This window comes from Somniosus microcephalus, chromosome 20, assembly GCF_052327205.1.
Source record: "Somniosus microcephalus isolate GS21.2 chromosome 20, FLI_Smic_1.0, whole genome shotgun sequence".
Lineage (NCBI taxonomy): Eukaryota > Metazoa > Chordata > Chondrichthyes > Squaliformes > Somniosidae > Somniosus > Somniosus microcephalus.
The window spans coordinates 44089755-44202727 of NC_141006.1; the positions used below are offsets into that span (position 1 = coordinate 44089755).

Here is a 112973-nt window from a genome sequence, read left to right on the forward strand (position 1 = left end):
TGGAACGCTGGATTCAAAGCGAAAGAACAAGTGGAGTCGGCACATTGGACATCTTGTTCATTCTTATAATTGTACCCGAAATGACGCTACTGGTTTTTCACCGTACTACCTCATGTTTGGACGTGAAGCGAGGATGCCGGTGGATTTGTGTTTCGGAGTATCCAGTGATGGCACATCACAGAGAACTTACCTCAAGTATGTATCTGACATGAGAAAGGAATTGCAAGCTGCTTATGAACTTGCTGAGTCTGTTTCTGCCAAACAGAATAAAGGAAATAAGCAGAGGTATGACCAGAAGATCCGTTTTTCCCAACTCATGCCTGGTGACCGAGTTCTCATACGGAACCTAGGACTTCAAGGGAAACATAAGTTAGCAGACTGCTGGGCTTCTACACCTTACATTGTTGAAAGTCAAATGTCACAACTACCTGTGTTTCAGCTAAAACCTGCAGGTGGGAATGGACCCATAAAAATACTGCACCGGAATCATATCCTGCCATTGGGACAGCAAGTGCGTCTGGATCCGCCAGCGGATAATGAGCCGACACCTAGTAGGAGAACCCTGCAGAGAAGGAGAAGGAAAAAAACGAGAAACCAGGAAAACTTTGTTCCAGAAGACACAAAACCCATGACACAGTGTGTGGATCATGAGGAACCTGATGAGTCGGAAGATGAAGAATGGGATCTATGGTACGACCTCCCAGAAAGACGCATAAGACAGAATTTGGATGAATTGTCTGAACCATTTAGCTCAGACTTGGACATGGTCTGGGAAGAACCAGATGCTTCCGAGAAGGAGATAAAAGAGACTGAAAGGCATGATAACAAAGGAACCAACGCCTCCAACGTAGTTGAAGGAACTGAAGACCGGGTATCCGAAATAAGGAGCTCACAGCGAGTTAAGAAGGTTCCTGAAAGATTGACATACAGTACACTAGGAGTGCCAAGTGTAATGATAGCCCCTACGGTTCGATATGTTACCTTCTTTTATACATGGTTGGGAAGCATGCAACCACTTATGTGTAAAGTTCATTAGTCATGGGGACATGCCTATATTTGGTGGGGGGGGGGGAGTGTAATACCCACTGGAAATGTTATGTACGCTAAGTATGGTTATCAATCTTTAACTTAGACACTGTATTATCATTGTTATAAATCCCTGGGTTAAAGTTGCCCATGTGAAGGTACGGCAAGAACTTTTAAGGACACAATGTGACTAAGAGCAGACTTTCCATAATTCTGCACCAGTATCAACTGTTGCAGACAGTGAGGCTGCGCAGTCTCCAGGCAGAAACCCCAGGAGGAAGGGGTGGAGTCGGGTTTTTCGAGCGGGAAAGGGAGCGACTGGAAGAGAAGAGGGCAGGAGTTCTTAAAAGAGGGCTCAGGAGGCAAATGGCTGCCGCATCCCGTCCCGGGCTTCCAAACTCGGCCGCCGCCCTTCGTATTAGTAGCTCTGCATCCAGAACTCAAAGTGGGATTCAGTGATCGTGAAGAGAATTCAACGAAGGTGTTCGGAGTCGTAAGTCTTGCAGACATTATACATACCATGAGCTCCAACTTAAGCGCGCCAACGAAAGAGTGCACTCGAATTTGGACACAGGGACAGATTCTCCTTTGAATCCATATAAATGGAGAATGTATGTTTATTATGTCTAGATTCACTCTAATGTATGCAAATGTCTAATTTAGGTCATTGACCCGTAATCTTCTTATACTGTCTGACGTTAAAACTATAAAGTAAGATAATTAGAATTAAGCCATTGTAGTAGTGATCTCCTTACTGGACTATAGAATACTGTCTACAATATCTCACATATATCTAGAGAACCGTGAAGGGGTTACACTCAGGTAAGGCGACCGAAACTGCACACAATACTCAAGGTGCGGTCTCACCAAGACCCTGTACAACTGTAGCAAGACATCCTTGTTCCTGTACTCGAACCCTCTTCCTACGAAGGCCAACATACCATTTGCCTTCTTAACCGCCTGCTGCACCTGCATGCTTACCTTCAGCGACTGGTGCACAAGAACACCCAGGTCTCTTTGCACTTCCCCTTCTCCCAATCTATTGCCATTCAAATGATAATCTGCCTTCCTGTTTTTGCCACCAAAGTGGATAACCTCACATTTATCCACATTATTATAGTGCATTTGCCATGTTTCTGCCCAACCTGTCCAAATCATCCTGGAGTATGGGACAGGACCATCTTGTTTTTCCTGCCCATCATTTTTGTACAATTGCTCTGCTTATGCTTCTCAAAACTTGATCACTTACATGAAAAACAAAGATATACATGTACAACTGGGCTCAATGTTAAGAGGAACCCGAGCTGCTGATGATCCAATTCAAAACCAAGAACTTCCACAACATTCGCTTCTTTCAGAAAGTATTTTTTTTATTCGTTCATGGGATCTGGACGTCACTGGCGCTGGCGTTCACTCAAAACTGATCTGCAAGAAAAAAGTAGTCCACATTTCAACTGCAAAAGGTGTGAAATCTACAAAGACCCATTGCACTTGAAGTGTCTAAATATGATGTATATGTGAAATTGCCTAACAGATAATTGTACAGTATACTGTACTGCCAGACTTGGGCCATGACAATAAATCCCCAAAAAACCAAAGTCCTTGTGTTCCAGCAAAGATCCAGACATCAGGGACCCAAAATAAATTTCACACTAGGAACAACCAAAATTGAACAAACCACTAACTACACATACTTGGGCTTAAAAATCAGTTCTACGGGAAATTTCAAACTGGCTGTGAATGAACTGAAAGAGAAAGCAAGAAGGGCTTTCTATGCCATTAAAAAATCAATCCAAATAGAAATCCCAATTAGCATTTGGCTCAAAATTTTCAAATCAGTAATTGAACCAATTGCACTCTATGGCAGTGAGGTGTGGGGACCGCTAACACAACAAGAATTTGCAAAATGGGACAAACACCCAATTGAGATCCTACATGCAGAATTCTGTAAAAGTATACTCCGGACTCAAAGGAAAACCGTAAACAATGCATGCAGGGCAGAACTAGGCCAATATCCATTAATAATCACTATCCAAAAAAGAGCCACCAAATTTTGGAAACACCTAGAAATGAGCAACCCCCAATGCTATCACTACGAAGCCCTGAAATGCCAAGAGAGGACCATAAAGAAGAATATCCTCAGTCAACTAGTCCTGGGACTCAGTGAAGTAACTACTAACACTACTAACAATAACCAGCCCCAGGACAGTGACAGCGTAACACAAAGAATTCGACCCAACACAATCGTCGCTAAGCAAAAGGAAAAATATCTGTCATATTGGGCAGAAACAACAAAAACCCAAAGCAAACTCAATTGCTACTTGGCCCTAAACAGACAATACAACATGGCTGATTACCTGACCATGGTAAAGGATAGCAAACTGAGAAAAACTTTGACAATGTACAGACTTAGTGAACATAACCTGGCGATCGAAAAAGGTAGACACAGACAGACCCAGCTACCAAGAGAGGACAGGATATGCTCTCACTGCAGTCAGGGAGTGGTGGAGACAGAGATGCACTTCCTCACAGCTTGTAGAAAATATCAGGGCATAAGGGAGAATTTCTACCCAAAATTCACAAAAATATGCCCGGAATTCAGAAATTTGAATGACGACCAAAAACTCCATACCTACTAGGGGAAGAGAGAAATTGCATAACACTAGCGGCACACTATGTTACAGCTTGCCATAAACAGAGGGACAACCAGTAAATATAAGAAAAGAGTATATATAAATTATATGAATGTATATATTTATACACTCAGGGATATATCTGTTTATACACTGTTTGGATAGATCTGTATTTTTGTGAACAAACATGAATGTTTTCCGATGCTTTGGCAACATAAGATGTAACTTGTCATGCCAATAAAGCGATTTGAATTGAAATTGAATTGAATCTGTAAACTAAAGTTAAGATTAAATGAAGTTCTTCAGCACCACAACTCCTCTCCTCGTTGAATAGAAGTGAATATTTCACCGCACAACCCAAGCAATGTACCAGCTCCACGTGCAGAGTGAGGCCCATTCTCAACCAATCACAAGCCGCGAGATCACATGACAGCGGTAAGATGGCGGCGCCGGGAGGATGCTGGTTTGTGCTGCTCTTCTGCTTCTCCTCCGTCTCGGAAACCGTGTCATGGAAGACAGCCCGGAACAGCACCGAGCCACCGCCGGTGGTCATTTGGCACGGCATGGGTGAGAAGGCGGCCATAAAAAGAAATCTAATATATTAGTTGTATAATCGAATAGAGACTTAGAAACGGAGTGAAGTGGGAGCTGCTGATCGCGGAAGCACCGCGACTGTTTCTGTCGCCCTTCGGTTGAATTGACAGCGACCGGAAATGTTTGTGCATTTGACGATGTATTTGTTGCACGTTTACAGATCTTGTATAAATCGTTGATTCAAATTACACAAACCACTAAATTGCAATAATTTTCCATGTTTGCTTCAGAAACATGCAATGTTATAACACGATAAACTTACAATTGTTGCTTTACAGTTTAAAATACAAAAGTATGTTTTTAAAACCTTTTATAAAGGACATTCTGTTAATTTAAGCTGCCTCGTGGGATCAAGTCAGGCAAATCCTATTACAGTATAATAATCAAGCGGTGAGGCGCCGAAATATAGAAGTGAAAGCGGACTTTGTTTAAGCAGCGGCAGTGCAATAAAAAGCTAATCTAATTTTGCGTAATAACTTGGAAGTATATGCAGCATTTACAACATGAAAGGGATCACTGTATAGCGTTTTACTTTTTTGACTTTACCAATATGTTGCACTGGCATAACTGGTCAAAATGCAGCTTTATTATTTGCATATGATTCTACCTGGACCAACTGATACACTTCCTCAAACAACGAAACCCAGTTAAAGCATTAAAACTTCTTTACCCAGAAAGTGATTAGAATGTGGAACTTGCTACCAGATGGAGTAGTTGAGGCATTGAAGGGGAAGCTAGATAAGCACCTGAAGGATAAAGGAATAGAAGGTTATGCTGATGGGGTGAGATGAAGTAGGATGGGAGGAGGCGCATGTGCAGCTTGAACACTGGCATAGACCAGTTGGGCCGAATGTCCAGTTTCTGTGCTGTAAAACCCTATGTAATGTTTTCAAATAGCCATGATAACACTTCAGTCTTCTGCTTTCTGTACAAATTATTGTTAAATTTTAGGTGACAGCTGCTGTAACCCTCTTAGCATGGGATTTATCAAGAAACTGGTGGAAGAAAAACTCCCAGGAATTTATGTTTTATCCTTGGAAATTGGAAACACCATTGCTGAGGTATGGGATAATGAGCTGGAATGGATTAGAATTGTGATAAATTTTAAATGTTATTTCAAAATAGTTTTATTGCTTCTGGCACCAGTACAGCAACTTTGAATTACTCAAAAACAAATGATTTGATGTTGTACAGATCATTACAGTAGCTCTGTTCTACAATTAGTTTTGGATGGCATACAAAAATATTAAAGGCTTTTCTAATTAATTAGGAAGCTTACAAAATTGCATGTTGTACTCAAAGTCATGGTTATTGGTTGCAATGAGGAACATTTGTATTTGTAGCACTTTCTTCACTAGGGTTCCTGCTCCTGATTCCTATCCAGTGATCCCCAGTGGAAGTGTGCGAATGGGATGTATGAATAAGATCAGGTGCAGCTGTGTTTTTTCCCTCTCTTTCTCTCTCCACCCCCCCCCCCACAATAGTGATAAATTTCAGTTTTTTTTTAATGAATGTCCATATGAGCCAGGTATAGGAGAGTGCACACTCAAGGGAACCACACTCAAGATGCCTTCAGAAAAAAAGTTGGAGGAAAAGTAATTTTAATAAACCCTCTTTTAAATCCTATGTACCTTGCCTAAAGTGGCTATAGTGGCTGTGTGTTGGCAGGGTTTTAACTGTAGAGGGCATGATAGCAAAGTCGGACGCTGTCCTCATCTTTCATCCACATTTGCACATTGTTTGACGCAGGTTACGGGATGGTGATTCGGAGCAAGATCCTTAGATGATAGATTTCAACTGTCTGGTCTAAGAACACTGAGGCCATTGCACCCTGACTGAGAATAGCTAACACTACAGATAGGGAAGTGAAGCTGTGACTTCCTGGGTCTATGTGGTTCAGTGCCATACTTAACCGTGCTTTGACAAGCCAGGAACGAAGTGGTTGTTGCAAGACCCAGAAAATTAGACAAAGAGCAATAATTTGTGTTAATTATTCAACGACTAAATATCAAGTAAAATGCTGATTTTCAAAAATAAGGAACTTGTGGTCTAGACTTATCTACTGTTAACAATACAATCCCTCACAAAGATCTCTATACATTGGAAACTTTCTTTTTTAAAGGACATGGAGAACAGTTTCTTCATGAATGTAAATGACCAAGTTGAGCTGGTGTGTAATATATTGTCCAAGGACAAGAATCTACAGAATGGCTACAATGCGATGGGCTTCTCTCAAGGAGGTCAGTTTCTGTAAGTGTGACCAAATGGAGCCTACAGGCAAATAAGTACTTATTTTTTTTGAAATGCAGTCAAAAGGGGATATTTGTGGTTTGGCCGCTTATTTTTTTTTTTATACAGAGCTTTCTCACTCATGGTTTTCTATCCGTTCTAGGAGAGCTGTGGCACAGAGGTGTCCTTCTCCTACCATGGTAAATCTCATCACGTTTGGAGGCCAACATCAAGGTAATATTTCCTGGTCCAGTTAACTCCATTTAAGTGCATATTTGTTCAAATATATAATTTCCAAAGGCTGAAACCCTTGCATTATTGTAGTTGTGACACAAAACTATTATAAAAGTGAGTGTCCGCAACATTTCATAGGTATGTTGAAATGTGGTATTGTTGAGGTCACGTGACTTATGTCCAATACGTTACACAATAGCATCCTTGTAATTGCACTGAAGTGCCTCCTGATAGTCAGAGCATGTCCTTTTTAAAACTTCAACTGAAACTGTCTTCTCTGTTGCTACCCTGACTCTTTTGCAATGGATTTGAAAGTTAGCACAGGGAATAAAGAAATATTCATGTAGAAAACTTCATTCCTCAGTTCAGAGTTAAGTTGTTGAAGATTGCATTCAAAAGATCAGCCTGATAAGACCACCCAGCGATTGAACTGCCCGAATCAGCCTTCATGGAAAATTGGTGCCACTCTGTATCAGTGTTCCTCAAGATCAGGCATCACTCTGAAGCAGCATGCATTGTAACTGAGCATGTCGCCTGCCTCCACTGAGCTTTAAAAATCAGCTCTGGCCTACTACACCCACCCTACTGACCAGGATAATAAGCCATTGGCGTCCTTGTCCCCTCTCCCAGAGATCATAAAGAAAGAACTTCCAGCAATATAGCACGTTTCACGACGTCAGGTCATCCCAAAGTGCTTTACAGCTAGAGAAGTCTAATTAATGTTGTAATTTAGGAATGAAGTAGATCCATGCGATCTTTTACGTCCACCCGAGGGGCTTAACATCCTATCCAAAAGACAGCACCTCTGACAGTGCAGCACACCCCTCAGTACTGCACTGAAGTGTCAGCCCAGATTATGGGCTCAAGTCTCTGGAGTGGGACTTGGACCCAGGTGAGAATGCTACTATTAAGCCATAGCCAGCACCCCTCCCACTTCACCGAACATTGAAATCGGCCTTTTGTGCCCCCTCCCAAGAAAAATACCAATCTTGGCTGCTTCCTATCCTCCCTACCCCTCTTCCCACATCTGCCACTTCTCTTGTATGTGGACTGCAAAGTTCAAAATCAAACTATTAAATATTTATTCATATGTGGTGTACAAGGTGACTTGGGGACAGACCTCTGAATAAACCGCGGCAAATCCCACTGAATACACCACCAGGTTGTGCCCTGCAGACTTCCCCTAGAATCAAGGTTTTTTTTAATATGGAAAGAAAAATAAAGTAATAATTTCAGGTCTTCCCTTCAGACTAAGTTCTGATTCTGTTTCTCCCCCCCTCCCCCCCACTAGGAGTGTACGGTTTACCCCGCTGTCCTGGAGAGAGTTCCCACATCTGCAACTGGATAAGAAAAATGCTGAACTTGGGTGCTTACAGTAGTCCAATTCAAGAGCAGTAAGTCTATCAGTAATGAGAGATTTTAAGATAGTCCTGTCTTGTGTCGTTCATTATGTGAATCATGTGTCTGATTATTCCACAGTGAACTAAGAAAGTCAGTAAATATCTCTAATACTGTGAGAGAGCAAATAGGTGCTAACTGCCATGTGTCCATTTCCAGTTATGAGGATAAAACAATAAAAGCCATATTCTGAACAACTAGCAAGAGGTACAATTAAAGTGAACTGTCGCTCTTTCCCCATGGTACTAAAAGTCACTCTGGTTAATGATACAAAACAGATTTCAGGAAGGAAACTCGTGCCCGACAACCAGAGAAGAGTTCTTTGAGGAGGTGACAGATATGGTGAATGGAGAAAGGATGGGGAAATGTAGTTGATGTGGTGTAAATGGACTCAGCGCCTTTAACAAAGTACCACACAGGAGCCAATTGGAGAAGGTTAAAGGGTATGAAATTGGGGAGGAGGGAGCTGAGGGCAGTAAATTTGATTAAAAACGGATTACAAGGGACGAAACCAAATAGGAGTCGAGGGCAATTTCTCAGGGTGGTTGGAAGTTAGTAGAGGTGTCCCACGGTGTTCTATTCTGGAACTGCTTCTGTTCAGTATGCATCACTGATGGGGCTAGAGGGAGTGGTGTCTAAACTTGAAGATACTAAAATAGGAGGCATAGTAAATAAGAAACTAGGGGGATGGTGAAATGGATTTTAAAAAAGTGGCAGATGGAATTCAATGTTAGTAAATGTGAGGTGGTGCTTGATTTAAAAAATAATTATAGCTTGAATGGGAGAAAGCTGGTGAGGTGGGAGAATAGAGGAATTTGGGGGTTCAGGTTCACAAGACAAAGCCAGAATACTGGGGTTTATGGCAGGAGGAATATATATAAAATTCAAGACGTAATGATGAATCTAAGAAGATCTTAGTAAGACCACAGTTGGAGCACTGAGATCAGTTTTGGGCTCCACCCTACAGGAAGGAGGTTGAGGCAGAGGGGGGGTACAGTGCAGAGTCATGAGGAGGTTGCCTGGTATGAGGAAATACAAATATGAAAAAGTGTTTTTAAAAATTAGAACAGAGGTGATTATGGGGTGGTTTGATAGAGGTGTTTGAAATTATGAACGGAACAAAGAGTAGATAGAAACGTTCCAATGATGGAGGAGTCCAGAATGAGGGGAACGTAGATACAAGATAAAATGTAAGAAATTTAGGACAGAGGCTGTGGAATGCATTACCTGAGTTAGTGATCGAAGCAACGACCATGTCAACACATAATAGGCTAGCTAGGCGGTTGAAGGAAAAGTGAATAAAGCGATATGGGAACGGCGGGGGGAACATGGGATTAGGAATTCTGCTTACGTGGAGAATAAACACCAGTACAGACTGGCTGGGCCAAACAGCCTGTTTGCATGTAAAAACTTTTTTAAAAAGTTATGTTTGAGAAGTAATGAAAAAGAGTCCCTATAGAATAAAACTTTTTGGAGATGTTTGAGCAAGGCTTGCTCTCGGATTTAATTTTCTTTAAGAAAGAAACAAATGGTCTACTTTCATTTTCAGTTTCATTTTGGCCAGGACTTTCCTTGAGTAAATCCCCAATAGTCCACAGACAACCATTTGCAGTGCGTGAGCCTATTTTATTAAATGTGATGGTGTAGGAGTCTCTGCACTCCTAACAAAGAATCTATAACTTACTGGAAGTTAACAAACTGAATTTATTGTCCAAGAACTTTACAAAACAAGAAACTACAGGAGAAGCTCTAAACAGGTCTTTTCTCTTTCAATCCACACGAGGACTGGCTGGTCCCACCCTCTACCTCTGACATCATGACGTCATCACGTTTCCCGCCGAAGGGGACGTCACGTGACCCACGTGATGACGTCATCGCGTCAGATCGCGATGTTGTCGATCTAGCTCTGTTTAACCAGAGCCAACTTGAAAGGTAATAACATTGGTTACAGACAATTAATGCTAGAGGTAATAACATTGGTTACAGACAATTATGTAAATCACTTAGTGGTTTTGCCACATACGCCCCCCCAGAATTGTCTTTAACGAAAAGAGTCAATCGCTGAGGAGGTCGGACAAGTCTGTTGGACCGACTCCGAAATTCCCGGAGGGGAAAACGCTGAGCAGGTGGCGAACTGGTAGGCGGTACAGCGGCGTCAGGTGTGGTAGCGGCCGGCCGCGGTTCAGAGGCTGCGCCAGCTCGATCGATCGTTCGAGGTCCAGGTGCACAGGCTTGAGGCGATCGACAGAGATGTGATCCGGTTTTCCCCCGATGTCAATCACGAAACTCTTGTCCCCTGCCTGCAAAACCTTGAAGGGTCTGGCATACGGCGGTGTGAGCGGGGTAAGATGGCCATCCTGGCGCACAAACACGAACTTGGCTTTCGACAACTCCCCGGGGACGTTGGACGAAAGCAAACCGTGCCGTGAGGTCGGAACTGGATGGAAACAGCGGGCTGCATCCCAGGGGGTCTCTTTTTGTGTGGCCGTGGACCATGGTCGCATAGGTAACGGCAGGAATTCACCTGGGACTCGAAGCGGTTGCCCGTAAACCATCTCCGCCGCCGCTGCCTGGAGATCTTCCTTCGGCGCCGTGCGGAGTCCTAACATCACCCACGGTAGTTTGTCGACCCAGGATGCATCCAGCAGGCTGGCCCTGAGCGACGCCTTCAAGGAGCGGTGGAACCGCTTGCACAAGCCGTTCGCCTGTGGGTGATGGGCGTTAAACTCCACCGCACTACGGCCTAACACGGAAATCACCTCGTTCCACAGTTCGGACGAAAATTGCGGCCCCCGATCCGACGAAATGTCCGCAGGGACACCAAAACGGGCCACCCAGGACGAAACGAAAGCTCGAGCAACGTCCGCAGATGTGGTGGACGTCAGGGGAACTGCCTCCGGCCACTTCGTGGTGCGATCCACCATCGTCAAAAGGTACGTAAAGCCCCAGGAAGGTGGGAGTGGTCCCACTAAGTCGATGTGAATATGGTCAAATCGCCGTTCCGGGACCTCGAAGGTGGCGAGCGGGGCTCTGACATGGCGCTGCACCTTGGACCGTTGGCAAACACCACAAGTGTTCGCCCAGTCCCTGACGTCCTTGCGTATTCCCCTCCATACGAATTTGGAGACCAGCAGTTTTTGCGATACCCGCACCCCAGGGTGCGATAGGCCGTGTAAGGCATCGAAAATCGTACGACGCCATTTAGACGGGACGATCGGACGGGGTGCACCCAGCGAAACGTCGCAGAGCAGAGTGGTACCCGCGGAATGGAAAGGCATATCCCTCGGCTGGAGGCTGTTTGGAACCGAACGAAAACCCTGGGTCTCCGGGTCGTCCGCTTGGTCAACCGCCATCTGTGCGTAGTCAATGCCCAATTGGACGGCGGCGCGGGATAGGCAATCGGCGACGACGTTGTCCTTACCGGCCACATGTCGGATGTCGGTGGTGAACTCCGATATGTACGTGAGCTGCCGTTACTGCCGAGCCGGCCATGGTTCCGCAGCCTTGGCCATTGCGAACAGCAGTGGCTTGTGGTCGACAAACGCGATGAAGCGTCGTCCTTCGAGGAGGAAACGGAAATGGCGGATGGCCAAAAACAAAGCCAACAGCTCTCGGTCGAAAGTACTGTACCGGCGTTCATGCCATTGTAGCTGGCGGCTAAAAAAGGCCAGGGGTTGCCACGCGCCGTCGACCCACTGCTCCTGGACGGCCCCCACCGTGTAGTCTGACGCGTCCGTCGTGAGAGCGATGGTGGCTCCCGGCAGGGGGTGTGCTAACATGGTTGCATTGGCGAGTGCGGCTTTCGTCTCCTCGAAAGCACGATCCATGTCCTGTGACCATACCACAGGGTCCTTTCCCGTCGAGCCTCTGAGGGCCTCATATAGAGGATGCATGAGCTGTGCAGCCCTGGGGATGAAACGATGATAGAAGTTAACCATCCCCAGGAACTCCTGTAAAGCTTTCACAGATTGCGGTTTCGGGAACGCCGCAATTGCCTCCACCTTGACCCGAAGTGGCGTTGCCCCCGTGGGGGTTATGCGGTGGCCCAGGAAATCCAGTTGCGATAGGCCGAAGCGGCATTTGTCCGAGTTAACGATGAGGCCGTGCTGCTGAAGCTGTCTGAAAAGGACCCGAAGGTGCTCGAGGTGTTCCTCCTTGGAGGTGCTGGCAACCAGAATATCGTCCAAATAAACAAAGAGAAAATCAAGGTCCCGCAGGACTGAATCCATGAGGCGCTGAAACGCCTGTGCCGCGTTCTTAAGCCCAAAGGGCATTCGCAGGAATTCAAAGAGTCCAAAGGGGGTAATTACCGCTGTCTTTTCGACATCCTGAGGGTACACCGGCACCTGATGGTAACCACGGACGAGGTCGATTTTGGAGAAGATGGACGTCCCCGCCAAATGTGCTGAGAAGTCCTGTATATGGGGAATGGGGTAGCGGTCGGGCGTCGTTATGTCGTTGAAGCGGCGATAATCCCCACAGGGCCGCCATCCCCCGCCGGGCTTGGGGACGATGTGGAGCGGGGAGGACCAGGGGCTACTGGACCGACGGATGATCCCCATTTTTTCCATCACGGCGAACTCCACCTTTGCTGCCGCTAGCTTACTGGGCTCTAAATGTCGCGCCCTGGCGTAAACGGGTGAGCCGGTAGTCGAAATATGGTGCTCCACCCTATGCTTGACGGTCGGAGCCGAAAAGTTGGGCTGCGGGGAAATCCTCGAGGAGCCGGGCGAAATAGTCGGGCTGCGGCCACGCACATGAAATCGTGTGTGACGCAGCCGTGCTGCGCGTCCCCGAAATATCGTCGAGTGTGGCGGCGCGAACGAGGCGTCGATTTTTCACGTCCACCAACAGGCCGTTGGCGCCTAAAAAGTCAGCACCCAACAGGGCCTGAGAGATTTGAGCGGTGATGAAATTCCAGCTGAAAAACTGTCCACCGAAACATACTCGGACGAGGCGCTTCCCGCAAGTGTGGATTGAACCCCCGTTGGCCGCTTGCATAGGGGGACCATGGCTGCCGGAGCGAAGGTCTATGACCGAGGCGGGCAGTACGCTGCATTGCGCCCCCGTGTCGCATAGAAAACGACGGCCAGAGATGGAGTCGGTTACGTAGGTGAGATTCCCGGAAGCACTGATCGCCATCGCGGCAGCGGGGGAAGTACCGGGACCGGCGTGCATGACTCTCGGCGGTCTATTCGACGGTCTGGTAACGAAAGTGCACGGCGAGCGGCAGCAGCGGGCCTTCGGGCCGAAACGAGCGTGGTAGTAGCAGAAACCGGTCATCGGAGGCGCCTTTGTCGGAGCCGGGCTCTTCGTGGCGGGGCATTGCGCGAGGGCACAGTATTGTTGCCGGACCGCGTAAATCTTATCCGCCTCTTTGGCGAGCGCGACGCAGTCTGCAGTTTCTGCTCGGGCGAGGGACGCCTGTACTTGCTCAGGAAGTTGAGTAAGGAACAGTTCGCGAAACAGAAAGCACTGGGGCTCGGACCCCAGGCGAGTCAGCATATGACTCATCATTTCCGAGGGTTTGGAGTCTCCTAACCCTGGTAGAGTCAGTAAACGGCGAGCGCGCTCCGCTTTGGTGAGACCAAATACCTGCAGCAATCGTGTCTTGATGGCGACATACTTGTCAGCAGTCGGAGGACTCTCCAGCAGGCTGATGATTCTCGACGCCGTCGCGCTCGCGAGGGCGGAGACCACGTGGAGATATCTGGTCTGATCCTGAACGATGTTGCGGAGCTCAAATTGTGCCTCGGCTTGCACAAACCAAGAGGCTGCCTGTTGTTCCCAGAATTGGGGGAGCTTCAAGGCCACTGCATTGGCCTCCATCACTGGCCTGTGTTCGGCGTTCACCGCGAAAAACGATCGCGAGGAATCGGGGTCACCAATGTAGGAGTCTCTGCACTCCTAACAAAGAATCTATAACTTAACTGGAAGTTAACAAACTGAATTTATTGTCTAAGAACTTTACAAAACAAGAAACTACAGGAGAAGCTCAAAACAGGTCTTTTCTCTTTCAATCCACACGAGGACTGGCTGGTCCCGCCCTCTGATGTCATGACGTTTCCCGCTGAAGGGGACGTCACGTGACCCACGTGATGACATCATCGCGTCAGATCGCGATGTTGTCGATCTAGCTCTGTTTAACCAGAGCCAACTTGAAAGGTAATAACATTGGTTACAGACAATTAATGCTAGAGGTAGTAACATTGGTTACAGACAATTATGTAAGTCACTTAGTGGTTTTGCCACAATGGGGCAATTATCCAGAGCAACAAATGGAAAGCTGCAGTGACTCAATAATGTGTCTCTTGCTTAAATTCTTACTGGAATATTATTAGTATAACTCCTTGCATCACATCATTCACAGACCACAACAGCAGAATTTTACAGAGAATCATTTAATTCTAAGGTGTCTTCCCTGCTAAACAGCACAGGAATTTGCATTGAACTTTGTAAATTCAATCATCAAATTTGGATATTTAGAAAATATATATAAATAAAACATGCCAAACAAAGCTTATTAATTTCTGTCTAGTTATTGACATGTATATTGATTGCTCTTAAGGTTAATTAGTTTATGATTTTAGTGTAATAGTGTATCCATGTGTAATTGAAGACTTACATTTTTTCACTGGAGTGCTCTCAAAGGTCCTTCAACATAGTGTAAGCACTCGGCTCGATGCTCACTTCAGCCATCAATCCCATTTTGAATCTCTTCAGTTTGCTTTCCACCCTGTTCATAGCACTGAGTCACCAGGTCAGTCACCCACAACTTCAGTAACTAAAAATGTGGCACACTATCCCTCCTTGCTGCGTTCAATGTAATCGATTGCTAGCTCCTTTCTCCACTATTACTCCAATGAGGTCCACTTCCATGGTTCTCTTTCACACCTGCCCACCCCACTTCCTCTACTTGTCCCAACGTAACCATAAAGGCTATGGTGAATTTGTCAATAGTCACTTTTATAATTGTTCAAGGCCACCAATTAATTCAGTTTACTTACTCTTGCTTTCCTGCTAGCTTGGTGCAGGCAGAGTACTGGCACGATCCCTTGAATGAAGACCTGTACAGGAACAAAAGCATTTTCTTGGCAGACATCAATCAAGAAAGGGTACGTACTCAGTGACTTTAACTTCTTGTATGAGAAATTGTAGGTTGTGAACTGCATCCATCAAATGTCAGCACGGCATTCGGAACCGGCTGTGCCACCATTACCCCAAACATCACATCCTTCCAGAAATGTCATTTTGTCTTTTGCTACATTCCTATATCGGTGACCTATGTTGCCACTTTTGCTGTTTGTCATTTAATGGAATAGATTTGCTCAGAGTCTTAATGTAGCAGCCAAGTTTCAACATGTACAGAGGGAAGTAGCAATCAAATGATATTTAAGCCTGTGATTTGAATGCTATTTAAGTGAGAATCATACAACTACTGTCTCTAATTTTATTACAGGGCATCAATGAAAGCTATAAGGAGAATCTGATGAAATTAAAAAAGTTTGTAATGGTGAAATTTTTGAAGGATTCCATGGTTGACCCAGTTGATTCGGAGGTGAGGATGGATGCTCTTGACTCTTCACCTAACTTATTGTAATTGCTGCCACAATGATGGTTGAAGCTGTGTCTAGAATTTTAGTTCTGTAAATGTCAGTCATCAGGACACTTTTTAATTTAAATTCTTTTTCTATCAATTTGTTTCCACATTTTTATAACTGCTTGCAGGAACTTACTAAATCTAGGAATCCAAATTGACTCAAGTAGACAGTCATTAGTTAGAGTATCCCTCCCCTCCCAATCTCGTGTCCTGGACATAGAAATTACAAATTGGAAACAAGCGGTTTGGCCCGGCCCAACCAATCCATCCACACAAGCAGAAGTCTGGCTTCATTTCTCCACAACCAACTATCTCTTTAAAATCCTTTCCCTGCCCCTCCACCCTCACCTCCAACAAGTGCAAGGAGTTCATGGATGTTTTTTGTCACCAAGATTGAGACCATCTGTTCAGCTGCCTCTGCTGCTTCCTCCCCTTCCCCCTTGCTCACTGAGCCCTGTATGCAGTCTTTCTCTAGTTTCCCACCTCCCTTGATGCCCTCTTCGATAAATCTCGTCCATGAGATCCACCTCCTGCTCCCTTGACTCCATTCTCACTAAACTGATGCCCACACAACTTTGCTTCCTGGCTTCCATGCTAGCTGATATTGTAGATGGTTCCCTCTCAAGTACTGTCCCCCTCTTTTAAAACTGCCATCACCCCCTCTCCAAAAAAACCACCCTCGATACCTCCGCCCTCGCAAACTACCACCCCATCTTGAATCTTCCCTTTCTCACCTCCCAAATCTGTACCAATCTTTCTAATGACACCCTGTTTGAATCTCTCCAATCAAGTATCCTCCCTTGCCACATCACCAAAAGGTCCCGACAAAAATGGCCCTACCAAAGTCGCAAATGTCCAGCTAAGTGAGGCTGCCCTCGCTTGGTTCTACGCTTACCTTGTGCATCCTCACATTCACGCCAGCATTGGTACCTATGCCTTCAGCTGCTTATCCACCAGGCTCTGGATATCCCTCGCTAAACAGCTCCACTTCTCCCTCTTCTGTTAAGTTTTAAAACCTACTTCCTCAGCCAAGCTTTTGGTCACCTCTCCTAATGCCTTCTCCTTTGGCTTCATATTCATTTATTCCCTTACCCTTTGAAGTGCCGTGGGACTTTTTTTCCCCATGTTAAAGGCTCTACAGAAATGCAATTCCGTGTGCCCACCCTGATCCCATATCCCTTTATCCCCATTGACTTCTAGAAAACATAGACATAGAAAAATAGCAGGAGTAGGCCCTTCAAGCCTGCTCCTGCCATTCAATATGATCATAGCTGATCCTCTATCTCAATACCATATTCCTGCTCTCTCCCCATACCCCTTGATGCCTTTTGTGTCCAGAAATCTATCTCCTTAAATATATTCAGTGACTTGGCCTCCACAGCCTTCTGTGATAGAGAATTCCACAGGTTCATCACCCTCAGAGTGAAGAAATTTCTCCTCATCTCAGTCCTAAATGTCCTACCCCGTATCCTAAATATGCTAAAAATGTTGCTAAAATGATGTTTTACAGAAATACTTCTTTTTCACAAGTTTAGTGTTACAGGTAGACTACCCTTTATCCGGACTTCCGAAAACCGAAACCCTCTAAAAACCGAAGGTTTTTTCGTTCAGCGTAAGTCGTGCGTACGACTTATGCTGAACGAAAAAACCTTCAGTTTTTAGAGGGTTCCGGTCGCGGAAGTTCGGATAAAGGTTAAGTCGTGCGCACGACCCCCCGACAACCGCCGACCCCGACAACCGCCGACCCCCCCGACCACCGCCGGCCCCGACAACCACCGACCCCCCCCCCCCCCCCCCCGCGGACCCCACCAGCCCCGACAACCGCCGGCCCCGACCCCGACTGACTTACGCTGAGCGTCAGCGTAAGTCGTGCGCACGACCCCCCGCCGACCCACCTTCCGAAATCCGAAATTCTCCTTTATCCGAAACTCGGCTGGTCCCGAGGTTTTCGGATAAAGGATAGTCTACCTGTATCTTATTTTATAAATAAATTCACTGCATTTTACCCTCTCTCTCTCTCTCACACAAAGGTGAGGATGCTTGCTGTGGTGAAGTACAGTATCATGAATCCCAACTGCCATCCACTACCTCATGCCAATTTGTGACCCTAGACAGTAAATGGCTGCAGGGCTTTTCAACTGGATAATATTTCACCCAGTCCTGTCTTAACCAAACATGAACATATAGACAGGAGGTCACTGAACAGCATTCAGAAGCAGCATTCTGTTGAGTAAAGCACTCTGCTTAAGTGGGGGAAAGATACACAAGTGTGGTCATTTTAGGGTTGAAGTGACAGATGGCACAGCTGGGAATGGAAATTTTAAAGCAGGTCAATCCTCCATGGTAGGCTTGGTAATCCAATACACAAGTTAGGCAGGTCTGCAATGCTTCTTAACACTATTGATGATTGACTGTCCAGTCAGCTTAGATTACTGTAGCAACAGTCAATGCAGCACTGGGGGCTGGAATGCTTCCCACTCAACTAACCCAGGAGGCCAAAGTCCTAATGAGTTGGGTAGTCCTAGTTGGACAAGCAGGGGAAGCTTACTCGTGATCAATTAGCTGTTATTCTGGCACACAAATGGGTGCTCCTTAGCCTTGCTAACCTGCACATAAACTCTATGGTCATAAGTAAGTGGGACATATCCCTACAAGGAGTGTTTGCATTTCGTACTGAAACAGAAAACCTAAAGAGTAGTGTTGTGATTTATCAGTAACTCGTATTGGAAGCTAAAATATGGTGGTGGAATTCCATGTGAACCAGCCAAAAAAAATTGCCGAACATGTAATTTTCATCCATTGCAGCTTCTTTTAGAAAAATCTATCGATCTGCTTTTCTCAAAATAAAGCTGAACATTTTTTAAATCACACCGTTTCCAAACCCGAGCCACGATACAAGCAGTGCCTCCTTTATAAACAATCCCATTTTGACAAACCCAACTTAAATTATCACTCCTCATCTCTGTTGCAGTGGTTTGGTTTCTACAAAATTGGCCAGGCCAAGGACACGTACAGCTTGCAGGAGAGTGCTCTTTATCAAGAGGTAAGATTTGTTGCAATGTTTTGTGGAATTTGCCTCTTCTATGCTATAGAAGGCACCTCCCTTTGGGGGACTGGGTGATATAGCGGGCTAACACCCTGTTCCTTTTCTGCAACCCGTGTCTGAATCTCTGTTGACTGTAAAAAGCCTGAGAAATGAGAGTCTGGGCAGTCTCAAACCAGTTCCAGAGAGACCCACCACAGAGCAAGTTACAGCAAGATAAAAGAAATGAGGGCTACCCAGATAAAATAGAACTGTAGATCAGCAATGGGAAATAAACCGGTGTTAGAAACATTACAAATCAGGTTTATACCTGTAAGAGGGGAAAAAAGGGAATGTATTACAGGCAGGTGTTCCATGGATAAATGTGGAGATTAGATCTAATTTGAAACTTAAACAGCATTTAGCATCGACAAAACAGATAACTTAAAAAAAATAAAAAAAAATCACAAAACAAAAAGATAGAAAAAGACCAGAAAAGCCAAGAGAAAGTTAGTAATAATAAAACCCCTAAGGACAATAAAGCTTTCTTGTAGTAAGAATCGAGGTTGGGGTGGAGCTTTTGAGATTAAGGAGGCACACTTTCAACAAAGTGTCTATTGACACCACTGTGTCAACCAATGAGTTGCACCGTCAGTCCACGAATTGGAGGCAGTTCGGGACTTACAGCAAACCATGTATTTTACGGCTGCAGAAAATAGTGACACGTCTTTTCCCTGCCAGAATGGAGATGGTTGGGTATTTCCCTCCTCAATTATGCTATTAGGATCCTAAAGGAAGCTGGGGAAGAAATCATGCAGGCCTAGACTATAATTTTCTACAATTCTATGGAAAGGTAGGTGACAAGTATGACATCTCTTTAGAAGACAGGCAAAAATAATGGTACATGCTTAGAGAGGTGGTTACAAAACAGGGTAAAGAGGAATTTTCTCTAAATGGAAAGGTGCGGCATTCCACAGTGGTCAGTGTTGGGCTGCTTCTATTTTTTTATTCGTTTATGGGAACAGGGCGTCGCTGGCAAGGCCAGCATTTATTGCCCATCCCTAGTTGCCCTTGAGAAGGTGGTGGTGAGCCGCCTTCTTGAACCGCTGCAGTCCGTGTGGTGAAGGTACTCCCACAGTGCTGTTTGGCAGGGAGTTCCAGGATTTTGACCCAGCGACGATGAAGGATCGGTGATATACTTCTAAGTCAGGATGGTGTGTGACTTGCAGGGGAACTTGAAGGTGGTAGTGTTCCCATGCGCCTGCTGCCCTTGTCCTTCTTGGTGGAAGAGGTTGCGGGTTTGGGAGGTGCTGCAGTGCATCTTGTAAATGGTGTACACTGCAGCCACGGTATGCTGGTGGTGGAGGGAGTGAATGTTTAAGGTGGTAGAGGGGGTGCCAATCAAGCTGGCTGCTTTGTCCTGGATGGTGTCGAGCTTCGAGTTGTTGAAGCTGCACTCATCCAGGCAAGTGGAGAGTATGCCATCACACTCCTTACTTGTGCCTTGAAGATGGTGGAAAGGCTTTGGGGAGTCCGGTGACGAGACACTCGCTGCAGAATACCCAGCCTCTGACCTGCTCTTGTTGCCACAGTATACATAAGTGATCTGGTCGTGTCAATTGAGGGAACTATTAAAATTCGCTGATGACATAAATTGGGGAGCAGTGATTAAGATTGTGAAAGAACTCCAGGAGAACACTGGTGAGTCAGCAGGATGAGCAGATCTAGTTTAATCTAGACAATTAAAGGAATACATTTTGGAACAAGGAAAGGAAATCCACCCTAAATAGTAAATGTTTTAAATGGAGTACAGGAATTTAGGGAGCTTTGGTCTGTATGTACACCGGTTATTAAAATGAGGCAGTACAAGGAAATAAGTCTATAAAAGGCAAACTGAACTAGAAGCATAGAATACAAAAAGCAAGGTCATCATAAACTTGTACAAAACCTTTAGCCACAGATTATGTAGTTTTGAGAACATAAGGATATAAAAGCAATGGAGAAGTTCACTAGGATGAGGAGTTAGTTACTTAGAAATAATTAAATCAGGGCTTTTTTCAATAGAGCCGAGAGCTTGAATGGGTGACCCAATGTCGTCATCAAAATTAAACAATATTAAGTAGCAGTAATTGTTTCCATTGACCAGACAGTCATGAGGGTGCAAAATCTGACAAGGAGACCAGTGTACAAGGCAGCCTTGTGAATTGGAGCAAAATGTAAATAGTTTTAAATTAACAGCTTCAGCACACGGTATTGGAAATAGTAGGCCAAGTCTGCAACTCTCGCTCCATAGTCTTATAAAAGTGATACCAGTTTTAAGTATTGTATTTAATTCTTACCTTTTGGAAAAATATTTTGATTGCACAAACTCCATTGAGTGCAACGTGAAAGCTTCTCGTGACAAATGTTTTCCACCAATAGCCAAGCAGTGCAGGATCCCAAGTTCAGTCCTTTAATCTGTACTGAATTTCTTGATCTCAGATGAAGTAATACTGCGATGGCAAGGGTGCCCACTTTTGATCACCATTTAGTAACCCCTGCTCAAAATGCAGATCGTGCAAGGACAAGATCTGGCTTGCCTGGAATAGGACCTGCCAGTCCCTGTTGAGGCTCGGACATTAATGACTAGATGAGCAAAGTACCAGGGGATTACCTATGCCCACATACCTGCACCTGGCAGGAGTCAAAAACAAAATTTCCAAGAAGGGAGGTTTGACAGAAAACTCAAGAATAAATTAACATTTATTTTGCTCACAGGATCGATTGGGGTTGAAGGTGATGGACGAAGCGAAGAAACTGGCATTTCTAACTGTGGATGGAGACCACCTTCAGTTCTCGGAGGATTGGTTCATCACCAACATAATTCCTTACCTGAAGTGACCCTTTTACTGAGCCAGTAGCTGCTGACTAATTGATTCACCCCTATGTTTAACACATCTGACATCATGTAATGTTGTGAAACACTGGCCCATTACCTACATTTGAAGTAGTTACAAGCTTTTTGCTAATTCAAGATATTGCAGAGGTTAAGGGTGGAGGAAAATGCCTCCAGAACCCTTGAGCAAGGAGAAAGATTACTTTTACTCTCCACATTTTGCAAAAGCTAATTAATTTTGGTAATGCCATAATTGATTTGAATGTCACAAACTGATAGTTTCATAGTGACTGTTCCATTGCACTGAATCCCAAGCTTTTAATTTCCTACAGCAGTTCTAATGAGGCTTTGCTTAACTTTAACAGATTACTACTCATAGTATGGCACAAAAATCATTAAAATGCTGTCTCCATTGAAACTAGGAATATAACTTAAGAGGTTTACATTTTTCCTTCCCAATTATGTGTTTGTAGATTTCTCCCCAGTTACCACTTAGAGAAACAGCTGCAGCTCTGGCTTTTTGCTTTGAGGGAAAGTGAAAAATGACTGACAGTATGCATTCTCCCATAGCATTATCAAAATTTGGTCCAATATTGAGGATGCTCACGTAAGTAGCATTGCTTCCACATATACCTATCTTTAATTTAAATGGGCCAGTAAGGGTTCATCCTGACACACTGCTTTTGGGTAAAGTATGTTGCATTGGTAGGTGGAGTATATCCTGTGGCAGTCTCACTTCCACCTCAAACATGGTTAGGACAATGTGAAGTTCTTAGAGCTGCCATGCCACACACCTTCCAGACAGCTCATGCTGTCCTACAGGAACAAGGTGAAAAATGACAATTCAATATTAGACTATTGATGTTCATAGTTCAACACGCATGTGAAGGGTCTGCACTAACTAGATAAAGGTTCAGGATGCTATTTTGCCAAACCAACTTGCCAAAAGGATGTTACCGACTAATGCAATAATGGTTAGTTTGGAGCTGCAGGAATTTCACCTTAAGTTCTGCTTCATTTTTACAAATCATGAACCTATTTAGTGTCCAATTTTAATTGTATTTAATCATGTGCTTGTTTTTCTAATAAAATTTTCTAATGTCATCGGTTTTGTACAAGTACCACTTATTTATAAAATAGTTTGTGCTCCAGTTCTGGTACACATCGGAATTGTATTCAAATCCCAAAGGTTTAATTCCACCCCATGATTAGGGGAGATTCTAATTGTTGTGCACAGACCACTGTTTCTTTCATCATTGCACCAAAAAACCCATGACTTTTAAGGCTGCTGTACTTTCTCCACCCCCCACCCCCAATCTCACCATGTTTCATATTCCAGCTCACTGCATAATCAGCTGCTGGAGATGTGCAAGAGCTTCCCCCTACGCAGCACTTCCCTACAGCTGAAAATAGGACCATAACAGGTCAGAAATCACAACAAAAACATTCCATGCGAGCACATTGGGTCACTAATGAACTGCACTATCTTGCCACAAGTCTTAAGATAATTACTTGGGCTGGCAGTATGTTAGTGATCCAGAAGCAAGAAATATTCTGAATCTTGGGTTTCCAAAAGGATTTTGGTTAGTACATTGCCCCGTGTTTCAAGCTTTTTGCTAACCCACGATATCGCAGAGGTTAAGGAAGAAGGAAAGTGCCTTCAGAACCCTTGAGAATGACAGCTTGTGATTTTCCATCTATTCATTTTAACTGTCTGAAAATCGCAGGCTGACAGTGCAGGCGTAGAAAAGCACAGCCAGTATGTTTTTCTGATGCAGGAACTAAATGTGTCCTTTCACTCATGATCTAGAGACAAACGCAGCCCAGTCTAATGGGATGGAAGTCTTGAGGAAAACAGAAACTAGTTCCTAAAAATCCATGAAGTCCTCAGAATTCTGTTCAGACATCAAGTGCTACCAAAACCAACAACTGCTTTACTTAATTCAGTTAGAAGTTGACCAGTTCTAATCAGATAAAGCAGCACCCAATTTTAGCTCAGGGATTTTGATGCATTTTAGCTTTACCCATGGCCACTGATCTGTAGCCTTGCAGAACAACTGAAGAAAATGGCAATCATGGAAAAATTGAGACACTTTATAAGCAAGTTGGCAAATTTTATTTTGCAGTTTAATTCCTGATGTACATAAGATAGCATAGTAACCACAAGTAGCAAGAACTGAGTTTGATCCCTCTTGTACATTATTGAAATTATGCAGATTGATATTGAAACATTGATATCAGGTTTAGAACATACAATACAGTAAGTTATCACACTACAGCTAGTTGCACGATAGATATCTTGTCTGATAGATGGGTAATAACTTGTTAAGAGCACAGGAACTGCTCACTGAGCAAGTTCATTTTAAATGTAAAAACTCCCTGTATTGTACATTTCATATAAAATAAATGACAACTCATGAGTTCAAGGCAATTACATTAATCTCAAGTTAGCTGTTTCAATCTTCCCAGTTTATAATTTGAAATAATTTGCTGTAGCAACCTTGTAACCCAAGTGTAGCCATTTATAATCACGGTATATATTTATTGCGTCTGGTAAATTCTCGCCACAAATTCGCAAACTTACAAGGACTGCAAGTATCTCCCAACATATCCCCACAGAACTCGGACATGTAAATACACCGGAATCACAGCAGAGTTCAGTGGCCCATTCAGAAATCATAATATACACCATATTAGGCCCCAACTACTGCCCCACCCGTTAGTACAGTACAGTACAATATTGATATTTTCAAAATAAAAATTGAAATGAAGCAAAATGCACCTAAAGCTAATGCACAGAATATCATGAAAACAGAAGCACTAAAAAATTGAATGTGTGAAGTAACTACTCGGCAATGATTTCTACTGAGTGGAATTTATTTTAAATTGAAAAGATTCTGAAAGAAAAAAAAATGACTCGTACATAGTGCAACCAGCGCTGAAATGTTAATATCCAGAAACAAAATAGCCATATTTAATTCATCGACTGAAACACTGGAGTAAATTAACACGTTAGAGAGGAATCAAAGTAATTTAACCCTTTGGGGCTATGGAATGATTTCTAAACTGAACTTTATAGGTGAAGGACCCTCTCTGAAAGCAGGCCCCAAAACTCAGGGAATGCATTGCATCAGCTATATTCTGAACAGGTGCTGTACACAATTCAGCAGGAACTGGACCCTGAGAAAAAGTACATCAAAGTTCCAATATTTTAATTATTTTAGCCACAACTGAGGACAAACCACATCAGGGTCCCAACTTCAGCTCACAACTATTATGCTAGAAATAAAATTCAGGCCAAGCAAACTGTAGAAGTACAACTCGTGAAGCCACATTGGTAAAGTACGAGATGGATTAAGATTGTGAGAAATGATAAAGTTAGAGGATGCATTTTCATTCGAAATGCTCATTTGAGTTTGGAAGGCATGGAATGCTTCAGAGAAAGTCCACAAAATAATCTATCACTGCCCACATCCAAGTTCTGCAGGAAATTAGACTGATACACTTTAAATCAGTTTTCATACTTTCAAAACCAGGTCCACAAGATTGGAGAGCTAATTGCATAAAAATAAGAAATTCAGGATCTCATCCTTTCACCCACAATTTTTTGTCTGGTTCGTAGAAGAAGTTCTCACCATGGATGTATTACAATTGTGCACATTGATCAGTGTAAAAAAGGCTACATGGTTTCAAGGGTAAAAACAATGCCAGCAGTGCAGTGAATAACTGTTTCACCCAGAACTTAAAACTAAAAGCGGCTGTTCCACAGAGCAGTCCCCAAAGCCAAATTAATCAAAGCAAGAGGCACAGAGTTAGAAGAAATTAAAAAGTCAAAATTGTAATTGCATATCAGAACTCCCCTATGCCTCGCTGGCAGATCTTCAAGATTAGAATGGTATCTATGCATTGCAAATTGTAGAAATAATTTCTTTAAGCAAGGGTGAGAAAAAGGAGGAAGAAAAACCCCTCACCTCACCCACCCTCAATAAGAGCTCAGCAATGTTAGTCTTTAGTAAAATTGCATTCTGGTGCAATATACTCATAAGAGCTCTCTCCAAATGTTTCCATCTCTTAACACTGTTCTACTCCCACAGATTCATGAATATGTATTCATACTGCTAGAATCTCAGAGACCAGCCATCATGCTCTAATCCAGCTACTTTAGGCCATTTTATACTGGTAATCCCAGTACTTTTGAGGTATATGCTGTAGCAGATTAAGTACCTCTCGTGAGGAGTGATAGGACAAGTTTAAGAGTAGAATGTGCAGAAAGTTAGCTTGTTGCTTCTACAGATTAATCAGGCTGATCATTACTAGCAACGACATTAAGACCATGCCTGTAGGTAAACGCCCCCAGGATCCATACACTTAACCGGATATTTCTGTTACTGTAGTCACCAGTTTCTGCCCATTCCAGACAGTCTTGAATTGTTCTGGGATAGGGTACTCAACCTATTAAAGAAAACCAAAAAGTGAACAGTTGTTATAAAATAATAGAATTTTCTTTTTATTACATGCATTTTGATAAAGATCAGCAATAATCATGCCTAGGATCTGAATATTTTCTACTTTATAGCCAGTGATAGCATCATCACGGCATCTCATTTGGCTCAGAACACAGATAATGTAGGGGTGATGAGAAGCCAGTCATGCTCACGGTCATTTAGATTCATTTTCAGGATGTTTTGACCTGCTGTTAATGCAACCAAACACTCCAAGGTGTTTCACAGTTGGGGACCAGGTTATTATGGGTGGAGTTTAACCACACTATTATGCCAAGTCCCGTTGTAGAAACAAAGGAAAAGTAAAGGACAGGACTTTCATCCATCTGGCCAGCCCAAAATCCCAATACCCATTAATTGCCCACTCAAATATGTATTTGATGCTCCCTACATTTTTCCACACCATCTGCTTCCCTAGGAAGTCTGTTCCACATATTCATCTACCCTCTTATGTTTGAGCCCATGTTCCCAGTTATGGAGATCTTCCCTCCATGGCCGTCAATCTCAGTTCCCCAACCCTGCACAGCCCGCCTCTACCTCCTTCCCAAGATCCACAAACGGCTGCCCCATCGTTTCAACCTGTTCTTGCCCCACGGAACGGATTTCTTCCTATCTCGACACTAGTTTTTCTCCCCTTGTCCAATCTCTTCCCACCTACATTTGTGACTCTTTCGACGCCCTCCGCCACTTTAACAGATTCCTGGCCCCAACCATCTCCTTTTCACTATGGATGTCCAATCCCTCTACACCTCCATCCCCCACCAGGACGGCCTGAAGGCGCTCCGCTTCTTCCTTGAACAGAGGCCCAACTAGTCCCCATCCACCAACACCCTCCTCTGCCTGGCTGAACTTGTTCTCACATTGAACAACTTCTCCTTTGACTCCACTCACTTCCTCCAAATTAAAGGTGTTGCTACGGGAACCCACATGGGCCCGAGCTATGCCTGCCTTTTCTTGGGATTTGTGGAACATTCTTTGTTCCAGTCCTACTCGGGTCCCCTCCCTCACCTCTTTTTCTGGTACATTGATGACTGTATTGGTGCCGTTTCCTGCTCTCGCCCTGAACCAGAAAATTTAATTCACTTTGCTTCCAATTTCCACCCTTTCTTCACCTTCACATGGTCCATCTCCGCCTCTTCCCTTCCTCGACTTCTCAGCCTATCCCCAGAAATGGAGACAATCGACAAAATCCAATATAAGCTCATTGACTCCCACAGCTACCTGGACTACACTTCCTCTCACCCCGCTTCCTTTAAGGACTCCATTCAATTCTCCCAGTTTCTGCCGCATCTGTTCCGACAATGCTACCTTCCATACTAGTGTTTCTGATAGGTCTTCATTTTTCTTCAACCGAGGATTCCCCTCTACCATGGTTGACACGGCCCTCGACCGTGTCCATTCAATTTCCCGCACTTCTGCACTCGCCCCTTCCCCTCCCTCCCAGAACCACAATAGGGTTCCCCCTTGTCCTTGCCTTTCACCCCACCAGCCTCCACATTCAACGGATCATCCTCCGCCATCTCCAGCGTGATCCCACTACCAAACACATCTTCCCCCTCCCCTTTCAGCATTCCAAAGGGACCGCTCCCTCCACAGCACCCTAGTCCACTCCTCAATCACCCCCAACAGCAGCATCCCTCCCCATGCAAGCACAGAAGATGCAACACCTGCTCTTTCACCTCCTCCCTTCCCACTGTCTAGCACCCCAAACACTCCTAGGTGAAACAGCGATTTACTTGTACTACTTGCAATTTAGTATACTGTATGCGCTGCTCACGTTGGGAGACCGCTTTGCAGAACACCTCCTTTCAGCCCATAAGGGTGACCCCGAGCTTCCAGTCACTTATCACTTTAATTCTCCACTCCTCGCCCACATTGACCTCGGCCTCTTATACTATTTCAACGAAGCGCAATGTAAGCTCGAGGAACAGCACCTCATCTTTCTATTATGCACTTTACAGCCTTCTGAACTCAACACTGAGTTCAACAATTTCAGACTATAACCTCGGCCCATTTTTTCAGGCGGCAGCTATTGATGATTCTGCCATCCCATTTGCAACATTTAACTACTCCTGCCTTCCACCCTATTATAGACTGCCCCTTTTGTTCTTTCCTCCCCCTTTCCCTGCCTCTGCACCTGCTTAAAATCTGTTACATCTCCGACGAAGGGTCACAGACCTGAAACGTTAACTCTTTCTCTCTCCACAGACGCTGCCTGACCTACTGAGTGTTTCCAGCATTTTCTGTTGTTATTCCCAGTTCTGGAGCTTGCAGAAACCTCAAACACATTACCAGGGTTCAATTCATCTGTTCCCTTAAGGTACTTCAATACTTGAATATCTCCCCTGAACCTTCTCTCCTCCACAGTAAACAATTCCAGGCTTTTCAACCTCATAGTTCATATTCCATAAGCTAAGAATCAGTTTGGTTGCCTTTTCACCTACTGCCTCCAGGGCAGCTGTACCGGTGCCTTATACTGGTCATCACTTTCTGGGATTTGTATTCTATTCCTTATGATACCATAGATATAGCTGGGTGTTCATTATCCCATCTTTTCAGGATGCCTTCCAATACTTTACTCAACAGATGTTAGACTCAACAGCCTGTAGTTAATGGGTCAGACCTGTGCCCCTTTTTAAAGGTCGATTCTGTTAGCCTGCTTTCCAATCCTCAGGCAATGTATGTTCCAGGAACCTGCCCTCCCTTTGAGTAGTTTGTTGTTCTTCACTGTGGGTCAACTGCAGAAGCAGTCCTACTTTGAATTTCTGACTAATGATGAAACACTGTGGATGTTTAATAAAGACATGCGATCATTCAACACTTCTACCTAACTGCATAATATTGTCTGAATATCAGTTACAGTAGGAGGCAAGCAGTAATATCCTCTTACCATGCCTCACTTGCAGACAGCCAATTCTGCTGCATGTTTGTGTGCTAATGTTCTACATCAAACTGCAGCATGTGGGCCATATGTGGCCTTCTGAGGCAATCTGGCTGTTGAAATCCAGACAACCCTGGTTGGTTTGTCCTGTTGTAATTTTGAGGACCTGGAATTTTGGAAAAGGCTCTGGCCTGATTAGTGGACAAGTCCTAAATCAGAATGCCAAGATCTCTTAGAATCAGCAACCGGAGATGTATGTAAATTAACGAGAACATGGATTACATTTTGATGCGTAGCCCCCAATGCTCCACAGTAGGAATCTGCACGATCTCCAAAGATAAAAAGCTTGAACACCTGTTCTACACTGGCTATTTCTAAATCACGCCTGGGGTACACATCACAGGGACGGAAAGAAAAACGCAAGGGCAAGTAAACTGATTACTGTTGCACACTTAATGGCTCACTGTCGGCCATTGGTTCATCCTCTTCCTCCCTACAGAATTGTGTGTATGTAAAAAAAGTGAAGAACTGTACTTACAAAATCATCCTTGATGGGAACCAAGACGTTCATCTCAGAGGACTTGGCACTGACAATCTCACAACTGAGGGAATCCTTACTTAGGTAGATATGGCAGCCATCAGTCTTATTGATGGATATAGTTGGCACTTTACCCAACACCTGCAGAAAAAAAATTAGAGAACCACTTTGGATATGGACTTTGCACATACAGCAAGCATCTGAATGAGAAACAATTCAGAAGAGTGGCTGCCTATTGGAAAATGTTAAACTAAGAAACACAAACCAGATTCATCAATTTCTGCATTGTGTGTCTAAAAGTTAGTGATATAGCTTGGAAAACTAAATTAAGGAAACATAGCACAGTTTAATTATGCATCAACCTAATTTAATTGAAAAGGGACCTTTTTTCGCACTTTGACGATTGGAAGATTATAAGACTTCCAACAAACCTGAAAAAATCTGTAGAGGTCATTGAAATCAGTTTGTACCAATTTCCATTAATAAATTGCTCGACACAGGCAGTGAATTAGTAAAAACAATTTCCTCCCCAATTTGAGGGGGCAAACCCCACCTGAATTTTCACCTTGGTTCCTTACCAAATATCAGATCCAGAGATGCTTGTGCATCAGGTCAGTGATGTCAGCACGCATTATGTGCTGTACACACATTAGTGTCACGGATGTGATGTGCACACATCTCGATGTGATTTTCAATACAAAAAACATTTGTATCATCTTTAGGTATTACTGGACATTCTTTATACTGCAGAAAATGTCAGTATTCCATCCTTAGTTAGGCATGGAGCAAAGACAGCAGTGCACTGACAGTTACCACCAATAGTCCCCTAAAACCTAAGGTTGAAGAATGATGCAGGTCAGAAAAGGCATTGTTGCTTCAAGCAAAATCGCAACTGTTGCCCACAAATGTGGCCGTTCCCCTTTGCGTAATCTCTCGCAATTTTTATATATATATAATACACACATATATACAGCAATAAACGCATGTTCTTCAATTTAACTTTAAAATCAATGGGTTAAGTGTGAACCTGATGGTCAGCCCCATAAAAATGATGTCTGTGAACTATGTGATGAACAGTCTTACCATTTATACCCCCGCCCCCCCCCCCCCAAATAAAAAAGTGCCTTGTTTCCTTTCTTGAGTTTTAATGATGTTCAAAATAAAACCAACTTACTCTGAATTTAGCTGAGTTTTTGGGGTTTGATTTTTCCCATTTTTTTTTTAAAAAACACAAAAAAGCTGGAAAAAAACCAAATTTTTAAATTGGCAATTACAACTAACTTGTAATGATCTTTAGAGATCAGGCTATTCATAATACAAGAGTAAAGTTACATTTGAAATCTGTAATTGATATATATTATATTAATATTACAGCTTGCTTATAATTAATGGAACCTAAATTACATTTTCTTACCCAACTCTTTGGCCTATGTTCAAGATGGCTCCTGGGCTGGCAGCTCCTTACTGAGCTGCTCTGCTCCTGTACCCCTGGTTATCCATTGCCATCCTGTGCCCTTTCTTCCCCCAATTTCCTTCCTTTCCATTGCTTAAGATACCCTAGAGCTCTGATAGTGAATGCATTTTAGCCCAAACTACAAGTTTAAAGCTACCCCTGCAGAGCCCACTGCCCGTCCCCTGACCCGGCTTGTCTTTGTTCTCACTGAGCTCTTTTCAACTGCTGGAACTCTGCTGAAATTTCCCGGTCACCTGGATTCCTCTGCCGTCAGGACTACGCTGCTCTTCTGACTACATTGTTTGACTCAGCTGCTGTGATTACACTCTGCTACTCAGTCGCTTCAAGTTTTAAGCTGCTGAATTCTTTTCTCAAATTGGTTTTGAAACTCCTGGACATCTCGACGACGTTTCTGCTTTGGACTACACTGGATTACACCACTATACTTCTGCACGGGTCTACACTGGATTACACCCTTTGTTGGCTTCTGGCTAGCAGATGCTGTTTCACTGCTGTCTGGTGACTCGTTTGACTCGTTTTCCAGCTTTGCTGGTCACTGGCTTGTCGTTTTACATTTCCTCTGCGGCTTTAGCTCTACAGTGACCTCCAACTTGCGTCAATTTTGCCATAATTTTTCTGCACCGCTACCGATTCTCATTCCTACGGCAATAACCTCCATCCTCTACCCTCAAATAGCTTCTGGACTTCACTCGCCTGCTACACCTGTCTCCGAATTTAGACACTGGTTCGTCGATGCTCCATCTTGTCTGCGTTGGGTTTGTCCCTTCATGGGACCTCTGACTTTGACTCTGATCTGTCTCCAACCTATTCCCTATTACTACCAAGAAATCTGTATCCCATTAATTACTACATAACCAGGCCTATGTAACCTGAGCTTTTCCATGTTTATTTGCATGCACACTTTGGCTGCCACTCCGGACCCGAGCCATTCACTTCTATTTCCACTTTTTTCTCCCCTCTTTTTCTCTCTATCCTTCCCTGACCGCACTCTCCTGTCATCTCTCCTCTCTTGGATACTCTGACCTCCCAAATCCCTGCCCCAATCCTTCATTACTCTTCAACCTTCCGACTCTCCTGCCACCGTCCCAGGCTTGACTCCCTCTTAGATAAGCCTACAGCTTCCCTCTGTGCCTCTCTTGGCATCCTCTGAAAGGCCCACCATGGCACTCATTGCTGCCTCCTCAGGAGCAGCAACCCCAACTGTCCCATCCTACTCTCTCGCTGACCTTCCCGCCCAGCACGCCCGCTGGGGGTTAATCTTGCCAATCTTCTCCCCATCCCTCCCAGCGCTGACCCTGTGGTTGCTAGCAGTGGGTCAGCCATCACTGACCCTCTCCGCATCTCCCTCCAAAATGTTCGTTCATTTGTGAACAAGGCCCTTGCCATCCACGAGCTTATCGTGGATGATTGCATCGACATAATGGCCCAGACGGAAACTTGGCTGAGGATGACACATTACCCTTAAATGAAGCCTCCCTGCCTGTCTATACCTTCCACCACTTGCCCCGCCCAGACCACCGTGGTGGTGGTGTGGCTCCCATCACCAAATCACACCATGGTCGGACCCACTACTCCTCCAGCATTTCCCCTCCTTTGAGCATCTCACCTTATTTCACCCCTCTCATTTAAAATTCTCGTTCTCTACCGCCCACACAAGTACCATAAAAATTTTTATTGCCGAGATATGTTCACTGCTTTCCTCCCTTAGCCTCTGCACCAAGCGACTTTTCATCCTCGGTGATTTCAACCTCCATTTTAATTCATCATGCTCTCTCTCCTCCGAGTTCACTAGCCTCCTATACTCCCTTAATCTCTCCCTCCATGTGAACTCTCCAACCCATGTTCACAGCCACCCCCTTGACCATGCCATCTCTCGTGGCCTTGCTACTCCCATTGTGTCAATCGTAGATAAGGCCATCTCTGACCACTTCCTCATATCGCTCTCCACCCACATCCCCCTTCGCTCCCCCCCACCACCAATCCTACTTCCTTCTATGTCCACCCCTGGAAAAAAAGCTCTTCCAACTCACTTACAACTGCACGTACAAAATCCCAACTGTCCAGCCTTTGGCCCTCCATTCACCATGACATTTCTGCAGCTACCGATCTGCTCAACTACACCCTCACCACCACTTTTGATGCACTAGTCCCTATTAAAACAATTCCCTCAAGTCCAAGGGACGCAGACTTGAACGGATATGGCGGACAACTGGTTTAGCCATTCACCGCCATATCTGGCTGGACCACAAAGCATTATCGGGTCCTGCTCGTCTACCAAAATTGCTCACTATTCCAGAATCATACTGGAATGCAAAGATAAACCCTGGCTTCTATTCACTACAGTTAACCGTCTTCTTAAACCCATCTCCCCTATCTCCTCCACCCTCACCTCCGCCAACAAGTGTGAGGAGCTCAAGGACTTCTTTGTCTCCAAGATTGAGACCATCCATTCAGCTGCCTGTCACTTCCCTTCCTTTACCTAGCCCACTGGGTCAAACTTCCTCTAAGGTTCCCCCCTGCCCTAGCCTCACATCTTCAGTATCTCTCCGATCTCCCCTCATGACCTCTCCACGCTCATCTTGTCCATGAGATCCACTTCCTGCTCCCACAACTCGATTCCCACCAAACTGCTCACCACCCAACTTCTTTCTTTGGCTCCCATGTTAGCTGACATTGTTACAGTTCTCTCTCCTCAGGTACTGTCCCCCTCTCCATCAAATCTGCCGTCATCACCCCTCTCCTCAAAAAACCAACCCTTGACCCACTCCGTCCTTGCAAACTACCGCCCCATCTCCAACCTCCCTTTCCTCTCCAAAGTCCTTGAACGTGTTGTCGCCTCCAAAATCCATGCCCATCTTTCCCACAACTCCATGTCTGAATCCCTTTAATCAGGATTCCGCCCCTGCCACAGTACTGAAACGGCTCTCATCAGTCACAAATGACATCCTTTGTGACTGTGACAAAGGTAAACTATCCCTCCTCGTCCTTCTTGACTTGTTTGCAGCCTTTGACATGCTTGACCACTCCATCCTCCTCCAACGCCTCTCCACCGTTGTCCAGTTGGGTGGGACTGCACTCGCCTAGTTCCATTCTTATCTATCTAATCATAGCCAGAGAATGGCTTCTCTTCCCACTCCTGCATCGTTACCTCTGGTGTCCCCCAAGGATGTATCCTTGGCCCCCTCCTATTTCTCATCTACATGCTGCCTCTTGGCAACATCATCCGAAAACACAGCGTCAGTTTCCACATGTACTCTGACGACACCCAGTTCTACCTCACCACCACTTCTCTCGACCCCGCCACGGTCTCTAAATTGTCAGACTGCTTGTCAGACATCCAGTTCTGGATGAGCAGAAATTTTCTCCAATTAAATATTGGGAAGACTGAAGCCATTGTTTTCGGTCCTCGCCACAATCTCTGTTCCTTCGTCACTGACTTCATCCCTCTCCCTAACATCTGTCTAAAGCTGAACCACACCGGTTCACAACCTTGGTGTCATATGTGGCCCTGAAATGAGCTTCCGACCACATATCCGCAGCATAACTAGGACCGCCTATTTCCACCTCCGTAACATCGCCCATCTCCGCCCTTGCCTCAGCTTATCCGCTGCTGAAACCCTCATCCATGCCTTTGTTACCTCTAGACTTGACTACTCCATCGCACTCCTGGCTGGCCTCCCACGTTCTACCCAACGTATATTTGAGGTCCTCCAAAACTCGGCTGTCCGTGTCCTAACTTGCACCAAGTCCCGTACACCCATCACCCCTGTGCTCGCTGACCGACATTGGCTCCCGGATAAGCAACACCTCAATTTCAAAATTCTCATCCTTGTTTTCAGATCCCTCCATGGCCTCGCCCCTCCCTATCGCTGTAATCTCCTTCAGCCCCACAATCACCCCCACCCCCAAGATATCTGCGCTCCTCTAATTCTGCCCTCTTGAGCATCCCTGATTATAAATCGCTCAACCATTGGTGGCCGTGCCTTCTGTTGCCTAGGCCTCAAGCTCTGGAATTCCCTCCCTAAACCTCTCCGCCTCTCTTTCCTCCTTTAAGACACTCCTTAAAACCTACCTCTTTGACCAAACATTTGGTCATCTGCCCTAATTTTTCCTAATGTGGCTCGGGGTCAAATTTTTTTGTCTTATAATACTCCTGTGAAGCACCTTGGGACATTTTACGATGTTAAAGGCGCTATATAAATACAAGTTGCTGCTGTTGGACAAATTAGGTCACCCATCCTTGAAAATTGTAAACTTGCTGTTCTTACAATGGTTCTTTTCCTGTGTTGAAAGCTTGCGAGACATTTTCTTGTCTGTTTCACTGCCTAAGGAAGGGATTCTTCTCATGAGAGTTATAGACTGCACGTCACTGAAGATTTCTTTTCAGGACTGAAAAATCCATGAAGTGATCACGCTAGGCCATATAACGGAAGTATTACCTGGATAATGATTCGTTTCATCTGCTTTCTTTTCTTTCCCTCATCCATTAAGATAATGACTCAAACTGATCTGCATTTCCAGAAACACCCTTTGGCACGAGTCGTGGTCATTCTTCATGCTAGTGGTAGCAGGTCATTTGGCGACATGGGGATCACAGTGTAGTCTGATCTCATCATCACCCAATATCTGTACATGCACTTTCTAGCAGGGATCACGAATAAGAACCTGGATGATTTCCCCCCCCCCCCCCCCCCTTCTTTAGGTATAGGCTAGGATAATTTAACCCACCACAGACCAGGATTAAACCAGAGCTGTACATTTAATACCATATTTTCTCAGAGCCACTATGAGGATCATACAGCTAATTCTGCAAAATTCTATTCACTTAGCGGTCAAAACAGTGAAAGGAAACTAGTATTTATTGGCATTTCTAATTTTCCCAAGTGGCAAGCAATAATCACAGTTAATGTACTGGAGATTGTTGCTTAATGTAAGTGGAAAGTACACACTCTTCAATTTCTAAAGCTAAGTCGGCAAATCAATCTTCAAGATGGCTTAGTAGCTACATGACACGAAGACCAGAACAACCTCAGGTTCAACCACGGAGTCATAAAAACTAGCTGACCTTTGCTGGGCACTTAGGACAAAATTGGCCTGATAGCTCCTGGATGAGGAGGTCAAAAATCTGCCTGGGTTCCTGCTCCTCTCTATTATTTGGTGACCCTGTGCTGTAAAGTACATGCGAAAATATCAGGCAAGAACAGGGACCGAATTGGTTTCCCCTGCGATAGCCCAGTTCCCTATCTAGGTTCATGTGAATAGCCACTTGTGCAATCATCACAGCCCCAGGGCATCGCTGCAGGAGTTCCTCAGGGCAGTATCCTAGGCCCAACCATCTTCAGCTGCTTCATCAGCAACCTGCCCTCCAACATAAGGTCAGAAATGGGGATGTTCGCTGATGACTTGCAGTGTTCAGCGCCATTCACAACTCCTCAGATAATGAAGCAGTTCATGCCAGCATGCCCGATAAGTGGCAGGCAACATTCGTGCCACACAAGTGCCAGGCAATGACTATCTCCAACAAGTGAGAGTCTAACCACCTCCCCTTGACATTCAACAGCATTACCATCGCCGAATCCCCCACCATCAACATCCTGGGGGGGGGGGGTCACCATTGACCAGAAACTTAACTGGACCAGCTACATAAATACTGTGGTAACAAGAGAAGGTCAGAGGCTGGGTATTCTGCAGTGAGTGGCTCACCTTCTGACTCCCAAAGCCTTCCTACCATCTACAAGGTACAAGTAAGGAGTGTGATGGAATACTCTTCACTTGCCTGGATGAGTGCAGCTCCAACAACACAAGAAGCTTGACACCATCCAGGACAAAGCAGCCCGCTTGATTGGCACCCCATTCACCACCTTAAACATTCACTCCTTCCATCACCATGTACTGTGGCTGCAGTGTGTACCATCTACAAGATGCACTGCGGCAACTGGCCAAGGCTTCTTCAGCAGCACCTCCCAAACCTGCGACCTCTTCCACCTAGAAGGACAAGGGCAGCAGGTGCATGGGAACACCACCACCTCCAAGTTCCCGTCCAAGTCACACACCATCCTGACTTGGAAATATATCGCCGATCCTTCATCGTCGCTGGGTCAAAATCCTGGAACTCCCTCCCTAACAGCACTGTGGGAGTACCTTCACCACCCGGACTGCAGCGGTTCAAGGCGGCGGCTCACCACCACCTTCTCAAGGGCAATTAGGGATGGGCAATAAATGCTGGCCTTGCCAGCGACGCCCACATCCCATAAACGAATAAAAAAAAGTAGCAGAAGGGCGCTGGTGCCTAGGGAACCAGTCAAGTGTCCAAGATGTAGTACCCTTGGTTTAATTTGTCACCATAACTCTGGCTACCACATATTAGCACAATGGCCTCCCTTCATTAGCTTCATACTCTCTGCATGTGTTAGCTGAACACTTGCTTGCTGTTATTTCTTTCAGATCAGGTTGCTCAGTGGGTTATTTTTCTCCTCCCCGGTTTCAATTACCTGAATTTTCACATCCTTCGAATTAATGACCTCCACAATTCCAACAACATCATCAAAAATTAGGCCCAATTTCTTACAGTTATCTGTAAAACAAAAAGCAACAGGATCAGTGTCGGGGTGTAGAAAGCTGCATCATTACAAATACTATGAAATCCCACTAGCATTTGCATTTACTGAGTCTTCTCCAAGACGCTTACACAATGTGGTCAGGAATAGATACTGTTACAAAGGACTTTATTCTTCTTTAAACATTGATTATATTATTGATCCCATTAATAAAGCTCTGGTCAATTGTAGCACCCCTACAGGTGCATTGGCCAAGGTCAGCTAATTCACCAGGTGGCTAGGAATGAACCTAGAACCTTCCACATCAGTGCGGCTCAGTTACCCATTGGACGAACTTGCTGAGGTATCGGGCCTTCTGTCACCAAGGTGGCCACTATGTATGTTGGCATTATACTCCAATTTATAGGCTTTGGATTAGATGCAAAAATAAACTTCAGTATGTATTGAGTGGCATGCAGACTGAAGTAAACGTGACAATTAGTGTTTTATATAAATATATAAGAAATTATACGCAAGCTTACTATCTCATCAGATTAAATTTGAAAATTAAAAAAGAGTGGACAAAATGACACAAATTGAGACATAAATTTACTCCAAAATTACCAGTTTTTTTTTTTTTTTTTTTTTTGCACACAATGAGTTTCTCATAACCCACAGCCGAGACCAGGTGCTTCCCTACAATGAGGGGGAAATGAGGGAGAAGTCACCACAGTCTGCAGCGGTGCAACCCCTAGTGGTGCATTACAGCATGCCCAGGGGGAAGGCCTTTCCTTCCGAGGGCAGTGAGAGAAAGCCCAGAGAAGATAAATAATAATTTTGAAGTTTTTAAAAAAAAAAGCTACCAAAGGTCTATCCGGATTTAACCAGAGATACGGCAATAGCCAATGAACAAACTGAATTTGAGAGACAAGTCACCATTAAACAGACTTAGTCTATTAATTTGCTCGCCTGATGAAAGGAAAGTAGACCAAGCCATCAGAATTTTTATGACTGTTGAGCTAAAGCAGTTCCAATGTTGGGAAAAACACAAATTTAAGGCTTTTAAAAAACAGCTTGAATCTTTGCTCATTTCTGCTTACCAACAATGATGGAGTTGATCTTGCCTTTGATGGTAAGGGTGCTGTGTGCACACTTGTACACATATGCAACTTGCTTCAACTGTGTGTTCGGAATCTCCAGGTTATTAGCATTCTCATGGTTTTCCTACAAGCAGAGAACAATCTTAGACATTTTATTTTTCATTAGCTGTCTTGATGATTACTACAGGAAACTTTGGTTTATCCGGAGGTTGTACGTCCGGAAACCTCGATCCACCGGCAGAAATCAGGAGCCATTTTGTTCGTTTTTTTTCTTCTCGTGGCTTTTTTTCCCCCAACAGTCAGGCTCTGGAAAGTCTTTCTGAAACTGTTGCTAAGCTACAGAGATGCTTCCAAGGTACGGTCGACTGTTTAGAAGCTGTTGCTAAGCAACAGTGTTTGTTGCCAGATACGGAGCTGCAAATCTCCGTATGCTTCAACATTAATGCTGGTTTGTCCGGCAGTTTTGATAGATCGGCAACAGCTCGGTCCCGTCGGTGCCGGATATCACAAAGTTTCCTGTAATGTAAAGCTTTCATATAACTAAAAGGTGGTGTGGGAGCACATTTGAAAATGATCCCATGTACTGGAGGATGGTTTGGTTAGTCATTAATTAAGTAGCCCATTCATGAATGCTCGTTAAATTGCTGGTCAACCTTCCAGTGTTCAACTAAGGTACTTCTGAAATGAAAAATGTGACTAGTTGCGGAGAAAAACTGCCAAAAGAACACATCTGTAAGATGCAGAGCTGAGGATTACCAGAAGATCCCAACTCCTCCTTCCCCCTGCACCCCCCAACCAACAAATCCACAAATGCTGTCCAACTGTTTGCAACATTGCCCTCCTTTGTTTTTCTACCCTCCATTCCCAATAGCTCCTTACTGTATCTCCTGAGATACAGTTCCACACTGCCAGTCACTCTCCAGTATCTCATCCAAGTGGCCATTATTCAAGTACAAGTCTGGACAGTGATCGTCAATGAGGACATCACAGCTGAGGCGGATCCTATAGTCACCAGTCTTCCATAGATGCAAACTTCCAGCTGGAGGGTCTCTGGATGATCAGGCACAGGGGCCCTGGCCAATTTTTCCACTTGAACCTAGTGGCCTTCTCTGTCACCCCAGCTCAGATAAGCAAACCATCAGGAATTAAACCTTAACTGGCTTTCAGGCTTGTTTTTAACTTTACATATGGCCCCTACTTCAGCCCATCTGCTGCCTCATTCATGCCACTGTCACCTCAGACTCAATTACTGGTCATCTTCCAAAATTCGATAGACTCGAACAGTTCCCATGGATTGGAGGGTAGCTAATGTTACCCCACTATTCAAAAAAGGTGGTAGAGAGAAAACGGGGAATTATAGACCGGTAAGCCGGACATCGGTAGTGGGGAAAATGCTAGAGTCCATTATAAAAGATGTAATAGCAGAGCACTTGGAAAGCAGTGACAGGATCGGACAAAGTCAACATGGATTTACAAAAGGTAAATCGTGCTTGACTAATCTACTGGAATTTTTTGAGGATGTAACTGGTAGAATAGATAAGGGAGAACCAGTGGATGTGGTGTATTTGGATTTTCAGAAGGCTTTCGATAAGGTCCCGCATAAGAGATTAGCATGCAAAGTTAAGGCACATGGGATTGGGGGCAAGGTACTGACTTGGATAGAGAACTGGTTGGCAGACAGGAAGCAAAGAGTTGGAATAAATGGGTCTTTTTCAGAGTGGCAGGCAGTCACTATGATCTAGATGAGGGAACTAGATGTAATATCTCCAAGTTTGCAGACGACACAAAGCTGGAGTGTGTGCTGTGAGGAGGATGCCGAGAAACTCCAGTATGATTTGGACAGGTTGGGTGATTGGGCAGAAGCATGGCAGATGCAGTATAATGTGGATAAATGCGAGGTTATCCACTTTGGTGGCAAAAACAGGAAGGCAATTATCTGAACGGCAATGGATTGGGAGAAGGGGAAGTGCAACGAGACCTGGGTGTCCTTGTGCACCAGTCGCTGAAGGTAAGCATGCAGGTGCAGCAGGCGGTTAAGAAGGCAAATGGTATGCTGGCCTTCGTAGCGAGAGGGTTCGAGTACAGGAACAAGGATGTCTTGCTGCAGTTGTACAGGGCCTTGGTGAGACCACACCTTGAGTATTGTGTGCAGTTTTGGTCACCTTATCTGAGGAAGGATGTCCTTGCCATGGAGGGAGTGCAGCGAAGATTCACCAGACTGATACCTGGGATGGCAGGAATGACAGGAATGACATATGAGGAGAGATTGGGCTTATACTCACTGGAGTTTAGAAGAATGAGATGGGATCTCATTGAAACTTATAACATTCTAACAGGACTAGACAGACTAGATGCAGGAAGGATGTTCCCGATGGCCGGGGAGTCCAGAACCAGGGGTCACAGTCTAAGGATAAGGGGTAAGCCATTTAGGACAGAGATAAGGAGGAATTTCTTCACCCAGAGAGAGTGGTGAACCTATGGAATTCCCTACCACAGAAGGCAGTGGAGGCCAATTCATTAAATATATTCAAGAAGGAGTTAGATATATTTCTTAAGGCTAAAGGGATCAAGGGATATGGGGAGAAGGCAGGGACAGGGTACTGAATTTGGATGATCAGCCATGATCTCATTGAATGGCGGAGCAGGCTCGAGGGGCCGAATGGCCTACTCCTGCTCCTATCTTCTATGTTTCTATGTACTCGAACAACCTTCTGGCTAGCCTCCTGTCCTCAATAAACATCAGTTCCTCCAAAACCCTGCTGCTCAATAGTCTATCCTGCTCCAAGTCCCGTTTGCCCATTACCCTTCTCTGTGTTGACATCGCATTCCAGGTCCCCCAATACCTCAAATTTAATATTCTCATCCTTGTTTTTGAAATCCCGCCAAGACCTTGCCCCTCCCCATCTTTGTACGCCACCCCAGCCCTGTAATACGCTCCACCGACATCCAGATATGCACTTTGCACCAGGGATCACAGGAACAGCTATTGGGGCACAATACTGACTAATTGCTCCCTCACTAAGTTCAAGGGTGCCGAGGCTAACTGGAGGTCTAACTGCTGTTCCAGCTGCAATCAGCTATCTCAGCGAATACCAGGCAGTGAACCAAGAACTCTCTGGTATACATGGCTTTATGGCACATTTGGCCTTTACCCACTAGATCATCAGGGGTGATTGTGCAATTGTTCTGAAATCATACAACCTATTATCCCAGAAAAGATTATAATTCAGTTTAACTTTAAGACTCACCACTCTCCATTTCTTTCCTTCCAATTCTAGCATGGGCGGCTCTTTCTTGGCTGATGGCTTCAGTGACGGAGCAGCTGCTTTGAATGGCTTTGGACCAGTATGGGTAGGGGCACTTGGGTTTCTCAACACCGGGTTCTTGTGAGTTTTATTGCTTTCCGACACGTGCTTCAGTCCTGAATTAATGAACAGAGGTTTACAGCATAATCCAAGATATATTTTTCTTGACATCTTAGTTCATCTCCAGCCCTATGCATCTTAACCCCATTTGCGGACGAGCACCCTGTACTACAGGGGTATTCGGATTTGTTGTCTTGAGGCCATGTATGTGTACAACCATGGAGCCTCATGGACCACGCACAAAGTTTAAATCCATGTTTTCTATTTGCATAGATCTCAAGTTGCAGATACGAAGAGATCTTGGTATCTCAATTTAGGATTTATCTACCGATGAGGCACTAACACTAAAAATACCCTTTTCCAAATCTCCTGGCTACAAGAAATTCAACAAACCAATGAATATAAAAACACAAATAGGATGAGTTAGGTTGCCTCCATGAGCCAGATTTCCAGGGCTCAGGGGAGGCACTCATGGTCAACGGGCTGCAATTTGGACACCCTGCTCTGCTGCACGTGTGCTATTCTCATTTCCTGTATTAGTTATATATGTGCAGCATCTTCGTACCAACTTTGTGGATCCCTACTGGAGTGTTTCTCCCCCCCCCATTGGTCTGCACTCGGTTCAAACAGAGGTCCAAGTGAAAGTGTGTCAATCCATTTCTGTTTTCAAGTGACTGACAATTTCTAATAAAGAGTAACTCATGCAAAATAAATTCTGCAAATATTTTCAAATTTGCTTTGTCCTTATTGGACCAAATAGAATCTTCTACCTTACTGCTTCTCTCCTGAATGTAGCAGTTTATGTCAGGGTCTTGTTCAATGGGTGCTAGCAGAACTATCCACTTTTCATTTTCTCATCTTCACTCCCTTAGGGATGCAGACTTGAACGGATATGGCAGACAACTGGATTAACCATTCACCGCCAGATCTGGCTGGATCAGAAAGCATCATCGGGCCCTGCTCTCGTCTGCCAAAGTTGCTCACTATTCCAGAATCATTCTGGAATGCAAAGATAAACCCCGGCTCCTATTCTCTACTGCTAACCGTCTTCTTAAATCCCTCTCCCCTGTCTCCTCCATCCTCACCTCCGATAACAAGTGTGAGGAGCTCATGGACTTCTTTGTCTCCAAGACTGAGACCATCCGTTCAGCTGCCTCTGCCACTTCCCTTCCTTCCCCTAGCCCACTGGGCCTCCAAGGTTCCCCTCTGCCCTAGCCCTGAACTCACATCTTTCTCCAGTTTCTCTCCGATCTCCCCTCATGACCACTCTGCGCTCATCTTGTCCACGAGACCCACCTCCTGCTCCCTCGACCCTATTCCCACCAAACTGCTGACCACCCAACTTCCTTTTCTGGCTCCCATGTTAGCGGATATTGTTAATGGTTCTCTCTCCTCAGGTACTGTCCCTCTCTCCCTCAAATCTGCTGTCATCACCCCTCTCAAAAAACCAACCCTTGATCCCTCCGTCCTTACAAACTACTGCCCCATCTCCAACCTCCCTTTCCTCTTCAAAGTCCTTGAACGTGTTGTCGCGTCCAAAATCTGTGCCCTTCTTTCCTGCAATTCCATGTTTGAATCCCTCCAATCAGGTTTCTGCCCCTGCCACAGTACCGAAATGGCTCTCATCAAAGCCACAAATGACATCCTTTGTGACTGTGACAAAGGTAAACTATCCCCCCTCGTCCTTCTTGACTTGTCTGCAGCCTTTGGCAAGGTTGACCACTCCATCCTTCTCCAACGCCTCTCCGCCGTCGTCCAGCTGGGTGGGACTGCACTCGCCTGGTTCCATTCTTATCTATCTAATCGGAACCAGAGAATCACCTGCAACGGCTTCTCTTCTCATTACCTCTGGTGTCCCCCAAGGATCTATCCTTGGCCCCCTCCTATTTCTCATCTACATGTTGCCCCTTGGCGACATCATCTGAAAACATTGGACGACACCCAGCTCTACCTCACCGCCACTTCTCTTGGCCCCTCCACGGTCTCTAAATTGTCAGACTGCTTGTCCGACATCCAATTCTAGATGAGCAGAAATTTTCTCCAAATAAATATTGGGAAGATTGAAGCCATTGTTTTCGGTCCTCGCCACAATCTCTGTTCCCTCGTCACTGACTTCATCCCTCTCCCTAACATCTGTCTAAGGCTAAACCACACCCGTTCACAACCTTGGTGTCATATTAGACCCTGAAATGAGCTTCTGACCACACATCCGCAGCATAACAAACACCACCTACTTCCACCTCCGTAACATCGCCCGTCTCCGTCCTTGCCTCAGCTCATCCGCTGCTGAAACCCTCATCCATGCCTTTGCTACCTCTAGACTTGACTACTCCAACGCACTCCAGGCTGGCCTCCCACATTCTACCCTACGTAAACTTGAGGTCATCCAAAACTCGGCTGCCCGTGTCCTAACTTGCACAAAGTTCCGTTCGCCCATCACCCCTGTGCTCGCTGAGCTACATTGGCTCCCAGTTAAGCAGCGCCTCAATTTCAAAATTCTCATCCTTGTTTTCAGATCCCTCCATGGCCTCGCCCCTTCCCATCTCAGTAATCTCCTTCAGCCCCACAAACCCCCACCCTAAGATATCTGCGCTCCTCTAATTCTGCCCTCTTGAGCATCCGATTATAAATCGCTCAACCTTTGGTGGCCGTGCCTTCAGCTGCCTCGGCCCCAAGCTCTGGAATTCCCCGCCTAAACCTCTCCGCCTCACTACCTCTTTCCTCCTTTAAGGCACTCTTTAAAACCTACCTCTTTGACCAAGCTTTTGGTCACCTGCCCTAATTTCTCCTTGTGTGGCTCAGGGTCAAATTTTTTTGTCTTAAAATACTCCTGTGCAGCACCTTGGGACGTTTTGCCACATTAAAGGCACTATATAAATACAAGTTGTTGTTGAAGTACAAGCCTTGAATGTATGTCAGAAAGCTGCCGAACTCTGATCACAATCTTGTTCACATATACACTTTCATGCAGGGATTATTAGTTAGTGATTAGAAGCATGAACATACGTAGGTTTCCTCCCCATCTCTGGTTTGGAGGATGTGGCCAACTATAGAGCCTTCATCCTCACCCTGGCTGCAAGCAGCTGATCCAACAGGCCATCAAACCTGGAAGCTGTTGTATACAGTTCTGTACAACACCAAGCAGTGTACTACCAAGCCTTCAGGGCACTTATCCACCTAGCTTTTTAAAAACTTGCATGGTATAAAGAAACAATGGCCCAGAAATTCCAGAACGGGGCTTGCAGCGCGTGCAAGCCCCGTATTTACACTTACCCCACGCTACTGACGATCAGCTCCAGGGACGCCTGGACTTGGTGAATGAAAAAGAAGAATCCCGGGTAGCGTATGACGTCACGCCGCCCAGGAGTGCAGCCAGCACGAAGCCAGGAGCGTGCAGTGTAAGTGAGACACGCCCCTTGAGGTCTCAGTTTCACTGGACACGCCCCCAATGTTTCTGTCAAGCTGCTAGGCATTTTTACATGCAAAGCAGCAGTTTAAATAGGTTTTTGGAAGTTTTTTGAAGATTTTGGTAACTTTTATAAACTTTTTAAAATGTTTACATTAAAACTACTTCAGATTACTCAAAATAAAGAGAATTAAAGCAATTTAAAGACTTTTAAAAGCCCTAAAAGAATTTTTTAAATTCCATTTATTTATTTAGCAATGTCGTCGTCATACGTGTCTTCACACTGTTCCCTTTGGGGAACTGTATGAAGTGGTGGAAGGATTTATGGTCATGATTAACGCTCATTCCGTGACCGTAACCATCTTTGAACCAGCCATTAGGGCGGTTAGTCCTATGGCGGGAGGGTTTTACGGGCTCCCACAAGCTATACAAGGAGGGGGGGCCACCCAAACCCACGGACGCAAATATCCCACTGGATGTCAACCCAGAATTTAGAGCCGGAGCTCCGACTCCACTTGCCGGGACTGTCTGGAGCGGGGTTCGAAACCCTACCCTGATCTGGCCCAGCGGCGGGGATCCTACCGCTATGACAAAGGCCCAATCCGATTAGCAACGTGAAATGGCAGCATAGGGCTCCAGTCACGGGGAGGGAAAAGGCGCAGGAAACGTATGGGTGTCACCTTTTGTGCGGAGTGGGCCTTTTGCGTAGCAGTAAGCATCCCCGCCGCTGGGCCAGAAGGAGTAGGGTTTTGAACCCCACTCCAGACAGTCCCGGCAAGTGGAGTCGGAGCTCCAACTTTAAATTCTGGGTGGACATCCAGCGGGATACTTGCGTCCGTGGGTGTTGGTGGGCCCCCCCCCCTCAGATGGGTTGTGGGAGCCCGTAAAACCCTCCCGCCATAGGACTAACCACCCTAATGGCTGGTTCAAAGATGGTTACGGTCACGAAATGAGCGTTAATCACGGCCATAAATCCTTCCACCACTTCATACAGTTCCCCAAAGGGAACAGTGTGAGGATACGTACGATGATGACCTCTTGCGCAATGCATCTCCTCGGACCCTCAGTCGCAGATGCGAGGGGGCAAGTCGTGCAATTGTTAAATTTTTCATTTTATTGACATGTAAAATGTTGGCCCAGTAATTCCCTTCCAACTGCGCGAGTACGGTCGGGGTACTTACGCATCTGGCCGGATGAAATGCCGGTTTTCAGCATGCACAGTGCTTTTGGGGAAAACCGGCATTTCCTGTCCTCTGAACGAAGGGGTTCAGAGGCAGAACGCGTGCGACTGCACAGGCAGCGCGTGCGCAGTATAATTCGCCGCTTTCATTACTGCTTTCAGTGAGGTCAAGTCCTTACAACTTACACATGAAAAAAGCATGGGTACAGTTGCTCCAGAGGCTGCGGAGGAAGATATTTCTTATTGTGGAGCTTCTGAAAGTATGTATGTCTGTATATATTCCTTTGCGTGTTATGTATATATTCCTTTACTTATGTGTATGAATGTATTATTTAATTATGACTTTCAGAGAAAGTAACTTATTTGAAAATCATAATTAAAAACATACATTCATACACATTAGTAAAGGAATATAAAACATACATACATATACGTAAAGGAATATATGTGGACATACATACATAACTCATTCTCACATTCCATTCACACAGCCACAATTGCTCCTTCTACCTACCGTTCTGAAAACCCTTTTTAAAAAAAAAAAAAAAAATTTTAACTTTAAAACTTACTTAAAATTTCTTAAAATAACTTCCCTCCCTTTCCCAAACAAAAATAGTGCATTTCAGAAGCTCCACAATAAAATGTTTCTTCCTCCGCAGCCAATGAACCACTTTACACTTGCTTTTTTTAAGTGTAACTTCTGAGGACTTACCCTCACGGATTTCATGAATGAAATCTACGAAGTTCACTGCGCAAGCGCTGCCTGTGCAGTCGCACGCGCTCGAGGTCTGGAAATGCCGGCGTTCCCCGCATGCGCTGTTCATGCTGAACGCCGGCATTTCCAACGGCCAGATGCGTGAGTACCCCGAGCGCACTCACGCCTTTGGCCGCGAATTTCTGGCCCAATGTGTTTTGGTGATTAAACAAAGTGTTGAGTTATCAGTTTTAATAAACTAAAAAATATTGGGATTTTGCAACCTACTCCCACAATCTCTCCTTTAGTTTTCGTTCTAACCCGGGGGGGGGGGGGGAAAAGAGAGAGAAGAAGGATGAGGAAAAGGATAACAAGGGTATTCCAACTTCGTATATTGTTCAAATGGATGCTTACTTGATGCAGGGCTACATGTCCATTTCACATCCCTTAAAGCTAATGGATACCACATTTTTTTAATATAAAGAAAAGTACATGAACTCACCAATAAGCTTTGTTCCAAATAAATCCTAATTACTATTCCTCTCCTCTCTCAAAGAAAGGAAAACCCTAAAGCTAAGATTACATTTGAGCAGTCTATCCTGTTTATGGTCCAACTGTAGAGCTCAGAAATAAATACAGAATTTATAGCTACTGTGGTCCATTTACATTAGGGTGGTGATTTCAGATTAAGTACCAACAATAAACGCCAACGCACAGTGTATTACTTACTACTTGTAACTCCTGATCCCGTGTTAAGATCAGCAAATAGAGCTGATCGTGAACTAGTCGTGTCCACCATGGAAGCAGCCACTGGAGGCAGAAGTGATCCAGGAGGAGGAGGGGGAGCGCCTCCTGATGAAGGTGGTACAGGACCAGAAGATGCTGTTGCTTTAGGACCCTTGAAAAACGAAAATGGAAAAAAAAAGTTAAGCACTGTTCAAAACCATAGGTTATGATAAAAGTGCATGTCTATGAACAATGCCGCTATGACGATGTGGAATATTTAAAAAATAACTCCAGGTACAAGGAGATACCAATTTCAGCAATTCACTGCACTCAGTGCGCAAAAGACGTTTCCAAAAGGGTCCAAGAGAAAACACAACGTAATTAAAAATCTACTGTTCATTATTTTCTTTGACCTCTCAAATTCACACAAGATGGAGACATTTGCAGGATATTTGTGCTAAGATGCAGTAATTACATACTGGCTCACCAGTCAAGTACAGGAAACTCTCGATTTACCGGCACCCAAACAACCGGAAATCTCGGTTAACCGGCAAAATTCAGGAGTAGGTTGAGTTAAGTTTTCCTTCATTAGTGGCCGTTTCTTGATTCTTCGCTGTGTAATCGGGGGTTCCTGCACTTGTTGCTAAGCAACAGGCCAGGCTGCTTGCACCTGTTGCTGTGTACGGGGCTCTCGTACCTTTTAACTATAACTCTGTAATCAGGACTTTTTGATAAACTGATCCCGTCGGTGCCGGATAAAAAAAAAGTTTCCTGTATGTGGCTTTGCCCTCACTGCTTAAATTTCACAATTTGGTCACATGGGTTGGGGGTGGGGAGAGGGAGAAGTTGACTGCTGCCAAAATAAAGCAGGCTAAATAATACTGACATTTTCTTCCAAGTTTTGAGCAGCTAACCTATGATTTTCTTTCAATAAAGTTATAAATCTTACAAGAAACCAGAAAAGAGATGATTGCAAGTATCGGTTACAGGTCTCCCTTTATAATGAAAGACTTGCTGGAACTGTCGAAGATGCAGTACAAAGAGGCTCAAGATGAATCCTTGCTAAGAGCTACCCTATAGTTACAAAGTTGTTTGGAAACAATGAGCAATTAGAATCATTGAAATTTATGGCACAGACAGAGGCAATGGGGTCATTCGCACCAAGTCCCTTCTGAAAGGCCTATCCACTTAATGCCCTACCTTGAAATTTTTGTTTTCCCTTTTAAAACCTATTACATACTCTGCTTCCACCATTTTTGATGGGACATTCCATGTTCTAAAACCTCTGCATCAAAACAAATCCTCTCGCTGCACTCAGTCAATTTATGCCCTCTAAGTTACCAATTCACCGACCAGCGGAAACAGTTTTTCCTTATTTATCAAAGCTCTTCATAACTAAATACTTATCAGATCTCCTCCTGTTCTCATGCAAAGAGCCTCAGCTCATCTCATTTCCCCTCATAACGGAAGCCCCTTATCTAATGCGTATTTGAATTTCTGTAAAATTTCTAAGGAAGTGAGTGCAGTGAACGGGGCTTTTGCAATATATCAGGGTTGGGGTTAGTTGAAGTTTTTAAACACTGTACAGTAGAAACAGCAGATGGTGCAATTGCAGTGCAAGTTCCTGTTACAGCACATCCAAAAATAGCCAATTGTATAACATCACATATTAACAATAGCGATGAGACCCATTACTGATTATGAGTCATTTCCAGTGACAACCATGGGGTACACTGAGCAAAATTGAACAGCCTTGGGCCCTACGATTAATAAACCACTCTCCACAGAACCATACCACAGACGTTTACAGCACAGAAGTAGGCCATTTGGCCCATTATGGCAGTGCCAGGTTTTTTGCTGGAACAATCCAAATGTAACCCGACTGCCCTGTTCTCTTCCCATAGCTTTGTATCCTCTTCTGCTTTAAATATTTATCCTATTTTGTTGTTTATGGGGCCTTGCTGTATACAAATGAGCTGCTGCGCTTGACTACACAAGCAATTATAAAGTGCTTTGTGCCATCCTGAGGCAATAAGGTGCTATATATATACAAATTTGTTCTTTTTTCTGCACAGATCTACCAGAATAAAGGCATTAGGTGTGTGTGTGTGTGTGTGTGTGTGTGTGTGTGTGTGTCAGCAATAAATCAAAATCCCCTATTTAAGGGAGGGTGGTAGGGGACACAAAGAGAAGGGAAGGTCAAGGAGGAGAAGGGGGAAAAAATCTTAGGCTCCATTGATGCACACTAACCATAAAATGAGACTGTTACATCTGATTCATGCTATTCCTGAATTAGGAATTGTCTTGCAATATTGAGGAAGAGAAGATGGGCAACAAGACCAAGAGCATTTTGTTTCACGGCACCTTACTCCAAGAGAATTGTTCAAATCCCAGGGGCCACACCATGGAAATATATTGAAAAATGGTCAGTATTGTTTCAACAGGATCATGTCCACAACCTCACGATTTCAAGAAATTGTTTTGTGATTAGCCCAGTATTAATTAACCCAATTATTTGGTACAGTGTGTGCAACTGACCATCACAGTTCCATTCATATCTGACAAAGCCAGTTGCTACTAAGTGTGCATTCTCCAGCATTGACCATTTCTCTTAGATGGGCATGTTTTTTATTTTCTAAAATTGAAACCACCTGTTAAGTGATAAAGTTCATTGCATGCTTAATAAAGCCATGCAAACTGCCACAAACCAGACACGCTCCCATTCAGATTATGGTCTTTTTCTCTTCCACCATTTGGGGTAGTTTGTTTCAGTTACTACATTCCTGCTCTCAAATTCACTACCCACTTCCCTCCTCCTTGCCATCTCCACCCTCGCTTTCAAAAACCTGATCTGTGATCATGCTTTAGGCTCCCATCTCTCTCTCACTCCATGCTCTGTCCTACCTCATCACTTTCCTTCTCACTGTAAAGTGGTTTGGAGACCTATTGCATAAGGAACACTATATAAATGCAAATTGTTATTCAAAACTGCCTAGAACTATAATTAATCTTTTAATTCCGGAGCCAATGCAGCTTTAAACTCAACCAGTTTCAACCTTACAGGTAGATTATTTCATGCGTTCTTGGTTAGAGATACAGAAAACTGGGACACTTACAGTCTTGCTCCATGAAAGCCCAGTGGTGTGGTTTGCTTTGATGTATGCTTGAAGTGCCGTCCAAAAGCCTATATAGGCCTTAACCCATTCCACATGCCTTTTATCACTGAAATTAAAAAAGTTAGTCATTTGTTAAAATATCACCTTCTACAAGCTTCTCCTTCCTTCTATTTCCCCTCTCTCTGTGCATCGCTCACTCTGTATACCTCAAGGTCAGACTCTCAGTCCATCTCACCTATTATGTCAGGGAGGCAAGAGGCAGGCAGGGGGTTTGAGCTGGGAAGGAATTTATGGCAGAGGAGAGGGGCACCAAAGCATGGACTGGGAGCCAGCTGGTTTTTCCATCACTGTCACGCTGCATCTAGTGTCGTGTCCGGACCAATACTGGTGAGCCCTGGAGTTGCTGCTGCAGTGGGTGTGGTTGAGAATAAATGCCAGTCTGAGCCGAGGAATTAAAATTCTCAAGTGGGAAAAAATTAAGTAAAGACTGATGATTCTGGATAACTTCTTGTTTACTGTGGTTGCAGATGGACCCTGCCTTTCCTTTGTTGCTTAGCAACATATTTGTGATTTTGCATCATTACTCGAGGCAGTTGGGGATGGTTCACCAAAACGCCCTCTTTCCACCCTTGTTGCCCCCACATCTAGTCCAATTTCAACAGTGTCATTTTCAGAACCAACTGCAGAGGCTGGTTGCAGAACAGGAGCAGGCTGGAAGCATGGGGAATGGTTCTGGTAACTACATGTGGGAGATTGAATATGGTTTGCATAGATGAATCAGATATGAGCAACGTGGAGTACCATGGGGGACACAATCCATTTGCACAGAAATTTCTTGAAACAATATACTTTTGTCTACAATCAAGAACTTAATTAAATAGTTACCTACAAAAAAAAACCTTGGAAACCCAGGCCAAAGTTTTGCTGCCATTTTGATTTCAAGATCATCTTTAAGGTTACAACTAAAAGATCAGACGATACATGCCAATTTATTTTGCTATCCTAGTATTACACCCTGTAGCATTAGATACTGAAAAGTTTTAAAATTGGAAAATTCATCTCCAGATCACCATGTGCTTGCTGTGGCCCTGCTCAGAGCTGCACTAGGTGTGGCCTCAAAGTAGGCTGGTCACCAACAACTCGGAGGTAATTGGTGGACAGAAAGAGAAAGAAGAAAAATTAGGCTTTTATGAACTGTGAGTTACAATCATTACAGGGTTATCCAAATTGATGACTGTGGATACAGAAAACATCAACTTTGAAAATCTCATTATATTCAAAATACTTCAATTAAATATGAACTGAAAATTTTGGCTGGCCTTTTTACACGGTTGGTCATGTTGAAATGTGGAAGCTATGTACAGCTTAGAAGATCTGTGGTTCTTGTTTAAATTATCAGAGACAGGGCATGTTTGAAAATTACGCAGGAGTTGTCATTATGCTAGTCTGCGGAAAATTATGTACAGAAAATTAACCTATAAAAATAATTAACATTTTCAGAGCTGATAAAACTTTCTATAAATGCAAAAGGAATCCAAGGGGAGTAATAGTAAATGGCAGTCGTACGTGTCTTTGTGGTCCTTCAGAACCCTATTGGTGTAAAACATAGCGGCATCGGTCATCTCCTTAACATAAGGACCAGGTTTGGGAGCCTAGGGAAAGAAAAGCCATCTCATTAATTTCCATGTAAAGTGCCATTGTTCTTTACAACAGGAATGCCACAATTTTACCATCCATTATGTACTTAAATTGTATAAGCCACCTTCAAGACTCCAAAAGGGAAGACCATTACCATATACAGTTCCCACCACTTACACCATCCACGCTCATCCTGGGCAGCCACCTATGTCAAGCAAATAGCGTTAACCATTTGCCATTTCCATAGGACTCAATTACAAAGACGCCGCTTAGAACGTATAAAGCCGGTCGACTATTTCGGCCAGTTGAAAATGTATTTTGCACCTCGCTAATCCCTTGTATTTACTGATTTAAAGTTCTGCTTATTTCAGGTAAAGTCTTCAAAATCAAGCCGCTTCAATCAACTGTTCACACCTTGTTAGTGCGATTACTTTAGTGATGAAATTCTTGGTATTGATATTGATTCAGATGCGTCCGCTAAATGGAGACTTCAGGCATTGTGCAGCAACCCTGTCTTTTTTAAAATAGGCACGAGAAATGTTTTCACTACGTGTAGAAAAACATCCTGATGGCCCGATGACGTTTTTGGTGCGGATCACATCAATTGGTTATGTTCGACTAAGACTTGTCGCTTCATTGCTACAATCTATGACGATCTTACTGCACACTGCATATAGCGGGTAAATTGCGTCAACACCAACACACTTGCTATAAGTGGTAGGGACTAACAACCTACTAACAAACAACATTTCCTCTAAGCTGCATGGCTGCACAGCTCTCTGCCAGTCCCACACAACCCAGGACCGGCTTTTTTAATGTTAAATTTTGCACATGCGCGAAACTGTGAATGGGCCACACAGCCAAAAAACGAGGGGGAACAGTTGCAGTTTGCTCATTGCCGTTTCTCTCCTTCAGGCTGGGCACTCTCTTTTCCATCTTGCCCACCCAATCACGTGATTCCACGAGAGTCGATCTAATCCAGGGATAGTGTCAATTTGCAATGTCAAGACTGAATGCCAAGTTGTGAACAGAAATTTACATTTTATTTTTACTTTGAAGGTGAAGCTTTAATAAATCTCCAGGTAAGTAGCTATCAAACAGTCCACATATGAAAAAGAGAGAAAGTCCCTTATCAAAAGCACAACAAAAATCATGAATGCATGCCATACCAAATTAGGTCACTGTCCTCCTGCTAACACTACTGGGCAAGACTGTTTGCTTAGTCAAACAAGTAGAATACTTACAACTGCCAACCATCCCAGGCCAGGAACGCTCTCACTAACTGCCGATAGATGATTAAACTGTTTGCTTGCACGGTTTTTCTCTCTGAAATCTTGGATCAGCAGAATTTTATTGGCGAGAGGCTGAAGTAGTTGGGTCAATTCATTCTGCAAAAATAAAGGCAGATTAACAGTGTTACCATTGCAGAAAACATTAACTTAGCATACAGCAAAATAAATAACATGGCAGCAAGTCAAATAGCGAGCGTGGGAAAAAAAATACATTATTCAAAACGTCGTGCTCACAGCATGCAGTAATCCCAGCCGCAGATAAATCTACTGTATACTGTACGACTGTGGATTCTCTGGGTCCCAGTTTGAACATTCGCTGCTCCAGAACAAGTGCAGCGTCCTTGCCAAAAAGGGAAATCAATTTACTCTCACCCCTCGGAAAAGTGCAATACTCAAGCTCGACACTAGGTGAGAAAATGCATTGCAAGGTGACTGGTCTTCAGGTTCTCTTCTCTCCCTCCTTCTCCCCACTCAGTTCCTTGTGATGACATAGCCAAGACCAGCAACAATATGGGTAATTCAAGGGCCACAAACCAGATCCCACTGAGTGCATTTAACATTAAATGCAAATGAGAAACATTGCTTGGGCTGCATGACTACAGCAAAGAAATGTACCACCACTGGTTAAAATCAGTTTTTATTCAGTTATTGGTTGAATATTTTTGTTGCATTACCTGGGATAAAATTTTAGTTTTTAAAAAAATCTATTTTGGCAACTTACAACATCAGTAATATGCAGCATTCTCATTAAAGTTGTTTCAAAATAAATTCCACTGCTGTTCATTAAATTCTCCTGAAAATGCTGTCTATAATGGGTGGGAAATTTAATAAAAAAGGCACTGTGTGGCACAAACAGTAAAAAAAAATAAACTGTTTAAAAACTCTGGTAAAGGATCAGAATGCATCTCAAAACAGCAACCATAACATTCTCATTACTATGTACAGAAACTAATTTGCAGCAGTCAACCTCCAGCAGAGCTTTCACTAATGGAGGCACAGGCTAATCCAAACAAGACTAATTAGAACAGGGTAGCAACCCACTCCAAACACCGACACTAGGACACCTCCATTATTGCCTTCTGAACAGCTTGCATTTACAGGAAATTCATTGGTTCTGCTTCAAATTCAACACTGATCCTCCCCGCCACCACCCCCCCACCCCAACCCAAATCAGGAAAGGATGTTTCTTTCCAACATTTTTTTGCTAGCTAGCTTAACAAAAACCAGCTACATTTATTAAATTTCATGAGCTATCCAATGACACTTCAGGGCTATAATTGGACCGGGGCGCAGACATGAATCAGATCGCACTTTGTCCTTTTCATATTCCCATTATAAGTTCCTAAGCCAACATTTATAATACTGTAATTACACTATTTTGTCAGTGGCAGTGCTACAATGCCACCTGGGAAGGGTGTAATTAGAATGACAAGTTTATTTAGGCAGTCTCCATTACAAATCTGGATACAGGAATTTATCATGGAAAACGTCAACAGGTTTTTAAAGTTGAAAAATAAACAACACAAATAGCATCTTTTTAAAACAAGAGTCTTCTGAGCACTAATCAAGTTGCATACGTTAGAAGATCTGCTTTTAAAGACACCTTTCTATTCTTCAGCGAATACACACTGGTGCAAGAGAATTTCACTAACTGTACAGATATTGCGTTCCTTGGTTTCATAGACACTTGCAGCACAGAAGGAGGCCATTTGGCCCGTCGTGCCTGTGCTGGCTTTTTGAAAGAGCAGTCGTGCTTGGTCCCACATCCTCACTTTTGATCCGTAACCTACAAGTTCCTCATCCTCACGTACCCGTCCAACTCCCTTTTAAAATTATTTATGGAATCAGTTTCCACCATCTTTTCAGGTTTAATTTCATCACCTGAACAAAAATCTAATGTGCACATATTTGTAAATGAAAATGCCTTTTTATCAGCATTTGTTCTAGCACAAATGCAAGACAAATCCAAGCTATAGGCAAAGTCATGTAAAGTGGAAAACTAATACTTGTTTTTAAAAAAAGCCAATTTGATGCAAACCCAAATTTGAAATACAGGAAACTTTCATTTAACCGGAGGTTAAATGTCCGGAAAGCTCCATCTACTGGCAAAATTCAGGAGCCGTTTCCTATAAGTTTTTTTACTTCTCGTTGCTTTTTTTTTTCCAGTCAGGCTCTGCAAGGTCTAGCTGAAGCTGTTGCTTAGCTACAGAGACGCTTTTAAGCTGCGGCCAACTGTTTTGAAGCTGTTGCTAAGCAACAGGGTTTGTTGATTCACACAGAGCTCAAAAGCTCCGTATGTTTTAACATTAGCGCTGGTTTCTACGGCAGTTTTGATGGTACGGCACCAGCTCGGTCCCGTCAGTGCCGGATACCAGAAAGTTTCCTGTATATAGATAAATAAATGCACAGTACTGAATCAAATCCAAACTGATGCATATATAAATTTAAACTAAGTTTATGATGGGCGTCAATGAGCCCATATTTCATTGGAAGAGCTTTGTTTGCAAAAACCATGGCTAAACACTAGGTCACTGTTCCCAACATACATAATGCAAAACTTTGTTCTGGATACTTATGCCACATTAGCACCCTTTCTCTCCTGTTACTCGTCAATAGGTCCTTTGCAGCAAGGTCCATTGTTGATTAAATTTTCATTTAGTAACTGAAGGGGAATATATCCGTTAAACTTCCAAGAAGGAACTGTAGTCATAAGGCTTAGCCAACACCATACACAGCAACAGAAGGTGAAATGTAAAAAGGAACAGATTTGTCACACCATCAAGCAGAGGCAGTTATACTGCAAATATGTATCTAATTTGCAATGAATTGTGAGCATTAGAATACTTATACAAGTTCCAGTCGTCATAACAGCTATGCTTTCTGAAAATAGTTTGTAGATGGAACTTGAACACAATTTTAACAGTATGTGAAATTTGCAATGCAGTTGCAGCAATGATAATGTATTGTACGGCCCAGTTAACCTGCAGTACAATTTATATTCTATAAATAAGGAGTACCTTTATATACTAGTGTAAAGTATAGCTCAGATTTTACAAGGTGCAGTCTACCATAATGTTGCTGATTGAAAACTGCAAAATGTTTCAACAATCAGTAATGAGCATCCCAAGTCAGATAAACCACAAAATAAATACAGGGTAAAACAGTGTCCTTTATATTTGAACTCAGAATAACACTGCAGCACCTATGCAAATATTTTGCTTCATCACAGTAGCCATACTGATGGCCCCTTTAGTGCTAAAGCAGACTGTTGTATTTTGGAGCCACCTTTTCAGAACTATTATGAGGTGACAACATTTTAGAATGCAGTTATGTAATCTAGTAGGGGATATTTTTGTTTTTTAATCAAATACATCAGGGCATGAAAGGCACTGGCAGAGGGAGACAACTGGCAGAGGGAGACTTCAGATTAGTTGCATCAGTAAGCACTTTAAGAGGTGTTTGTGACTGCAGCTCATAATTAGCAGCTATTTTTAGTCTTGTGTTACACCTCAACTAGTCTCCAGTGGGAACCTTGGCGAGGATAAACAACCAAACATTTCAGTATTACAGTTCATTTATCAGGGTTGTCACAAATTTAACAAACTAACAAACTCCAGTTACGGAATCCCCTGTAAAGTACCTATTTATTCTGACTGTCCCCCTGCTGGTGTCCCCCACACTAATGATGCAATTGACCAAAAAAAAAACACATACACTTATTCAAACTGTTTAAACTATTCATCTTTAAAGGCTTAAACCCCTCAATTTGTAATTACCTCAATAACTTCCCTCGCTCGGGAGGGTGGTAACTCATCCTGGGGTAGTACAAGAACCAGACCAAGACTGCCCAAAATCAGTTTTGCTTACCAACACTGCAGCCAGAGTAGATGGAGGGCTGGATTTAAATAGAGGTCCCAGAGGTGAAAAGAAGAACACAAGAAATAGGAGGAGTAGGCCATACGGCCCCGCGAACCTGCTTCGCTATTCAGTAAGATCATGGCTGATCTTCTACCTCAATTCCATTTTCCCGCCCTATCTCCATAGCCCTTGACTCTGTGTCCAAAAATCTATCGATCTCAGTCTTGAATATACTCAACGACTGAGCATCCACAGCTCTCTGCGGTAGAGAATTCCAATTTTAAAAATTCATTCATGGGATGCGGGCGTCGCTGGCAAGCCCAGCATTTATTGCCCATCCCTAATTGCCCTCGAGAAGGTGGTGGTGAGCCACCTTCTTCAACCACTGCAGTCCGCGTGGTGAAGGAACTCCCACTGCTGTTAAGTAGGGAGTTCCAGGATTTTGACCCAGCGACTATGAAGGTACAGCGATATATTTCCAAGTCGGGATGGTGCGTGACGCGGAGGGGAACTTGGAGGTGGCGATGTTCCCATGTGCCTGCTGCCCTTGACCTTCTAGATGGTAGAGGTTGCGGACTTGGAGGTGCTGCCGAAGAAGCCTTGGCGAGTTGCTGCAGTGCATCTTGTAGATGGTACACACTGCAGACATAGTGCGCCGGTGGTGGAGGGAGTGAATATTTAAGGTGGTGGATGGGGTCCAATCAAGCTTTGTCCTGGATGGTGTTGAGCTTCTTGAGTGTTGTTGGAGCTGCACTCATCCAGGCAAGTGAAGAGTATTCCATCACACTCCTGACTTGTGCCTTACAGATCGTGGAAAGGCGTCGGGGAGTCACTCGCTGCAGAATACTCAGCCTCTGACCTGCTCTTGTAGCCACAGTATTTATGTGGCTGGTCCAGTTAGGTTCTGGTCAATAGTAACCCCCAGAATGTAGATGGTGGGGGATTTGATGATGGTAATGCTGTTGAATGTCAAGGGTAGATGGTTAGACTTTCGCTTGTTGGAGATGGTCATTGCCTGGCACTTGTGTACTGCAAATATTACTTGCCACTCATCAGCCCAAGACGGAATGTTGTCCAGGTCTTGCTGTATGCAGGCACGGACTGCTTCATTATCTGAGGAGTTGCAGGGTAGCGTATCTCAGGATCCATGAAAAGTTTATTGGGCCTTCTCCACCATGCATAAATGAAGAGATGTACAAGCAGTAGAAGCACAGGTAGTGTGTTCAGTTAGTATTTTTCTGCTTCAACAAACATTTGGGAAACACTTACTTAAACAAGTTCAACAGAAGCAGTGAATGCAATCTGCATTTACTTTTAAGATCTCCCCCATTTATGTTTCCAAACACCATCCTTGGCCAAGGTGGCCTGTTACTAAACATCTGGAATGGTGGTTGAGTCAGCTGCTAAATAATATGCAACAGAGGGAAAATAAACTTGCACTTATACAGCATATTGCACGTCCTTAGAATGTCCCAAAGCGCTTCACAGCCAATGAAGCACTTTTTGAAGTGTTGTAATGCAAGAACCGCAGCAGCCAATTTGCGCACAGCAAGGTGACAATGACTAGATATTCTGTTTTAGTGATGTTGGTTGAGGGGTAAGTATTGGCCAGAACACTGGGGAGAGCTCTTCTGCAAAATAGTACCATGGGGTCTTTTACACCTATTCGAGAGGGCAAATGTTTAACGCCTCATCCGAAAGGCGGCACCTTAGACAGTGCAGCACTCCCTCAGTACTGCACTGGAGTGTCAGCCTAGATTTTGTGCTCAAGTCTCTGGAGTGAGACTTGAGCTGACACCCAACATAAGCCTCTGCATTATTCTCAATGTCCCCAGCCTATATTTGCCCCTCCTTGATTGCAGAGAGAGCGAGATCTTTAAATAATGGTGTGGGGTGCACCCAAGCAAACTTTCACTATTTCTCTACTGGATGCACACAGCATCATCAAATCATGTTCAAAACTAATCCAAATGGCTTGTTATAAAATCATTTCATACAATTTGTAAGTGATAAATGCAAGATATTACAAAACCATGAAAATAAATGAAAATATAATTATTGGATCTGAAAAACAATCTGCCAGTTACAGGAGACAAATTTCTAGATTTGCAAGATTACCCCAAGCAGATACAACACCCATCAGTACTATCTACCTACCATTGGAGGCTGCTGGCATTGGGAGGCAGTCACCAGGAATGCTCTCTTCACCTTCAGAGCTTCAGTCATCATGTCAGCCTAAACAAATAGTAAAGCAAAAAAATACTGAATACACTACAAAATCTTATCAGACACTTAATCCTCACTTGCATAATTCCAAGTTTAGGTTCAAACATGTCGAGATGGTATTTCGGTTTGTAACGACATGTCAATTTTCTGCTATCAAATTTTACTTTGGCGCAATGTGAATGGGGACACAGATGCAAAACTGAAATCGATTATGTTTTACCATTGAACATCCCAGTTTTGCTAGTCAGTATTCCAACCACTGGCAACAATTTATTAGAAAAGATCAATCTAATGATTAATCATCCTAACATTAAACTGTCTTCATTGCCATTAGTCTGTGTGGAGTTTGCACATTCTCCCCGTGTTTGCGTGGGTTTTCTCCGGGTGCTCTGGTTTCCTCCCACAGTCCAAAGATGCGCGGGTTAGGTTGATTGGCCATGATAAAAATTGGCCCTTAGTGTTAGGGGGGATTAAATACGTGGGGTTACGGGGATAGGGCTTGGGTGGGATGGCTGTCGGTGTAGGGACCGGGTGCTAGGGTTTGGATGATCAGCCATGATCTCGTTAAATGGCGGAGCAGGCTCGAAGGGCCGAATGGCCTACTCCTGCTCCTATCTTCTATGTTTCTATTAGAAGAGGAAAGGTTTACAAAGTACTTTCATGCACAGTTGCTTCAAAGGCAAGGTTTATAACTATTTTCTAGATACTAGACCATTCACAATGCCCAGGGAAGGGTCCCACTGGCCTGATTGAACAGACTACTCAGCTCACCAACAGCCAGAAAAGATGCTGACTAGTGCAATCACAGTGCTATTGCTGCACAGGCGCCAGTAAAAACTCCCATTTTCAGTTGGGTTTCAGCATCTTTGGAGACAGCAGCTTTGCCTCTTTTCAGTTATAAAGCACCTGCTGGCAGCAGTACAGGAAACTTTCTGGTATCCGGCACAGACGGGACCGACATGGTGCCGGTTCATCAAAAATTCCGGCTAACCGAACGCTATAGTAAAAGATACGGAGCTGAGAGCTCCGTATAAAGCAACAAACCCTGTTGCGTAGCTTCAGAACAATCGGCACAAGTTGCAAGCGTCTCTGTAGCTTAGCAACAGCTGCAGCTACACCCTTGCACAGCAACAAATGGAGTAAAAAAAAAAGTAATAAAAGTTACCTGAACCTACTCCATTGCCAGTTAACCGACATTTCCGGTTATTTAGGGGCCGGTTAATCGAAAGTTTCCTGTACTATAGTAAACATGAAACATTTTTGTCTATGTATCATGCTGTTTGTTCATTTCTTTGTCACTGTACATGTGGGTTTAAAAAAACAAGTTTGCTCACAGAAAGTGATGCAGCTGGTTTGGATACAAATCCAGTAAATCAATAAATAGCACTGCGCACAGTGAGTTGAAGGGTACATCGTCTAACAACAATAAAAAGTTATCACTAATAACAGAAAATGCTGGAAACACTCAGGTCAGGCAGCATCCGTGGAGCTATAAAGTGTTATCACTATACAGTCTTACTCATTTCTGTGAAGCCTCAAAGGAGCTCACATTCTTGTGCCTTGAAAAATTGCTTTAGCCAGTCAATTTTGATTAGTAAGGGCATTTCTCTCTTTTCCAATTCTCTCTTCTACCTCTCACTAGGTGGACACTTAGCCTTTCTTGCTCAAACTGAACAATCTATCTGAAACTATCAGAGACACAAGTAGGCCAGAGTAACTCAGTGGACAGTCAGCAACATATCACCAAGTAAAAGGGCCTAAGCGTCTAGTCCAGGCTACATTGCAGTTTGTCACAGCAGACAGTGCTGTAAATCTACAGAGCAATTGCTTTGATTCACTTATCCACTTACTGGTTAATATCAGTTTGCGAGATCATAGCTCCAAGTCACGGCTTAGTGAATTGTTGATTTTACCATTGTCTGAAATGGAGGTGATCACAAGGGCACATGATAACTAATAGGCAAAAAACAGCAATGAGGGTTTTCATCCACCTTTTTCCTCTCCTGAAGGTGCTGACTCAATGTGGGGTACAGTTCCACAGGCTCCAACACCGACCTGGACATCCATTATGTACAAGCTTATGTAAGCGGCCTGGTGAACTGTGGTGGTAATGGGAGCATCTTCACAGCAGCCCTCACAGAGAACATGTGAGTTTTTCCTCCCCCTCCTCTCTCATGGGTTACTAGACAGTGATTGTGAGCAGGAGCGTTGGATTGTTCACCTCCCTTGCACCAGGCTGCTTGAGACACTACTCCACTGGAGTTCAATTAACTCAATACACAAGGATTGAACCTTAGACTTTCCTAGTGTGTTGGTTCAGTACAATTTACCAACTGAGGCATCAGAGGAGAATACAGGAAACTTTGTGTTATCCGGGGGCTAAATGTCCAGCAAGCTCGAGCCACCGGCAAAAAATCAGGAGCCGTTTTATTAGGTTTTTTTTCTTCTCGTGGCTTTTTTTTCCAACAGTCAGGCTCTGCAAAGTCTCTCTGAAGCTGTTGCTAAGCGACAGAGACGCTTCCAAGGTACGGCCGACTGTTTAGAAGCTGTTGCTAAGCAACAGTGTTTGCTGCCAGATACGGAGCTCCGTATGCTTCAACATTAGCGCTGGAGTGTCCGGCAGTTTTGAGGGAACGGCAACAGCTCGGTCCCGTCGGTGCCGGATAGCACAAAGTTTCCTGTATATGAAACAAATTTTCCTCAAAGCTGATCATAACAGCTCAACCACAGTCAGTCACTTTCCTGTCTACTTCTACAAAACAAGATGCAAAATTGATAGATATGAAGATAGATCTATGGATGCCTCCCCCCTTTAATGCTCCATTATCAGGAACTATTAATGGGACGTGGCTGCCTATAATTCAACAATCACTTAAAAAAAAAAACACAAGAATTACTTACATGTTTCTCAACATCTCCACCAATCTCTTTGCTTAGTTTGTAATATGTTGCCACTGGCCCAGCAAGCAGCTCATCAAATGCCTCCACATAGGGAGCAAGCACTGTACAAAAATGAGAACACAGACCCAGTCTTAAACAAAATTATAGTGCAAATACACACACACACACACACACACACACACACACACTTAAAATGACTAGCGATCAAAGAATACACATATTACCCTACAAGGACACATGAATCTAAACAGGCAATTAAATGGCTTCCACAGGAATTTGGAATCTAAGCAAACCTTTGATTTTATCGTATTTGACCATTTAATGGGCAAGTATGCAGAAATGTAAAGTTTGAAATCTGGTTGCATTTGTTTATACAAGTTAGATTTGAATTTATACAGGAGCCAATTCAGAGGAAACTCAGTACAGTAGATGTAGCCTGTTACACCATATTCTTTACTCAAAGCACTGAATCACTGCAAAGTTTTTATCTAATAAGGACATGGAATTAGTAAGCCATTTCATCATACTGATTTTCCCATCTCAGCCGTACTCTGTTTATGACAACAGAACATGGTGTCCTCCTCAGTACTATATATGCTTCATTTTTAAAATAAAGGAAATGTCCTTCCAGTGAAAAGTTTGCTGTTAGAACATATTAACCACATCTCTACCCCACATTGAAACACTTAAATTTCTCTTCGTTTCATAGCTGCTTTTTAAAGAAGAAAATAGAAGTTAAGTCTGCCTTTCTTGCAGTCAATTACATCTGATTAATGCTGTGAGTATTTAATTAGTTGGTCTCCATCAAGATTAGTGGGGTTTTTTTTTTTTAAGTGGGGACCCTACAGACTGGCTCCATTGCTCAATCACGATGTGGTCAGTAACTGATGTCAACAGAAGCATTTCTCACTTGCTTGAACAACTTGGCAAACATATTCAACCATTGCAAAACAATGACTGAATTTCAAGTAGACATCAGAAGCAATCTCTTGCAACATGGAGAAGAGTATTTGTAGTCAGATACTCTGCACCTACTTGTGCAAAAATACTTCACAGCTGGAACGAACGCAGCAGGCTACCACCCCATTTTTCTAAGACATCAGCCTTTCATCCTTATTTTACTACTGTGCTCAATTCTCCGTTTATTTTCCACTAAACATGGACTAGCAGCACACCAGTTTCATTCACTGGAACACAAGAGTGTCTGCTCAAACATAATGTCAAGTTATTTGACTGTTTACTATGCCACAGACAATCCTACAAAAGTGTTTTGACAAAAACAAGTCACATCTATCCCACTTGCCCAGACACTGGGCGTTCTATTAATCTATTATAAATGCCTCTTAACCTCTCCTGCCTTCTATCCTATCACAGACCTTCCCTTTTGTTCTTTCATTCTCCTCCCACATTTCCCAGCCACTACACTTGCTTAAAAAGCTGTTCCATTTCCTGCTTTTTTCCAGTTCTGACGAAAGGTCATCGACCCGAAACATTAACTCGGTTTCCCTCTTCACAGATGCTGCCTGACCTGCTGAGTATCTCCAGCATTTTCTGTTTTTATTTCAGATTTCCAGCATCTGCAGTATTTTCTTTCTGTACTGGGCATTCTAGTTGCATGCAGAATTCTATTGGTTAAAAGGTAAAAGGAGAAAGATTTGGGAGTGATCAACGTTCAAGCTCAGTGCCAGCAGATCAGTGTCAAAACATAAATGGTCCCACGGGGGAGTCCAGAACCAGGGGTCACAGTCTAAGGATAAGGGGTAAGCCATTTAGGACAGAGATGAGGAGGAATTTCTTCACCCAGAGAGTGGTGAACCTGTGGAATTCTCTACCACAGAAGGCAGTGGAGGCCAATTCATTAAATATATTCAAGAAGGAGTTAGATATATTTCTTAAGACTAAAGGGATCGAGGGATATGGGGAGAAGGCAGGGACAGGGTACTGAATTTGGATGATCAGCCATGATCTCATTGAATGGCGGAGCAGGCTCGAGGGGCCGAATGGCCTACTCCTATCTTGTTTCTATGACTACAATATTAAGGTTCTATAAGGCTTCATTTTAGGAGGCATTTCTAGTCGTGATCCCCCATCTCAGGAAGGGTAGTGTAACTCTGGCATGAGATCGCCGAGCTAGGAATTTAGACTTAATGCCTATGATCACAGCATATGGAAACCAAGAGTAAATTACTCTGGAAAATCTGTGGATCTGGGCCGCTGGGGCAATGGCGGTCAGAAGAATTTTTAAAACAGAGGACTTCTGAATTAACTACCGGTGTCTGGCTTGTTGCCTCTCACAGGACGTGAGGGAATGGATGGTTAGTGTATGGGGATAAAATCAGTCCAAGAAAGGTGGTGAGAACGTATGGGCCGGATGGTCCTTTCTCACCCTGGATATGGAAACGTATGGGCTATTTGTTTGCTGAACACTATATACGGCACAAAAATCTGTAGTAAAACGCCCCAAGGAACTTCACAGGAGCGTTATCAAACATGACACCGAGCAACCTAGGACAGGTGACAAAAAGCTTGGTCAATGAGGTAGGTTTTAAGAAATAACAACAGAAAATGTTGGAAAAACTCAGCAGGCCAGGCAGCATCCGTGGAGAGAAATTAGAGTCGACGTTTCGGGTCTAACCCTTTTTCAAACTGGAAAGGAAATAAAATAGATCGAAGGCAGGGCTGCGATGCAACAAAGTAGTAAGAGACATTAAGAGGTATTCAAAACCAGACGAGATGGTAATAGGACAGTGGAGACAAAAGATGGCAAGATTAGGTGTAAAGTGTACTGGCAGGATGGGAGACAGCTGCCGTGTGGGAGAGAGAATAAGGGGGGGGGGGGGGGGGAGGGAAGATCCAAAACAAAGGGGTGGGAAAAAAAAGTAAAAATGTAATAGGGGCCGAGGTTATGATCTGAAATTGTTGAACTCGATATCGAGTCCGGAAGGCTGCAAAGTGCCTAATCGGAAGATGAGGTGCTGTTCCTCGAGCTTACGCTGAGCTTCCATGGTTTTAAGGATGGTCTTAAAGGAGAGAATTCCCGAGCTTAGGGCCTAGGCAGCTGAAAGTACAGCTGCCAATAGTGGAGCGATGAAAATTGGGGATACACAAGTGGAGCAGAGATCGCGGAGGGTTCTAGGGTTGAAGGAGGTTACAGAAATAAGAAGCGGCAAGGCCATGCAGGTCAACGAGACTTGGTGAGAGTTAGGATAGCAGCCAGGTGAGCATCAAATGTACCATTTCTCTCATCACTAGTTCCTACATTAAAACATTCCCCTCCACTTTGAACCAGGCAAGCGACACAAGGGTAATGCTGTATACTGGAGTTGGACCAACATGTAGCACCAAAAAGTACATGCCTCTAACAGATGCAATTTGAAGGTAAATTGTATGTCAACTTCACCCATGTCACAGGTTAGATTAATTGCAGCAACAAGGAATTCATGCCTACTGTCCTGGCCAAGAACCCACACTCTCTCATTAGTACAGCAGGCCAATTCATAAGGCAACCCCGAATCTTTTAACATCACCGTGTGTAAAAACAAAGCTTCATAAGAACATAAGAAATAGGAGCAGGAGTAGGCCAATTGGCCCCTCGAGCCTGCTCCGCCATTCAATAAGATCATGGCTGATCTGATCCTAACCGCCAATCCACTATCACAGAACCATCTCCTGAATCTAACAGAATTAGACACACGAAATAGGAGCAGGATCAGGCTACACGGCCCCTGGGCCCGCTCCGCTACCCACAGGGCCATGACCGATCCGAACCTAGACTCATGTCCAAATTCCTGCCCGCTCCCCGTAACCCTTAATTCCCTTTACTTCTAGGAAACTGTCTATTTCTGTTTTAAATTTATGTAATGATGTAGCTTCTACAGCTTTTTGGGGCAGCATATTCCATGGACCTACCACCCTCTGAGTGAAGTAGTTCCTCCTCATCTCAGTTTTGAAAGAGCAGCCCCTTATTCTAAGACTATGCCCCCTAGTTCTAGTTTCACCCATCATCGGGAACATTCTCCCCGCATCCACCCGATCCAACCCCTTCACAATCTTATATGTTTCAATAAGATCACCTCTCATTCTTCTGAACTCCAATGAGTAGAGTCCCAATCTACTCAACCTCTCCTCATATGTCCATCCCCTCATCCCCGGGATTAACCGAGTGAACCTTCTTTGTACTGACTCGAGAGCAAGTATGTCTTTTCTTAAGTATGGACACCAAAACTGTATGCAGTATTCCAGGTGCAGTCTCACCAATACCTTGTACAACTGCAGCAATACCTCCCTATTTTTATATTCTATCCCCCTAGCAATGAAAGCCAACATTCCATTGGCCTTCTTAATCACTTGCTGCACCTGCATACTAACCTTTTGAGTTTCGTGCACCAGGACCCCCAGATCCCTTTGTACTTCAGTACTTTCCAGTTTCTTGCCATTAAGATAATAACTTGCTCTACGATTTTTCCTGCCAAAGTGCATAACCTCACACTTTCCAGTATTGTATTCCATCTGCCAAATCTCTGCCCACTTACTTAGCCTGTCTATGTCCCTTTGCAGGTTTTTTATGTCCTCCTCACTCACTACTTTCCCCCCCATCTTAGTATCATCTGCAAACTTTGATATGTTACACTCGGTCCCCTCCTCCAAATCGTTAATATAGATTGTAAAGAGTTGGGGACCCAGCACTGACCCCTGCAGAACACCACTAGTTACTGATTGCCAGTCTGAGAATGAACCATTTATCCCAACTCTCTGCCTTCTGTTAGATAGCCAATCCTCTATCCATGCCAGAATATTACCCCCAATCCCGTGAATTTTTATCTTAAGCAATAATCTTTTGCGTGGCACCTTGTCAAATGCCTTTTGGAAGTCTAAATACACTACGTCCACTGGTTCCCCTTTATCCACCCTATATGTTACTTCCTCAAAAGAACTCCAGCAAATTTGCCAAACATGACTTCCCCTTCATAAAACCATGCTGACTTTGTCCTATTAAATTATGATTATCCAAATGTCCTGTTACTGTCTCCTTAATAATGGACTCCAAAATTTTACCTACCACAGATGTTAGGCTAACCGGTCTATAGTTTCCAGCCTTCTGTCTACTGCCCTTTTTAAATAAGGGTGTTACATTAGCAGTTTTCCAGTCTGCCGGGACCTTTGCCGAGTCCAGGGAGTTTTGGAAAATTATTACCAATGCATCCACAATCCCTACCGCCACTTCCCTCAAGACCCTAGGATGTAAGCCATCCAGTCCAGGTGATTTATCCACCTTGAGTCCCATTATTTTACCGAGTACCACTTCCTTAGTGATTTTGATCGTGTTTAGCTCCCCCCCCCTATAGCCCCCTGTTTGTCCAGTGTTGGGATATTCTTAGTGTCCTCTACTGTAAAGACTGATACAAAATATTCATTCAGTGTTTTTGCCATCTCCATATTTCCCACCATTAATTTCCCGGTCTCATCCTCTAAGGGACCAACATTTACTTTAGCCACCCTTTTTCTTTTTATATAAACTATAAAAACTCTTACCATCTGTTTTTATATTTTTTGCTAATTTACTTTCATAATCTATCTTCCCTTTCTTAATTAATCTTTGTTATTTTTTGCTGTCTTTTAAAGTTTTCCCAATCCTCTATCCTCCCACTAGATTTGGCTACCTTATACTGCCATACTAACAAGCTTAATCAATACACATAGGACCTGTATTAGTGTATGTACAACAACTAACAGCTCTCCTCAAGCCTGCAATAGACTGATCCAGCCACAGCCAGGTCATGCTACTCAATCCCAAAACAATAATAATTGGGACATACAGACAACATACCAGCACAGACCATTCATTCAATCAATCACATCATGACAGAATAAAGTGCAGTCAAGAATTTTTAACGCTTTCAAATATTCAAAATACGTGTTTGTCATTACCATCAGATCCACCCGCATCTCCAGAACCAGCTCCGTGTCTACCGGATGGTTCTATTGTCTCCAATCGTATCACGGCTTTCTCCAGCCTTTGTACAAGGGTTTCTATGTTTGCCATTGTTCAAACCTAAAGGGAGAAAAGATCGATAAAATTAGTCAAACACTGGCGTGGTCATCAAATTTAAAAAAGCCACATTGCTCATGCAAATGTTATGCTACCTCACCATGTGTGGCACACCCTTTCAAAAATGATTCACACTAGTTGGACCATAGTAACCCTTTTCCAACACTTACTTTGCATGAAGCTGTATTCCCTACATGTTACTAACACAAAAAACACTGCAAAACTAAGCTTTCCCTTTTTATCATTTACAAATATAAAAAGTTTATGTATAAACTGTGGAGCGAGGAAAGTTAATCTAAAGATATTCTAGGTCAGTGGTAGTTAGGTATATTTTCAAGCCTTCATTAGAAATTTGATACCAAGACATTAAAAACAACTTTCAGGAACATCTCCGAAACGCTGCTCAACTTGGTTTGTGCGAAAAACAAGAGAAGGAACTACTACCACTACTATTACCACTAGCATAGTGCCTTTAATGTAGGAAAATGTCCACAGACACAAGGAAAAAATTAACCCAGGCTAAAGTAGGAGCTATTAGCAGGGGGTGTCTAAAAGCTTAGTCAAAAAGGTGGGCCTTAAAGGAGAAGAAAGTGGAGAGGCAGATAAGTTTAGGAAGGGAATTCAAGAGCTTTGGGCCTGGGGACCGAAACTATGGCCATCAATGATGAGTTGAAGGAGGAGGGGAATGCACAAGAGGCTAGAGTCACAGGAAGAGAGAGTTTGGGGCGAGTTGTAGGGCTGGAAGGCAGGTGATGATAGGCAAGCAGGACTTGGTGTGGGATAGAATACTAGTTTTCCATGAACTAAAGTTTACAGGGAGTCGAGGATGGGAAGCCATTGGAATAGTTAATTCTGGGAGGTGACAAAAGGCACATACAAGGGTTTCAGTGGCAGATGGGCTGGAGATGGGGCAGACGATGTTATGGAGGTGGACATGGGTGGTTTTTGTGATGGAAAGTACAAAGGCTTGGAAGCTGATTCAGGAAGCCAAGGTTGCGGAGTCTGTTTCAGCCCGAGAGAATGGCCAAGGAGGAGGTTAGCATCAGTGGCAAAGGTACACAGTTTGTGCAGGGGTTGAAGACGATAGCTTTGGCCTCCCCAATTCTTAACTGTGTAAAATTGCAGGTCATCCGAGAACACAGATGCAATAGAGGGATTTAGAGAGCTGGTGGAGAGGTAGAGCCGAGTGTCATCAGTGTGCATGTGGAAGCTGACCCCATGTCTGTGGCTAATGTCACCAAGGTGCAGCATGTAGAGAAGAGGAAGGGGCCAAGGAGGGACCCTTGGAGTTTTCTGTTGGTAAAGATGGGGGAGCGTGCCAGGAAGAGAAGCCATTGCTGGCGATGCACTGGCTACAGTTAGTTAAGAGTGGAACCAAGCAAGGGCAGTCCCATTGAGCCAGACAAAGGAGGCGAGGTGTTAGGAGGAGGATGGTCTGAGCAACTGTGTCAAAGGCTGCAAAAAGATCGAGAAGGACAAAGAGGGATAGTGCACCATGATCAGTCACAGAGGGTGTCATTTGAGACTTTACTGGGGCCATTTCAGTGCTGTTGCAGGGGTGGCATCTTGTTTGTGGACATATTCAAGCAGGGAGTTGCAGGAGAGATTAGCAAAGATTTGGGAGGCAACACATTCAAGGACTTTGAAGAAAGGGAGGTTTGAGATGGGACTGTAGTTTGCAAGGACAGAAGGGTCCAAAGTATTTTTTCCCCACAGAAGGGTGTGATAACTGTAGTTTTCGAAAGGTAGGCAGAAAATATCTGAGGAGATGGAACCATTTACAATGTCAGCCAGCTAGGGGCCAGGAAAGGAATTTCGGTGCTCAGCAGTTGTGTGGGAACAGGACGTGGGTTTCACGAACGAGATGAGCTTGGAGAGGGCATGGGGGTTGATGGGAAAGCAGCTAGAGACATGGGTTCGGGGCGACAGCAAGGGGAAGAAACAGCAAAGGCAGCTGAATAGATGGTCTCAATCCAGGTATCAGTCTGATGAATCTTCGCTGCACTCCCTCCATGGCAAGAACATCCTTCTTCAGATAAGGCGACCAAAACTGCACACAATACTCAAGGTGTGGTCTCACCAAGGCCCTGTACAACTGCAGCAAGACATCCTTGTTCCTGTACTTGAACCCTCTCGCTACGAAGGCCAACATACCATTTGCCTTCTTAACCGCCTGCTGCACCTGCATGCTTACCTTCAGCGACTGGTGCACAAGGACACCCAGGTCTCGTTGCACTTCCCCTTCTCCCAATCTATTGCTGTTCAGGTAATAATCTGCCTTCCTGTTTTTGCCACCAAAGTGGATAACCTCGCATTTATCCACATTATACTGCATCTGCCATGCTTCTGCCCAATCACCCAACCTGTCCAAATCATACTGGAGTTTCTCGGCATCCTCCTCACAGCACACACGCCCACCTAGCTTTGTGTCGTCTGCAAACTTGGAGATATTACATCTAGTTCCCTCGTCTAGATCATTTATATATATTGTGAATAGCTGGGGTCCTAGGACCGATCCCTGCGGTACCCCACTAGTCACTGCCTGCCACTCGGAAAAAGAGCCGTTTATTCCAACTCTTTGCTTCTTGTCTGCCAACCAGATCTCTATCCAAGTCAGTACCTTGCCCCCAATCCCATATGCCTTAACTTTACATGCTAATCTCTTATGCGGGACCTTATCGAAAGCCTTCTGAAAGCCCAAATACACCACATCCACTGGTTCTCCCTTATCTATTCTACCAGTTACATCCTCAAAAAATTCCAGTAGATTAGTCAAGCACGATTTACCTTTTGTAAATCCATGTTGACTTTGTCCGATCCTGTCACTGTTTTCCAAGTGCTCTGCTATTACATCTTTGATAATGGACTCTAGCATTTTCCCCACTACCGATGTCAGGCTTATCGGTCTGTAAATCCCCGTTTTCTCTCTACCACCTTTTTTGAATAGTGGGGTAACATTAGCTACCCTCCAATCCATGGGAACTGTTCCAGAGTCTATCGAATTTTGGAAAATGACCAGCAATGCATCGACTATTTCTAGGGCTACTTCCTTAAGGACCCTAGGATGTAGATTATCAGGCCCTGGGGAGGTGGTGGTGGAAGGCGCAGGGGAGGCCAGTTTAAGGACAAGACTGGTATAAAGAAATGAAAAGCCAGGGGTTATCTTTGCTCTCCCAAACGATTCTGGAATAGTGGGTGGTTTTGGCAGAGGAAAGAGAGACACTTGATGTGATCCAGCCAGATCTAGTGATGGATGTCTCAGCCAGTTGTGAACCAGATACACTCAGGTCCCGCCCCTTGAATTTGAAGGAATACTAAGGGAGTGGTTGGGATGGGAGAGTGTAATGGTTTAGTTGGGGACAAGGGCTCACAGATGGAGGAGAAGGAGCATTTCAGCAAATCAAAGGATCCAGAAGAGTTGCAGCAATTGAAGGCCAAAGGCTATGCAGTTTGAAAGTGCGGTTGTTAGTGATTTTTTTTTGGGGTGGGGTGGCGAAGAGAATGGAAAGGAGTCTGTATCCAATTTCTTATCTGAAAAACTCAACATATCCTTTAAAGTCCATCTTCCCTTTCCCTTCTGTTTCTCCTGCTTCATGCAAGATGTCTTGCTGCATGTGGAGAGCGCTATAGAAATGCAGTAGCTGCAAATAGACCGTTTAAATGTGGAGTAGATTCAAATGCTAGCAGCACCAGATTCTACAAACATCTTGGCTAACAGTCAAATGACAGAATATTTTGGTTCTAAGTAGAATTAAACATTTAACCCAAGTTATTTTCAAACATGCGTATATTTTAATAGGTTAAAAGGATTTTGAAGCTGCCCAATGGTTTAGCTAGGCAAGGCAGAAAGTAGCTGAGCCATTCAGATTAGGTAGGGTCTTAAGATTAGTCATCAGTGCTCGGTTAGCTGAGGGACAATTTGCTTCAGTGTCCCACCAGTGTTAGGTAGAGAGGAAAAAAAACAACCAAGGTTTCTGCCCCTTAGTTGTGTAAACATGATTGGAATTGGGTTTGATGCCCTCTGCAGTCGAATAGCTTATCAATACTAGCTGTTTAGGTTCACACATGGAGAAAAGCGATTTGAGAGAGCTATTAAAGGGTGCCTGCAGAATTGTACCGCAGCAACAACTCCGAGGGAGAGGAAAAAATAGAAAACAATTACAAAACACATTCAGCATTCAATTCAAAATACCCATCTGCGCATTGTTAACTTGAGTGCAGCAAATTTTAGTTATCACCACCAATGCTCCCCCTAAGCAGCCGCGCACTAATTGCGAGGTCCCGTGCAGGCCGCTCACCACTGCTGTCGCTGGATGAGATACCGCGCATGTGTGGCCGCGTAACAAATTTAAAGGGCCAGCTCAGGGAAAAAAAATTAGAGGGAACATTGATCACTACCCTTGCTCCCATGACTTCAGGTAAATTAGACAAATTGCACCACTAGATTTGATGCCTTGTATCTGTTTTTACTCATTAATTTGCATCTCAGTTAATTAGAGCATAGATTAATACTCAGGACAATAAACAACTTCCTTCACTCAGACTACAGCTGATATAACAAGGGGGGGGGAAAGAGAGAGAGAGACAGGGCGTGGTTAACAGGAAATATTGATTTCTAGTACTTTTAGATCATTAACAAATTGTACTTGTTGGGGTGATCTTTTTAACAGCACATACCAATTAGTAGATCTTGTTCCAATGTGCCATGTGCTAGGCCTTTCATGCCCACAATTACCCATACAGCAAGTTTATATTTGCAGAGCCCACCAAAGCATGTTTCAAGTGCTGTCAGAGAGTGTCAATGAGGAGAGCAGAAAACAGCTGGTTCAAGAGTAACATTCCTTCCATGCACCACCCTCAGCTGAAGACAGGTAGAACACTGCTTCCAAGAATCCAGCATTATAAAGCTAGCTACTTGATAACATTTGCACAAGAGGGCCTTCACAATCTTCTGCTCCTCCCCATCTTAAGTGCCTGACTTAACTCTTTATGCACCCCATGAGGTCTGGAACATCAGATATTTCTCAGTCAAGGACCAACAAAACAAGCCCTCACTCCCTCTGAGCCTAAGTTATTACCTTATAGGCACAATATCGGGCAATAGCGTTGCTCGGGAGTCAAACTGACAAACGTACTACAGTACTGTAATTAGCTCACTGCAATTGACCGGTCCTCCATGCCTTTAGATGGAGGAAGAATTCTATTAAACCATGCAGCTAGGAAGCCATCAATCAGGTATATTGAACATAAAAATTAAGTGACAGCCAATATAACAGACGGCACTTGATTACATGACTTTTAGCTTAGACCTCCTGAAAAAACTTAGAACTCTACAACTTAAATTTATATAGCTTGATCATAGAAAAACATCTCAGTGTTTCAGAGGCATAATAAAAAATGGATGAGACATTAGGCATGGTGACCAAAAGCTTGGTCAAAGAGGTGGGATTTAAGGAGTGTTACAAAGGAGATGGGAGGGAATTCCAGAGTCTGAGGTCTAGGCAGCATTGCACTCTGCAGGAGAGCTATGTACCAGACAGAGTTAAATGTGGATTCTCTTACAATCCTAGTGTGTGGCACATTATTATTTTTAGAACAACCTATTTCAATCTCAAAGATCAAACAAAATACACCGGACAAAGTACTCCATCTTTGTCACATGAATTCTACAAACTTGTATCCAATCACTCCATGGCATTACAATAGCAAAATACTGCGGATGCTGGAAATCTGAAATAACAACAGAAAATACTGGAAATACTCAGAAGGCCAGGCAGCATCCGTGGAGAGAGAAACAGAGTTAACGTTTCAGGTCTGGGACCCTTCATCAGAACTGGAAAAAACAAGGTTGAAGAGACAAACGGAAATCGCGTCAGAGAGAAGAGCAAAACTTCTTCAAGGTGGGCATTCTTAGAAGAGAGGTGGCAGTGAACCAAACACTAAAACAATAGCAAAATACTCCATGGCATTGTTTGCTGGTGCTTTAGGGCGCTGTACTTAACAGGATTATAATTTTTGAAAGTGTGGGGACAGAGTGATAGAAGTTGCTTTTGTCAAAAGTATTTTGCTGGTACATCTTCACTGAACTTTCTTCAAATGAACACTTCTCCCAAGAAGCTGGTAATAGATGTTTGAATATACTGCTAACCTGGCACATTGATCCAGGACTGTGGAACTACCTTTGGCCTTTACTTAATCTCTTGTACTAAAGATTTTTTTAATTCATTCTCTCGGCATAGGCGTTGCTGGCAAGCCCAACATTTATTGCCCATCCATAATTTACATGACAAACAAATATAGCCAATGATCCAAAACAAAATGTTGTCTAACCGAGAAAGTGCCCGTCCTCGAAAAGCTCAACCAGTCGTCCTTCACCTGCAAGTCTGGATAGAGAGTGTTATTTGACCACAGAAGCAACCACAACTGAAGTTAATTGTCCCCTGACATCGATGCATACTTCCAGCATGATGGATTTCAATCAGGAATGAGAAACTGAATTCATCTTCAACATATGAAGTGATGTTCAGCTTACCAAAAAATGTACTTTTCAAGTCATGTTAGTTCAACAAATTGGAATGGAATATATGAATACATTTCTCAATCACTACCCCCCACTTTTCCTCTGCTGCCCTGAAGGTGCTGCTCCATAAGCACTCGAAGCCCACCAGTCTCTTATCCAAGGTCATTCTTCCTGTGTCAGCACAGGGAAAATTTTCAACAGTAGCAACATAAGCTAACATCGAACTCAACATGTTTCCAGAGCCCAGGAAAGAAACTGGATTGTGGACAACCAGTGTCAGCACTCTCGCTCGAGTCAGAAGGTAATGGATTTAAGGTCTGCTCCAGGTATAAGCACATAACTGGGGCCAACACTTCAGTGCTGCACGGTCAGAGATGCAGTCTCTCAGTTGATATGTTAAACGAAGACCCATCTGCCCTCTCAGGTGGCACGATTCGTAGAACAGCAGGTGAGTTCTCCTCGTATCCTGACCAATATTTATCCCTCAACTAACATCACTAAACCAGATTATCTTGTCATTTACTTCATTGTGGTTTGAGAGATGTTGCTGTGCATAAATTGGCTGCTACCTACATTACAACAGTGACTGCACTTCAAATGTATTTAATGCTTCGATGGACTTGGGGACACCCAGAGTCATGAAAGGTGTTGTATAAATGTGAGTTCTTTCTTTAGAGAAGGATGTCTCCTTTTACAGGGCAACAGCTCTACATTTTAACCCTATATGCCAAGGGCCATCTGCATCCCTTCCTAAATCTGGTGGTATAATTCTACTTTCCCACATTATAAAATGCCAGGATTTAGGATTACCTTTATATTCCAGGAGATCAGCTTAATTACAGGTGTTACTGATCTCTATAACTCTCTTCAATGTGAAGTCTGCAGGTCCCCTTGACCCACCTCCAATTACACGTAACTCAGAGAGACTACTGTAGCTCCCTAGTAAACAGAAGTATCCAGCCAAAAATAATGTAGTGATTCATAAAGGAAATTAAAACAAATTCCAAAACTCCTTCCATCAACCAAGGCTTAGACCCTCCCCACAATGTAAATTTGTTAGATCCATCATAGCTCATTAATTAAGTTACACTCTATTGGCTACTTTGGTGAGCTACCAGCCCTTCCCCTCGGGTACCATCCCAACATAAACGTTCCCTTCTTTGTACTCCGTAAACTACCCAACGTGCTCAGGATCCTTTAATTTTCACCACATATTATTAAGAAAACTTACCCCTTATATTCCTGCCCTTTTCGCGGAGTTGACTTCACAACACCTCCCAGGAAGAAAACCTTGAATTCTGTCCCTCCCTCAAGTTGAATTCATGGCACAAGTTGCTTTGGGGGGTTACTCCACAAATAAAGGTACATCGTACAAAAGGTAAATCGTGCTTGACTAATCTACTGGAATTTTTTGAGGATGTAACTGGTAGAATAGATAAGGGAGAACCAGTGGATGCGGTGTATTTGGACTTTCAGAAGGCTTTCGATAAGGTCCCGCATAAGAGATTAGCGTGTAAAGTTAAGGCACATGGGATTGGGGGCAAGGTACTGACTTGGATAAAGAACGGGTTGGCAGACAGGAAGCAAAGAGTTGGAATAAACGGCTCTTTTTCTGAGTGGCAGGCAGTGACTAGTGGGGTACCGCAGGGATCGGTCCTAGGACCCCAGCTAGTCACAATATATATATATATATAAATGATCTAGACGAGGGAACTAGATGTAATATCTCCAAGTTTGCAGACGACACAAAGCTGGGTGGGTGTGTGTGCTGTGAGGAGGATGCCGAGAAACTCCAGTATGATTTGGATATGTTGGGTGATTGGGCAGAAGCATGGCAGATGCAGTATAATGTGGATAAATGCGAGAGGTTATCCACTTCGGTGGCAAAAACAGGAAGGCAGATTATTATCTGAACGGCAATAGATTGGGAGAAGGGGAAGTGCAGCGAGACCTGGGTGTCCTTGTGCACCAGTCACTGAAGGTAAGCATACAGGTGCAGCAGGCAGTTAAGGCGGCAAATGGTATGTTGGCCTTCGTAGCAAGAGGGTTCGAGTACAAGAACAAGGATGTCTTGCTGCAGTTGTACAGGGCCTTGGTGAGACCACACCTTGAGTATTGTGTGCAGTTTTGGTCGCCTTATCTGAGGAAGGATGTTCTTGCCATGGAGGGAGTGCAGCGAAGATTCACCAGGCTGATACCTGGGATGGCAGGAATGATGTATGAGGAGAGATTGGGTCGATTGGGCTTATACTTGCTGGAGTTTAGAAGAATGTGAGGGGATCTCATTGAAACTTATAAAATTCTAACAGGACTGGACGCAGGAAGGATGTTCCCGATGACCGGGGAGTCCAGAACCAGGGGTCACAGTCTAAGGATAAGGGGTAGGCCATTTAGGAGAGATGAGGAGGAATTTCTTCACCCAGAGAGTGGTGAACCTGTGGAATTCTCTACCACAGAGGGCAGTGGAGGCCAATTCATTAAATATATTCAAGAAGGAGTTGGATATATTTCTTAAGGCTAAAGGGATCAAGGGATATGGAGAGAAGGCAGGGACAGGGTACTGAGTTTGGATGATCAGCCATGATCTCGTTGAATGGCGGAGCAGGCTCGAGGGGCCGAATGGCCGACTCCTGCTCCTATCTTCTATGTTTCTATAAGAGCTCCAAAGCCAATATAACATTTTAAGCCCAAACATTAAAAGACTTACATTTATATAGCACCTTTCACAACCTCAGGACATCCCAAAGCACTTCACAGCCAATGAAATACTTTTGAAGTGTAGTCACTGTTGTAATGTAGGAAATTCGGCAGCCAATTTGCACACAGCAAGCTCCCACAAACAGTAATTTGATAACCATATAATCTGTTTTTTAGTGATGTTGATTGAAGGATTAATATTGGCCAGGACCATTACTGTCTGATTCATACCTAGATACTGTATTTAACATTTCCTTGTTGGCAGGCTACTTTACCATGAAGGTCAACACACCTGCCCCAAATACTGTTCTCGCATGCATATATTATAGCAGGGTCACCCTGTAGGGACCTGGAAACAGCTCTACCACTCCTACATGATATTCAGCTCTGCAATTATAAACATCTCTACTCAACTCACTCATTGGAAATGCTGCTGGTTTAACTCAGTTGGTAGCATTCTCAATCGAGTCAGAACTTGTGGGTTCAAGGCCCATTCCAAGACTGAGCATGTAATCTAGACAGACACTCCAGTATAGTCCTGAGGGAGTGCAGCATCAAAATGTGCTGCCCTCGAGATCAGGCAATAAATCTAGACCCCACCTCATTGTTGCAGTGGATGTTAAAGATCCAATTATCGGAGAACAGGAAGTTTTTCCAGTATCCTGCTCAACATTCCTCCCGCAACTATCAAAAACCCGATTACTAGTCACTCATCTTGCTGTCATGTGTAGGATCTTGCTGCATGGAAAATGGCTATATAACCATCACTGCATTTCAAAGTAATTGACTGTACATTAAGTGCTTTGAGATTTAAAAAATCATATATAAATGCAAGCCTTACTTTCCATCACAGCTAGCAATATGAGTAACTCTCAAGCGTTTCCACCCAAAAGAGATTCACAGCAAAGCTCCAAGTTGTATCAGAGTTTCCCTAAAAGTATTTTCTATTTTAATTACAGTTATCCCCAAAGATTTCAAAATTGCTTAATATGAGGAAATACTGTAGCCTGCTTATACCATTTTATTCAATGAACTGAAACGCATCACTGATTAAAACGAGAAGTGGTCATCAATTTTTTGTAAGTGCAATCCATCTACTTAAGCTTTTTAGGCCTTCCTGTTCAAACAAAGGGCTGTGTAACAGCCAACAAACCCTAATCAATACAACTCAAAGTACATATGACAGGAAGTGAGACACTTCAAGAATGGCTGGTCTCAGGATTTAATTGAATTCGCCAAGTCAGAAGGTGTTTCAGTTGCTCATGTCTCACTACATTATAGATATCACAAACAGTCTAAGCTAAAATCCACAATCGTTTTTAAAGAGGAAGTGAATGACAATTTGACCATTCATTTTACAAGATATGGTAAAATCATTTTACAAGATATGGTAAAAAGGCAGAGAAATGGGGCTAAATGGATAGCTCTTTCAGAGTGCCAGTCAGTGCATGGCCAATAGGCCAAATGACACCCTTCTGTGATGTAAAGTTCTATGATTCAGGAAGCTTGATTTTATCTCGCATCGATTCCTTGCTGGGGTATGCTTCCATGGGCGGTTGCAGTCCTGTACCTCAACTAAGTGGCTATTGTATACATGGGCATCATAGTGGAGCCCAATTCTGTCCTCAGGTTACATAGGTATCAGAATTGGGCCCTGGCTGATTTACATCTCCCTAACCCAGGGAGACGGAGACCAATGAATGAACTCCTAATACCTCACCGGGTGAGTTCAGTTTCAGTCAGGGGGTCAAGCTGGGACTTGTTGGACCCTATGGCTGAGCTACTCCGTGCACAAATGCTGCCGTCAAGGGCGTCTACCTGGCTTTCTTAAAAGCAGCTGGTGAAACCAATCATGGGGAAAGTACATGAGCATCATACTGGAATAATTCATTACTGGCCACTCCTGAACTGAGAGCTGGGGATGTTCTGAGATGCATGCTAGACTGTACTTAGTACTATCCAGTCAAGGAACGTGCATACCAGGACATGTTCGTGCAGCTGCCATTACAGAAATGCATTACGTTCACTTCACAACCACTCAATGAGCAATCAAGACACTGATTTCCAAAGCCATTTAAAATCAAATTAACTTTCATCTTCATACAGTATAAACGTATGCTTCCGTTGTGCTCAACCAGGCTACCAATTAAATCTTCAAAAACTCAGTATAATTCGTATAAATAAAATTGCAGAAATTCTTAATAAAATGCAACCTAACTAAAAAATCGTTTTAAGTGATCTTTCACCAAATAATCAATTTTTGTTTCTTTTCCAAAATACCCTTCAAGATAGTGAATCAGCCTTGCTCCGTCAAGCCCGTGTGGTAGCTGGTGTGCGATGGCCACCCCACGTTAAAAGAATTCACGCACAGGCATCTTCCACCCTTTAAAATGAAGTTCGGGACCTGGAACATCAGGACCCTCATGGCACCCCACCCACCCGCCCGCCCCCTTCAACCACCGTCTGCCCCACCTGTGACAAGAGACTGTAGGTCCTGCATTGGACTCCTCAGTCAACTGAGAATTCATTTTTAATGTGGAAGCAAGTCATCCTCGGTTCCGCCTAAGAAGGACAGTCCCACGGGCAGTGTCAGCCCTCCAGTTCTAAGCAATTCTTAAAGGGCACAACTGTTTAACCATAGAGAGCATCAGAAACGACCTCAATCCTGTCCTCAGATAGAGAGGAATTGGCACCTGTAGAACCATACCATAGCACCACTCTCTGCCTTCAGAACAGATGACAGGAGAGCACTAACAATATTTTTTTTTAATAAAAAGGCCCAGGTACAGGATTACTCCAACTCGAATAACTACCAGTATTCTTGAAAAACAAGTGCAAATAAATAAATCACATTATATTTTAAATTCCTATTGCACTACTTCATTCTGTAAAAGAGGAAAAGAAAACTAAAATCAGAATTAGATCTACCCTACAGTTATAAAGTTCAGCACGCCCCACCCAATACTTGCTGTCAGTTGCATGATACCGCTCTCCACGGATCTCCTGTTGAAATCACAAAATGCAATGTACATACAACCCAGATAAAGAACATTGTTGCACAACCTCAACAAAGAACCACACAGCCAAATCTGCAAGTACGAAGCAGCAAGTTTCTGTTTGTCTCATCCCAGTTACCGCCATAGTTTAACCAAACATTATGGTTAAACAGAATTCAACAACTGGGTAATAGAATCTACAGGAAAAAGATTGGTTCACACTATGACCACTGCCGAGTTTAAATTAGACATACTGTTCTTGAAGGAAACAGCAAATTCCATGCAACTGCATCATCCTGGCCCCGCCTTTAAAAAAAGTCAAATACTCTTTAAAAAAAAAAGCACTTCTGCAACCTTAAGGGACTTGAGGGCTAAACATGTGAACTCATTTCAGCTAAGGTTCTGGGATGATGCAACCACTTAAAAAAAAAATATTGCTTGAAACTACTGCTGATTTCATATTACAAACCATGTTTAAGTAAAAAATCCATCTTAAAAACAGTAGTTTATGAATGGCTTTCATTCAGAGCTATCCCAACATGGCATTTTCTGCTTGCCACATGTCTCTCTACAACGGTATAATTACCAATACATCTAATTTAAGCAGTACGGCTTCCGTTCACAAAAACCTTGTCTGCACTGAAAAGTTAACATGCCTGCTCTATTTGATGAGCAATCTGCCTTATGATCTGTAGAATCGATTTCTAGAACTGTCCCAATACTAAATTATTTTAACTGGAAAAGGAAAGTTTTTCTTAAAACAATTTATTTCTCCCAAAACCAAGTGTCTTTGTCCTTCTCCTTTAAAATTGCACTTGACATCAACAAGCCAAGAACTAGAGTTATAATTGAGGTGATCCAGGGTCGTTCAACCAATTGACAGAAGACTGAATTTATTTCAGCCTATTTAAATCATCTTCAGCCAGCAAAATGTTGCACATTCATGGTAGAACTAGTCAGCGAGACTGTCCAATAGGCTTTGTTAATAGCAAAACAGATATGCAACAGAGCACATTTGATCCAATTAAAGTTTAATTTTCTGCCAAAGAATCACGGACAGAAGCAAAAGAATGCCCATAAGGGAGAAAGTATCCTCTAAGGACAAAGAATAAACTCAGGATCAAGTTCTCAGGGCAGGCCTCACTAAAAGAAGTTTATTTTTATCAAAACCTAATGAAGTTGAAATCCATGACAACTCTAACACAACAGTTGTAAACCACCCAAACGGCAAGGATTTTACCTCATTTCCACTGGATAACACTAACTGATAATATATATATTTAAATCTTTTTGATTCTATAAATTACTCATTTATGATGTGCGCGCCATAAACTGCTCATCCTGAATTTTGTTTAACTTTAAATTCCAGCCGTGGAAAGTTAGGGCAAGCAAGCAAAGAAGCATAATCAAGGCTTTCATAAGGTAAAGGGAGTTTTAAGCCTTTATTACTTTGCCACAGTATTCCAAGCATTAAATCCTGATGCTGCATATTTGAAAGGGCCTCCAGATTACATTTTTGTGGAATTAGATTTTAAACAGAATACAATCTTAATGATGGAGTGATTACTTTTAAATTATACTTCCAAGTCCTTGATTCACAGGTGCACTCCACTCCAAAAAAGTATGAGTTTATTTTCAGATATAGGACATTTCTACTATTAATTCAGGAACATAGGAGAGGGGAAAAACATGCGCAACTGAAAAATAACCACCGGATGACATCAGATCAAATGAATTCATGCTTAAAAGTTTCACATCAAAAGACAAATTTTCCAGCACACAAACTTTTCAGAAACTCATGGTTCCTGATCATGAGTTTTCCTGATTTCAGGCATTTTCTTAAGTTGCAGGGTCAGTCAATGTTTCATTCTATTGCCAGGCTCTCGAATCTGCCGTTCGCTCAGGGTTAACACCTCATTTTCTGCCTTCACCACACACTAAACGCGTTTTAAAATGCGCTGGGCAGATTAACACAGATCGGGGAGTGACCAGTTCAACCCTGGTCTCCAAATTCCTAACATGGTCAGATTAAACTTGTCCATTGGCAGGAACTCAACCCCCCTCTACCCCACAAAAAAACCAGTCACACAAACCAAACTCACGCAACGCCTCCTCGCTCATCAGCCCAGCCCAGCCCACTATCAGGAAGTCAAGTAAGCAGCGACTCCTTTGCAAACACATATTTAAACCCCCCCCAAGTACAGAAGCTATTCCTCTCCCTCCCCACTTCAGGCGCACCTTCCCATCACTATGGAAACCCCTGTCCTGCCCCAGCCGCTCCCCGACCCCGCATCCTTACCTGAGGTAAAAAAAAAACCACGACACAAACACACACGGCTGCAGAATAACGCGTCTAATACATGCGGGTTGGGCAGCGAGCGCCACAGATTCCGTTCCAGCAGCTTTATTGAGAAAGGCGCAGCAGCAGCACCGGACCCACCGCCCTCGGCACTCACCTGCGATCGGATCACCTCCCCGGAAGTGCCGCCAATACCCCCACAAACCCCCGCGTCGCGCGGCCACGACTTCCGCTTTCTCCTAATAAGGACAAAATGGCCTTTCGGGCCCAGCGGCTCTGAAGACCCAGGCTCGGTTATCGGAAGTGAGAGGAAGGATCATTTGAGGAAGTGTGTTTTTTTTAATTTACCCCCACCCCAACTTATTTTTCTTTTCTTTCTTCCGTTTCCAACTTCACATTGAACGTCCATGCAGTCGTGTGTGTGTGGTTAAAATGAGCATCTGCCCCCAGTATTGCTCACAGACTTCTGATCTCTCAACTGTTTCACCCACTCACCGATTCCGGTTTATCTTTCAACATTCCCTGCACACTGGCAGGCGCTAAATGCAGTCGCAGAAATTTTATTGTGATGACTTTTTGCCAAAGACTGCTTTGTGAATTGTTGATTCACAATTTATATTTGCACAATGTCATATTAAAAGTTACTGAAATGCAAAATGTTACAAAATAAAAAATTGATAAAGCTTGGGAGTACGTTCGTGCCCCCGCCCACACTGGCTTCCTTTTCACTGAAGGCAGTGAATTATGCTAAAGCAGGAATAACTAATATTTTGAAATTGCTCTTTCTCCTCCTTCACATCTCTTTTCCCCACCCTGTACTTATTTTTTCAACCTTTAGCAGTGTCTCTCTTCAACCTTTAGCAGTGTCTCTCTTCACCAGTGGGTGTTAAAAGGCTTTGGGACCCAGAAAGCTGGCTGAGTTAGAGGCGTAGACACACAGGTTAAATTTGGCCAGTGACTTTAGACCATATGCAGGAGCCACAGATGCTCTTGGTTGGTTGCGGATTATTTTATTTATTAAAAACCAAGAACGTACCAGCAGATAATCTGTTTCTACTGGCAAGTGTAATCAAAAGGCAGCACTCTGTGATTGTACAAGATCAGGAAGGGACTGGATATCCTCATACAGTTTCACTAGCAGTGGTAGGGTCTCCTACTATGCCCAAGTGATGCTGCACAACACCTAGGTGGAGACTTAATCCCAGCACCCACACACTACTCTAAGATGAAAGACATGTTCTAAAGCAATCATATGTCCCCCAAACTCCAATACCCTAACCAAGAGACCATTCTTGATATGCGAGAATCAGTGAGTGTTAGGAAGGAATTCAACTGTGTGAGGATTGGCTAAGATCACATAACTCATCTAGGCCCTTCTGCTCTTGTATGGTTCAATTAAACATATTTACCAAGGGAGCTACATAAATCCCCTTTTGCTACTCTGACACTTTGTATTCCCTGGCACAGTTGGTCAGAGGACCTTAGCTCAGAACACCACAATGACACTTGCAGCCAGAGGAGAGAATATACCAGGACAATGCAGCAGATTTCTTGACTTCTTGTAGGCATCATCTTCTCCCCTCTTCCAAACAAACAACTAGTTCAGAAAGTATAGGAACAAAGTCACATTCAATTACAGTCAGGAAACATGTGGATACACAGAGGTTTGCCCCACAGCAACAGGATTAAAGTTTTAAATTCCCTCCACATTAGAATATCTCCCACTGTACACAAAACAATAAATTCTTAGAGCTGCATGCATTTAACTTGCAAATTATCAGCTACAAAGCAAAGGGAAATTCACTATATACACTGTACATCCCTATCAAATAAAATGACAGTTTAATATCTTTAACTTTCTATGTTTATAAATATTCCATTTAATTTAATGTTTACAGAGCAAAAAGAAACATTTCAGCATTCAAATAGGTTAATTTCATCAATTCCTGGTACAAGTACTTACAGGGAAGTGAACAAACACTATTAACTCATTACTCAATTTCATAAATTACTTCTTGTTTTCCAGGTACAGTGGTCTGGATAGATGCATAGCCGAACCAAGCAAAAGAATTCCAAAATGTACTACTCCCACAATATAGAAATTCTGATCAAAGTATAAAGTTCCAATTATATAAAAATCCTGAGCCAAGCATGGAATTGCAATGTAACAATCCCTTTATCTAGAAGTCTTGATTTGTATGTTAGCATTTAAAGGTTTCCATAAATGTTGCAGAATTTAGCCAGATTACAGTAATAGAAATATTACATCTTCCCATTTGTTAGTGACTGATTCAGTTCAAGAGAGATGTTGAACTTCCTCAGAATGTTGAGTTGGCTTTAGCTCATACTGGTCTGGTGGGTGGTTAGCCCCTTAATCCCCCCAACCTTGCCATTTCTTGAGTGAACCTACTACATAAATTCACATTTCCAAATACAAAACATTTCCATGCTGACTTTCACCTTTGAGGTGGGAAAGGTGGCAAAAGAACAGAAATACTTGTGTATTAACTTCAAGAGTCCTGGGAGGAGGGGTGGGAAAGAGGAAAGTAAAACACCAAATTCTGCATTTTCCTCTATTTTGGATGGATTTTTTTCCTGTAAGAAAATTAAAAAGTAGTATTCTCAATACCAATACAATGGCAGTAGCTCCAATTGGTACAGGTGACAGATGAACCCAGCAGTATTAGAAGTTCCTTTGAGTCAGCATTCAAGATCTCAGCCAGAGTTACATGAAAGCAGGCAGTGCTATCGTCTCTGAAGTCCAGCTGTGTGCAAGGTTGGTGGCTCATGCTGGCCTTGGCTCAGGTTTGGAATTCCAGTCTGTAATGGAAGCTGCATTGTGTAGGCATAGCCAGGGTTGGGGTAATGAGGAGAGGCTGGGTAGAGATGTTCATAGGCAGGGTACTGTGTATACAACGCGACACTGGAATCCAGGTACGAGGTGGAGGGCAGGACCAGGCTAGGTTGAAGGATGGTCTGTGGGATCAGGTATGGTGCCACACTGGAAAAAGGGTCAAGATAATTAAGGTTAATCTTTTGAGTACTGATAGTCTTCTGCAGGATTTTTTAAAATGCATGCGTGTAAGTCATGTAAAACCTAGAAGTTATTTTCTGTAAATTCCTAATTGAACATTACAGTTACAGAAGTACAATACAATAAAACTGAAATTCTTCAACCTGAAGGTGTTGTCCAAGATTGATCAATCAATATTATTCAAGGAGTTATTAGAAAGTTATTGGCATGATATGAGTGCAATAACTTGTCAGCATTTTCACAGCATCACTTTTATACATAGTCAGCTCGGCTCTTGGTAGCACTCTCACCAGAGTCAGAAGGTCAAGGGCTCAAACCCCACTCCAGGACTCGAGCACATAATCTAGACTGCGCAGTACCGAGCATTGTTGGAAGTGCGGTCTTTCAGGTCAGTCATTAAAGAGGTCCTATCTGCCTGTGGAGGTTGACGAGATCCCATGGCACTATTTAAGAACAGGGGCGTTCTCCCGCTGCCCTGGCCAACATTTATCCTTCAACCAACACCATCAGAACGCATTAACTGGCTGCCGCACTTGGCCACACAACAGTGATTACACTTCAAAAGTAATTCATTGACTGAAGTGCTTTGGGACATCGAGGCATGAAAGGCACCACAGAAATCAAAGTTCTTTCTATCTGCTATTACGATAAAAGTGAGACAACTCTAGATATTCAGTGGGTAAATAGGCCACCTCTTGTAGCGCTAAATCAGCCAGACCAGGAAGGTCTCCGGTTTGATCCCTGGACTTTTGAGTTAGCAAATCCCAGCTGGAGCAGCAGAGGGGCCCTACAATTGGTGTCAGTTCCCCATGTTCGAGAGGGGGGGGGGGGGGAAAGGAGGCAGGAGAGAGAGAAATAGACTAGGATTAACAGGATCACTATCCAGTGATTCCCACTGGAAGTGGGCACAGATAGATGTCAGGTGAAGAAAGGATCAGACTCAGTTACAATAGCCCACAAGAATCAAACACTCCTGTCCAGCATTGTGCATGAAAAACTTCTTGGACAAGTTACAACAGGGCTGCCAGTGATGAATCCTTGTCTCAGCTTCAGTCAACACAATCACGAAACGAGGCAGAGTAAAGTCAAGCATCTGACCATTGCTAACTTAACCTAATAGCACCTTTGAGTTTGGGAACTCACTGTGCAAAGATGTCGGACTATTTAAAAACTTATTTGATTGTAATCGTGGATTGTTTCTATTTGGTATTCTGACTGCTATTAGCAATCAGTTTCAATCTCCACGTTGTGGCTGATACTGAGGCTTTGGCAAGGGTGCAGAGGAGGGCCACTAGACTAATGCATTAGTTATCAAGCTAGGCTAAAAGTATTGGGACTCTACACTTGAGAAGTGTAGACTTGGGAGGTGATCTGACTTAGACGATCTGATTGAAGTTTAAGATAACTAAGGGAATATATTGTGGGGTTTTTAAAGTTTTTTTTGGCCCTCTCCCAGGAGATCACATGGTTTCGGGTGGGGTGGAGAGTATATGTTGATACATAAGGTATCACAATTGTGTGGGACAGGCTCGATGGACCAGAGGGGCTTTACCCATCTGTCATTGTTCGTATTTATCTTGTTCATTTGTTGAAATCATTGTGTTTTTGTTTCATTATTCTTCAGGAGGTCTAAAGAATTCACAACTAATGATCATCTGGCTGTGTAACTTACTGTGATTAAGACAACAAATAGCTGGTTTCATAATTTGATCTCAAATTAAAATATCAAAACAAGTAATAAAGTTGACATTAGTAGGAAATTAATAAATTTATTTAAACTGTCCAAGAGCTAGTCTTGCACAGTGGCTGTAAATTACACACAAATGATGTAATCGGATGGCATAGCCTGTATACGTAAAGGAAAATTCCAAGCTTACAACAATTTATGTTGGGTGCAAAAATATTGCTCCAACGTTGAGCTGTCAGCACTAAATGATGATGAATGTTGTAGAGGTAATTAAGTGTACACTGCTGACCGGAAACCTCACCAACTGGCAGTTCATAATAGGAGGAGAAAATCCACAAGCCACGTTTTGCAGATGTGCTGCTGCAGACAAGGTTCCAGTCGCCAGCACAAACTCAGAAAATTACCTTATCTAAACAGCGGTCTTGTACCCCACCCAAGTGGCCATTTTTCCACATGATCCTAGACAGTGAGGGGTGGAAATTAGTTTAGGCCGGGAACGTACGCCAGAAGCGCACCCCCACCCCAAACCTTACCTGAAATTGGGCCTCATCAGCATACTGCCATCGAGCTGCAGACATTAATCAGGCGTTGACACACAGCTCGCCAGGTCTACGAGGACAAAGTTGGGATAGCTGCCTTCCAGGGGGGGTGGAGAGGAAATGCTTGGGCAGGGCCTGGCAGTGTTCGAGACTACAGTGGAGCCAGGAGAAGCACTCGTGCTCCTTTGGCTCCACATTCAGTCAAGTAAAACCTTTGGTGGCAGCCACCAGCCATCTTTTTAAAGAACAAAAGCAAAGTACTGCAGATGCTGGAAACGGGGTTTCTCTCTCCACAGATGCTGCCTGACCTGCTGAGTATTTCCAGCATTTTCTGTTTTTAATCTTAAGAACCACTGGTTAGGCCGAATGTAGACATGTTACCTTAAATGCAATCAGTGCGATTGTGTTCCTGAAATTGGGCTGTCTTGAAGAGCGCCTCAAACATGCATTTGCATATGCAGAGGGCCTCATGCCCGTTTCAGACACTGGCCCTGTATGCCTATACTGGAGCTGTTAATATGGTGGTTGGCGCACACTCAGCGCAGAATAGGCTTACACATTTCCCCACCATATTGGACACTTGGGCACCCATCGTTGGCCTGTAAAACGGGCGCAGAGTCAAAGGATTTCTAGGCCCAAGTGTCAGCAGACACATCTACAGAGGACATTATACTGGAGCCGGATGCTGATCTTACCAAACACCCGCCTCCTCTCCTCAAACACAGGCACTTGCACTACAAGTCAATGAATAGCAAATCAGGAGCAATGTGAGCCCGGCTGATTGGTTTCCCCATTCTCTCGCTCAGGTACCGATCCCAAGAATCCAGCTAATTGTAAAGATCCGATTTTGGGACCACACCACATTTGCCCACTAACCCATTGACGCACAAGAACATTTAGGAAGAAGAAAAAGCCAACAAGACCATCATTTTTTCCATAGCTGAACTACTACCTGCCTCCTCACCATATGTCTCAATTCCTCTTCTCTTCAGGAGATTAAATCAAAATATAAATATCTCAGTAGTGTTGAAGTGAAGAGCTGTAATCTGGGCTCAGCAATGGATTCCTGCAGTTTCAACATAACTTTTCCCATTTATACAGCTGGCATCTCCACAGAAATCCAAGATACCAAAAGACAAGTTACTGTGTAATGCTCTCGCCTCAACAAAACACCTCTGGCAGGAAAAGAAAGTCTGCTAAGCGCACAGCAGATAGCTACAACATTTGGGGCTAGGCCACACAGCGTTGGCCAGTGAGGAAACGCATGTGCAAGAATGAACTGCAGTGGAAAGGAAGGAGTGACATGGATTCTGGAAGGGAGGCCAGGTGCCATTTAGATCACCAGGACTCCAAATGCTTTGGTTCAGCCCTGGGATAATGACACCAAGATCAAGATCCATTCTGGGGGTGGTTAACTCTTGAGGTACTGAATTTTGGGCCATTCATAACAGCAAAGAGTTCAGATTGACTTTGCTACTCTACATACAACACCACGTTCTGGATCCATTTTTTCCCCCCTAAAGTTATTAAAAACAAATAATTAAAAGAAAGCAATTTCAAATCCAGTTTAAAAAGCTCCTTCCAGGTTGACATTTGTAGATGCTCTTTACATTTTAGCAAGCAGGGCAACAGTATCACCACGCAGTGACAACATGCTATTAATTCCTCCCAATCTTAGTAGCTGCTCTCCAAAGTTGAAACTAGTTTTCACACAGTAACTAATAAAAGTTAATTAATGCAATGCTGGGAACAAAGTGCAGTGTACTACACAGAAATAGTTTGGAACACCAGGCTTCATTTTTAAACAGCTCCCTGAATGCAAGAGGCCTGTACCAGTCTTAACGGCATTGTCCGACGCTAGCCCTGTGCAGAGTACAGACCAGGCACTTCCTCAAAGTCATTCTAAACTCCTCTTAATTTCTCGGAACTGGTTTACAAATGGCATTGTAGGCAGCTGGGAGCAGGTTGAATTCAGCCAATGGTGGTGTAGGCCGGGAGGGAGCTCCAAGGGGGGGGGGGGGGGGGGGTGGAAAGAGAGGCATCAGCACTGGTTCCCTGCTAAACTCCCATATTTGCTCTGGGTTAATTGAAAGACAGAGCTTGGCATCAGCTGAGGGATTCTCTGAACTGTAAATGGTCCACAAGGGAACGACAGTCTCCTACCAGGCAGAAGTCGATTTAAGAAACACTCCGCAGTGGAACGGAGGGTGGGTGGGGGATGTGTGTAGAATAACGCACCTTAATAATGTTATTCTTTAAGAGCAAGACTAAACCAAATTTCCTCAATAGCTCAAAGAAACATACAACACAAAGCAGAAGGTCTTCGATCCGGGAGGACTGCCCACCTCTGCCTGGTGGCAGCAGAGGTGCTGTAATTTGGCCTCAACAACCCCAAGCTAGGGAGGGGAAATTTGTTCAGGTTGCCACCAACATTCCCGCTGAGCTGTGCAGCCACTCACCGGCTCTTACACGGGAGAAACCGCACATGCAGGAAAATCTGACTAGGTCACGCAGCCAGTTGAAAATTAGAGGGAACATTGGTTGCCATTCATCTCTACAGAAGGTTGCGATACTCCCCATGATTGAAAAGAGAAGGCCGAGGGGTGACGTAATAGAGGTCTTTAAAATTATGAAAGGTTTTGATAAGAGTAGATAGAGAGAGAGGGTTTCCACTTGTGGTGAAGAGCAAAACTAAAGGCCATCAATACAAGATAGTCACCAAGAAATCAAATAGGGAATTCAGAAGAGACTTCTTTACCCAGAGTGTGGAACTCGCTACCACAGGGAGTGGTTGAAGCGAATAGCATAGATGCATTTAAGGGGAGGCTGGATAAGCAAGAGGGAGAAGGGAATAGAGTTAGATGAGGACAGACAAGAGGAGGCTCGATTGGAGCATAAACGCCAGCATGGACTGGCTGGGCCGAATGGCCTGTTTGTGACATATATCCTATGTAATCACCTTCCAGATCCCTGGAGAATGGCCATTTGGGGGAGGTACTGGAAGTGCTTGGAACAGGACTCCATCAGGAGTCAACACCTTCAGGAGGATAAGGGGAGAACATTGGCAAAATAAAAGATTTACACTGTTGGCTTTTTCCAATTATCTTGAGATTAGGTTTACCAAAGGATCAAAAATTCCTCTTTTTCTCTCCACCTCAGTCTCAAAGTCATACATGACCTGAGCCCACACGGTCTATTCAGATTTTCCTTTTCTTCCGGGGGGGGGGGGGGGGTTGGGAGTGTTAGGAGTTGGAGGAATGAGGGGGGAATCTGGCCTCTGCTAAGCATCTCCTCAAAATCAGTGTTGGAAAGTCAGTAGTATTCAAAAGCATCACCACTCTTGTGCACTGGTGATCTTGGCAAATAAGTAGTTTCTATTCAGTTGCCATAAAAGCTACATGTATATTTTTATTATGGTTGCCCTTTTTAATTACAGTAGTGTACAAGTCTTCTTGCATGACACCAGATTCTACAGCAACCAAAACATAATTCACTTCAGGTATCAACACAAACATTGCATTGTAAGGAGCATAACTTTAAATAAATCTCAACAATCACATAAAATGGAAGATGCTAACTTACCCATATGGTCTCTGCATCAGGGCCGAGTGAACTTGTTGCAGGCCGAGACCCCCTGGCATTTAAGTAAAAGGAAAATAAAAATCTGCATTAGGGTAGATTTGAATAAGAGTGACAAGGGCATTTGTTATCCTGTACAGAGATTGAGGCCGCGATTTTAATCGATCGATGCGGTTTGGGAGCGGGTAAGGTGGCTTCCCGGTTTCAGTCCCGCCCCCAATGACAGCCAGCCCACGATGTGATTTTGCATCAATTGGCCTCGTTAAGCCTGCCCTGCAGGCTTGCCGGCCAATTAGGAGGAAGCCAGTGTCAGATGACGTTATTTGATGACACGTCATCTGCCGGTTTTCTTAAAGGGGCCGTGCACATTTTTTTTGACAGCTGATTTCTCAGTGTTTGACAGCATTGAGGTGCTGCAAACACTGACAATCACTGTACAAAGGTGAGCTCTTGCACCCAGGCTCACCAGTGAATCCCTCCTTAGGCTAGAACAGATGGCAGCTGCAGGTGAGGTTACAGAAGCGATCTGTCACTGGTGAGAGGTGTTCTCCCAATGAGGTGAGACTACACATACAAATCAAAACTTGTTACCTACATAAAAGTTTAAATGCATTAAAAATGAATTTCCCAACATTTTCTTACCTCAAACTCACTAGTGCACCATTGGATCCTTCACATCACTTCTGCAGCGGTCATCAATGCATAAACATTACAGCAGACTCAACACGCCACACTTACCTGGCGTAGTGTCCGGACGTCGGGAAGCCCGCAGTAGAAGTGTCAAAATAGGAAAAAGCCTGTTAACAAGCAGTTAAGTGGCTATAATCCTCTTCCCGCCGCTAGGTGTCAGGTCCATGCGCAAATTGAGGACCCGACACTTGGGAAGATTGGAGGTGGGTTGACCGTGGGTTTCTGACCCGCTGTCGATCTTTGCGATTTTGCCAGATATCCCGCCTCCAAACCCACCCAGAATGCCGGCAAAATTCCAGCCTGAGAGTTTAGGCCAAAGAGGGTCCAACCAAACACAAATATCTCAGCTGGGTCAGTTTTTGACAGACATTATGCTAGTGCATAGAGCTGATGTGCCTGATCACTATCCAGTGACCTCCTGTTACACTTTGGCAATAACTGAACTGGGTTCAACCATGATGCCTCCTGCACCATGGTCAAATAGCTTGCTGACACTATGCTCATGCATGCTAGTAGGGTCACTTGGTTGAGGTACTGGATTGCCACTGTATCTGAGAATTGAACAAAACATGACTGGCAAGGTCGGGCAAATTAAAATATCAATTAAGGCTGGGATTTAAAGTCAGGCTCTCTGGATGGAAATCCGATGCTTTACCACTGAAAGTCCATTTGTTTGAAACAGAATAAGTTAGTGAATTCAGAGTTACTTGATCCAGGTCCCTACCCAACACCATTGTGGAATAATCATCAGCACAATCATTGTAGCAGTTCCAGGAGAAGGCCCATCATCACCTGCTCAGGGTAGCTAGGGATGGGCAATAAGTGTGGCCTTGCTCGCATCGTCCACACCCAGTTATAAAAATTAATGGGGCCAGAATTTATTGTAGCCAGCAAACAAACTTGGGCAAGGGCAAGTCTATGGCCTTCTGCACTGCAAGTTGCTGTAAGCTAGAGATCCAAATGGCACAGAGCCCTCTGCAGGGACTTCTGAACAGAGCAAGCAACTGTATGTCTCCTTAACCAACCAAATTGAAGTATTGTTAATGAGCAGCAATGAAGTGCAAGTTAGAATAGTGAATTCAATGTCAAATCAGGTACAGAAAGCAAAATTTAAAAAAAAAGAGGGAAAAAACATTAATTTAAAATTCTTAAAAAAAAACTCCCAATTAAATTCTGAAGGAATGAAACTCCACACTTGTAAAAGTTAATTTTCAGTGTCAGAGGGGTTGTTTGGCAGTAAGAAAGACAGATCATGTCATTTAAAAGGGTACTTAGACTGAAATGGACAAGCCCTAACTGTGGTGAGTTTAGTCCGTATCTACCATGTAAGTACAGGAACTTTACACCATTTAATACATTTGAATAGGGAGCCAGACAGCGAGATGCCGTTTTCATGCAGCTTAGAGGAGCGGCACATCTCGGACAGCAACTTCCAGATTTTCGTGTTTAACTGCGCATCTGTACTCGCTTGAAGTTGCTGTCCGAGTTGCACATAAATAATGAGTGCCATTAGCCTCACCGTTCATTTTTAACAGTAAATTCTAGCTCATTGTTAATTGTTATTTATTTACACTCCTGTGTAATAAATTGAGACAGTGAAAGCATGGAGTCTACTGTGCTTTATTACCGGTTATATTTGTCGAAGCTAATCACACCCAGTACTTTTGAGTGCACTTCGAGCTGGTTGTTTGCCTGTCCTCAGTTAGGGACAACACAAAACATTTTAAATACCAACATGGATCTTACTGCGAGCACTATGCATTTCCAAAATTGGATTTTATCCACTGTTGCCCTCAATATGTACCCCACCCTTCTGAACTTTTACCCTTTCAAAAAAAAAACTACTGCAGCAAACTTAAATTTATGACAAGGTGGCAAACCAGCATCTCATGCACCAGAACTTGGCTTTTAAACAAACCTGAGGTGCAGCAAATACATTGCTGCTACTATGAGCTCAAACTGCAAGAGCATCGCCAACCTTTGAAGCAAAGGTGCTACCTGGATCAGAGGTGATTAGACAATTTTCAAACATCTCCACCAAACAGCAATTAAACTCTAATGGACGTCAGGATTTGGACTGTTCACATCCTCACAGAATATCAGAAGTGACTTTACATGGACAGATCAGGTTACAGCTGAACATTACAACCATACTCTAGACTACCAGTGAGCAACAGCATAGGAGATCAACAACTTGAATTTATATAGTGCCTTTAATATAGGAAAACACCCCAAGGTGCTTCACGGGAGCAAATCAGACAGTACTATATTTAAAACTGGTGGTCATCAGGATATAAGTTTTTCTGCCTCTTCAGCTTTGAAATGTTGGTCACACTAAAGACTTAAATCCCAACAGGTCAAGTCAAATCCACACTACCAATTTCTTTTTGTTCTTGCAGGAAATCACTGGCACCCAAAAGGACTCTTAAACATACCTGAATGTACCGTGCGTGGTTTGGCTCCAAGATAAGCAAGGTTCACATTAGTCTTTCTTCCATCAATGATGGGATTGGGATCTTTACATGCCCTCTCTGCTGCAGCCCAATCTGCCATGGTGACCTGCAATTTAACCCACAAAGATTAGGGAGGAGAGTGAAACTAAAAAGGAGCATGGGTTTAAAATTCAGTTATTAGTTTTAAAACGACAAAAAGTCAAGCAGCAGCAATTGTTTGGAGTCCTGATGATCAAAACACAAAATTCTCAAGTTTCTCCTCTTATTTGGCTTTTCGATATCGGCAACTCAAGCAGAGTTCAATGAACGGCAGCTGTCCTCCAGTACTTCATCCCAGCAGTTATTCACGTGCAAACCTGGACAGAGTGTCAGCAGGCTATTCAAACAATCATAGCGGGCATCCAAGCTGATTCAACATCCACACAAACATATACACCTCTGCGAGTGGCCGGGGAAGAAAGTCACTAAATAGTGATCAAGGGTAGGAATTCTGGTTGATTTTCCTTATGGAGCAGCATCATGGTGGCCAGTTGTAAACCTCTAGCTGGCAATGACTAACTCAGCACAGATCAAAGATTTTCCAAGCCCCTACTAAACCATAGATATTTACAACATAGAAGCAGGCCATTTGGCCCATGTCTGTACCAGCTCCAAAGCTAATTCCACTGCAATGTTCTCTCTCCATAACTTCCTTCGCTTCAAATATAGTGCTCAGTACCACACTGTGTAATACATTTAAAACATCGTAACTGTGATGTTGTGAACCACATTGAGTTGATCATTGAAGACTACCACAAGAATCTGTGAGCACACCATAGCACAGTGCATTGATCCAGCACTGCCTCGTGCCAACTGGCTGCTCGGACAAATTACCCTTCAAATTTCATGGTTTAAAAGTGCTTTTAACAAAACCCCTCTGGCTCTGCACTCAGTCTAATCTGCCCCACTCTTCTATTCTTGCACAAATGAAGCACCATTACTTTTTTGAAACTGGTTAACAATTCACAAGAAAACTCTCTCTCTGCTCACAATCGACATGGCTGGCCTGCAACTGGCTCAATATTGAAATTAGCTGATCACACCATAATTGGGGCAGATCACAATTTGTGGCAAAGATGGTGAAGGCTGTAGGAAGAGATAGATGGGCTCACATGATGGGCCAATATAGTTCAATGTAGGAAAATGTGAATTAAATCTTCTGGAAATAATAATAATAAAGAAAATACAAAGTGGTAAGATTTTAAGTGGAGTCAAGGGACCTTGGTGCCAGATACACAGGTAATTAAGAATGGCAGTGCAACTACATAATTCCATACAAAAGGCATGAGGCATAGAATACAGAAGCAAAGAGGCAGCCTGAACTTGTACAAGACCTTAGTTAGACTTCAGTTGGAGTATTGTCTGGAATTTTGGACAATGTACACCATATATTCACTAGGGTTCAAGTGGTTCCAGTGAAGACAGACAGACTTAAGAAGTTAGGATTTACCCCCCACTCCCCCAAACTATAGTGGAGATCTTTAAAGGATTTAATGGTAGTCTACAAGATTATGAAGGATTATAATGGTAAATAAAGATAGATTATTTCCACTGCTTGGAAAGACAGTAATGAAAGAACACATTTAAAGATAATCACAAAGAATTAAAAGGAGAGATTAGAAAAAGAGTCTTTATGGAATGAGAAGTTAAAGTGTACCATTCGCAGTCATAAACTGTTGTTGAAGCACAGTCCAGAATTGCTTTTATAAAAAGGAAAATGAGAATTGCTTTGGAAACAGGACTATTAAAAGGGTCTGGGGAGCAAGCAGGAGAGTGGGATTAGCCTTGGCGGCTCAGAGAAAACCACTCATGCAGGCTTGATGGTCAGAACGGCCTGCATGTGCTGCGATACTCAATAATTCTATTGCTTCAACCACTAGGCACAGAGAACATTGTAACTGTGACAAAGTCAGATATCCAGGTCTCAAACCACAATCATCTTGTGGAGCATTGTGTATCAATTAGGCTACTGGATCACTGCAACTGACTATACGGTTTGCAGTTTATTCCTCATGGAGTTAATGAGAGACTGTCACTTGCGGAAAACCAGTGTGATTACCATCAGTAATCATAACCATTGCTACGCTGTTTTCCCATAAGCAACTACAACAGTAACCCCACACAAAAAATGTAAAAATTAAACCATTTGACAATTGAGGTCCTTGGTCAAACTGTTCAATTCTCAACTGCTGGGTTTGCATCCTTGATTAACTGCTGTTCAGTAAGCTTTGCCAAACTATGGATGTTACATACAATCTCACATGGCTGAAAACAGAATGGCCTAGACATTCATCTCGGGGGCGCTGGCGCAAAACGGGCGGCATCAGATCGGCCGCGCCCGATATTCAGCTCCACCAACTGCAATGCAACTGAATATCAGGCGCTGCGTAGAACAGGCGGCCGAACCGATACCATCTGTTTTGCGCCACCACCCGCGACGAATTTCTAGGCTAATAATTCTTCTGAAAACAATTACATTTGGCAAAAGTACCACATAATTAGATTCAACAAAATTGAAGCAAATATGTGGAAACAAAATTGTTTCAAAGTTTGCAGATGACACGAAACGTGGAAATATAGTAAACAATAAGGACATCAGATAGGTAACAGGCAGATTGGTGAAATGGGCAAACACATGGCAGATGAAATTTGACACAGAAGTGTGAAGTGATAGATTTTGGTAGGAAGAATGAGAGGCAATATAAACTAAATGAGGGGTGCAGGGGGGAGAGAGACCTGGGAGTGTACGCACACAAGTCTTAGAAAGGTGGCAGGACAAGTTGAGACAGCTGTTTAAAAAAAAAAAGCAATATGTGATCCTTGGCTTGATTAATAGAGGCACAGAGTACAAAAGCAAGGAAGTTATGCTAAACCTTTATAAAATACTGGTTAAGCCTCAGCTGGAGTATTGTGTTCTGGGCACCACACTTTAGGAAGGATGTCAAAGCCTCGGAGAGGGTGCAGAAGAGATTGACTAGAATGGTACCAGGGATGAGGGACTTCAGTTATTGGGAGAGAGACAGGAGAAGCTGGGGGTTGTTCTCCTTAGAGCAGAGAATATTTGATTGGTTTTGTTAGATTAAATAAGGAGAAAGTGTTTCCAGCAGCAGAAGTATCAGAGGACACAGTTAAGGCGATTGGCAAAACAACCAGAGGCAAGATGAGGAAACTTTAAAAAAAAATATACACACACAGCGAGTTGTTGTGATCTGGAATGCACTGCCTGAAAGGGTGGTGGAAACAGATTCAATATAGAGAAGTGGATAAATACTGGAAGGAAAAAATGTGCAGGTCTATGGGGAAAAAGCAGGGGAGTGGGATTAATTAGATCGCTCTACCAAAGAGCTGGCACAGGCACAATGGACTGAATGGCCACCTTCTGTGCGGTATGATTCTATGTGCCTTCCACATATTTATAAGCCTGCTTTGTTACTTGAGCGCAAGAACACAGAATTTAGTAACCGATGTCTAAAGACCCTTGTGGAGTAGTCATTGAAAACAGTGATGGCAAGTGAAGTCCATACCCAAGTGGTGTTTCATGTCTCCAGATGTCTACTCGTCATTCAGCTTTAAGCTGTTCCCTCTGAACAATAAGGTAAAGTCAGTTAAGATTTCACCTCGCACCCCTGACCAATACCATTTGTAGGACTCGCTGTGCCCCCCTAAATTACAACATGACTGCACTACAACAGCACTTCATTGGCTGAGAAGAGTTTTGGGGCATCCTGAAGTCATGAATGGCAAATTGTTTCCCTTAAAAACAGGTGATTCTGGTGAACAACAACTTGCATTTATATAGCACCTTTAACGTAGTAAAAGTCCCAAAGTGCTTCACAGAAGCAATATCAAACAAAATTTGACACCAAGACAAACAAGGAGATTTAGGACAAGTGAGCAAAAGCTTGGTCAAAGGTAGATGTTACGGAACGTCTTGAAGGATAGAGAGGTAGAGGCGGAGAGGTTTAGAGAGGGAATTCTAGAGCTTAGGGCCTAGGCAGCTGAAGGCATGGCCACAAATGGGGAAGTATGAAAAATCAGGGATGCGCAAGAGGCCAGAATTGAAGCACAGATCTTGAGGGTTGTGGGCCTGGAGGAGGTTACAGAAATAGGGAGGGGTGAGGCCAGGGATGGATTTGAAAACAAGGATGATTTTTTTTTTTTTTTTTTTAAATCAAGGCTTTTCCAGACAAGGAGCCAGTGTAGGTCAGCAAGCACAGAGGTGATGAGTGAACAGAATCTGGTGAGAGTTAGGATATGGGCAGCAGAGTTTTGGATGAGCTCAAGTTTGCAGAAGATACAAGGCAGGAGGCCAGCCCAGAGAGCATTAGAATAGTCTAGAGGCAACAAAGGCATGGATGAGGGTTTCAGCAGCAGATGAGCTGAGACAGTGGCAGAGACAGGCAATGTTAAGGAGGTGGAAGTAGGCAGCCTTGGTGATGGGAGATGATATGGGGTTGGAAGCTCAGTTCAGGACTAAATAGGATGCCTAGGTTGTAAATGGTCTGATTCAGCCTCAGACAGCTGTCAGGGAGGGGGAAGGAATCGATGGCCAGGGACCAAAATCAATGGCTTCAGTTTTCCCAATATTTAATTGGAGGAAATTTCTGCTTATCCAATATTGGATTTCCGACAAGCAGTGTGACAAATCAGACAGTGGAGAGGTCGAGAGAGGTGGTGGTGAGGAAGAGCTGGGTGTCATCAGTCTACACGTGGTACCTGATGTGTTTATGGATGAGGTCACCAAGGGGCAGCATGTAGATAAGAACTAGGAGGGGGCCAAGGGGAACTACAGAGGCAACAGTGTGCAACCGGAACGAAAAATAATTGCATGTGGTTCCCTGACTACAACTGGATAGACAAGAATGGAACCTGGCGAGTGCAATCCCACCCAGCTGGACGAGAGGAAGATGGTGTGGTCAGCCATGTCAAAAGGCGGCAGACCGGTCAAGAAGGATGAAGAGGGATTGTTTACCATGGTCAGTCATGTAGGATTTAATGTGTGACTTTGATAAGGGCCATTTCAGTGCTACGGCAGGGGCGGAAACCTGTTTGGAGGGGTTCAAACGTGGACTTGCAGGAAAGGTGGGCACGGATTTTGGAGTTGACATGTTCAAGAACTTGAGAGGAAAGGGGAGGTTGGAGATGAGGAAGTTAGTTTGCAAGGATAGAGGGGTCAAGGGTGTTTTGAGGCAGGGCAGATGACAGCAGATTTGAAGGAGAGGGACAGCGTACCCAAGGAGAAGGAACAGTTAACAAAAGCAGCCAACATGGGGGCCAGGAAGGAAGTTGGGTGGTCAGCAGTTTGGTGGGAATAAGGTCAAGGGAACAGAAAGTGGGTCTCATGGACAAGATGAGCTCAGAGATGGCATGAGGTGAGAGAGGGGAGGAACTAGAGAAAGATGCAATTTCAGGGCTGGGGGGAAGGGAGGGAAGCAGCGCTCATGGTGGAGAGGGGTTTAAGAAGACAGTTTTAGTGAAGAAGAGAACCCAAGGTGTTATCATTGCAATTCAGGATGATCCTGAAATAGTGAGCAGTTTTGGTTGAGGAAAGCAGGACCTCAGTGCTTTATGTGGTCCAGCCAGATCTGCAAAACCAGTTGTCCACCATAAATGTTCAAGCCTGCACTTTTTGACTTAAGGGAGACTAGATGGAGCTGTACCAGTGGGAACAACTGGAGATAGGGCTGTACCAGTGGGAACGACCAGGGCGAGAGGGAGTAAGGGTTTTACTGGGGACAAGGGCATCAAAGGTGGAGGTGAGGGTATCATTGACCATCGAGTTACATCAAGACTACAGCACAAAAACAGGCCATTTGGCCTAACTGGTCAATGCTGGCGTTGGTGTTCCACATGAGCCTCCTCCACGTCTCTTCATTTCACCCCATCAGCATATCCTTCTATTTCTTTTTCCCTTCATGTGCTTATCTAGCTTCTCTTTAAATGCATCAATGGTATTTGCCTCAACGACTCCTTGTGGTAGTGAGCTCCACATTCTTAACACACTTGGGGCAAAGAAGTTTCTCCTGAATTCTCTATTGGAAACATTAGTGACTATCTTATATTTATGACCTCTAGTTTTGGACTCTCCACAAGTGAAACCATATTAGTGTGCAAAATTAAAGCACATGGGATTGGGGATAATATGCTAGTATGGATTGAAAATTGGTCAACAGACAGGAAACAGAGTGTAGGAATAAGTGGGTCTTTTTCAGGGTGGCAGGCGGTGACTAGTGGGGTACCCCAGGGATCAGTGCTTGGGCCCCAGCTATTCACAATATAGATCAATGATTTGGATGAGGAAACCAAATCTAGTATTTCCAAGTTTGCCGACGACACAAAACTAGGTGGGATTGAGAGTTGTGAGGAGGATGCAAAGAGGCTTCAAGGCGATTTAGACAAGTTGAGCGAGTGGGCAAATACATGGCAGATGCAGTATAACGTGGATAAATGTGAAGTTATCCACTTCAGTAGGAAAAACAGAAAGGCAGAGTATTATTTAAATGGTGATAGATTGGGAAATGTTGATGTACAAAAGGGACCTGGGTGTCCTTGTACACCACTGAAAGCAAACATGCAGGTGCAGCAAGCAGTTAGGAAGGCAAATGGTATGTTGGCCTTCATTGCAGGAGGATATGAGTACAGGAGCAAGGATGTCTTACTACAGTTATACAGGGCCTTGGTGAGACCACACCTGGAGTAGTGTGTGCAGTTTTGGTCTCCTTACCCAAGAAAGGATATACTTGCCATAGAGGGAGTGCAGCAAAGGTTCACCAGACTGATTCCTGGGATGGCAGGACTCTCATGAGGAGAGATTGGGTCAACTAGGCTTGTATTCACTAGAGTTTAGAAGAATGAGAGGGGATCTCATTGAAACGTATAAAATTCTGACTGGGCTAGACAGACTGAATGCAGGGAGGAGGTTTCCCCTGGCTGGTGGGTCTAGAACGAGGGGTCACAGTCTCAGGATACGGGGTAGGACATTTAGGACTGAGATGAGGAGAAATTTCTTCACTCAGAGGGCGGTGAACTTGTGGAATTCTCTACCACAGAAGGCTGTGGAGGCCAAGTCACGGAATATATTTAAGCAGGAGATAGATAGATTTCTGGACACAAAAGGCATCAAGGGGTATGGGGAGAGAGCAGGAATATGGTATTGAGATAAAGGATCAGCCATGATCATATTGAACGGCTCGAAGGGCCAAATGGCCTACTTCTATGGTACGGTAGAGTCACGCATTCCAGAATCTAGCTGACATCGGAAAGGAGGGGGAAAAAAGTCAATTGGGCATTCCTGCTTCTGATTGCTCTTGTGATCTTTACTGGAAAGTGCACGGAGAGCTATCGGATGAAGGTATGATCTGGCTAGGCTGTTATTCCATTCCCCCCATGTTCAAAAAGCCTACTCCTGCTCCTATTTTTCTATGTTTTTATGTTCAGCCTTCCCTGATAAGTATATCCTCAATGTTCTGGCATCATCCTTGTAAAAAAAAAAAAAAAAAATTTGCACTCTCTCCAGTGCCTTTTTATAATATGGAGACCAAAACTGTCCACAATACTCCAAAGTTCAATCCAAGTTTAACACTTTCTGCTTTTCAATTCTATCCCTCTAGAAATGAATGCCAGTGCTTGGATTGCTCTTATTAAAAAAGATGGCCTTATTAACCTGCACCACTACTTTCAGCGATTTGTATATCTGTACTCCCAGATCCCTTTGCTCCTCTACCCCATTTAGACTCTTATTATCCAAGTAGAATGTGGCCTCTTTATTCTTCCTACCAAATTGCATCACCTCACACTTTATTGAAATTCATTTGCCAATTACACACCCATTCTGCAAAGTTTAATGTCCTCTATTATTTTGTCACTTTCTTCCCATCTGTTAACTATATTCTCCACCCCCACCCCTCCCAAATTTAGGGTCTTCTGCAAATTTTGAAATTGTACTTCCAATTCCCAAGTACAAATCATTAATGTAAATTGTGAACAGTGGTCCCATCACCATTACTTGTGGAACATCACTTCCCACCTTTTGCCAATCTGAGTAGCTACCCTTAACCCCTATTCTGTTTTGTAGCCAGCTTGCTACTCATTCTGCTATCTGTCCCAACTCCACATGCTCTGGCCTTAGTCATGAGTCTACTATGCGGTACCTTATCGAAGGCCTTTTCAAAGCAGAGTATTAGCTGCAGAAATGTTGTGGTGAATGGAGGGCCAAAGGCTAAACAGTTAGGAATTTGAATGTGCTGTTGTAAGTGACTTTGGGGGGAAGTTTTTGCCCCAGAAGGAAGTGGGGTTGGTAGGAGGGATACATTACAACAGTAACTACACTTCAAAAGTACTTAATTGTCTCTAAAGCACTTTGGGACGACCTGTGAAAGGCGCTAAAATGAAAATAAAGGCAAAATCTTTCATGCCTTACAAGGAAGTGATCAGATAGCCTTATCTGTGATTGTCACGATAGGTGTAGAGAGGCCATGTGAGATGGCACGGTCAAGGGGGATGGTCGTGAATATGGGCAGGCGAGTTTATATGGGTGAGATTAAAGTGCGATAGATGGGACATTTGAGTCTCCATTCTCACCAGAGTACAATATAATCGGAGCTCAATATTTGGAATGGTCACTTTCAGTTAGCATTAATCCTGTTGTACTTGCCCTGAACCTAAAATTGTATGGAGTTGGTCTGAATCTGGCCCAAGTCACAGTTTAAAATTGAAAAATCATGAAAAGAACATCAAGGGAGACATAGGCATTAGCTCAGACTTGTACCAGACCAGTGGGAACTACTTCGAGTTGGGCCAAACAGCTCTTCCTGGTGACGCTTGTTTAAGAATTCTGTAGCATCAAGTAACCAGGCTTTCCAAACTCCATTTACCATCACACTACCAGAACTGTTGTTACTCCCAGTGTAATACAATATTCATCAGAACATGGGGAATTTTAGAGCAGCGTTGTCCAATACATTAGCATTACATGTGGACAATTATGAATCTAGATGTGGATGATTAAATTGCTGATTAGTAAATTTTAAAAAAGGAGTAATAGGCATCATCCTTGGCCATGTGGTCTCAATACTCATGACGTACACATGTGTCCTTTGACCTTTTTGTGCGTTGGCTAGTTAAATGGCAAGACCCAAAGCAGCGTGTTGATCGTTGTGACGGGTTTACTTCCTTGGTTACTGAATGGTTGTAGATGTTTAAGTAAATATGCAGGTGAAGTCCATTTACTTGTATTGAAAGAACGCAAGGCGTTTTCTACTAAAATTAGGCGAATGTGGCTAAAACGGTGTCGCCCTAGCCACACCTGTGGCTAGTCAGCAATTTCTACTGGATCACCCTGGAGCAGAGGGGAGCTTTGGCCCAACAAACCGGTCCCTTTTTGGTTAATTTCAACCCCAGCCTCTCACTAAACAGTTCAACTCCCTATGAAACGTGTGAGAATGGGCCATTTGGCCCTTAGTGTAGTGAACAAATCAGATAGATACTCACAAACCCATATCCTCGAGATCGCCCGCTCAACCTGTCGGTTATCACCGCTGCTTCTTCAATCTCCCCGAATCGTTGGAAATACCGTCTGAGAGAGAGTTCGTTGCTGTGATACGGTAACCCACCCACAAAGAGCTTCCGAAATACTCTGTCCTTATTCATAGCTGGCATCAAGAGAGGCGGGGGGAGAAAACCAAAAAAAAATACAACTCATATAATAAAACAATTACATTAAAAACCACGAGAAGAGCTGATGAGGTAATTACCAGTAATTAACTCATTGTTAGCAGTTAACGGCGTGCAGATGAAGAGAAGGCGCGGTCTTTGCAATGAAATGGATTTGTAATAGACACACTTTGAGGGTAAAGGGAACAAGTAGTTACTCACTGGCCCGGGTGAACGCGTGTCTGCTGCCGGGTTCACCTCTTTGTCTCGCTGCTCGCTCCTTTTCTCACTTGCTTTTGTTTCTTTGTAACTCTCCCCGCTCACAATGTATCCACTTGGGACTCGGGGACACGCCCTCTCGCCGTCCCATTGGCACACCCGTCGCCCGTACCCGCCTTTGAAACAAACATTTACTTCCCTATTGGCTGCTGAGCTTGTCAATCACCGGCACATCCCCCGACTTCCTTCAATAGCCATCAATTCATAGCAACCAAAGAGGATTTAAGGTCACCTCTCCGATCATAAATCCTGCTTATTGATCGGGCTAATACATTATATTATTGATAACTGCGGGATAAGATTAATATCACAACTATCTTTCCTCTATTTTAATGAGCATGTGGAAAGGGTAATGGAAGAACGCTGACGCCGTCTGGTGGAGAGAAGACGCTAAACATCATGAACAAGTGAGATTGGGATTCAAGATTTGAAAATTCATTGTTTTAGTTGTTTATTTTTCCAGTTTTCTTTCCAGTTGCAAGCCTCCGGTGTTTCATCGAAGTCATTCTTCATGTCTGAGCCGAGGCAATAAGTGTCGGTGCGCTACTTGGTCGTGCAATGCATCTTAGCCAAATCCAGCCGTACTCACATGGGACAGTGGATAGTATTCGGAGCAGGAACCCTGGCTGTCCTTCCCTTCCCCAACCTAAGGGCTACTAGCCCGCTGAGATCAACGAATTGAACATGGATTGAGGTCTGTCACTTTATTATGTTGTATTAATTTACAACCCCCCTGAACACCCTGCTCCTCTGATTCTTTATGCACCCCCTCCCTTTGCCCCATCATTAGTGGTCGTGCCTTCAGCTGCCCTGTAAATATCCATCTCCGGCTACTTGTATGGAGAAAATGCATTGGGGTGATCTTAGCCAGGAGGCATCTGCAGAATTGGGTCTCCTTTTTCTGTATTATCTACTTATCAAAAGACTTCAACAGGAAGAGGAACTAAACTCTACCAATCAGACGCCCACATACTTTCGGTTCACACAGATTGTGTCAAATAAATGTTCTTGGAAGTTAAGAAGAGTTTTATTTATTTAATTTAATGAGTGAACTTGCCCTCCTTTCGTTACAACAACCTCCATTTATGTAGCGCCATTAAAATGGAAAAACATCCCAAGGTGCTTCAGAGACAAACCACAATGAATGCTGACCCAAAGAAGGAGATTTTAGAAGGGGTGGCCAAATACCTGGTTAAAGAGGTGGGTTTTAAGGCAGGTCAAAGGATGAGAGGGATTAATTCCAAAGCATAGGGCCTAGACAGCTGAAGGTACGACCACCAATGCTGGGGCAAAGGGAGGGGGGTGCAGAAGAAGTCAGAGTCAGATGAGCAGGGGGGTTATAGGGCTGGGGGGAGGTTACAGAGATAGAGAGGGGCGAGACCGTGAAGGGATTTAAACACGAGGATGTGAATTTTAAATTGGAAGTGTTGGCAGACCAAGAGCCAGTATAGGTCACAAGGACAGGATTGATGGATAAGTGGGACTCCATGCCGGATAGGATATTGGCAGCAGAGCTTTGGACAAGCTGAACCTTCAGGAGGCTGGAGGATAGGAGGCTAAAGGATGGGAAGCCAGCCAGGGAAGCATTGAAATTGTTGAGTCTGGAGGTGACAAAGTTATGGGCTGAGATAAGGGCAGAGGTAGTCTATGTTATGGAGGTGGATGTAGGTGGTCTTTGTGATCGAGAGGATATGGAGTCGGAAGTTTAGCTAGGGGTCAAATAGGATGCTACAGTTGCAATCTGTCTGGTTCAGCCTGAGACAATGCCAAGAAGGGGGATGAAATCAATGGCAACGGGATGGTGTTTGTGGCGGGTACTGAAGACATCGGTTTCAGTCTTCCCAATTGTTTAACTGGAGGAAATTGCGGTTAATCCATTTATTGAATGTCAGACAAGCAGTCTGACAGCAGAAAGACAAGGAAAGGTTGAGAGAGGTGGTGGAGCTGGAGGCCATCAGCATATGCGTAGAAGCTGACCCCATGTCTGCGGATGATGTCACCAAGGGGTAGCATGTAGATAAGGAAGAGGGGGGGCCAAGGACAGATCCTTGGATTACTCGGGAGTTAAGTGCGGGTGCGGGGAAGTGAAGCCATTGCTGAAGATGCTCTGGCTATGACTGGATAGGTAAGAGTGGAACCAAGTGAGGCTAGTCCCACTGAACTGGACAATGGAATTGAGGGGTCAGCGGAAAATGGTGTGGTTAACTAAAAAAGGTGGGGGGAGGGGTTAGGTGAGGGTATATTTAGAAATCTAAAGAGAAAGATCAAGGCAATCGAGCAGAGTAGCGATTTGGGTAAAAATAAGCAGAGTGTGACAGGAAGGGACAGAGAGTTTAACGGTAGCAGTGCAGCAAAGAATAAGGTCAAAGCAGGGAATAATGGTAAAAAATTTAAATTAAAGGCTCTTTATCTGAATGCACAAAGCATTCATAACAAGATAGACAAACTAGTTGCACAAATAGAGATAAACGGGTTTGATCTAATAGCCATTACAGAGACGTGGTTGCAAGGTGACCAAGGTTTGGAATTAAATGTTCCAGGGTACTTGACATTTCAAAAAGACAGGCAAAATGGAAAAGGAGGGGGTGCAGCCCTGATAATAAAGGATGACCTAAGGACAGTAGAGAGAAAGGATCTTGGCTCGGAAGATCTCTCGGAAGTAGAATCAGTATGGGTGGAGATGAGGAATAACAAGGGGCAGAAAACACTGGTGAGAGTGATATATAGGCCCCCTACCAGTAGCTGTACTGTTGGACAGAATATTAATCAAGAAATAGTAGGAACTTGTAACAAAGGTAATGCAGTAATCATGGATAATCTTCATATAGACTGGACAAATCAAATTGGCAAAGGTAGTCTGGAGGACGAGTTCATGGAATGCATTCATGACAGTTTCCGAGAACAATACGTCATGGAACCAACCAGGGAACAGGCTATTTTAGATCTTGTAATGAGACAGGGTTAATTAGCAATCTCATACGAAAGGATCCTCTGGGGCAGAGTGATCATAATATGATAGAATTTCACGTTAAATTTGAGAGTGACTTGCCTAAGTCCGAAACCAGAGTCTTAAACTTAAATAAAGACAATTACATAGGTATGAGGGGGTGAGTTGGCTAAGGTAGATTGGAAAAATAGATTAAAAGGTGTGGCTAGCATTTAAAGAAATATTTCATAATTCTCAACAAAAATACATTCCATTGAGAAACAAAAACTCCACGGGAAAAGTGATCCATCCGTGGCTAACTAAAGAAGCTAAGGATAGCATTAGATTGAAAGAAGAAGCTTATAATCTTGTGAAGAATAGTAGTAAGCCTGAGGATTGGTAGAGTTTCAGAAACCAGCAAAGGATGACCATAAAATTGATAAAAAGGGAAAAAATAGATTAGAGAAAACTAGCAAGAAATATAAAAACAGATTGTAAGAGCTTCTACAAGTATGTAAAAAGAGAGTAGCAAAAGTAAGGAGAGATTGGGTTGACTAGGCCTGTAGTCACTAGAGTTTAGAAGAATGAGAGTGGACCAAGTCACTGAATATATTTAAGAAGGAGATAGATTTCGAGACACAAAAGGCATCGAGGGGTATGGGGAGAGAACGGGAATATGGTATTGAGATAGAGGATCAGCCATGATCATATTGAATGGCGGAGCAGGCTCGAAGGGCCGAATGGCCTACTCCTGCTCCTGTTTTTCTATGTTTCTATACCAAAAATGGTGGGGAACCAAGGGTCCAATGAGGGTGAGGAACTTAACGTAATTAATATAAGTAGAGAAAAAGTACTAGAGAAACTAATGGGACTAAAAGCCAACAAATCCCCTGGACCTGACGGCCTACATCCTAGGGTTCCAAAAGAGGTGGCTGCAGAGATAATGGATGCATTGATTTTGATCTTCCAAAATTCCCCTGGATTCTAGGAGGGTCCCAGCAGATTGGAAGGTTGCAAATGTAACACCGCTATTCAAGAAAGGAGGGAAAGAGAAAACAGGGAACTACAGGCCAGTTAGCCTGACATCAGTCGTCAGGAAAATGCTGGAATCCATTGTTAAGGAAGTGGTATCAGGGCACTTAGAAAATCATCACATGATCAGGCAGAGTCAACATGGTTTTATGAAAGGGAAATCGTGTTTGACAAATTTATTAGAGTTTTTTGAAGATGTAACTAGCAGGGTAGATAAAGGGGGACCAGCGGATGTAGTATATTTTGGATTTCAAAAGGCATTCGATAAGGTGCCACATAAAAGGTTATTACACAAGATAAGGGCTCATGGGGTTGGGGGTAATATAAATAGCATGGATAGAGGATTGGTTAACAGACAGAAAACAGAGATTAGGGATAAAGGGGTCTTTTTCAGGTTGGCAGGCTGTAACTAGTGGGGTGCCACAAGAATCAGTGCTGGGGCCTCAGCTATTTACAATCTATATTAATGACCTAGCTGAAGGGACCGAGTGTAATGTATCCAAGTTTGCTGATGATACAAAGCTAGGTGGGACAGTAAGCTGTGAGGAGAACACAGAGTCTGAAAAGGGATATAAATAGACTGAGTGAGTGGGCAGTAAGGTGGCAGATGGCGTATAATGTAGGGAAATGTGAGGTTATTCACTTTGGTAGGAAGAATAGAAAAACAGAATATTTTTTAAATGGTGAGAAACATTTAAATGTTGGTGTTCAGAGAGATTTGGCTGTCCTCGTGCAGGAAACACAGAAAACTAGCATGCAGGTACAGCAAGCAATAAGGAAGGCAAATGGCATGTTGGCTTTTATTGCAAGAGTGTTGAAGTATAAGAGTAAGGAAGTCTTGCTACAATTGTACAGGGCCTTGGTGAGACCACACCTGGAGTACTGTGCACAGTTTTGGTCTCCTTATCTAAGGAAGGATATACTTGCCTTGGAGGCGGTGCAACGAAGGTTCACGAGATTTTTTATTATATTTGTTCATGGGATGTGGGCGTCGCTGGCAAGACCAGCATTTATTGCCCATCCCTAGTTGCCCTCGAGAAGGTGGTGGTGAGCTGCTGCCTTGAACTGCTGCCGTCCATGTGGTGAAGGTACTCCCACAGTACTGTTAGGGAGGGAGTTCCTGGATTTTGACCCAGCAACGATGAAGGAACAATGATATACTTCCAAGTCAGGATGGTGTGTGACTTGGAGGTGGTGGCCTTCCCATGTGACTGCTGCCCTTGTCCTTCTAGGTGGTAGAGGTCGCGGGTTTGGGAGGTGCTGGCTTAGAAGCTTTGGCGAATTGCTGCAGTGCATCTTGTAGATGGTACACACTGCAGCCATGGTACGCTGGTGGTGGAAGGAGTGAATGTTTAAGGTGATGGATGGGGTGCCAATCAAGTGGGCTGCTTTGTCCAAAGATGTGCGGGTTAGGTTGATTGGCCATGATAAAAAAATTGACCCTTAGTGTTAGGGGGGATTAAATACGTGGGGTTACGGGGTTACGGGGATGGGGCTTGGGTGGATGGCTGTCGGTGTAGGGACCGGGTGCTAGGGTTTGGATGATCAGCCATGATCTCGTTGAATGGCGGAGCAGGCTCGAAGGGCCGAATGGCCTACTCCTGCTCCTATCTTCTATGTTTCTATGTCTTGGATGGTGTTGAGTTTCTTGAGTGTTGTTGGAGCTGCACTCATCCAGGCAAGTGGAGAGTATCCCATCACACTACTGACTTGTGCCTTGTAGATGGTGGAAAGGCTTTGGGGAGTCAGGAGGTGAGGCACCCGCCGCAGAATACCCAGCCTCTGATCTGCTCTTGTTGCCACAGTATTTATGTGGCTGGCCCAGTTAAGTTTTTGGTCAATGGTGACCCCCAGGATATTGATGTGGGGGATTTGGTGATGGTAATGCCGTTGAATGCCAAGGGGCAGTGGTTAGATGCTTGCTTGTTGGAGATAGTCATTGCCTGGCACTTGTGTGGCACGGATGATTCCTGGGATGAGAGAGCTATCCTATGATGAGAGATTGTGTAGAATGGGCCTGTACTCTCTGGCGTTTAGAAGAATGAGAGGTGATCTCATTGAAACATACAAGATTCTGAAGGGGATTGACAGGGTAGATGCTGAGAGGTTGTTCCCCCTGGCTGGAGTGTCTAGAACTAGGGGGCATAGTCTCAGGATAAAGGGTAAGCCATTTAAGACCGAGATGGGGAGAAATTTCTTCACTCAGATGGTTGTGAATCTTTGGAATTCTCTGCCCCAGAGGGCTGTGGATGCTGAGTCTTTGAGTGTATGCAAGGCTGAGATCGATAGATTTTTGGACTCTAGGGTGATCAAGGATTATGGAGATCGGGCGGGAAAGTGAAGTTGAGGTCGATAATCAGCCAGGATCTTATTGAATGGCGGAGCAGGCTTGAGGGGCTGTATGGCCTACTCCTGCTCCTATTATGTTCTTATGTTGACTGTGCATAGGCTGCAGAGAAGTCGAGGAGGACAAGGAGGCATAAGACACCATGGCCTCATTTGTGACTTTGATTTGGGCTGTTTCAGTGCTGTGGTAGGGGTGGAAACCTAATTGGAGAGATTGGAACATGGAGTTGGTAGTTATGGCTGGTGACGTTTTTGACAGTGGTACATGCCTAAAAAAGTCAGCGCGCTACCATTGCAATGGGCCCTTTGCACATTTTCTTGTTCATAGCTATCTTTCGTTATAAGAAGCAAAGTCAAAGAAAATAATAAGAGGGGGATCAGTGACAGCTGGGGTTGGGGAGGTGGTCATTTTAAGTCCCAGGCAGGCAATGTGACCTGGTGAGAGGCCGGCCCACGTGGGAGCGGCAGCAGGGAAGCCCAGTCGAATTTAGTTGCCGAGCCTCATTAGCATACCATTGACCGACTTCCCGACCAAAACGGTCTGGAAGTCGGTGGGAAGCAGCTGGGCGCCGTTAAAACTGGGCAGAGACCGCCACCAAGGACCAGAGGGAACATAACATATTCATGCATAAATAACCACTTGGGAGAGCTACCAGAGGGTGAGTGACACCCATGGAACCGAGTGAGAGAATGCTCTCACGAGAGAAATAAAATTGGAAAGAAAAGTTTTAAAAAATCATTTGTATACAGGAGTATTTTCTGTTTATTAATTCAAAAACAGTAGAACCAAAAAAAGACAAAAGCATTTCTATGGACAATGTGAGGACCAAAAGTGATTTAAAAGGGCAAAAAAAAACAAAAGACAATGGGGTACTTTCTCTGCAGTGACACTAAACAGATTACATTTTAATTAGGAACAATTTCCTCTTTTATACGAAAATATTTCAGGTCCTTGCTTAATGACAGGCAGCAGTGAACTTATTGAAAGAAACAATTAGTAAACACTAGTCAGTTTCATATGGCGTTGCACGAGGTGTGAAGACCAAGTGTAGTTTTCACGTGAAGCAGGGTTAGAAGGCAGACATCATTCAGTCCCCTTTTTGAAGTTGTACA

General features: G+C 43.8%; 3 protein-coding genes across 8 annotated transcripts; 1 reads left to right on the top strand and 2 right to left on the bottom strand.

Annotated features, from left to right (window-relative positions):
* Positions 1-4076: 4076 nt before the first annotated feature.
* On the top strand, positions 4077-22715 carry LOC147103176 (palmitoyl-protein thioesterase 1-like). 2 transcript variants are annotated; one of them, XM_085962561.1, is made up of 9 exons: positions 4077-4226; positions 5205-5314; positions 6376-6503; positions 6646-6716; positions 8008-8110; positions 15139-15229; positions 15574-15672; positions 18686-18757; positions 21494-22715. In XM_085962561.1, the coding sequence occupies exons 1-9, from the start codon at positions 4100-4102 to the stop codon at positions 21614-21616; spliced, it is 924 nt and encodes a 307-aa protein (XP_085818687.1). In that variant the 5' UTR covers positions 4077-4099; the 3' UTR covers positions 21617-22715. The 2 variants fall into 2 exon arrangements, with proteins under 2 accessions (XP_085818687.1, XP_085818688.1); XM_085962562.1 differs by lacking the exon at positions 18686-18757.
* A 989-nt stretch (positions 22716-23704) lies between these two features.
* cap1 (CAP, adenylate cyclase-associated protein 1 (yeast)) lies at positions 23705-83848 on the bottom strand. 3 transcript variants are annotated; one of them, XM_085962556.1, is made up of 13 exons: positions 83763-83848; positions 68973-69096; positions 63045-63145; positions 60075-60152; positions 54012-54155; positions 52696-52781; positions 51130-51235; positions 48017-48185; positions 41891-42063; positions 38643-38766; positions 37498-37580; positions 29533-29673; positions 23705-26063 (listed from the first exon to the last, which is right to left on the bottom strand). In XM_085962556.1, exons 2-13 carry the CDS (start codon positions 69085-69087, stop codon positions 25980-25982), a joined length of 1404 nt encoding a protein of 467 aa, XP_085818682.1. In that variant the 5' UTR covers positions 69088-69096; positions 83763-83848; the 3' UTR covers positions 23705-25979. The 3 variants fall into 3 exon arrangements, with proteins under 3 accessions (XP_085818682.1, XP_085818681.1, XP_085818683.1); XM_085962555.1 differs by lacking the exon at positions 83763-83848 and adding an exon at positions 83606-83756; XM_085962557.1 differs by lacking the exon at positions 83763-83848 and adding an exon at positions 83409-83427.
* A 423-nt stretch (positions 83849-84271) lies between these two features.
* Positions 84272-105590, bottom strand: LOC147103178 (RNA-binding protein 24-like). Of its 3 annotated transcripts, none has more exons than XM_085962564.1 (5): positions 105500-105590; positions 105116-105276; positions 95570-95693; positions 92448-92499; positions 84272-86606 (listed from the first exon to the last, which is right to left on the bottom strand). In XM_085962564.1, the coding sequence occupies exons 2-5, from the start codon at positions 105272-105274 to the stop codon at positions 86351-86353; spliced, it is 591 nt and encodes a 196-aa protein (XP_085818690.1). In that variant the 5' UTR covers positions 105275-105276; positions 105500-105590; the 3' UTR covers positions 84272-86350. The 3 variants fall into 3 exon arrangements, with proteins under 3 accessions (XP_085818690.1, XP_085818691.1, XP_085818689.1); XM_085962565.1 differs by lacking the exon at positions 105500-105590 and adding an exon at positions 105379-105462; XM_085962563.1 differs by lacking the exon at positions 105500-105590 and having other exon boundaries at positions 105116-105283.
* Between the last annotated feature and the right edge of the window lie 7383 nt (positions 105591-112973).

Coding starts and splice junctions, on each gene's coding strand:
- LOC147103176 (XM_085962561.1), top strand. CDS start 4,100: ATGGCGGCGCCGGGAGGATGCTGGTTTGTGCTGCTCTTCTGCTTCTCC. Junction 6,717..8,007: donor GTTTGGAGGCCAACATCAAG/GTAATATTTCCT, acceptor CCCCCCCACTAG/GAGTGTACGGTTTACCCCGC. Junction 8,111..15,138: donor AGTAGTCCAATTCAAGAGCA/GTAAGTCTATCA, acceptor CTTTCCTGCTAG/CTTGGTGCAGGCAGAGTACT.
- cap1 (XM_085962556.1), bottom strand. CDS start 69,087: ATGGCAAACATAGAAACCCTTGTACAAAGGCTGGAGAAAGCCGTGATA. Junction 52,782..54,011: donor GCCTGGGATGGTTGGCAGTT/GTAAGTATTCTA, acceptor TTCTTTCCCTAG/GCTCCCAAACCTGGTCCTTA. Junction 37,581..38,642: donor GATCAACTCCATCATTGTTG/GTAAGCAGAAAT, acceptor TTTGTTTTACAG/ATAACTGTAAGAAATTGGGC.
- LOC147103178 (XM_085962563.1), bottom strand. CDS start 105,283: ATGCCAGCTATGAATAAGGACAGAGTATTTCGGAAGCTCTTTGTGGGT. Junction 95,694..105,115: donor GATCTCGAGGATATGGGTTT/GTGAGTATCTAT, acceptor GTTAAATTGCAG/GTCACCATGGCAGATTGGGC. Junction 86,607..92,447: donor CTGATGCAGAGACCATATGG/GTAAGTTAGCAT, acceptor CCCTTTTTCCAG/TGTGGCACCATACCTGATCC.